At 56.8% G+C, this 137780-nt stretch overlaps 2 protein-coding genes across 10 annotated transcripts; both read left to right on the forward strand.

The window, feature by feature from the left end:
* The first annotated feature begins 2173 nt into the window (after window positions 1-2173).
* Window positions 2174-106700, forward strand: ARHGEF7 (Rho guanine nucleotide exchange factor 7). 7 transcript variants are annotated; one of them, XM_047756079.1, is made up of 22 exons: window positions 2174-2374; window positions 29163-29249; window positions 50083-50167; window positions 53317-53447; window positions 59732-59933; window positions 65477-65565; window positions 75076-75170; window positions 75402-75497; window positions 80019-80141; window positions 82711-82849; window positions 83470-83529; window positions 84218-84364; window positions 86238-86324; window positions 88402-88480; window positions 88696-88835; window positions 90937-91161; window positions 91597-91690; window positions 93135-93224; window positions 95815-95991; window positions 103078-103177; window positions 103400-103454; window positions 104577-106700. In XM_047756079.1, the coding sequence occupies exons 1-22, from the start codon at window positions 2210-2212 to the stop codon at window positions 104697-104699; spliced, it is 2589 nt and encodes an 862-aa protein (XP_047612035.1). In that variant the 5' UTR covers window positions 2174-2209; the 3' UTR covers window positions 104700-106700. The 7 variants fall into 7 exon arrangements, with proteins under 7 accessions (XP_047612035.1, XP_047612029.1, XP_047612031.1 ...); XM_047756073.1 differs by lacking the exon at window positions 95815-95991 and having other exon boundaries at window positions 2180-2374; XM_047756075.1 differs by lacking the exons at window positions 2174-2374; window positions 95815-95991 and adding an exon at window positions 28900-28981.
* Window positions 106701-107608: 908 nt separating this feature from the next.
* On the forward strand, window positions 107609-121420 carry TEX29 (testis expressed 29). 3 transcript variants are annotated; one of them, XM_047756318.1, is made up of 4 exons: window positions 107609-108025; window positions 109860-109970; window positions 119774-119843; window positions 120441-121420. In XM_047756318.1, the coding sequence occupies exons 1-4, from the start codon at window positions 107968-107970 to the stop codon at window positions 120700-120702; spliced, it is 501 nt and encodes a 166-aa protein (XP_047612274.1). In that variant the 5' UTR covers window positions 107609-107967; the 3' UTR covers window positions 120703-121420. The 3 variants fall into 3 exon arrangements, with proteins under 3 accessions (XP_047612274.1, XP_047612273.1, XP_047612272.1); XM_047756317.1 differs by lacking the exons at window positions 107609-108025; window positions 109860-109970 and adding an exon at window positions 117311-119102 and having other exon boundaries at window positions 120441-120613; window positions 121274-121420; XM_047756316.1 differs by lacking the exons at window positions 107609-108025; window positions 109860-109970 and adding an exon at window positions 117311-119102.
* The last annotated feature ends 16360 nt before the right edge of the window (window positions 121421-137780 follow it).

Genomic DNA, 137780 nt, shown 5'->3' on the forward strand with positions numbered 1-137780 from the left:
TCTGGGTGGACACCTGTAGGAAGCCAGCTTGGGGACAGCCTCCTGCAGGGCTAGGGGCCTGTCTTTCAGCGTGGCACACATGTTGAGCCAGTGGCTTTTATACAGTGACGTGCCCCCCGTAGCTACATAGCAGCGTTACCATCACGCCCAACGGTCCAGGTGGGGAGTTTGCACCTTCCGCTCTTGCAATTCGGCAGTAATGACAGCAAACAGGAATCTCGGTGAACAGCTACTCTCGACTTAACACCCTTCTGGTGATGGAGTCTCCTTGGGCACAACACTCGATGGAGCTGGTCACTGCCCAGTTTCCCAGCAAGTGTACAGGGTGAGGCTTGGACCAGGGGTGGGCTGTGTCCGTGCTGGAGCTGCAGAGCCCAGGCTTGAGTCCACCTCTGCCACTCTGCCACCTGCTAAATGGGGACGATGAGAGGAACTTCCCAAGACTGTCGCAGTGACTGTGCCGCGCAATGCGGGGAGCTGCGACCGACGTGCACGTGGCCCTTATGACCCAGAATTCAGACTGCCCTTTGAATCACTCTGCCTTTGCATCCGGAAAGAAAGCTTAACCACTTAAGTCGAAGCTGGGAATCAACACAATTCATGATTACAAAAGAAGGACTCCGCAAGAAGGCAGGGGAAGAGGTGAGCTAAGCCTGTGGGTTTTTTTAATCTTCGTGTTTTCTGGCCTTTGTCACCAATTGCATTAACATATGTGCTTGGCACAGAGCGAGTTCTCTGTAGGTGACTGCGAATGCTGTCTTAAATTGCCACGGGCAGTCATAGCCCACAAACAGGCAAAGTGCACCCTGGGTCCCTCCAAGGAGAGACGCTTCCTTCCTTAGAAGATCGTGTGTGTCAGCCCTCCTCTGCAGAAGTTCTTTCGTGGCTTAACAGTTGGGCGGCTGAGCTCTTTAGCTCTGGCCCATTCGCACGCAGCCAGGTCTGCGACTGAGACCTCTTGCTCAGGGCCAGTCCAGCCAGGTTGCTTGTTTGGACTGAGTGAGCTGTTCTCACCGTCCTTCCTCCCGGATCATCTGTGCAGATCCAGTTCAGGCTCTGCTGTGTTCCTGACCTTCCTCCCACAGGGTCTGAAACATCGCCATCAAGTTAAAGCCGAGTGGCTCCAAGGCTTCCGGTCCGGGAGAGTGGGACCACCGCATCCCGGCCGGTGAGGTCACGCACGCGGACGGGCCTCCCAGCAGAGGGCACGCGTGACCCCGGCCGCGCCACGCTCCGGGGCGTCCCTGTCCCCAAGGATGGCAGCAGCCTCAGGAAAATCAATTCTGCCCCGAATTAGGCCCATCTGGTCACAGATTTAATTATCGTTGTGTTCGGTAATTATTGGCTTGCAAGGTAGCTGAGAGAAGCAAACGTCTCGTTTTCAGCTCCCCCCGCCCCCAACCTCTTGGGGGAAAAAAAAAAAAAAAAAACTGGCAAAAATAAAAAGAGCATTCTGGGAAGCACTTGGTAAATCCAACGTTCATGAATTCGAAGATAAAGGATTCCGAGGCTTCCGAGGAGGGAAGAGGCGGCGGAAGGGCCCGACGGCGAGAGGAGCCTGGCTGGGCTCTCGCCTCAGAGGGGGCTGCGCTGGGGACCCGCCGGGCGCCAACGGCTACGGGCGCGCGCGGCCCGGAGGGTAGGAGGCCCGGCGAGCCCTCCCCGGCCGGCGGGCTGTCGCCTCCTGGAGGTCACCGGGCCCTTGGGGCGGGGGCCCAGCACCCGGCGGCGCAGGTGGGGACGCGCGCGCACAGCCGGCCCGGGTGCGGAGGGCGCACGGCGGCGGGCCCCGGCGGGCGCGTGGGCGCGTGTGCGGCAGCCGGGTGCCGGCGCGGCCGGGGGTCGGGGGGCCGGGAGGCCGGGGGCCGGGGCGCGGGGCCGCTCCAGCGCGGCGTCTTTCTTCTCCTCGCAGTGATGTCATCGGCGGCAGCGGCTGGCAGCCGGGAGGCGGCGGCGGGGGCGGCGCCGGGCGGCCGCCGCAGGTTCATGTGCATCTAATGAAAAGGCACTTGACAGTCGGCCAGGACGCACGCGAGGGAGCGCGAGCCGGCCGGACCGCGGCGCCGCCCGAGCCAATCGCCGTCGCCGGCCTCTCCATGGGCGAGCAGGAGGAGGGGGCGGTGGGCGCAGCCGGCCGGGCCGCGGCCGCTCCGAGGTGAACCGCGCCGAGACGGGCTCGCGGCGCGGGGAGGCCGGGCGCGCCGCCGCTATGAATTCCGCCGAGCAGACCGTTACGTGGCTCATTACCTTGGGGGTGCTGGAGTCGCCCAAGAAAACCATCTCGGACCCGGAGGGCTTCCTGCAAGCGTCTCTGAAGGATGGGGTGGTCCTCTGCAGGCTGCTGGAGCGCCTGCTCCCCGGGACCATCGAGAAAGTGAGTGCCCCCCGGCCCGCGCCCCCGCGGCGGACAGGCCCGGGCGCTGGGAGGCCCGGCGGGAGGAGTCCAGGCGGTGGGAGCCCCGGGCGGTGGGAGGCCCCGCGCCCCACCTGGCCCCCGCCGCGGCCCGGGATGCGCGGAGACGCTCGGGCGCAGGGTCGCCGGCGCCGGCACCTGGTGGCCGCGCGGGCCGGGAGAGCGCCGGGCGCCGCGGAGCCCACGCGCCTCCTTTGTGCGCGGACCCGGGAACGCGGCCCGCGCGGGGGGCGCGCTGGCGGCGCGAGGACCCGGTGGCGGGATCCCGCTCGGGGCGCCATTGTGTGCGGTGGCCGCCGGGGAGGGGGCCGGGCCGGGTTCAAGGGGAACGGCCGGGGGAGGCCCGGAGGGAAGGGGAGCGCTCCGCTCTGCCCCGCCCGGAGGAGGAGTCGCCCCTCTCCGCGACCCGAGCAGAAAACCAACCGCTCCAGCGCCGCGCACAGCTGCCTCGCAGGCTTTGTTTGAACAGCTTTTGTTGGTGGTACCGTGTGAGAGTTTCGCCCTCTGCTTAGCTGACCGATTGCGTTGTGCGTTTTTAAAAGATGCATTTATCAATAGCCGAGGGTGGGCTGTGAAATGATTTGCTGCCCTCCCCGCGGAACAATTCCCCTGTCCCCAAGCCCAGATGGCAGGCGCAGGAAAGCCCCGGCGTTCTTCAAGTCTGGCATAAGATCCTAGATTTCATTTTCAGGTTCCTACCTGATTTTAAACAGAGCCCCTAGTCCTGGAGACGTCTCTTCTATTGCCTGGTGGTTTCCTCGGGGCTGGAGTGTGAACCTTGACCACAACTCTGCGAGGGATTCAAGTTTGCTTCCTCCGGCTCCGGCTCCGTTGACTAAGTAGGGGCGAGCGGGTACTTCAAAAACACTGCAATTCTATCCTTTTTTTTTTTTTTTTTTTGCCAATACATAATCTTAATATCAGCAGTTACTTAAATGGTTTAAATTTAGAAATTAAAGTGCAGACTAATGAGAAATACTATTTAACTTTGAAAAATGGAGTATATCAGCCCCGCAGCACAGTATTAATTCGCTAATAATAAAATATTAATTAGGTGACTTTACAAAGTAAAATGTTTAATCTTTTAAGTTTGCTCATGTTCTGGCACGGCATTTTAAAGGTCAGAAAAGATTTTATGTGATATGAGTTGTGGATACATATGAGTTTTAGGTATTTTCTTACTTGGGACATATTTCTGAAAGCAGAATCTGCATTTTCGGATGAATAGTCCTGGTCTGTCTGTCCAGGAAATAAAAATGGTGCTTCTAAATGAAGCTGATGTCACAATAAAATTATGATTGAAGATAGGAATAAGGAGCAGGAGCTAACTTTGAAGGCACAGAATACTTGGTTGTTATCTGGATATCAGGACCTCTAGTAATAAAAGACAGATGTTGAAACGCATTGAAAATGCAGGCTAACTTTACCAAAGTGGGCTTATGTAAAAAAACGGTTCCATTCGAAGAGTGAAGCTTTGAGAAACTTCAGAGGCTGTCTGATCACAACCTGTCATTGTTGACGCATGTGTTATTTGGCATATTCGCTGCGCGCCTATTGATCGGCAGATTTCAATAACCGCTTTCTTTTAAATTGTTGAACGGTTTTCTTAGAAAACCGTAGCATTCCTTTCACCTCGGAAACAACAAAGAGAGGAGTGAGTAACATGTTTAATGTGCAGAAGCCCGACGGAAACAACCCAACATGTCCTAAAACTGTGGTCATTTGGAAACTTCTTACAGCGCAGCCAACCTTTTACCCCCCCCCCCGCCCCCCCCCCCAACTTGTTTGTCTCAGAGGGACAATCTCAATGAAAGTTCAATATCAAAGTAGCACATTGTGGTACAAAGGTAGGTTTGGGGAGTAAAATATTAGCCATTCTCTGCCTCTAAAAACCCCTGGGTTTTAGAAGTCTCACGAGCCCGTTCCATTTCCTCAGAAGAGTATTTATTTGAACTTTCTGATGTTTGTATATGCACAGCAGATAGCGTTTGCCAGAAAGCACACGCGGTGAACAGCTTTTGCTCAAATGTTGGAATGTTAGTCTGAGGATGTTTTTCCTTCAAAAGGAACATTTGGGAACCTCACTGAGTATTCCTGTGGACGCGGAAGGATCTGAACTTGACCTCAGTTTGCCACATCAACACACAGGAGACTGGTTATCGGGGTGCAGGCAGCCTGCAACTTAACTTTTGCAAATGCACAAAATTTAAAACAAACCCTCAGGCTGGGGAGAGCATAGCGCAGAATCGGGAGAAGGTTCGGGGTGGCGCAGGGCTCCCATGTGCCTTTTATTAAGAAAGCATGTCCTGGTAGGTCTTGTGCTCGACGTTGGCTTGTTCTGTCTTAGGGCCAGCAAGAGGCTGCAGGACTAAACGGGAAGTTCGTCTCGGTTCAGAAGGTTCTGCTCATTTTAAAAAGCATTCTGTTGAGGTTCCCTGCTTTCTTCGGGGGGAGGGGGTCCGACAGGACAAGAGGGGCTTATAGACTGTACGCCAGCACTTCAGAAAACAGACCGTCTCGTTATTGTCCGCGAGGTGGGGAGAGGAGGGGGCGTTACTAGTTCCCCCAAGTTTTGTACGAGGCTCTTCTGCTTTGACTTTGTCTAGTAATGGCTGGGATTTTGCTGACCTGCCCACACTGCTTGCGTCTCTCATTCCTCCTGTGATGAGAAACACACACAGGCCATGGGAGCCAGGGAGCCCCGCGAATCAACACTTTAAACAGCTCTGGACTGGCTGGTCAGAGGTCGACATTGAGAGACAGTGATATTCCCCCTCTGAACTTCTGTACCATTAGGGAGACACAGTCAAATAACGGAAGTCACACAAGGCTGCTTAATTCTACTGGTAAATGCAGCAGGTGCTGGCATCACCGTGAAATGTTCAAGGAACGTGGTTCTTCTCTCGTTGCCCAGGATGGCAGAACACCGTGAGCGGTCACGTGTGGCCCCGGAGATGCCACCTGTCGGTATTAGTGGAAAGCAGCCGAAAGTCAGATGCCGCCCTCTGGTCCTGCTGGACGCCCTGGGGGTGCATGTGCATTCAGACTGGTCGAAGCTGTCGGGCTGTGTCTTAGCTTCTCAGGGCTGTGGCAGCAAAGAACCCCAGGCTGCACCCCCGAGCGGCAGCCTCTCACATCCTGGAGGCGGAGGTCCCACAGGGAGGTGGGGGCGGGGCGCTCCCCCCGCAGGTGCAGGGAGGGTCTGTCCCAGCCTGTCTCCCCACCGCGTCTCCTCTGTGTCCAGACATCCTGTTATAAGGACACCAGTCCCTGGATGAGGGCCTCCCTCCCAGTGTGACCTCAACTTAACTGATGACCTTGGCAGCGACCTTGTTTCTAACTAAAGTCACGTTCTGCAGCCTGGGGCTCAGGGCTTGACCGTGTGCATCTCAGGGTCCCAGCCAGCCCACAGCAGGTGGCATGATAAGTTGGAACCAAGTCAACTTCCTAAGGACCTACCTGCCTGCGGGGGACCAGCTGCTGTGGGAGAAAATGAGACCAAGACACATGTTCTCAAGGGTGCTGGTTCAGGAGAAAGCAGCCGAAAACGAGAGCGGCGTGGGATGGAAGGCAGGGAGACGTCTGAGTCTGGCGAAGACGGAAAGGAGCGAGGAAGAAGTTGCTGGAGGGGCCTGCGTCCGAGCTGCCCAGCCTCTGACGCGTGTTCTGACACGTGGATTTGAATGTGGTTTGTAGTTCCCAGACTACGATCTGGCAGCGTGAACTGATCTTCCACGGGCTTGTAGAAAATCTTGGTGAATTCTGATGCTGTGTCGGAAGAAGACTTGGCTTTTTCTTAGTGGATTCCTGACCTGTCTTCTGCTCAGTCCTAGGATTCTGGGGCGGGGCGGGGGTGTGGGAAGGAAAATGAAGACGTTGTGGCCGCTGGGCTGTAGTTCTGAGCGCCCATGGAAAGAAGTTTGCCTCTTTCGAGGCCCTTTTGCCCTGAGAAGGGTGTGGTCAGCAGCGGCAGTGTGGTGTGTGTCGGGGGTCGCCTTCAGGACGAGCTGGTTCCAGAGGCCAGCGTTCTGTCGGAAATAGCTGGCGAGGTACTCAGAGAGAAAAGCCATAGGTCTTGTTCTTTTAAGGAGACTTCTTCAAAGTTTACAAACTGAAATATTGGCTGTATTAAGTTGCTTCTCATGAATCTGCTTAAGGTTTTGGAATGGTTCGTTTTGTAATAATAAACATCTGTTTTTGAAGCATGTGACTTTCAAGGACTGTCTCAGCCCTGCACCAGGGTGATTCTCGTTGGGGTTTTAGGCCCAGAGAAGGGGATGGCTGTGACTGTGTTGGCTGGCTCCTTCAAAATGAAGCGAGCACACATAAATTCAATTTAAATCGGGACCACCTCCAGTGCTGTCCTGAGTGCCAGGCTGGACGTGCTGCAGCGTTAGCAGGGCTGGGGGAGGGGCTGCAGGCTGGCCTGCAACTGCCTCTGGGAGGGACCAGTGTCTCTGCTGTCCCGGGACCCTTCTGTTAATAGCGGTGACACCTGTAGGGGCCTGCCCCCTCCTTTCTCTTTTAAAGAAAAAAGGCACGCGCGCCCTGGGTGGTGGGGGCCGCACTGGAAAGTGGTGGCACTCGGCTGCCGCCCCACGGTCACCTCGAGACTCCCGTTTCACAGGTGAGGACACTGAGGCCCAGCTGCTCCCCCCCCCCCGCCCCCGCTAAATCAGAGGCGGTTCCTGCTTCAGGAATGATGGCCCAGGTGGGGGACCAGACGTGGTGGCCGTGGTGGACACAAGAGTCTGCCATTCAGCGGGCGGCAGAGGGGGCAGGGGCCGCGTGGGGGCTGCCGGGAGCTGCTCTGCCTGGCTGGGCGGAGGGGGTGCCCCCGGGGACAGCTGGTCAGCTCTCGCTCCGGCATCCAATAACCCTTGTGGGGCTCCCGGGCCTTCCTGGTCCTGAGTCTCCCGGGAGTCCGTCTGTGCGCCACACGTATGTGAAGGTCTGCCTGCAGTCCACTTTCTCGGCGGGGCCGGCGCCAGCCCCTTGGACCGGAATCACATGGGGACCTGTCACTGTCGGGAGAAGGCGGCACTGGGCACTGGGCTCCACCGCGGGCAGCACCGGGGGCCCGGAGAGTCCGTGGTCCTTCCTGGGGTGGTCCCAGGGTATGTTCCAGAGTCCCCCATTTGCTGTGTGACCTCGGGCAACCGGCCTAACTTCTCTGCGTCTGTTTCTTCCTCCTAAAAACGAGATGAAGGGCTCCTGTCGGAGGGAATGGCCTGCTGCGGCAGCAGGGTCGTCATGAGGGTGAACGAGCAGTTCTGCGCACGGCCTCGTAGGTGTTTGTGATTTCGTGGGTCAATCCCGAAAACGACGCCTGCTCTGCCCAGAACCGGGCCGGGATTCGAACCTAAAGGCCATGCGAATTCAGGGACATTTCCTTATTCTCACAGCTGGGCAGAGTCTTGCAGCCTGAGGAGGCTGGAGCTTCGCCCTTCCCACCCCGACGGACCACCATTGTCTGGGGCGGGGAGGGGGGACCGGGGAACTTGGCGTCCCGGGCCCTCGGTTCGTGCCAGGTTCCTGTGCAGCTGCTGAGCGCACAGCTGCAGCCTCCCCGGGGCCAGAGGGCTGAGCTGGGGGCTCGGGTTTCAGGTGTATAGAGTTGCACGCCTGGGGAGGGCCAGGACAGTGAGGGCCCGGCAGCCCGCCTGCGTCGCAGAGGGGGGCCTTGACTTCTGACCCCCCTTCTTCAGTTCTATCACGTTAGGTCAGGGGCGTTTATTTCCTGGTGGTTTTATATTTCGAAGCTTGGCTCAGAATTTTTAAAGTTTTCCGAACAGGACTGGTAGTTCTCAGCCTCGCTTTTGTGGGGTGCTGCTGTGTCTGCCGGCCTCTAAAAGGCAGGCAGAGAGGGTGGGGCTGTGTACGCAGGTCCAACCCATTTGTTCAAAATATTAAATCTGATATTATCACATTCCTACTCTGTGCAGGCCAGTGTACACTTCGTACACTCGGAGCCACGCGTACACATGTTCTGTGCCGCCTTTTCAGGCGCATCGTGAGAGAAACAGTGCAGTGTGCAGTGCGAAGCACGTGCGACGTGTGACTTCTCCGGGGAAGGAATTCTCAGGATGCCATCGCACCCAAACTCATCGTTTGGCCGGTGTTGTCGCCAGGGCAGCGGCGCCCGGCTGTGCAGGCGGCGCACGGCCTAGGGAGTCACTCACACTGTAGTCTAAGTGAAAGGCGTTTCTGGGCTGTGCTGGGGGAGGGCTCGGGGGCCGTGGCCGCGGGGTGGGCCTCTGTAGGCGTCAGGCCCGTCTACGCAGCCCATCGGAGGAGGGTTGTGGGAGGTGATGGACGTGGCTCCGATTCTCCCTGCTTCCCGAGCCGTGTCCCTTGTGGAGTGACGCTGCCGTGCTTCCCGTCGAGAGGTGGAGCCTGTTTCCTCCCTTCTTGACTCTGAGCTGGCCTCCGCTTGTCCTGGCCCGTGCGATGAGGCAGAGGGGACAGGCCCCAGTTGCTAGTGCAGGCCTTAGGAGGCCTTGTGCGTTTCCTCACCCTCTCAGACGCGGGCTCCACTCCAAGGACAAGCCCAGGTCCCGACGCCGAGCGAGGCCACACAGCCGAGAGCCCAGCTGTGCCCGCTGAGGCCTCCTGGGCCACCTGTAGCCCGCTTACCCCCGTCGCTGCAGAGAGCCCAGCCAAGGGCAGCAGAGCCGCCGCCGGCCCAAGGTGCACCGCCAGCGCCTGCTCGCTGCGGCGCCACCGAGGTTTCGCGGCCGAGGTGCTGCAGCCTCGCTCTGCAGAGGTCGGGTTCAAGGCTGGAGAAGAGAAATGGTGTTTGCGCACAACTTCAATGCTTTTTTAAATACAATTTTTATTTTTTCCATGCCAGCCGATTTACAGTGTTCCGTCAATTCACCTTTACTTCTTATTACACTTTCAGCAGCTTTTTAAAAAGGGGCCCAAAACATTTCTGTCTTTTCTCTAAAGAAGGTGTATGTCATTCGGAGCCAGAGAAGAGGGGCCCTTAAAGCCTCTTTCAGCCTGCGTCTCATCGTTTTAGTCTGACCCAGGAATCCTCATTGCCAGGTTTGCTTTGAACTCGCAGTTTCTGGCAGGGACGTCCTGTGCTGACGGTGTGACTTTCGTTAGCAGCCAAACCGAAGCCCTTCGGCTGGTCTAGCTCGGGATGGCTGGTAACCGCCTGGCCTGTGATGGCCTTTCTCCCTCATTTCTGAGTGTCTCGTGCTACGTTCCTGCCAGGAAGGCACTTTCCCACCGACTCCCTGGGCATGAGATGGTCTGAGTTCAGAAGCGACTTTTAAGTTCCGTCTGCAGGTAGCAAATTTGTTCTGAGATCTTTCGTCAGAAATACAGATTTTTCTGAAAAAGCCTCCCACTTCCTGAAGGCCGAGAGACTACGACGCTGCCCCTCACTCTGAGGAAGACGGTCAGAGGGCCTTTGGCAGAAACTTGGGCGTTTCAGCGGAACCGTCCTGGCGCCCGAGGCCCCTGCTGCTGGCTCTCCCGCGGGAGCAGCGGCCTCGGGGCCGCGTGGAACCTTCTTCCAGGCTTCGTCCGTGGAGGGACCGTGGGGGCGGTGTCCTGTGGTGCTGGAGAAACGGCCTTGTTCAGGGATGCTCGTAAGACATTGATGCTGCTAGGAGGTTTCTTCTCACGAAAATACGAGATATTCTGGTCATCGTTCTCTTGCTCGGTAAGATATTTTTGTCCCTTTTGAAAACAAGCTCCATAAATAGAACGGGGTTAAATTCCCCACAGGCTTGTGGCAGAGGTTAAGCTTCCAGAAAGTACCACGCTTTTCGGCCGTACTTTTAAGGGACAAGAGGCTGGAACTGAGGTTCTCACAGACTCCATCAGCGCACGAGAAACGGGGAGGTTTCCTTCTCATTCCTCTGCCCTCTGACACGGCACCTTTACTGAGACCGAATGTGAGTTGCTGCCGTGTCAGGAAGCCAGGGCTGCTTCTTCAAAGAACTGACAATAGCTGCATCTTGTTGGCCAAGTCTTAAGCTTCCTGCGAATACATTGGTGGGACGGTCTTCTGGGAGGGAGGAGCACTGAGCCTGCACGTGGCTGAGGACTTGTCGTCTCCAAGAGAGCGTCCACCCCAAGAAGCTAGAAAGTAAGGGCAAGTGAAACCCCATGTAAAAACAGACAGAATGGTAAAGAACAGAATGGGAATCAGTGAAAGGGACAGAAAATAACCAAAAACCAAAACCAAAACCAAAAACAAAACAACCCAAAACCCGAAACACCAACAAAACCAAAAGCTGGTTCTCTGAGAAAATCCATCAAACTGATGAGCCTCCACTGATCAGGAACGAACCTCCCTGGGAGGGAAGACCAAATGATCAATATGAGGCATCCCTGTAGATTCTGCAGACATTTCAGGGATAATAATGGGATGTTCTGGGAGTTCCCTGGTGGTGCAGCAGATTAAGGATCTGGCTTGTCTCTGCAGGGGCTCGGGTCGCTGCTGAGGTGCGGCTTCGACCCCTGGCCCGGCACAGGGGGTGAAAGGGTCTGGCGTTGCCACAGCTGTGGCTCGGCTTCAGTCCCTGGCCCGGAAACTTCCGTATTCCATGGCTGTGGCCATGAATTAAAAAAAAGGGATGTTATGAACACTTTAATGCTGCTAAATTCTGTATCTTAGATGAAAAGTGCAGTTTCCACGGGAGACACACGACCAAAGCTCATGCAAAAAGAAACGGATACTTTTAATTCCGTATCTACTACAGAATATAAACCTGTAGTTTAAAAGATACTCGTAAAGAAAATTCTTGGCCAGCTGGCCTCCTGGTGAATTCCACCAACCGAGTAGAATGTGTAAGGAACTCCCAAGACTCGAGGATAAGGAGACAATCCAATTTAAAAAAAATAGGCAAATGGTTTGAGCAGACGCTTCACCAAAGAAAATATGCTGATGACAAACACATGAAAAGATGCTTGACGTTGTGAGTCGTTAGGGACACGTGACTTCAGACCTCAGTGAGATACTACTATTGAGATGCCTAACCTATTCAAAGACCCATCCTACCAAGTGTTGGCGAGGAAGCAGAGGAGCTGGAACTCCACCCGCTATTGGCGGGGCTGCAAAATGGTGTCCCTGCTTTAGAAAACGGTCAGTTTCTTGAAAACTTAAACACACATCAACCAAATGATTGAGCACTTCCATTTCTAGGTGTTTACTCATGAAAATGGGAACAATACGTCCCTACGAAGTCTTGTGCGCAAATGTTCACAAATGTTAATAACCAACTGGACGCAACCCACGTGTGTCCAACTGGCATGTGGACACAGAAGGTGTGCGGCTTCCGTGGGACATCTCACTCAGCAGGAAAAGGGGATGCTCTGTAGCACGGGGGGAAATTAGGCTGAGAAGGGAAGCTAGGAAAAAGGTTCATACTGTGTGATCCCACTTACGTAAAATCCTGCAAAATGCAACACCATCGGAGTGACCAAAAGTAGAGCAGTGCTTGCTGGAGACCCTCTGGGGACACCAGGAGTCCTTGGGGTGGCGGGTGCGTTCATTTTCTTCACCCTGGTGATGGTTGCACAAGTGTACACACGTCAGAACTTCTCAAACTGTGCACTGTAACTCTTGCGTCCAGCGTGTATAAGAGGACGGCAGTCACCCGGGTCCTGTGGGCAGTGGCACTTGCATTCGTTTTACTGCCCGTCCTCTGCTTTGGGACGTAATTGTTTAGGAAACAGGTGTAGAAGGCAGACGTGCAAGTATACCTGGATCCACTGCCTGAGAGCTCATTCTCCTGTATTTATCTGCTTATTTTTCCCCATCAGCTCTTTCCTGGGTATCTGTTAAGGTTCAAGACCTGTGCTAGGACCCTTAGTGATTAGCAGAAAGGCGCTCACAGACCATCCAGTGAGGAGAAGAACCTGAATGACACTGTGCGGATTGGTGGCTTTGCGAGCGGATGTGCGCGCTCTCCGTGCACCTGCGACAGGCGTCTGAAAGTGTGTGGCCGAGGAGCCCGCCTCACACGTGGCAGGTGGGCAGGTGCCGCCTCAGGGGACTTGGGTGGTGCTCCGGTGGGGGGAGGACTGGGTGTAGTTAGAGCAAGAAGTGGGGAGCTGCGAGGGCAGCAGCAGGGGTCTGGAGCCACGTTTAGTTTTGAAGGTTTTGCAGAGTTTTAAAGGGAAGAATGATAGGCTTAGCTGCACATTTTGAAAACAGTGTCCCTGACGTTCCAGTGTGGGAAACGGATCAGATGGGGGCACAGAGGGGCTCCGGTCATTGAGCCCTTGGCACCGCTCCTTGGAGGCGGCCTTGGCAGAGACACGAGGATGGAGCTGGGAGCACGGAGGGAAGGCAGGCGGCCGGGCTGCTGCTGGCGCGAGGTGGGAAAGGCTGCTGGAGGAACTCTGGCTTCTGGCTGCACAACAGGCTGGGTGGCGGAGTCACCGAGTGACACGGAGCCTGGCCTGGGGCCTGCGCTTGGCACCAGGGGACGGGGAGTGGATTCAGTGCCCAGGGCGTTGACTCGGAGCTCGGAGAGGACCCCTGGGCTGGGCTGTGCCTCTGGGAGTCACACCAGGGAAATGAGGTTTCTGGTGGGGAAATTACAGGTAAGCACTCAGGAGGGCCTCGGGGACTCGGAGGTGGCTGGCCAGGTAGTGACAGGCCTGGGGGGCTAGGGAAGGTGGCAGTTACGTCAGGAGAGGGCGTGGTGACCGGAAGTCACTGGAAGAGGATGACCGATAGGCTGCGAGAGGTCAAAAGAGCGCACCTCAAAAAGCCTGGAGTTCCTGTCATGGCACGGTGGTTAACGAATCTGACTGGGAACCACAAGGTTGTGGGTTCGATCCCTGGCCTTGCTCAGTGGGTTAGGGATCCGGTGTTGCCGTGAGCTGTGGTGTAGGTCACAGATGCGGCTTGGATCCCGCGTTGCTGTGGCTGTGGTGTAGGCTGGCGGCTACAGCTCCGATTCGACCCCCAGCCTGGGAACCTCCATATGCCGCGGGAGCAGCCCTAGAAAAGGCAAACACACACACACAAAAAAGCCAGAAAGTCCCCGAGCCTTGGCGATGTGCTTGGAGGGAAGAGGGCCCTTCTGCTAATGGTTCTGGGCAGGCTGGCCGAGGGGCCAGCCTCGTCCTTCTGACTCTAGCAGGGCGTCTCTGCTCAGGTGAGGGGCGAGGGTGGGTTCAGGACAGACGGGGCAGCAGAGGACACGGAGGCTGCGAGTTGAGAGGGTTCCTGAGCGTGGATGATGGCGGGGCACCCAAAGAGAGACCGTTGGGTGCTGGACTGTATGAATTTATAGCATTTTTTTTTTTTTTTTGCTTTTTAGGGCTGCACCCACGGCATATGGAGGTTGCTGGGTTAGGGGGCGAATTGGTGCTGTAGCCGCCAGCCTACACCTCAGCCACAGCAACGCAGGATCCGAGCCGCGTCTGCAACCTACACCACAGCTCACGGCAACGCCAGATCCTTAACCCACAGAGCGAGGCCAGGGATGGAACCTGCGTCCTCATAGGTACTGCTTTGCTGCAGCGGGAACTCTGTGATTTTTTTCTATTATGATATTTATCAACTCTTGAAAAATTGGTTAAGAGGAAGTTGATCTTCGGCTGTTTTTTTCTTAATAAAAGAGACTGCAGAAAACTATTCCTTTCAGTGGCTTCAGGGAGGTGAGGCCTTTTAGGGATGTCAGAGTTTAATTTTTTATAAAGTTCAGGTTCAAGTGGAAGACTGTTTTATAATTTTAAGAATATATATGTGTCTCTCCTGGGATTTGCTTTCTCTTTCTCATTTAGAAAATGCTCACAATTAGGAGTTCCTGTCCTGGCTCAGTGGTTAACGAATCCGACGAGGAACCATGAGGACGCAGGTTCGATCCCTGGCCTCCCTCAGTGGGTTGAGGATCTGGCATTGCTCTGAGCTGTGGTGTAGGTTGCAGACGCGGCTCGGATCCCGTGTCACTGTGGCTGTGGTGCAGGCCGGCAGCTGTAGCTCTGATTTGACCCCTAGCCTGGGAACCTCCATATGCTGTGGGTGCGGCCCTAGAAAAGACAAAAAAGCCAAAAAAAGAAAAAAGAAAAAAAAGAAAGTGCTCACAATGAGTTGTGTATCATGGTCCACGAGGGGAGATAAAACTGAGTCCGGTCGTGTTTACTGGGAACAGCGGTCCCGAGGAGCCACCGGGAACGCGTGCGGGGTCTGGCGTGGTGCGTTCTCTCTGCCGTCCAGAGCAGTGGAACCTGCCCGTTCAGGCTGACCACGTGCAGGGCCTGGAAGGCCGCCAGTTACTTTCTCCCCGAATCCTTCTTCTTCGAGAGGTTGGTGGGAAGAGTGTGATGGGGGGGGGAACGTTGATGGAAGAAGTGTCTGTCTGTGTCCCCCCCCCAACCCCCATTGAGGAGCTTATGGCCTGAACATTCCTGGGTTGGGATGGTTTTCCTTGTCTTCTAGCTGGAAGTGGCATAGCTGCCCAACCTTAGTTTCTGAATGAACATTTTTACAATTTCATGTAAAAATGGTAGTGAAATTATTGACTTCAGCGTTAGTGGTACACGCATTTCAAGCTGTTTTTACGTGATGATGGGCTTCCTGTTGTTGTGTGCCTTTGGCTCAGGTGGCTGTGTGGTTCTCACCCCTGAGTGTGCCCGAATCTCCTGGAGGCTTCACCCCAGAGTTTCCGATTTTGTAGGGCTGGTGGGGGTTGAGAAGGTGCACTTCTCACAAGCGTGCAGTTGTGCTGGTGCTGCTGGTTCAGGGCCCACTTGAGAACCCTGAGCTCATCAGCCCAGCACGTGGGTTATCAGTCTGTAACCCTGGACCCAGTCAGACTGCGCGCCAGGCCCTACAGAAGACAGGAGGGGTGATCACCTGGGGGTTTTTCCGCAGGTGGGCACAGGCTGCTTGCCTACCTGGATGTGTCCCCACCCCTGCTTGAGGAATTCCCTAACTGAGTGTAGGCCTCTGAGTTCAGGACTGAGCAGACCCCACGGGCTCGCAGGGGTGGAGAAGCTTGGAAAGAAATCCTGCCCTGGATTGGAAGGGGCACTTGGAAGTGATCTGAAAAATGGGATTCCTCACTTGTTTCTTTACATCTAGACAATTCCTGCATGAAATAGAAGAGGACCACAAGCTTTAGTAAGAGGCCACGCTTAGGCGGTTTGTACGAGATTTGGTGAATGCATTGTTTAAATTGAGGCGCTTAGGAGAAATCCGTGAAATATTCCAGTTACAGTTGGGGGGAAATCGAGCTAATTAAGACGACGTGCTCAAGGATGCAGAGACCCTTGTAGGTAAGAGTTTGCTCTAAAACTAAGGCTTTCTGGAGTTCCCGTCGTGGCTCAGTGGTTAACAAATCCAACTAGGAACCGTGAGGTTGCGGGTTCGATCCCTGGCCCCACTCAGTGGGTTAAGGATCTGGCACTGCCGGGAGCTGTGGTGTAGGTCGCAGACATAGCCTGGGAACTGCCATATGCTGTGGGTTCGGCCCTAAAAAGCAAAAATAAAAAAATAAAAAATAACCCTAAGGCTTTTAAGCCCAACGTTGTAAATCAACTATACTTCAATTAAAAATGTAGAAACGTAAAAAAATAAAGCGATGCTACCTATAAAAAGCCAAACAAAAAACCCTAAGCCTTTTATGGGGAGAGGGAACTCAACCACGCTGCAGGGTTGTGGGGTCGGCACGTGTCTGGGGCCCGGGTGAAAAGGCTCTCAACGTGGAAACGGAAGAGCCCACTGAGCTGTGGGTCCTTCTCGTGCTGCTTCCCAGGGGCAGGGGGTCTGCGGTCCTTCAACTGGGGACCGTTTTCCTCTGAAGGTCAGCAGGAGTCTGTGGCCCTCGCTGGCCTTCCGTCAACCCCGAGGACTTGTGTCTTGATTTCATTCCAGTTTATGCGTTCGAGTTCGGTAGCCAGGTAAGACTTCACTTCGACGCTGGATATGGGAGAAAACAGAGACAACTCCTGGCGAGCTCCTGGCGAGCTCCCCACCCAGTCTGGTCACAGGATGTTGCCTTTCCAGATGTCATGGCTGGTGAGCTTCACGGGTGGCCTCCTTCCAGCCGATGACGCTGGAACCAGCAGGCAAGGGGTTTCAAGCCACCATCGTAAAAAGGCTCCGAAAGGCAACTAGAAATTCTCTTGAAACAAATGGAAAAAGTAGGAAATAGGACTTTCTTCCGGCAAAGAAATAGGACTTATAAAGAAGACACATCTGGAAGTTATAGGTCTGAAAAATAGAATAACTGAAAGAAAGCTCACTGGTTGGACTCAGAAGTCGGTGGAGAAGACAGGAGACAGACTCCGCGAGCTGTGGACGCAGCGGCATCTGCTCAGCCCGAGAAGGAGAGGGAGCAGGTGCAGGAAGGAGCACGTCGCCAGGGCCACGGGGATGGCAGGCGGGAGGGCGGCAGCCCCGGCAGGGCCCTCCTCTCTGCCTTCCCTCGCCCCCCTGTCCCGCGTGGCTCTGCGCTCTGATTGTCGGAACCACACGAGGTTTTCATCACCTTGTTGTGGCCCGTGTGACACTTGGGACCCCTCTCACCTGGGCAGGTCGTGGGGGCAGGGACCGCCCCGCTCGGAGCCAGGATGTGCCTTAGTGACAGAGAGACGGACGTTGAAACCAGAGTGCTGGCTCTGGCAAATGGAGCCCTGGATGCTGAGCGGGGCCCTCGGAGAGCTGGCGGCAGCCGGGCGGGGCCGAGGTAGCAGGATGTACCCGGTGGTCATGACAGGAAGGGCTTCAGGGCTTTGCGCTAAAACCCAAGAGCGCCTCTCATTTCTCTGTGTGATCTTGTCCACGGTGATGTTTCCAGGTCTTTTCGGCACAGTTCCTGTCTGAGACACTCAGTTCTCGTGCTAGAGCCGTTCCGTTCCCATTTGGGTCTAGGTGCCGTCTGAGTCACCCCCTTCACGAGAGGTGCTAGCACCCGGGGATCCCGGCACCTGGTCAGGGTCCCGGACAGGTCCTCTGTGTATCCACGCGCTCACTCAGCGCAGGGTTGTATCCAGGCCAGGCGCTGAGATGTGACTCCGAGTATCCCAGAGCCGGGAGGCGTCCTGGACACGTGCACAGCAGGTTACGCCACCTGCAGACAGTGGCCGGCGCTACGAGAAAACTGGGGGAGGCGTGGGGGTGCCAGCATTCACGGGGGGCTGCGGTTTCACATCTGGCGGGTCGGGTAGGCAAGGCCGAGAAGCAACCTCTGAACAAAAACTTGCTGGGTGTGAGCAAAGGCCTGATGTGACATCTGGGAGAAGGGGTTCCAGGTGGACGGAACAGCCAGGGCGAAGGTCCTGAGGGAGGCACCTGCCTGGCGAATTCTGGGGCGAGCACAGGCCCCTGGGGGCTGGGGAGAGCAGCGGCTGGCCGATGAGGTCGGTGGGCGTGAGGGAGCAGACCGTGTTCGGCCACCACGAGGACTTGGACTTAGGCAGTCAGTGGCCTTTATCTGCAGGTTCAGGTTTCCAGGAAAATTGAGCAGAAAGTACAGAGACTTTCCCGACGCCCTCCGCCTTCTCCTGGGGTTGGCGCCGCGCGTTCCTCGTGATGCAGCAATACTGATACTTTCTTAAGTCAGTTCCTTCGCGTATGTTGGGCTTCGCTCTGTGTCGTGCAGCCTGTGGTTTTGGACGCAACCTGTGTCCAGCAAGCATTACAGCCATGCAGGACAGTTGCCTGCACTACCCCCCCCCCGCACCGCCCCCTGCCCTCTCCCGTGGTCCCCAGCAGCCACTGAGCTTTTTGCTGCGCCCAGTTTACCTTTCCCAGGGTGTCCCATGGAATCCCGCGGTGTGTGGCTGTTTCAGACTGGCCCCCCTCTGCAGTTAAGCCTCCTCCATGTCTGGCTGTGGCCTGATGGCTCATCTGTTCTTCTTGCCAAATGATCTTCCACTGTCTGGACGGACCACAGTCCCTTTACCCATCATGTGCTGAAACACATCGTGATTCGTTCCCGCTCTTGGCAATTACGAACAAAGTTGCCACGAACGTTTGTGCTCAGGTTTTGCAGGGTCATCCGTTTTCAGTGCTTTTGGGTAAATCGGATTTACCAGGAAGCTAGACTGCGGGTTCCTCCGGGGAGAGGACGTGTAGCTCTGCGGGGAGGTGACCTCCAGCGCCTGGGCGGGTCGGCATTCCTGGGCGGTGTGTGTGGGGGGGTTCCTGCCGGTGCCGGCCCTTGCCGGCACCTGCACCATCGGTGCTGGGTGGGTGTCGTCTGACGGGGGTGCAGAGGCGTCTCACTGTGGTAATTGGCATTTATGCCCCTGATGCCACATGACATGGAGCATCTTCTCACAGACTTAGGTGCCCGCCGTCTGTGTATCTTATGTGGTGGGGAGTCTGTTCAGGTCTTTTGCCCATTTCTAAATTGGGTGGTCTGTTTTCTTACCGTTGAGTTTTAGGAGTTCTTTGTATGTTTTGGATGCAAATGCTTGACTGGATGTGTACTTTGCAAATGCAGCACTCTCTTCCAGGCTGTGTCTCATCTCTTCATTCTCTCCCAGGACGCTGGCTTTTACTCTGGTGAAGTGGGGAGCTCTCGAGGGTTCTGAGCAGAGGCGTGATGTGACGGGCAAGTTAGAAATTTGCAGGGGCCTCCTGAGTGGGCACTGGCAGCTCATCTCCTTTTAAATTTGCGTTTGTTTATCTCTTTGGTAGCCTTTAACTGATGAAGGGCTATGTTTCTAAGTGATTTTTGAAACCGCATTTCCCCCGCTGCACACGGCTGCACGTCTCATTCCGTTACAGCCCTGTCTACTTCAGCGCGTGCTCTGCAGATAGTGAAGAGTTTCAGGAGCTGTCGATCTTTTTATCACCTTTTTATCACTCTCGCTTAATATGAAGTCTCATCTGGCTTCTCTCACATAAGAGGCTTGTACAGTCTTTTAAGGCGTGGTCACCTCCGTCCCCGGCTCCGCCCTCTTTCCCCGGCTCCGCCCTCTGCGGGGGGAGAGGGGGCTCCTCACCTATTTTTGGAGGTGCACCCAGCAGACCAGCAGGTGTCCTCGCTGTGTTCTCTCTCCTCCTTCAGGCTTCTTTGTCTTAAGAAGGCTCCCTTTTGCTTCTCAGACTCTCCAAAATCAGCCAGCCCTCCCCACATGCCGACAAGCCTCCCACCTGCTCCCGCGTGGGCGAAGGTGGTCAGTGTCCAGTCTTCTGGTCCTGAGGCTTTAACTTGCCTTAAATGCAGCTTCTCGGGCTGTTTAAAATGAATGGCAGGGAGTTCCCTTCGTGGCTCAACCGTTAACGAACCCGACTAGGATCCATGAGGATGCAGGTTTGATCCCTGGACTCGCTCAGTGGGTTAAGGTTCCCACGTTGCTGTGGCTGTGGTGTAGGCCAGTGGCTGTAGCTCTGATTCCATCACTAGGCTGGGAACTTGCGTATGCTGCAGGTGCAGCCCTAGAGAGCAAAAACAAACAAACAAAAAACAGATGGATTCTTTAGTGGGGAGGGTGCTGCCGGTGCTTTCGCTGTGTGTGGGCAGAGGTGGGGCGGGAATGGCAAGGTGGATGGGCTGGCCAGGGAGGCAAGACATCTGGGGACATGGGTTTAAACCGTGCAGTTCCAGCAGTGGCTGCGGGCATGGGACTTGACATCCTAACCTGCGGGGCTCTGGTCAAAGGTAGGAGGCTGAGTGTCCGTGAGGCAAAGAGCCGCCCTGTGACATCTGTCGCCACCAGTGTCCCATGCAGAGAGCAGGCTGCACGTGCTGCTGGGGCTGGGGCTCCCCCCGCCCCCCCCCCCACCGCCCACTGACGCTACAGGGCACCCGGCACCTTCCCACGGAGACCACAGCCTTCTCCTCCCAGGGCCAAATGGACAAGGCCTTGCCAGCCACTCTGAACTGTGTTCTGCACGAGAGGAAGTGGGTGCCGAAGGACCAGGAACAGTGTGGAAATTGTGCTCAGGGAGTAAGCAGTGGCTCAGTTACAAAGCACATGTTCCCACTGGGCCGAAGGCTGAGAATGAGGGGAAAAAAGATGGCCGTTCCGTAGGAACAGGTGAAACTTCAGTTAAGAAAATGCTCTGGCCACAAGACCCCGCTGAGTTGTCTTATGAACGAGTGCTCTTCTGTCTTCCTGTATCAAGATCCTTCAAGGAGCAGCCTCTGCTTGGGAAGGATCAAGCCACTGACAAGGCCCAGCCCTCGCGCCTCTGCTGCCCAGGGGCCAGCACAGCCACACGGGCCTGTGCCGTTTTCCAGACTGCTGTCACTTGACAGTACACACCTGCCTTTCTTGATCGGGCATTACCGAGGGAGCAACACACAACTGCCGGGGAGAAATTCAGCCTGGGCTATATCTGGGGAATGTCTGTGCTCACATTTAAAAAAATCCATTTTTGGCATTGGTGTGACGTGGGGACGGTGGCCACCACCTCTGAAGGATTTTAACTGTGCTTCTGGCATCTGTGGGAACAGAGCCTTGGGGGACACACGAGCTAATGTAAGCCGTGCCGTCCTGCATGTCTGGGGCGGCTGAACTTGGCGCGCTCGTGTTTCTGACTGCCCTCCAGACTCGGCCAGCCCTGTACTAACGGAAAAGGCATCTTTCTCTTTCCTCGGGTGACTACGGCGTCCATTCGGGAGCTGGGCTCTGGGACCGTTGAAAAGGAAAGCAAAAGAAAAATGCACTTTGTGGAAGGCTTCGATTTCTTGCAGCGAATTGCTCGTGATCCCAGGTTCCGGCTCCGCTGGCCGTTTTCAGCCCCCCGAGCCTCTGGCTGCAGAGCGGGCGGAGCGCTCCCCAGGAGCGTGGCCCCTGATTGGGAGGCAGCTGCACCCAAGTTAGAATGAAGCCCTGAATTTAGTGTCTGGCAGTTTCCGTGGTGTAATCGTTTCCACTGTGGTGGATTCCAAGCTACCAATGTGACGATAGCGAGCGCAGTTGGGGCGGGAGCAGGTGGCCAGCTTATCTCCGAGACCGTGTTTGCTGCCCCGTGGGGCGGCTGCCAGCCTGGTTCCTGCGAGGGCCTCTGACTGGCTGAATCCCACCGGCAGGCAGAGAGCGGGGAAGCCTGGTGGACACAGCCTCGGAGGCCGGCGTCCCGGTGCGGAGAGCAGGACGGAGCGGAACCCAGGCACCGGGCTCTGGGGTAGGGCCATTTCTCCAGCCTGTTTCCTCATCTGTAAACTCCCCCTGACCCTGTCCACACTGGGTTTGCACGCCCCTCTGTGCTCAGTGAGTCAGAGGCCTAAGTGGGTAAGTCTTTCAGTCCCCTGTGCTGTCTGGGGGCCTGCACCCAGGGAGTGTGCGTCTCACGGGGAGCTGAGGTCTGTGCAGAGGCCCAGCTACAGGTGGGGCAGAGGCAGAAGCACAGGTGTTCAGAGGTGATTCTTCTTTCTTTCTTTTTTTTTTAGGGTTGCACCCACGGCATATGGAGGTTCCCAGGCTAGGGGTCCAATCGGAGCTACAGCTGCCTGCCAGCCAACACCACAGCCGCAGCAACGTGGGATCCAAGCCACATCTGCGACCTACATCACAGCTCAGGGCAACAGGGGATCCTTAACCCACTGAGCAGGGCCAGGGATTGAACCCAAGTCCTCATGGATCCTAGTCGGGTTTGTTATTGCTGAGCCACAGCAGGAGCTCCAGAGAAGGTGATGCTGTCGCCGGGTGATGAGGCTAATTTGATGGCACACACCTGGGAGACCTTTCCTGCTGTGCTGAGAGTTTTTCCCAAAGGGGAAAAACAGTGTTTCCTGGTTCACGGTGCAGGCTCTCTGCATCCTGGTACCTCCGTATTTTCTGGGACCTTGTCAGAGATCAAGGCCCCAGCCTGCTGGTTAACGTCTGTGGCAGCCCTAATACTGCTCCTGCAGGTGGCCCCGATGCACGCGTGCATTTGAGAAACAGCGTTCCCAAACCCATCAGATGGGGGACGCCGAGCTCGAGGGCGCACCCCCAGCCGCTGCGGGAACCGGGATCCCAGGCCGTTGGGTGTTTCCCAGTGGTCGGAGGCGGCGACTCTCTGCTCTCCGTCTTCATTGCGGTGGAAAGCCTGCCTTCTGCTCCGTGAATGACCTGCCTTCTGCTCCATGGGCCTGTTCTTCCTCATGCAGTTCCGGAACCTGAGGCTCTACACGCTTTCCGAGTCAGAGAGAAGCAGCTGCTTGAGCAGGCACTTTATTTGGACTGAGGGTGGAGCTGGCTGTTCCCGGCGTGGCGTGGGTGACGGACAGGAGCTGAGGAGGAGGAAGCTGGACAGCAGCGGGGGTCTCTGAAGTGACTCTGCTTTGTGACTCTGTTTGTAGCAAGTTCTCAGAACATCGGACACACCCCTTTATCACCTACACGGTATAAAGGCCGTGTTTCAAAGAAAATCACAGCGGTGTGGGGACTGTCCCCCTGAGTAGAGTTGTTGGCAGGAAAGCCTGGAGTTCGATATTGTGGAAAGTTGGGGAGAGGGATTCTGGAAAGCGAGCGGGCAGCTGGTCCCAGGGCCAGAGCTCCTCTCTGAATACACCTGGAGCGTCGGGTGGGAAACTCGCTGTCAGGCTGTGAAGCTTCTGGTGGCTGTGAATCAGGCTGCTGTGCACCTCCTCGTACGTGGCTTTTGTGGACCTATGTGCTCGTCTCTCTTGGGTAAATACTTAGACGAGGAATGGCTGGGGCTCAGGTACGTTTATCTTGGCAAGAAACTGCCAGTTTTCCCAGCACAGCACACTCTACTCCTGCAGTCCCGCGAGCGGCCCCAGAGCTTCCATCCTCGCGTCTCAATCGGGGACGGGCAGGGTTATCTGTGCTTTGAGTCTGCATTTCCCTGACGACTAATGGTGCTCGGCACTGCCTCACGCGCTCGCTTAGCGTTCACACAGCTTTAGCGTCATACGCGGGGGGCTTTGAAACCCCTCCCTGGGTAGCATCGTCTCTCGAGTGTTTCTTCCTTTGCTGTTTCACCCGTGACCTCCGCTGCCCTGACTGGTCTCCATCCCTGCAAAAAGGACGGACTTTTCCGATGTCACACCTTTGAAAATGCAGTTCCATCTGCCTCTTCACCCTTCTGGCCCCGACTCTGCTGTCATCAGTGGGCTGGTGAAGCCCCTGGCCCTGCTCTGTCTGTGCCTCCAGGTCCTGAGTGCACTTCTCTGTGGGTGTACTTGCCACGCGGCGGGGCAGCTCTTCCTCACCCAGGGCAGGGCTGTGCCTCACTCTGCTTTGCATGCATGGTGCTCATCACATGATCTGCTCATCACATGACCAGGGATCTAGGTCCAATATTGTCGACTTCATTTATTATGCATTTCATCCTCCCCACAGTCCTGGGACCAAGGCCTTTAATTGAGGACATGGGTATAGACGGAGAGAGGCAAGTGGCTTGTTGGTGTGTGTGCGTTACAGGTTTAGGATACTATTCTTGCTATACTTTGACTCTTACCATTCTCCAAACAGGTATGTGACTTTAGGTAGAGAGTTCAGGGTAGTTTTCAGGGAGTCCATTTCCATTTCCAGATCCTAAGTCTGCATCTGTGCGCAGCTAAAACTGACTAGCCGGAGAAGGTGCTGTGACCAAGGAAAGCATCACCGGCTCAGGGGCCCGCCTCCCCTTTCACAGGGACCTCCTCCCACTTCTCCGCAGGTGTGCGCAGCAAGGCGGGAGGCCTCCCCGCAGTGCCTCCAAGGGCGGTGGTGCTGGGAGGGGGCGACTCTGGTGACTTCGTGTTGCACTCAGGGGTCTACTTATTGGCTTTCACAGAAATCAAAGGAGACCCTAATCAAACTGTTAGCTGCTGATTTTACATTTTTATTTATGACAGATTATATCTGGACTTTGGCAGTGTAATTCAGAAGGCTTCAAAGAATCAAGTTACATCCCAACAAAACTCCTTCTATTTCCATGTGCTTATTTTAAGAGGGTTTCTCAGTGTTCGCATAAAAAACTTCAAGATGGGAACAGAATTGGTGCTGGACTATATCTCCTTCCAGCAGTGAGACAGTCATCCATGGGCAAATGAGCTAATGAAGAAAACCCTGTACATCTCATTAAGACACATTTCTAGGAGTTCCTGTTGTGGCTCAGTGGTTACCGAACCCGACTAGGAACCATGAGGTTGTGGGTTCGATCCCTGGCCTTGCTCAGTGGGTTAAGGATCTGGCTTTGCCGTGAGCTGTGGTGTAGGTCGCAGACGAGGCTCGGATCCCACATTGCCGTGGCTGTGGTGTAGGCTGGCGGCTCCGATTCAACCCCTAGCCTGAGAACCTCCTGATGCCCCGGGTGTGGCCCTGGAAAAGACCAAAAAACCACAACATGCATATTTCTAAATAAAAACTTATATTTTATATTTAATAATTTTCATCAGAAACGGATATATATTTCCATCATTTCTGGACTCACACTAGTTGTTTTACTTCAGAAGAGAAATGATCAGATCCATTGGGTCCCTGTTTTAAATGTGGGTGTGTTCTTACCATTGGTGGGGTTCATTTTACAAAAAGTCACCACGACCACTGAGTTAGCAACAAATGAACCGCTACTTCTGGAGAAGTACAGGGTGAACCTGCTTTGAGAGTCTGCTCACAACATTTGGCCAACCAAGCAAAACATAATCTTACTGTAAGTGCATTTCTATTCAAAGATGGCTTATTTAACATGTATATTTACAACCGCATGCAGTATTTCTCTATAACAAAACACTGTCTCGATTACAGCTTTAGGTAACATTGTCTGCCATAGCGAGATGGTTCTAATTTCCTCTTCTATCCTGTCCCAGACACAGTACACACACACACACATGCACACACCCCCGCCCCATATACTGTACAGTGTAATGCAACAAAGCAAGCCCTGAAAAAAGCATTGTGCAAAGGTTAAACCTTTAAAAGTTCACGGAAACCACCTTCCTGGTGATGGGGCAGTGCATGGTGCGGTCGGACCTCCTGACCTTGGCCGCTCCGTCAAAGCCAAGGGAGCGCGGTGATCCTCCTCCGGCAGAAGAGGAAGATGTGGAGTTCCCATTGTGGAGCAGTGGTTAATGAATCCGACTAGGAACCATGAGGTTGCGGGTTCGGTCCCTGCCCTTGCTCAGTGGGTTAACGATCCGGCGTTGCCATGAGCTGTGGTGTAGGTTGCAGACGCGGCTTGGATCCAGCGTTGCTGTGGCCCTGGTGTAGGCTGGTGGCTACGGCTCCGATTCGATCCCTAGCCTGGGAACCTCCATATGCCGAGGGAGCGGCCCAAGAAATGGCAAAAAGACAAAAAGACAAAAAAAAAAAAAAGAAGAGGAAGATGTCAGTGGGGCTGGCCTCTGGGATCTGGCACTTCTACCCCCCAAGTCTGGCTTTCACAGCTTGTTGACGGTGTCAGCAGCTTTCCCTCCCAGACTGGCTGGAGGAATTGCTTCAGCCTCATCCACTCGGCTTTTTGCCTCAAATCTTTACGCCTTTCCGAGTAAGGGATGAACGTGGTGGAGGTGAGACGCTTAAATGTGAGGCTGCAGTCAGGCGTAGGGTCGCACTTTTCCACGTCACTGAAAATTTTTTCCAAGGCAGAATTCCACTCTGATATTTTGGCTGCTGTGAGGGGGATGATTCTTGGAGTCTCAGGCTGACTTTCACCAGTGTCCTTGTCATTGCTGACTCCATTGATTGTTTCGCCGTCTCGTCCAGGTCCCTGTCGGCGGGTTCCACTGCCACTTCTGCCAAAGTTTCCTCCTCGCTGCCCTCCTGCCTGTCGTTGAAACCTTCTCCACTTATCTGTTGTGCAACATACGCTATGTTTCTCACACAGCTCTTTGCATTTTCTGTGACACCTTCAAAACCTTCAAACATTTTTACGCAGCCTGGCCAGACGTTTCCCCAACAGTTATTGGTAGCAGCCTGCTTGACACTGTCGCGGCTGTGCCGATGTAATTGATAACAGTGCGTATGGCGAAGGACTTCCAGTGGTCCAGGTGGTCTCCTTGGTAGCGCTCCGAGCCTCGAAGGCCTTGCTGTAAAGCTCCCTGGTGTTGTGAGCCTTGAAAGCAGTTGTGACAGCCTGATGGAGGGCTGGATGAGGGATGCCGCGTGTGGGGCAGGACGAGAATGTCTGTGCTGGGTGGGCCTTTTCAGGTTCTTCAGAGCGATGGCCTGGAGCACTGTCCAAAATTAATAGAAGCCCGAAGGCGAGGTTTTGGCCGTGGAGATGTCGCTCAGCTTCTGGGATGAAGCAGCTGTGGAACCAACCCCAGAGTATTTCCGATGCCGCCCATGCTTTTCTGTTCCATCTCCAGTGCACCGGCACACAGGTCAAGTTTTCCCCTCTAAGTGCTCGTGGGCTTTGCTCTGTGTACCACGAGGGGTGTGCACATGATGGCAAGGTTACATGGTCTTTAAAAGAGTTAATGCCAGGAGCTTTGGAGGCCATTTGCGTCACCTAGGTTCGTTTGCCAACGTTCTTAAAAAACAAGTCAGTTTCATCAGTGTTGAAAACCTGCTGTTTCATATAACCCTTTTCATGTATAATGCTTTGCAGGTATTTCTTTTTTTTTTTTCTTTTTGCTATTTCTTTGGGCCGCTGCCGCGGCATGTGGAAGTTCCCAGGCTAGGGGTCTGATTGGAGCTGTAGCCACCGGCCTACGCCAGAGCCACAGCAACGCAGGATCCGAGCCGCGTCTGCAACCTACACCACAGCTCATGGCAACACCGGATCCTTAACCCACTGAGCAAGGGCAGGGACCAAACCCGCAACCTCATGGTTCCTAGTCGGATTCGTTAACCACTGCGCCACCACGGGAACTCCAAGCAGGTATTTCTTAAAATCTCCTGCAGCCTCCTGATCCGTAGAGCCTACCTGCCTGCAAGTTTAGCATTTTTCACGTGGTGTCCCTTTGAATCGTGCAAGCCAGCCTGCACTAGCTGAGAAGGGTTTAATGTTTTCTTGACCCTGGGTGACATGACCATACCTTTCTTCGGCTTTCAGCCTCACAACAACGCTGTTTGCGACGCTCTTTTCATTGGTTGTCAATCTCGTGAATCCACAAATTTAACTGCTTTTCCATCTGTTCCGTAGCTGCATCACGTGCTACTTTAGCGCTTTCCGGATCTCCTCTTCCTTTTTCTGGATGCACCGTATTGTTGACTCGTTAACATCGAGTTCATGGCCAACAGCACTGTAACTCAGGCCGGAAGGAAGCTTATCCAACACGTGTGTTTTCTCTGTACGGCACATTACAGCCTTCTTGCGCTTGGAAACACTAGGCAGTGCTTCAGCACTACGTTTAGGGGCCATTTAAAACTGAAATTACCAAGAAAAAGCAAAAAAAAAATGTGAAGAGTGTGATACCAGTAGATAGAGACAAGGACAGTTGCTTACACTGAGCTGCAACAAGAAGGCACAGCACAGTTTTGTTCAGATTCAGCTGGGGACGTATGCAGAAGGCAATTCAGATTGTTCTCTTACTCCGCACGTCTATAAATGTGAAGTGCTGCAGATACTGATTTTGGGGTCACAAAGAAATTATATCCAGGAGGTGAATTTGTAAATACAGAATCTGTGAATAATGAGGGTTAACTGTATTTGCATGCAGAAACAGGATGAGGGAGAGGAGTAAAATGGACCAGAAGGCAGCTTTGGTTTTGGTGTTCCACTTGTAAGTTCCACTGGGGGGAAAAAACAAATCTGTTCAGTATTTGGAGGGAAATATGTTGTCACTTCTAATCATTTTTAAACTCTAAGGGGAAAAAAGTCTCATTTCCTCCTTTTGCACTGCTCACCACGCTGGTTTTGTTCTGTAATTTTAGAAAACCTGAATACTTTGAAATGAAATCAGGGGCTTCCTGAGAGGCCTGATGGAATGTAATTTCCCTCTCGAGGACAGGAGAAAGATGGCCTGAACGTCCTCAAAAGCTTGAGTTCCGGATGATACTTTAGTTCCGAACAACAGCGAAATGCTCTTCTGATGGCTCCGGCTGCTCCCTTGATTATTCCGTGCAACTGGGACTGTTCCTGGTTTCCTTAGCTTCTTGCCTGGGGAGGCTGGTCGACGGCTCTTTGCAGATGTGGCGGGTGACCCTTACAGGCTCGGTCCGCCAGCCTCAGACCAAGCACCAGACAGTCTGCAGGAACCCTCCCTGCTCTTCGCCTTTGAGGGAGGCTGCATTCGCCAGTTTCTCCCCAGCGGACTGTTCGCTGACGAGTAACTGGCTATTTGGGTTAATCACTCATGAAGCACATAGTCTGTTCGGGGAAAGAAAACGCTGCACTGTAATCCCAACACGCACAATATACGTTGCTAATTATTTGAAATCACTGTATTAGAATTCTAGCTCCACCCTCTCCGAGACGGAGGCGGCGAAGAACTGAAGAAACACCAGGTTCTCGCCAGCCGCCTCCGTGGGAGCTTAAGAGGCCGAGGCCGAGCTTTCCAGGCCCCTCTGGGCGGCGCGGGCGAGGTGCGGGGAGGAAGGGTCCGCGCGTGGGCCGGGCCAGGTGTGCGGCGTCCGAGGGTGAGCGCCAGGTGCGGGCAACAGCAGGCCGCGCCCGCGAGGCGGAGAACCGGAAGGGGTCGCGTGCGAGCCGGGCCGGGGCGCGGCATGAGGACGTCACTTCCGGCGCCGCTCCACTTCCGGGAGAGGGAAGGGGCCTGAGATTGGTGCAGCCCGGAGGAAGGAAAAAGGGTGAGGAGAGGCGGCGGCCGAGCGGGCGGGCGCCAGGGGCGGCCAGGGGCGCTCCGGGCCGCCGGGGCCGCCCTCCCTGGTGGCCCGCGGGGCCGGCACGTCCCCCGGGGCCGCGTCGGGGTCGCCTCGGGGCGCGTCCGCGGCCTCCCCGCGGCGCTCAGCGCTGTGCTCTGTGTTGCAGGTCTACCCGGAGCCCCGGAGCGAGGGCGAGTGCCTGAGCAACATTCGCGAGTTCCTGCGAGGCTGCGGGGCGTCTCTGCGCCTGGAGGTGAGCGGGCCGGGCCGGGGCGGGGCGGGGGGCGCGAAGGCGCGAGGCGGGCGGGCCGCGGGCGTGACCGCCCGCCGCGGCGCCCGGGGTCCCTCTCGCGGGTCCCCCCTGGTGTGAACGCCGTCTCAGGGCGACGAGGAGCCCCACATCTTGCCGCTGCAGTGGGGAAAATTGGTTCCAGTAGCTCGCGCTGCAGGTTGACAGCACATTTTCGAGAGCCTCCTTTCTGCCTGCTTGGTGCCTGCCTCAGCTTTAGCTGCCCTAGGGATTCTCGGGCGCCGGCATCTAGGCCTGGGTCCGCCCTCAGAACCCCGAGTGGGTGACCAGGCGGAGCCCGGAGAAATGAAATGGGCCCCTTAGTGCTCCTGGTCTCACTCCTTTTCTTCCTTGGACCAGAAATTAGGTGGTTTTTATTCTGACAGTTGATGTTCAGGTGAGGGACTTGCTAACCTAAGGATTGGGCGGGTGTCGGTTCTGTGTTTTCTATTGTTTCGTCACTGCTGAACACAGCCGCTCAGTGACAGGTCTTTGAAAAATGTTTTTCGTCTTATTTTACCATATGTGAATTTTTGTTTCTTTTTGTCTTTCTAGGGCCGCACCCGCGGCATATGGAGGTTCCCAGGCTAGGATTCAAATCGCATATGTGATTTTTCTTACTCCTGGGGTAGTGCTTTAGATCATAAACCTAGCTAACTTAGCTTCCTTTTTTTTTTTCTTTCCTTTTTTTCTGTGACTTAGAGGGTAATGCGCTTGTCGTCAGTTGGGGGATTAGATCTTGCCTTTTCTACCTGTGACGTTAACATTCTCAGCCTTTGTTTCCTCATCTGGTAACTGAGAAGAATTATACCAAAGCTCCTACATAGCAGTAGATGAAAGTACCTTTGAGAGAACTATGAAGCTTTTCCGTTCTAGAAGGACAGCCTCTTAAGTTCCTTGGAAATGAATCTAGAAGTCATTAAATCCATGAGGGAGGTTGGATGGAAAGCTTGTCTATTGGTTGAAATTTGATGGAAATTAAAGTTTTTATGAATGATTGTAAACACCGAGTTGGTGGAGCTTGGCGTCTCGGAGGAAGTCATATGCACGTAATGGAAAGTGTTTAGAGGAGACCGTGGGTGGCGTGGAGATGTGGCTGTTTCCGAGTGGGAGAGACGTTGTTTCAGAAAGGTGTTCTGCTGGATGGGCTTTGTCTTTTTTTTTTGCTTTTTAGGGCCACACCTGCAGCACATGGAGGTTCTCAGGTTAGGGATTGAATCAGAGTATTGGAGCTGTAGCCGCTGGCCTGCACCACAGCCACAGCAAAGCAGAATCTGAGCCGTGTCTTTGACCTACACCACAGCTGTGGCAACGCAGGATTCTTAACCCACTGAACAAGGCTAGGGATCTAACCGGCAACCGCATGGTTCCTGTCGCATGGTTCCTAGTCGGATTCATTTCCGCTGAGCCATGATGGGAACTCCGGGCCTTGTCATTTTATCGTTGAACTCCCCTATTGGGCTGTGATAATGAATGCATGTAGCAGGTTTTGCTTTTTCTTGACTGCATGTGTGGCATATGGAAGTTCCTGGGTCAGGGCTTGAATCCAGAGTGCAGCTTCGACCTACACAGCAGCTGTGGCAAGCCAGATCCTTTAACCCAGGCCAGGGATCAAAACCCTTGCCTCCACGGTGACCCAAGCCACTGCGGTCCGATTCTTAATCCACCCAGCCACAGCAGGAACTTCCAAACTATTAAGTTTTGTTTATTTATCATTATAGTAAATTTGAAACTCAGTTTGCACATTGATTATAATTTGGCAACTTCAGTTTAAGACTTTTTAAGAAAGTATTGTTTTAAAGAAAGTTGAGTGTGTAAAACAAACAAACCTGAAACACTTTATCGTTAGTTTTCTAAAGGTTGCTGTGGAAATTTTTTATAGCAACTCTTTTTTAAAATAGCTTCTTTAAAGGTGTGGTAGAAGCGAGTTCGTTCACTGATGTATCCCATGCATCTAGAACAGCAGGTACATGGCAGGCTTCCAGCAAATACTCGTGATTGATGGTGACCTTAAAGTCGTAGTCGATAGCGTATGTTTCCTTTTAAATAAACCGATGATGAGTTGTTTTGTGCTGTTTTTAAAGAATACCTTTTCTGGTAAACTTAAAACAGAGGCAAGTTTAGTTAACATTCTTTCAAGCTCAGTCACTTGAAACTTTTAATTGCCTAATAGGTTATCATAAAGAAAAAACACATCAAAAAAACCTCATTCGTTGTTGAGTCACTCTGAAAAAGGAGCTGTGTATGGTATGGAGCCAACTTGGGCATCCAGACTTCCCTCCTCCGTGGCGTGAAGGCACAGGCCTGATAACAGAAAGACGGCTTCACATATGGAACAGTGTGGTGGTTCCCAGTATTTTTAAAGAAAAAGACGTGGAAAGGGAGTGCGGAGGGAAGGGCTTTGCTCTTTTGGAATCCTTCTAGCTCTGCACGCTTGCTTCATTTTCACAAAATCCTGGAAGACGAGAGACTGATAAGAAAGCTTCTGAAATTATAAGCCTGAAACTTAAAATTGATGGCTTGAATTCTAGACTAGTTTCTGTTCTATGTAAGTGTCAAGGTGCTTTTTTCCAGGGTCAGTTTAGACTGATTTGTGTTTGTGGCAGACTGTCTATTTTTGGTATATGTTGTAAACTATCCTAAGACGTCTTAAAGGGGAAGAGGAACTGAACATCGTGGCTATCAGTTATTTTAATGCACACACCTCTTAATTAGCTGGAGAAAATTAAGTGCTTAGCCTCCCGCGAGTTGTTCTGGTGGTGAAAGATGTTTTAATTTGGAAGCAACATTGTAAGTTTGCATTTGTTGTTAAACTTTGGGAAGAGATTTAAGTTGGAAAACATTTTTAAATTTGGAAAATTAAAAAAACTTCAAAATTGGAAAATTGCCTTTAGGAAAACAGCACATGTAACTTAGATGATCCTTCGTTTTTCTTATTATTTGTTTTTTTTTTTTTTGCTACCCAGCAAGCATCTTGACTTTTTTGTTTCCTTAAATAGTATGGAATCTGATAAGAATTTAGGTTTTTCTCCATGTTCCTAGTGTTTCTACTGGTGTAATAAGGTAAGATACGGAGTTCCTGTTGTGGCTCAGCAGATTAAAAATCCGATATAGTGTTTGTGAGGATGCAGGTTCAATCCCTGGCCTCACTCTGGGTAAGGATCTGGCGTTGCTGCAAGCTGTGGTGTTGGTCACAGATGTGGCTCAGATCCGCTGTGGCTGTGGCACAGGCCTATAGCTGCAACTCCACTTTGGCCCCTAGCCTGGGAACTTCCATATGCTGCAGCCATAGAAAGGAAAAAAAAAAAAAAGATTTTATGTAGAATGACCCTGTTTAGAACTGTCTGTGCTGGATGATTAAAGCTGGAACTTTTCTGGAAAAATCAAGTTTTTCTGATAAGGAGCCAGGCACTGGTTTTCTCCCGCTTGAGAATATTATACTTGAAAACCCTCGTTAGTCTTATCATAGCACTTTCGCAGGAAGGAGACGCAGCCTCACTCACCCATTCTCACTGTTAACCGCGTGGACGTGAGACGCCGAGGTGCTCTTGGGCTTTTGAAGAAGTGCCGGTGTGGGAGCCCATGTCCAGTTTGTAGACTCAGCAGCTCATGAGGGGTGGGTGAGAGTCTCGCTGCTGGAAGTACCAGGTCGCAGAGAGCCTCGCTGAGTGAGCTGGCCGTGTGGAGCTGGCGTGGACCCTGTGTTCAGACCCGAGTCAGGTGCTTCTCCCAGGGCTGCAGGCCGCCTTGCTTCCTGACCCCTCCTGGGGAAGCTGGTGGTGGGACTGCAGCCTCCCTCTCCGTGCTCATCCCTGCGGTTAGAAGCATGGGTAGCAGTTTTGAACGAATGCCTGTCTGAATGACCATGGCTAAGCCAGAGCAGGCAGGCTTATGTGAGCATTGTGCCATAGTTGTTTATTTGAGCTTAAAACTATGGGGAAAAAAGGAGTTCCCGTCGTGGCACAGTGGAAACGAATCCGACTAGGATCCATGAGGATGCGAGTCGGGTACCTGGCCTCTATCAGTGGGTTAAGAATCCGGTGTTGCCCTGAGCTGCGGTGTAGATCAAAGATGTGGCTTGTATCCCACGTTGTTGTGACTGTGGTGTAGGCTGGCGGCTACAGCTCCAATTGGACCCCTAGCCTGGGAACCTCCACGTGCCATAGGTGCGGCCCTAAAAAACACAAAAGACAAAAAAACAAAACCGAAACACCCCAAAAACTCTGGGGAATAAAACCGTTCCCTCGACTATGAGACTGTTTGGGAGTCTCTGACTTTCGTTCTGCGAGATGGTTTTGGTGGCTCTTTAACCTTGGTGTCTGCTTTGCAGGGTGAACGGTGGGCTGGTTCGCATCATAGATAGAAGAGTCTTTGCTGACTTTGGTGTTGTCTTATTTTTCACCTGGTTTTTAACGAACTTGTGTCTGTGAGCCAAGAGCCATTGCTTTCTTGGACCTCTACACCCGTGTCACCCTTGGTAGCGGCTGGCAGCGTCCCAGAGTAATTTTTCACAGAACACTGAGTTTGTGCCACTTCCCACCGCAAGCAGGTGGTTCTGGGGCGGGTGCTGGACGGACGGCTGGACGCGCGCTCACTGCGCTTTGGCGTTTCAGTGAACGTCTCCACCTCAGCCTCCCAGCAGCTCGCTCGCCTCCTGGCAGTTGCCCGGGGATGGCCAGCTTCTGCTTGGGAGCGAGAGGGTGGCACAGCGCCGTGGCCTGACCCTGCCCGCTGGGGTCTGTCCTGCTTGGCCATCTGGGGTAAGGCATCACTGTGGTGTTTGCCCTTTGTATGTGTCCTGGGATGAACTGAATTAGCACGCGGCTCTCAGGACAGGGCCTCACGTGTTTGCCGTGCTAAATAGAGAGTGGCTATTACTGTTACAGCTATATCTCTTTTTGTTTTGTAGTTCGAACAACATTGGTAGGTGTTTAAAAAGAAAATCTTTAGGTGTTCCTGCTGTGGCACAGTGGAAATGAATCTGGCTAGTATCCATGAGGATTGGGGTTTGATCCCTGGCCTTGCTCCGTGGGTCGGGGGTCCGGCGTTGCTGTGAGCTGTGGTGTAGGTCGCAGGCATGGCTCGGATCCTGCGTGGCTGTGGTGTAGGCCGGCAGCTGCAGTTCCAGTTCCACCCCTAGCCTGGGAACGTCCATATGCCGTGGGTGTGGCCCTAAAAATCAAAGGAAAAAAACAACAAACCCAAACTTTAGTCATCCATATTTACTATATAAAATTCAGGAAATAGGAGTTCCCGTCGTGGCACAGTGGTTAACAAATCTGACTAGGAACCATGAGGTTGCGGGTTCAATCCACGGCGTTGCCGTGAGCTGTGGTGTAGGTTGCAGACACGGCTCGGATCCCACGTTGCTGTGGCTCTGGCGTAGGCCGGCGGCTACAGCTCCGATTGGACCCCTAGCCTGGGAACCTCCATGTGCCGCGCAGGAAGCGGCCCTCGAAAAGGCAAAAAGCCAAAATCAATCAATCAATCAATAAAATTCAGGAAATAGAGAAATGCAAGAAGAAACTAGTATATAATCATACTATCTTGAGAAGATACTAGGGTTCAAATTAGTGTGTGTTTTAGTTTTTTCTCCCCTGTGCCCTTGGGTAAATATGCTTTGAAAACATCCTGGTAACTTAACATGGTGACCGTTTTCTCACATTAAATATCTGCCTGCTTTTTTTTTTTTTTTTTTGTCTTTTGTCTTTTGTCTTTGTGGTTGTTGTTGTTGTTGCTATTTCTTGGGTCGCTCCCGCGGCATATAGAGGTTCCCAGGCTAGGGGTTGAATCGGAGCTGTAGCCACCGGCCTACGCCAGAGCCACAGCAACGCGGGATCCGAGCCGCTTCTGCAGCCTACACCACAGCTCACGGCAACGCCCGATCGTCAACCCACTGAGCAAGGGCAGGGACCGAACCTGCAACCTCATGGTTCCTGGTCGGATTCGTTAACCACTGCGCCACGACGGGAACTCCTGCCTGCTTATTTTTAACAGCTTCTCCGTTGTTTGTGGTGCTAATCCCCATGTTTTGGATGTGGAGGCTTCTGGGTTTTCACCTTGGAAACAGTAAATTGTGTGACGGGCACTTCTGTGCAAAGTCCTTCGTCCCAGATGGTCTTGTAAGCAGCGGTTCCCTGCTGGGCCGAGCGTTAGGGCGAAAGTGGGGCTTTGCAGGGTGTCGAGCCCGGCTGCCGCGTTGTCCCCCGGGGCTGCTTGCGTCCCTTCGCCCGCCGGGGCGGTGGCCGCGAGCGCACCTCTGCAGTCTCTCCGGGCCTCCCTGCACCTGCTGTGTTTCTCTTTCCCTCAGGAGAGTGGGAGCCTCTAGGGACAAACATTTTGGCTTTTCTTTCTTGTGTGGTCTGCGGTGCCCGCGTCTCTGGGTACGTGGTAAACTAAAGCACACGCGACGCACTCATGATTTCCTGCCTCGGACTCTCGAAGGAGGATGTGAAAGAGAAGCTGCTCAACTTGGAAGCAAAAGCGGAAAAGCTTCGGCATTTGCGGAGCTCTCTCACCACCGACCCCGGCCTGCTGTTGGCCGGGGCCGGTCTGGGGCCGCTCTGGCGGGAGCACGTCTCAGACCGGGCGCAGAGGTGCTGTTTCCCTTGGCGCAAGTGAGGAGGCTCGCGTTCCCTCTCCTTAGGGTCGAAAGAGAGGAAGAGGGTGTCAGGTGGGCTCTCCAGGGTTGGGCTCAGCGTCGGATGCCAGGCTGTGGGAAAGAAAGGGCCTCACGTCCTCCTTCTAAAATGCTCGTCTTCCCTGGGCGTTTCTGAAGGACGGAGTCTTTTATTAAACTTCTTTGTCCTAGTCGTCAGTTTTCTTCTGGGTTTTTAGCCAAGCTTATGCTCGAGATTTTGTCCAAAAGAATACTTAGAAATACTATTGAAATAGCCGAAACATACTCCTGCGGGAACCTACACATGTTGATGCAGGCTTCAGACGGCCTTGAAGCAGAGACAAAGGGCTGCGGTCCTTTTCCTGGGAGTGAGACGCCCCTCGCAGCTGCTGCCTTGGCTGAGTCGCTGCCACGGCTTCGTGTTGGCGGTGCGCCTGGGGCCCCAGGTTCCCTCTGTGCTCCTGACTGCACGGGAAGCTGGAAATGGTCGGCGATGCCGTGGTGTTTTCTGACCGACTTAGTGAGTAAACTCTCGAAGCCACTTTCTTCATGGTCCTCCCGGAAGTTGCCTTTTGAGGAAGTCGAGAGAAATTAAGTAAGTAAAACGTCATTTGGGAGATGAAAGGAATAGTCTGAACATCTCGTAGGTGCTTATGCGCAGAGAGACTGGGATTTCAGTTTTTCCTGGCAGGAGGGGTCCGCGTTCGCCCCCTGGCCTGCAGTGCGGAGCCCGGCCGGCCGTCCTGCGGGAGAGCGGCCGGGCCCCTCTGCGCCCAGGCTGCTTGTCCTCCCGGGAGGACAGGCCTTCCCTCAAGTCTTCGGGAGCCTCTCCAGTAGGAATGGAATGCGAGCCGCATTTGTTACTTTCAGTTTTCCAGTGAGTGCTTTGAAAAAGAGAAGCACGAAGCTCGTTTTAATGATAATAACACCGTGTAGCTGTGCGTAGTTAACGGAAGCATTGTTGGGAGTGTTCACTTTGTTTCTTCAGGTTAAGTCTTTGAAATCTGGTGTGAGTTTCTCCGCTCACGGCATCTTTCCCTCCGAATCGGCTGCTTTTCACACGCTCAGGCCCACAAGGCAGGGGCCCCCGCAGTGGCTCGTTGCGGCTGGGGCGTCCCGTCAGCCAGTGGTTGGGTGGGCCTGGCACTTGCGGGATGACTTATGTGCGGAGGCGTCTCGTGTGCTTCGTCGTCACTTCCCACGCGTCCTTCGGAGGAGGGAGGTGGAGACCCGAGGCCACAGCCTAGCAGGAGCCCGGCCTCGCCTTGTGTGCAGCACGGGACCGCGAGCCGACCCCAGGGGCCTTCTCAGGAGGGCTCCGTGGGAGCAGGGCTGGCCGCGCCCCACGGGGCCGGGTGTCTGTCAGGTGGTTGTCCTGGAGGGGCATTTAGCTTTAAAATCCTGGGCCTCTGGGAGGGGCGCGGCCCGTGCCAGCCTTCGCTGTCCCTTTCTGCTCTCAGGGTGTTTCAGTGACAGTGTGCGCAGGCCTGGGGGAAGGTGGCAGAGCTGGGCTTGGGGCTGGCGGGGAAGTGGGGCTGAGTCCTGGCGCCCGTCTTCCTTCAGAGCCTGGCTGGCTCCTCCGGCAGGCGGGTGGGCCCGGACCATCGCAGCCACAGCCGCAGGACTGCTGCCTCTGGGCCACGTGGCTGGAGAATTGGCACCCGGGCAGCGGCTGGCGGTGTGGGCGCCTTGGGGACGCCCAGGGCACGCTGTCAGGGCGCATCTGGAGCTTCTTTCATTCCAGGAAGACGTGTGCGTAGCTTTAAAAGAGAAGTTGTGCCCTGAGCTCAGAAGGAGCCAGAACTCTGGCCTCTCTCGTCACCATGGTGGGGCACCCCGGGCACTCGCCTGCCATGGCTCCCGTTCTTTCTCTTCACCTCGTGCTGCCAGTGGTGCATTGGCCCACGTCCTGCTGACCTGTCGTGGGTCCCTGATCCTTGTCAGAGGGTCGGGTCTGGGAGCGTGACCTTAGTGGGTGGGGCTTCTCACCGCTTGACCCCTGGCCCCGCCCCTCCCACGCCCCCAGGGCACCACCTGGGGCGCCCAAGTAGGGCTGCTCCTGGGCCTGTCCCCCTTGTGACAGGTCACCCTCTAGATGAGAGACCGAGCTCCATGGTCACGTGGCGCGGTCACCCAGCGGTCATGGGGCTGGGCGCCCCCGGAGCCTGGGCCCCGTCCATGCTGTGTCCACACGCACTGTTTCCTCTGCCAGGCCGGCGGACCTCGTCTCTGCTGCCACCGCCAGCGTCTTTGAGTCGAGTTTGCTTCTGCCTTTCTGTAGCACTTTGAACCCAGTGTCCTCACTCGTACCCGTGTCCCCGACCGCCCACCTCTGGACGCAGGTGCTGGGTCCTCGATGTCCCAGGTTTCCATGTGCCTCCCCACGTGGACCGGCGGGAAGGGGCTCAGCGTGTCCGGAGTCCCAGCCGAGCTTCTCCCACCGCGTGCTCACCTGTGTGCCCTTGTCGCCGCTCCCTCAGCCTCTGTCCCTTCCCAGCTCTCAGGGCCTGGCTTCGTGAACCGCCTCGCTCGCGTCTGACTCAACAGGTGGCCTGTTTTCCTCGTGAAGTGGATGCATGTGGGCCGGCTCGAGGGCAGGGCCCCCCAGCTGCACAGCCCACCTGGCCGGCCTGCTTTTCCAGGGAGGCTCCGGGCCCTCTCAGCCACCGTGGGGTTTTGACGTCAGAGAGGGCCTGAGCCAGGCGATTCTCTAGCTCTGGGGTAAGAGCAGCTGAGGACGTCCTGCCTCCACAAGACAGGACGGATGCTCCGCGCAGCCCCTTTTTCCCTCCCTCCGGCCTGTGGGCTGATGGGTCGGCAGCGTGTCCAGAGCTTTCTCCGACCCTTCCACAGGGACAGGAGATGGCCCGGGCCGCATGGCGGGGGGCGAGGGCAGCCCGGGCAGGGCGGGCATCTGTGCATCAGAGAAAGCCGTGTGCCCTCTTCCCGCCCTGTCCCGACACGTGCTTTCTCCTGTTGCAGACTGTCGCAGCCGGGGTGCTCTGCCGTCAGCTCAGCTGCGGTTGCCTGCTGCCTCCCGCACGGGCTGTGTGCGGCTCGCCTGTGCGCTGGGCTGCTTGGGTTGGCTCTGCCGGCTGCACGGCCTCTCACTGGCCTGGAGTTGGGTCTCTGAGTGTGAAACATGCTTCGTCTTGAGTATATAAGGTCGCAGGTGCGTGCGCCATGCTGGCCAGATGGTCGGCCCAGTGCATGACTGAGGGTCCATGCGCTTGTTTTCCGGGAAGGCCTCGGGAGCGGTGAAGCGGTGTCAGCTGTGATGCACAAGCGGGAGTGTGTGAAGCTGGGGTCAGGTGCACGTGTGCCCCTCAGAGTCCTGAGGTGCTGTGACTGCCTGGTTCTCTGGCCATGGGACATTCTAGGACTTGGGGTCCTGCCATTTGATCTCATTCCCCTCTTCCGATTCCTATTTCCCACCCTTTTAAGTCTAGTAAAATGGATTTCTCTGAATATCTTTTTACTTGTCACTTTTCTGTTTTCATTTAAAAACAAATCCAGACAACCCCCATTGGTCTTGCAGGAAGGGAACCCCGTTTTCCTGACAGGCATTTCCCCATTGGTTTTGCAGGAAGGCGAAGGCCCCTGCTTTTCTTCTTGCCCTAAAACAGCTTGTGTCCCTGAGGAGTTCCTTTTAGGCTTGGGAACGAGCGAGAGGAGAGGTTCCCAGTTCGTAATTACAAAGCAAAACAAGTCCCGAGGCCTTTCGGGCCATATTTAGATGTGAAATCTGCATTCGGTATGTTTGGAAAGGAACCGTCCAGCCAGAATATGCATATGTGCTGACCTAATGTCTGCGGGTGTGTATTGGGTATTTTCTCTGGCAGTTTAGAGGAACCGCCTGGTCCTCGAATTGAGACGGGACACGGTCTTGCTTCCTGCCACCCACTGGCATCTTCCCTTCGCTCTGAGGCTGTTGAGGTGCCTGCCCGTGCCCCTGAGGGAAGCTTACACTCACCTTTGCTCTGTAAATGGAACAGGGAAGCTTGGATGAAGCACCTCTGTGTATAACACGGTTTACTGAATATTTTAAACCTGTTCTGGGACCACCTGCCCAGAAAGATTCCTTTCAAGATGTTATGGCTGGTTGACATGGTGCTTGGTCACCCAAGACCTCGGATGGAGGACTTGAGGTTGCTGTTGCCTGCGTGTCTGCTAACACTGCATCCTTCCCGCAGCCCAGGGATCGAGGAGGCATTTCTCCTTTGAAGGAGTACGTTTGGTAGGGCTTTGGTTGCCGTGGGGGGGATTCCTCTGGTGAATCTGGGCAGAGTCTCTTAGAAACCTTCTGGAAAGGATTCACGGTTCTGAACACCATGGCGAACATTCATACCTCAGAGGAAGAGGGCAGAATGTCGGCTTTAACAGGATCTGGAAGACGTCGCTTCCAGCCTCATGGATGCCTTTGAGGGTTCAAGACGTCAGTGGAGGGATTAATCACAGACGTGGTGGAAACAGCAAGAGGACCAGAATTAGACGTGGAACCCGAAGCTGGGGACTGAATTGCCGAAGTCTCATGGTAAAACTTGAGCAGATGAGGAGTCGCTTCTTACGGATGAGCCCCAAAATTGCTTTCTCGAGATGGGAGCTGCTGTTGGTGAAGATGCTGTGGAGGTTATTGAGATGACAGCAGAGAACGTAGATCATGACAGACTTCGTTCCCAAAGCAGGGACAGGATGTGGGAGGACCGACCCCAGTTTGACCCGAGCTCTGCTGAGGGTCAAATGCCGTCAGACGGCACCGAATGTGACAGGGGCCCGTGACGGCGGCGCCCGTGGACGCAGCAGACGTCGCTCTTGTCCTGTTGTAAGAAACTGGCCCAGCCACCCCCGCCTTCAGCAAACACCCCGCCGCCGCCGCCCCGCCGAAAGGTCGGCAGCCGTGGGCATGGAGGCGGGACCCTCGGCCCCCAGAGGAGATTCTGACTTGCTGAAACCTCAGCTGATGGGCACCGTTTTTCTTGGCCGTGGAGTATTGTCAGATGAAGATGCGCACGTTGCTTTTCTTGGACATGATGCTGTGTGCACACTCAGCAGCCAGCAGTTCACTGTAGACGTTTCACACACACTGGGAAACCAGAACACGTGTGGCTTTCTTTAGTGTGATGCTCCCTTACTGCAGTGCTCTGGAACTGGACCTGCGGTGTCTCCAAGGTGTGCCTGCAAGAGCCGGTCACGCTGTGCGCCAGCAGCCTGAGAGCCGCTGCTGGCCGACTGGCCCCTAGGTGCCGAAGGAGCCACAGGGCGCCTTGTGCTGGAGACACGGCTGGGCCTGGTGCTCGGAGGAGCGGGGCGGAGAGCTTCCGCCCTGGGTCTGCTTCCTCATGCACACTGAGGCAGAGTTGGTGTTCGGATCCAGGTTTAGAGAGATGCCTGAACGCCAAGTTTAGAACTAAAGGCCAGCTGGGGGAAGCGGGCGGCGCGGCACTGCTGGAGAAGCGCTGTGAGGCGCAGGAGGGTGGGCGCCTGGGCGATTGGTCCTCTTAGGAACCATTTAACGGCATGTCTGCAATTCGTGTATTTTGAGTGCTTCCCGTGTTGACATGGATGTAAATAATCTGACCCACGCGACTGAAGAGGGAATTTGCTTAAGACTTGGGGGCTTAATTGCAGAGCGTTAATTTTCGGCACACTGCCCGCCACCATTTTGGGTGTAATGCACAACTCAGCTAAAGCCATTCAGGATAATGAAGGCTTTCGAACTGGAAAATACAGGAATTAGAACCAGTGAATCATTAGCAACTTTGTTTAAAGCTTGAATAAACGCTGTCCTTGTTGCTAATTGTTTAACTCCTAGTGGTGAATTTATTAAAAATTGAAATTGCACAACGGTGTGGATTTTGTGTGTGCTGGTTGTGATGTACAATGCATTCTTTGGTCATAGATCCTGGCCAGAAGTTTGAAGGACATCAGACGGAGATGTTGGAAGGACCAGGAAGGACCAGGCAGCCCAGGAGATGGGACGTCTGTGCCCTGAGAGTTTGACGTTGTTCCACCGTTAGATTTGACGTCTCTCTGCCAGGAGCAGACCTGGGAACCCCCCTTCTTGTTCTCCAGCAGCTTGTTGGAGTCCTCGCCCGGGCCCTGCCCCTGGGAGAGGAGAATCACTTCTTACCTGCCTGGGAGACTTTCTTGGGTGACTGCTGGGCCGTTCAGATGGCACGAGGTGTGGGACCCACGGACCGGAGCGTGCCCTGGATGGACAGTGTTGTAAAAATTAAGTGTGTATTTCACTGTGAGTGGAGGGCAGGGGGGTGTTTCCCCAGCGATGCTGGTCAGTCCACACAGGATGTGTGAGCACCTTCCCTGAGCCTTGTCCCGAGGCGGCACAGGCGCAGATGTGTGCTGGAAGCCCTGTGGAATGTTAGGTAGCACCTGCCGGGAGTACGCGGAACTGGGATTACAGCGCCGTGGCTGCAGCTCCTGCAGGAGGGACAGTGACGCGGGGTTGAGCCTCAGACAGGAGGAGACCCTGCGGTCGGCCAGGTGGGCAGACCCCTGGGTGGGCAGAGGGCCTGCCAGGCTTCCTGCTTGGCTCCCAGGCTTCTTGGAGTGGTTTGTGGAGTCGAACCACCAAAGCCCTAGGTGCGGTGAATTGTCCTAAATAGGACTTAAAGGGGAATGGTGGCATTCGGGGTCCTAACTGCTTAGGGGTTTGTCGTGACCTGGAACCTCGAGGGCAGAGTTCTGGTGTTTTCTTGGAGATCATAACAGGCTTGAGGGGAGGGACGCCTGTGCGGCGCTCAGATCTCGCCCGACGAGGTAGAGCGCTCAGGCCGGAGAGCAGGCCGGCGGTCACGTTGGAGTCCCACTGTGTCCCTGCGCTCACGCTCGCAAGCGCATTAACGGGTGCTGGGGTCGAAGTGAGTGCACAGTGTACATAGGCTGGAAAGTAGGCATTAAATGGAGAAAGGCACTAGATTTTATGGCATGCAAGTACTGGGCCTAATTTTTTAAAAAAGCAAACATGTTCTCAATGAAAATACTTGGTCATCAGCTTAATTTTTTGGCTTTATTTATTTGTAAATAAATACAAATACTTTCTCGTTTATCGCCGTGACAGCTAATTCTTACAGTCTTGAAGCCAGCCGCCCGGTCGCTGGCCCGCCAGCTCCCCCTGTCTGGCATCTGTTTCGTTTGCAGTGTCCGGGGCTTTTGGCTGCGGGGCGCTCGTTCTGGTTCCTCCTTGTGAATGGAGCCCGCTGGCTGGCCTGACCGCGGAGCCTTGCGGGTGGCGGGAGGCTGGCCGGCTGCTCTCAGGTGCGGGTGTGGCCGGGGACAGGCCGGGAGCCATGGGGACGGACCCCGGGCCCCATTTCCTCGCCCTCTACCCCGAGGGGAGCGTTCAGGCTTTGAGGTGGAGTTGGAGCTCTTAGGTTTCACTCGGGTACAGTTGTCCCTCCTGTTCTCTCCGGGCCGGTTCTGTGGGCCTGGCAGCACCTCAAGTTTGTCACTTAGGCCAGGAAGCCAGCACAGGCAGCGGACTTTGCCTGGGTGCTTGGCGTCTCCTGGAGGACGTGCTGTGCCCTGTGGTTCCCTGGGGCTGGCGGGCCCTCCACGGGGCTGCCCGGGCTCCTTCCCAGGGCTGTCGAGAGCACCTCCTGGCCATGAGGCCCCAGGAATCCCGAGCCTCCGCCACGGTGCTCGCGGGCCCCCTGCTCCCACCTGGCACTGCAGTGGATTCGTTCTTCAGGACTGTCTTTCCACGCCTGCCTCTTCTGTCATTTCAGCAGAATGAGGGGAGGGATGGCAGGTGACATGTCTGCATTTTATCGTCTTGAAGCACTTCTCAAAGTTTGAGTTTTGTAACCACTTGGCTTGAGTGTTAAAATTAACGCGATGTACTCATCGAAACGTCAGTACTGTGACTGATGGTCGGCATCTGCCCAGATCCCTCCTCAGTCTGGTGACCGTGTGGCTGCTTTGGAAGGGCCCGTCTCACTGTCCCTGGGGGACGGGACTAGGAGGCTGTCACAGGCTGGTGGGGTGCTGCATCTGTGCTGGGCGTGTCTGGGAACCAGCCCTGCTCCTCTGGCGCTGTCCCCTGACCCCTGTATGGCGGGGGGAGCAGCAGTGACTGCTCGGACTCAATCCTTTGTCATCTGGAACCTGTCACGCTGTCCTTTGCAGCCTTGTTTGGCCGTTTGTGAATTAGGTTGGCACAAAGTCTGCGCAGGGCCCCCGCGGCCTCAGCAGGTGCTTCATCCCTCTTCTTCCTGTCCTCATGGCGCTTTGGCGTCCCTGGCCAGATGTCTGTTTGGGGCAGTGGCTCCTTTACGGAGAAGGAAGGTCAGCGGCCCTTTCACTGTGTCAGCTGTCTTGCCCAGCTTCTCGGGACTTGGTTCTAATCCTCCACCCCCAGCCCTTCCTGGAAACTAACTAAAACTTATCTTGTGTAGCTGGTCCCAGTCCTAAAATTTTGGCTGTTGATATAGTGGAATCCACAAAATAGAATATAACTTAGCTGTCGTTTTAAACTGAGAGAAATTGGGGGCACACTGGGTGCAAGTGCTGTGTATTGATAGACTCCGTCGTCAGACTTTAATTTTGTCCCTAGGGTGTGAGAGTAGGTGGGATTAAGTGCCATGTCTGCAGAAGCCAAGAGAGTGAAAATTCCCTGCTGGCTCTGTGGTTCCCATCCCCCAGCCACGTGGACCATTTGCGTTAAGCTTAAATAGCACAACTTACTTAAGATTCATTTTTACTCATCTAGTTCTAAAATCACACATTCCATTTGACACCGTGGTAGGACAAGATTGTATTTTTAAACTGAGAGCCGCACTCCAGAACTCTGCCTAAGGCAACCATTTCGTGTGCAAAAATAGTTTCTTCGTAACCTCCTCGGAGAAGCCGACCTGGCTCCTTGCATTCGGAGTAACATTAAGGCTGCGCGTTGAGAAAGGGCCGTGGGGCCTCGTTGCTGTAGGCCTCTCCGTCGGTCCTGGGGTGGTGGGAAGAGGACGTCGTGCACGCCTGGCCTTTTGTCTTTGGGTGGGTTGAGGGGCGTCACCAGCCGGGGATGACATTTAGGGCGAACATCTCTGCTTTTGTCGCGTGGGTGGGGGGGGGGTGGTGTGAAGGCTGTTGCAGCGGAGCGGGTTCCTTCGCGTCGTCTTACTGGTCCCGCTGGTCTGCACGGGCCTGGGCTGCCCTGCCCCCAGCACCACGTCCCGCGCTTGTGAGCTTGGCCAGAGGCTTTTGCGTGCTGTCGCCTGGGCCTTGCCCACGTCCGCTTGCTGCGCTGCCTCTCTGGCCATGTGGTCACGACTCAGGCAGGCCAGGAGCAGCTGAGGTGGTGGTGGCCTTGGTGGCTGGGGCCGGGGGCTGGCAGTTGTGTGGCCTCATGGGGAAGGACATCCTTGAACCTTCAGCCCACACTGCGGAGAGTAGAGTCGAGAGATGGCCTGACGCTCCCGTCGCCGGGCTGGTGGTTCTTGCCTTTCTTCTTTTACAGCGGCACCCGAGGCCTGCGGAAGTTCCCGGGCCAGGCACCGAACCCGGCTGCAGCTGCAGCAAGGCCGGCTCCTGCAGCCCTGCACCGGGCCAGGCCCTGACCCGGGCCTCCACAGCGACCTGAGTCACCGCCGGCCGCGTCTTAGCCCACGGGCCACAGCGGGACCCTCGGTCTTGCCGCCCTGACCTGACAGCCCCGCGAGCCAGTCCTGTCCTCTTTTCTTTGAGCCAGTTTGCGGGGGGTTCACTTGGATGACTCCTGACTCACAGGGCCTTTGTTACTTGAAGTGCAACATGGTCTGTTTTGCGACGTAGCCTTTGCTTTTCCGCTTGGTTACGTGGAAGAGACGGCTGATTTCCAGCACCGTCCGTGACTTTGGAAGCCAAGGCGAAGCAGACTCAGTGGTGTGTCGGATCTAAGGGTTGGCGTCTTCCCGTTACCTTTGGCGGCCGACACCGTAGGCTTGTCCTGCCCGTCCTGTGTCCGTCGCCGACACGGGGTTGCTCTGCTCTGAGCATCCTATTTTATTTCGGATCCAGGCTGATGGAGCAGTGCCAGTGCAGGCCTTGCCGTTCTTACAGGGCAGACCAGAGAGGCTGGCTGAAACACCGGTGCTCAGGCTTCTGCTCGGGGCTGGCACACGTCGTCATGTCCACTCTGTGGGGACCCCGGGAAGGCCTGGCGGCAGATGGGGGCGCACCGCACTCTCCCAGGGAGGGGACTTTGTGGAGGCTGCAGTGACCTGGAGTTAGACAGGGAGGCTGGACACGGGTGAACGTAAGCCTCTGATTGGTCAGCATCGGTCTGTTGTTGTGTCTTTGAAGGCCCTTCATTTTACATCAGTGGTTGAAGCTTTCCTGAAAACCACGGTGGTTCTTTCTGTCTTTCCTTTTGGCTGCCCCGCAGCATGTGGGTTCTCTGGCCAGGGATCAGATCTGAGCTGCATTTGCATCAGATGCTTTTAACCCACTGTGGGCTCAGACCTGTGTCCTGGTGCTGCAGAGATGCCACCAATACCGCTGTGCCCAGTGGGAGCTCCTGAGGTGGTTATTTCTGCTAAAACACAGTCCTCTTCCTTCTGGCTAGAGGTTTGCACGTTGGAGAGCTTGGCACAGGCATGCACCCGCGGGCACCGTGACGGCATCGCCCTGCCAGGTGGGTGCTGGCGCTGGTTGGCGGATGTGACAGCCTCATGTTCCTTGCAGGAAGGTGAGCCCTGCTTATTCCACGTGTCAGTTCGGGAACAGAACCTGACGTTAAATCTTAATAAGGACCAGGTCAGGGAGGGTCTTTTAGAAGGCCGCTTGGTGGTCCTGCTTAGCCCTTCTGGAGATGTGTCACTGGCAGTGTGTTCTGGGGTCAGTGGTCAGACTGTTGGGTGCTTTGAGGACCTAGTTTCTCTGGCCTCTGCCGGACGGATGGGAGGCATGCCAGGCAGGCGGAGCTGCTGCCGCCTCTCATGTGTGGCCACCAGCAGGGTGGGCGGTTGCTAGAAGCCCCTTTGCATGATTGCAGTGGGGCCCTGGATGGAGAGCATCGGTCAGATTTAACTTGTTTTCCCTCCTGTGGCCAGGGGGCCGCCCCTTCTGCGGTGGCCTAAAAAGGGCTTGGGTGGTGGCCCTCTTGAGCAGCGCCCCCTTGCTGTCTGTGCCCGCCCCACACGGGCCTTGCTGGCCACGGGGTGGACTGGCGATCGTGCCCTGTGCAGTCGGTCCCGAGTCCCACTATTCATTTTTGAACCTCGCACGGGGCTGCTTCTTGCCATCGTCATTGTCGTCCTCATTCCCATCTGTGGCCGGGACGCCCCGGGCCAGAGGGCTTCAGTGAGCTGTGTAGGGCTGTGCCTCTGGGGTGGCCTTGGAGTTCAGGGCTGTCTGCCTCCTTCCCGCACGGCACAACCGCCCCCCCACCCCACCCCCCGAGGGCCGTGACCGCGGAGGCAACGTCTAGAGCTTTTCTGTCCCGCTTTACCCTCCGGGTCGCTTCCGTCCTGGCTTACGTGTGCCGTGGGATTTACTGTATTTCGTTATGTGCTGTGTTTCTATCGAAAGTAAAATATTGAAATACATTTCCTATTACAGGTTGTTTTGGTGGAGAATGGCAGGAGAAGTTTGAGAATGCTGGGTGATTCTCCTCACCTTCAACCGAGTGTGAATGGGGTGCGTTTTTGGTGATAGACTTTGCCGATCGGATGGAATCCGGGTTCCCGCCTCTCTGTGCTCGGAAGGGGTGGTCGTGGGTGCGAGGCGCGAGCCTGGGGGAGTGGGCTCGTGCACTGCGGTCTCTCAGGGCTGCCCTCAGCCTCGCTGCTTGGCGGAGTGTAGCCCGCTGGTCCTTCCTTTGAGGTTCCGACTGGCTGGTTTGGGTCTCGGGTCTCTGAAGTCCCGGGTCTGAGCAGGTGCGGCTCCTCCTGGAACCACGTGAGGCGAGGCGGGGCAGTGGAGGCGAGGGCGCTGCCTGCTGGCGGTGGCAGGTCCCAGGCCCCGCGCGTCCCGGGGACAGTGTGCCCTGTTAAGGAGACTTTGCAGCCTTTGTCTGCACCCGAAGGTTTTTCTGTTTTTGCTTCTTGTTAAGTAGAACCCATTTCGGAAGTAGTCTGTTCTCTTTCTCTAGAGAGGCGCTTTAGTCAGAGCATTTTATTGACTCAGAATATGCGTTTTTCCCCTCCTGGTCTCATCTCACTGTGAGTTTCCTGCTGAGAAATGAGGTGTGTGTGTGAATTTACTTAAATTCCGACGTCATGGTGGAGCCCATTGGTGGCCATTTCAGCCAACCAGACGCTTCCTGGTATCCACGTAAGAAAGATATATAGTTCTGGAATAACAGGAAACTTGGGTTTTCAGCATCCTGTTTTCCTGGGGTTTGTGACTCTCTGCCTCACCACGATGAAGGTCAGTCGATGCTTTTATGTACGTTTCTTTGGGCAGGATACTGCAACTTGAATTTTCCGAGCTCTGGAATTGGAACCTGAGCTGAAAGGCACGCAGCCCGCTGCCTCCCGCATCTTACAAGAGAGGGGCACTTTTCCATTCTGCGTGGAAGGCAGCTGAGGCCTGTGGCGGGTCAGCTCTGATAAAAGCATCCAGCCCGTTAGCAAGTGTGGGTGGACGTGTGCGCCGTCGCCTTGGAACTGGTTTCAAATCGCAGACGTCAGAACACACGAGCTGCCGTCTGTGTTACAGGGTGATTCTGGAGACTGTTCTCCGGGGCGTCTGTGTTCACAGGCAGCGTCTGGCCTCACCCCATCGAGGACTGAGTGTGAGGCGGGGGCTCGGGCCCCTGGGCTCCCGCCTCTGCGTTCGCGGCCCCTCTCTGGACTGGGGTTTGCTGGCCTCCTTGTGGAGGTGGGTTTTTAGCACCTGGATTTTCTTTCCTTTGCGCGTGTGTGGACAGACTGCCTCGGGATGATCTTGACTCACCTCTCAGGTTAGGACAGCGAACCGAAGACTCGGCGATTTCAGACCTGGATGGCTCTTCCCGGCTGCTCTCCGTGTGGCTGTCCTCACAGTGGTGGCTGTCAGCACGCGAGTGGGTGGCTGGATGGAGTGGCCATTTACCCCCAGCCTGCATTTCCTCTCACTGCGTGCTGGCCTTTGGCTGCTTGTGGGTGTCGGGAAGCTGCTGGTATGGTTGTCACAGTCCAGGGTGCCACCCGCACAGGGAACTGACGTTGTGGCCGTGAATGAGCCGGGAGTCCATTGGGGGGCAGGGCTTGATGAGTAAGAGGCGGCTGGGCTGGGGCTGGGGGGGGCGGGGTGGGGGGAGGCGGGAGGCAGGAAGCCCGGGTTCCTGGCAGGATGTGAGTTGGAGGAGTCACCGAGTGGGGGCGGTGGTGGCAGGCAGCCTGGGGAGGAAGGCATTCCTGGGGTGACTGTCACCTTGGTTCATTGCGGCCCCGGCAGCAACCCAGTGCGGTAACACTGACGCACAGGAACCCGGCGCACACTCTGGCATCTGAGGACACCTTTCTGTTAACTGCCTCTGAGAGCATTTCTTCGTAGTGTTTCTGGCACAGAGTTGTGGGTGACTTGACTGTTGAAGTCTCTGGGTGTTGCGGAGAGTTGTCCAATGAGCAAGACATGTAGCCTTCAGACAGTATTTTGGGGGGTGAGATGTGTTTAGCCTGGTACCTAGGCTGGCGGTGCTGTGTCCCTCAGCCCCTGGGGAGGGGCGGTGGGGAGGGCTCGTGGTGTGTGGGCCGTGACTGGCCACGTCCCCAGTCTGGTCTTGAGGTGGCCACGGTCGCAGGAGATGTGGACTGGACAGGCCTGGTCTGGCCTCGGTGCTCTGCCCCAGGGTGGAGGTGCCCGAGGCTAGGGCTCCCCTTCTGCTCTCCTGTCCCTCTGATGTCTGCCTTTCCCTTTTGCTGCTGTCGGCATCGGTGTTGGCTGTGATTGGGCAGGAGACCTGCAGTCAGCCTGCCCCGCGGGCCTTCCCCACAGAGGGCAGCGGCGCTCCGGGGACGAAGGAGGGCGGGCAGGATGGGCGGTGCTGCCCACGAACTGGACGCAGGCCCGGGTCCTAGTGGCCCTGTGAGGGAATCTGCCCTGGCCTCCTGCCCACCTGGAAGACGAGCCCCAGGTATGCCGCATCCCTTGGGTCTCACCTGGGCCACCGGCTCGTCTTCCGCCTGCGCGGCGGCGAGGACCTCGCTGTCCTGCCCCGAGCACGAGCCTCTGCTAATTCTGCTTGTTCACTTTGCCTTTCAGACGTTTGATGCAAACGATTTGTATCAGGGGCAGAATTTCAGCAAGGTCCTCAGCTCCTTAGTGACTCTGAATAAAGTAACAGCAGGTAAGTCTCTTTTACTGAACTTGAGGGGAGGGAAGACCAAGGGGCAGAAACTGGCTCTTCTGTTAGGGAGGCAGAATGAACATCACAGCGTTTAAAAAAGGGTGGCGTTCAGTTGTCGGTTGTCGCTTTTGCCGCAGCGTTCATTTCTCCGCAGTGACAGAACCGACCTCTTGGGCGCTGGGAGGCAGCGGTGCCTTCCCTCTGCAGCAGAGAGGTTTCTCCCGGAAATGCTGCAGAGGAGAAGCCCCGTGCTCTTGGCCGTGCCCCTGGGCTGTCCTGGAGCCAGGAGCACCTTGCTCTGGGTTCTTATTCTTACTAAGTTTCTGCTGATTAAAGCTCCTTTCCAGCGAGCAGGTCTGGAGGCTGTTTTTGCGGTGTGGCCAGTGGATTGGCCTCTGACGGACACACCTCCCTGGGCCAGGTTTCTGAGAGCCGAGGGCACGCGGGGCAGGTGGTCACACCTTGATGGACGGGGGCGCGCGGAGGTGGGCGCCCAGACCGCGATGGGGACCCGGGAGCTGTGTGCGCTCCTCGGAGGGGGCCTTGCCTGCCCCCGAGCCTGAGAAGCTCGGTCTCGGGGGCTCTGTGGGTCCAAAAGAAGGAACTCGTGGCTCCTCTGTGTACAGACTGTTACCGCGGGTTTCAGGGGAACTTAGACCATGAGGGTCTCTTAATCACAGAACTTAAGTTCGTCTTGTCCACGTCTCTTCTCGTCTTCCTGCCTGCCCTCGAGTGGGGTGCACACACCTCCCTGTGTGGGGTCGGGGCTGCGGGGACCGTCCCCGGAGCTGGGAGGCCCATCCGGGCGCTGCCTTGCTGCCGCCCGCTGTCCTGGGCCCGGCTTTGCGTCGGGCTCCGTTCCTGTCGCTTGCCTTGGGCTTGAGGTTGGGACTCTCCTGAGGATTTCGAGGGCCCAGCCTTGGGGGACACACTCAGTTAGGGCCCAGCCAGGCAGGTCTAGGGAGGTGTGGGGTCTAAACCCGGGGTGGGCAGAGGAGCGGGGCTGCGGGGGCGCCTCTAGGACGGACACCGGCACTCACAGTCGTCCCGCCGCCTGACCAGGTCCTGGGCATTCTGTAAAGGTGGTTAGCTGGGCGGGGGCGCCGCCTTCTCTGGCCTGCGTGGTAAAGTGACAGCTTTAATGGGGACAGAGCAGTGGTAAGGAAGAAGGCCGTTAGGTGCCAGCAAGGGTGACGCAGAGATAGAGGCGTTTACACTCGGTGACCGGATTTAATACGAGAAAAGCCACGTGGGGCACAGGGTGCAGCCGGGGCACGTCCTCACCACCCCGCCATCTGCGGAGTTGGACGCGGGCTGTGGCGCTGCTGTGCTCGCACTTGTGGGTCCGTCCGCACTTGTGGGTCCGTCCGCCTGGACCCCACCCGAGGTGCTGGGGGCAGCAGGTCTCCTCTGAGCCTGGATGCCAGTTAGAGAAGGGGTCGGGTGAGAGGAGGGAGCGACAGGGCGGCCTTGCGCAGTGCTCTGGTTCTCGGAACGCTCCGTGAAGAGGTGGAAACGTTGCAGGTGACAGGTGATATGTGCAGGTGAGGCTGGGAGCTGTACCTCCTGGGCCCAGGCCATGTCGCTCTCACCCCCCGATGCAGAAGGATTTCTCCTGCGTTCTCGATGCCACCAGGCGCGCTGGGCATGGGGCGTGATGTGCTGGACTCGTCAAAGACCTGTTGCAAAGTCCTGAAGTGAACTTGGTCCTTTTCTCTTTGGCTTTTAAATAAAATGTTTAAGCCGTGTCAGGTAGAGAAGTTTTTGCTTTTGTATGTTTTAACTCCTGCTCGATTTCAGCTCTAAGTGGCTGACTCGAGTGTGCGACCGGGTGGCTGTTGCTCCCAGGGCCTGAGGGCCTTCTCGAGTCCCTCCACTCCTGACACTTAAGGGAAGCCACCTGTGTTCCCTGGACACATCCTCAGCTTTTACTAGGACGGGGGAGACTGGTAGGAGGGAAGGCGGGCCTGGGGAGACTTGCCTTGTGCTCATCCATCCTGGACTCGGCAGGCAGCGCTGGGGCAGCGTCCGCAGGTGTCCTTTGGGAGCTGGTCTCTGCCTGTCATTGCCCGGCCTTGGGCACACTGTGGTCGAAGGCACCGCGGCTGTCGCTGCAGCACCAAGCAGGGCCTGAGAATCGCAGGGCCTTGTGGAGCTGCCCTGGCAGGGATTCAAGACTGAGAAGTAGAGCTGGTTTGGGGTCAGTGTGGAGCAGGGAGGGAAGCTGAGGGCAGCGGCTCCTCTGCGCGGGAGGAGCCTGCTCAGCTCTGGGCCAGGCGGGGACTGCAGACCCCGCGGCCCGGGTGGTTGACAACAGCTGGGAGTCCCAGGTTCCCTGGCGGCCCTCAGACTTTGAGGTGTGGGTAGCAAGGCACCGCCTGAGCTAGTCCAAACACATCTGCCAGAAAAAGGGGGCCTGGAGACCCCCAGTTTGAGGGGCTTTTTATAGAAGCCCCCGTGTAGCTTTAGGAAATTGCTCAGCACGTGCGCATCTCAGAACAGTGCTTTCCCGAGGAAGCTCTCCTGGCCTCATTTTAAAAAAATCACACCACTTCTGCCGAGCAGGTTGCTGACCCGTCCATGCTGTCGGCCCGTCCCCGTTAGGGTTGCGTGTTATCCCGAGGAGGCTCCAGAGGCAGACCTGAGCCTTGGGTGCCGTTGCCCTGGTCCTTGCAGCAGCTCAGTGCGAGAGGCAAGCGTGGCCGTCCTTGTGCTGAGCGGAGGCGTCGTCCTCAGAAGGGCTCTGGCGGCACAGTGCCCGGCTCCCTGACTGGTTTAGGCAAGAGTCCTTTCCTTCTTTGCAAAGTCCCGCTTGCTGCTTATCGTGGGCAGTGCGGTCCCAGAGGGTCGGGGGCCAGGGACGTGGTGGGACATGCCTTGTGGCGACCTCCTGAGTAAGTGTGTAGGAGAGGCTTCGTTTTTTTCCCAGGTGAAGGAGGAGTATTAAAAACAGCCACAAATGCTTTTAGAGACTCATAGCACCTTGGTTCGCGAAGAGCAGATGACTAGTTCCGTGCAGTTAATTTCTGGAAGGCGCCTGGGGCCGTGCCGGTGGGTCCGCGGCGGGGGACCTGCCCCTGGTCTCCTGCGCGGGGCCGCCGGGCGGCGCGGGCGTCTCAGCCGCTCTCTTGACTGTGCCCCCCTTGCAGACATCGGCCTGGGGAGCGACTCCGTGTGCGCCCGGCCCTCGTCTCACCGCATCAAGTCTTTTGACTCCCTGGGATCCCAGCCTTCGCACGCTCGGACTTCAAAACTGTTCCAGGGCCAGTACCGCAGTTTGGTAAGTGGGCGGGTGGGTGCCTGAGACTGGAGTGTGTTGGGGAAGCGGGCGCGTGTCCGGAGGGGCGCACCCGCCTCTCTGGAGGGTCCCCGGGACGGGAGGGTGTCTGCCTTGGCTCCTTTCCTCAGGTCGGACGGTTGCCCGTCCTCCCCTTAGCCCCGCGTCCCGCTTCATGATGGGATGGGTTTTGGAGCTTGTGTTTTAAGATGCGTGAGTCTTTGTCTGGAGAGGTGCTTGAAAATGCCGCTGGCACAGCGTCTTCTTACCTGCTCTGCGTGCGTGCGCAGAGGGCGGGATCAGAACCGCGTGTGCAGCACGTGGCTGATGCAGAACCTGCAGGCGGCTTGGGCTGCCCTCTGCCCGGAGCCGGGTGCCGCGGGCGGGCCCGCTGGGCTGAGCTGGGGCCCTTGAGGTGAACGGCACCCGAGCATCTTCCTGCAGACGAAGTTCCTGGGCCGCCCGGAAATGAAGACGCGTCTGCGTGTCCGTCGGCGGGAGGCTGCGGAGGAAGAGAGTGGGCTGCGCACCCCCGCGGGGCGGGCGGCTCCTGGGGTCCGGAGCCGCTGGCGGCCTGGCCCGTAGCCTGACCAGCCAGTGCTGCCGAGGCTTCGTGCGGCGTGTTAGTGAGTCATTTTACGTGAGAGAACCGGGGAGCTTGTAACGTCAGCCTGACGAGGGCCGTCCCTTTTCGAGTCCCGAGGGACCACGTTTTCTGCTTTACCACAGAGGGAGTATCGAGCAGACACAGCTCGGACCCGGCGAGGCTGTGGCTGTGGTGCAGGCCGGCAGCTGCAGCTCTGAGTCGACCCCTAGCCTGGGAACTTGCGTGTGCTGCAGGTGCAGCCCTAAAGAAAACAGCAAAAAATAAATAAAAAAATGAAAAAATAAATTCCTCTTGCTCATCCAGCACCAATCTTACACTTACTATGATCTATCTCTGCTCGCGGAAGCTTCACCCATCCCTCTACTTTGTGCTTGAAATTCTCCATAATTCAAAAATTCAGCTAAAAGGCGGCTTGTAGATGGTTGGACACGGGTTTTGTCATTAAATGAAGATCTCATTAAAGTCAATGTGGGCTTGGCAGTTGGGTGAGGCACTGCCGCCCGGAGCAAGGCTCTGCCCCTTAGGGGAGCCATGTCTGCGTGGCGGCTGCTGTGGGTCCCTGCTCGCAGGGACCTGGTGCCAGTGGCTGTGACCCCACCGTGCTCTGTCCCAGGACGGACATGCCGCCTCGTGACGGAGGCAGGGTTGGACCCGTGGTGCTCCGATTGCACCCGAGTGGGAGTTTGAACTTCTCTCTTGGGCTTGCCTGTTTCTTCCTGGTCCTTCCCTTCTTGGGGTGGTTTCTTTTTTTTTCTGGCCCTGCCCGTGGCCTATGGAAGTTCCCAGATGAGGGATCAAACCTGTGCCACAGCAGGGACCCAAACCGCTGTAGTGACAGTGCCAGATCCTTAACCCCTTGTGCCGCTCGGGAGCTCCCGGGGTGGTTTCTTGGCACTCCCGTTCCGATGCCTGTGCTCGGTTGAGCTCGCGCAGTGGCCCTGAGCTCAGGGACGTGCCTCTCCCCAGCTTTCAGAGCCAAGTCAGCCTGGGAGCCCATTCCTGCTTTCTCTCGTGTCCCTTTTTTTTTTTTTTGTCTTTTTGCTATTTCTTGGGCCGCTCCCGTGGCATACGGAGATTCCTAGGCTAGGGGTCCAATCGGAGCTGTAGCCACTGGCCCACGCCAGAGCCACAGCAACGCGGGATCCGAGCCGCATCTGCAACCTACACCACAGCTCACGGCAACGCCGGATCGTTAACCCACTGAGCGAGGGCAGGGATCGAACCCGCAACCTCATCGTTCCTAGTCGGGTTCGTCAACCACTGCGCCACGACGGGAACTCCTCGTGTCCCTTCTTAGTCTCCACTGCGGTCAGCGGAGGCCTCTGGATTTCCTCGCCCTGCTCTGCCTTCAGCCCCGTCTGCGACTCCCACAGAGACTTGGCCCCTGACGTGGGAGTTCCTCGCTCCTGTCGCCCTCCGTTTAGAGGAGACCTGACTCGGCCCTGGAAGAGTTTCTTCTCCTTGTGGCCCCTGCCTCCTGGGCCTGGGTGGCCACAGGCTGCTGAGTAACCCAGAGGCATCCCGGAGGCAGGCAGGACGGCGTATCAGAGGGTGTCATACACGCTCCGGTTGAGTGTTTGCGGTTTCTCTGTAAGAGGGGCATGGAAGATACTGTGCTGCTTTAACTGCCCTGTTTCATCCGTTCTAAGACGTTGAGATTAAAAAAAATTAGCGTGAAGGCAGCACGTGTCTTACTGTCGGAGGTGTGTCATAAATGCCACTGTCGGTGGGATGTAGAGTCACGGGGCGCTGTCTGACCTCTGGCCCCTTGTGTTTGATGAAATACCTTGTAAGGGAACGGAAGCTTAGAGAAGTCGGGATGTTTACCAAGGTCCCGGGACTGGGCAGCAGTAACGGTTAGAGCAGGGATTGGGGCTCTCACTCCCCGCCAAGGGTTTCTCGTTCTGTGCCCGAGATTAGAGGTGCTGTTGGGGGACGGAGGAGAGGGTGGGGTTTGTGTGAAGATAACACTTCAGGATACCCTGGTTTTGGATTATTCGGATGGTTCAGGACAGTGGCTAAAATAAATGTGTGCTGCAGTCACGGGGCACGGGCACCGATGGGCCATGCCCGTCGGCCTGTTAGGATCGCAGTGCCAGAGGACGGCGTACGGGCGCCCTGTCTGGGGGTCACTTCCTGGCCACTTTCCTGCCATCATGTACGTTACCTATGTGCTTCGAGGGCGGGGATGGCTTGATTAATTTTTGGCCTCCACGCATTCCTGTGAAAGCTGCCTTTGTGGCGTCTGCCGCCTGCATCTCTAACGGCGAGATGCACCCGGTGCCTTGGGCATTTGGTGTAAGCGGGATTCCACAGCACGGGCTTAGCACCTCGTGTTTCAGGAGGGCGTGGACGGCCCAGACGGATGACTGGCTGGAGTTTCAGGCGAGCTTTCAAAGAAGGGGAGGGAAGAATCCACAGTCAGTGATCGGCTGGTGACTGAATCAACCTCCGGCTTCGCGTGATGCAGCAGCAGCGCAGGGAGCGCCCCGTGGGGCCGAGCATGCGTCTGTGCCCTTGACCTGCCTCTGCTACCTCTGCATGGCCTTCGGTGTGGTCGTGCCCACAGACAGGGTTTGTGGAATCAAAGACTAAGGGGTCTGGACCGGCTGTCCCTGCCTTCCCCCCCTCTCCTCGGATGCTCCCCACCCTGCCCTTCCTGCAGCGGGGTGTCTGCCCTCTGCCTTCCCTCCTCCACCACGTCCTGACCAGGTCACCGACCGTGGAGGGCAGGCCGGCCGGCAGCGGGCTCCCGGGCAGGGCGACCCCAGGGGCTGCTCTGCGCCCTTGTTTGTTCCGTGTTGAGTTTTGATGCTGGATCTGTCGCCGGATCGGCCCCGAAAGGAGGATGTATCGGAGACCAGGGCGGATGGCGGAGGGGATCGTGGCTTGCAGGAGAGAACCCGACCCAGCCTGTGAGCGCGTCACGCTTCTCCCGACACGGGCCCGAGCTGTGGTCCAGCCACCCCGAGCCCGAGGGGGCAGAAGCCAGCCAGAGGGCTCGTGCCGCCTGTGGAGGAGAGTTCTTTATTGACTGTCCGGATTATTAAATGCTTAAGGAATTGCGTAAATATTTCGTGTGTTAATTTGAATCATTCAGTAAACCTTAGGATTTGTGATGGTGTGCAGAGACATGCGTGAGTAGGTAAACATGCATGAAATAGTTTAGTAATTATATCAGCTCTTCTTTTTGATGTCCTGCTTGAGCAGTGTTTGTGCTTTGTCATTTTATCTTTTTGTTTTTACCTAGTTTAAAGAAAATTTAAACTGGGTAATTCTCCAAGACTTGCTATTAGGAAAAAAAGATGAGACGACCATTTTTCTGTCGATTCTTTAGGTACTTGCATATGTGTCTTCAAATACAATGCCTTCTGTAAAGCTTGTGTGTGTGTTTTTTGAAGTGTCATCACTGGCTTGCCCACCGAGGAAGTGGGGACCAGGCTCTTCCTCTGCCCCCAGCTTTCACTTACCTGCGTGAGTGCTCCTGGGCCCCTCGCTTGTGGCTGAGCCCTGTCGCGGCCGCGTCAGGCGGCTGTTGGTACAGCACCCTCACAACCCGGAATCTGGCGGGGCCATGGCGGGTCTGGGACTGTTCTTCCTTCCCAGCGACGTCTGTGGCCCGTTGCGTCTTCTCTGCCCCTTTTGCAGGTGGCAGTCCTGGCCTTTTGCCTTTTAGGAAAGAGTCTTCTTGGACATTCAGCGGGGCCGGAGGTTTTGATTTCCTCTCCCTGGGGCATTCCCTTGGACCCTCTGCTCCACAGGAGGGTCCTTTGGTTGCCAGCCAGGCTGTGCCAGCTGCCGCCTCGGAGACGCCTTTCGTCACTGCCCTGCAGACTCCCTCTGCCCTGGGTCAGTCTCCTGCGCTGCTTTTGCTGTTGTGCTCGTGTTTTTCTTGGTTCCTCTCCCTGCTGTGAAGGGGACTCTCGTACACTAACTTCTCGTGCAGGGGCGGATCAGGGCTTGCGGGTCTGGCATGCCTGCAAGGTGTCTTTTTTATTTTCTGAAGTTACGACGGGGCTTGGTCCAGATTTCTTCAGGCTTGTCCTGTTTGGGGCTCACTCAGCTTCTTGACTCTGTGTATTTGTGTCTTTTGTCACTTTGGGGACATAAGTGACATGGTTCAGCTGTATTTCTTAGATGCCTCTTTAGTGCTGCCCTCCTTCTCCTCTGAGACGTTGGCAGTTCCTATCTCAGGTCTTTGTCATTTTCCACAAGCCCCTGGGGCGCTTGTGCTTTTTCGCTCTGTCAGGTTGAGGAAATTTTGTAAGGTCTGTTTCATTTCTGAAATTGTCTGTTTTGTCCAGCTGTTTTGAGAGTGCTTCATCCCAGTGTTGCGATTTGCGTCTTTACTCAGTCCGTCTCTGATCTCCTTGTTCTTGGAACGAGGGTTGTGTTGAGTCTGCTCTTGGCGCCTGGGCAGATGCTGGACCCTGCTTCAGTCTTGCATCGTAGCAGGCAGAGCCCCCACTGACTTGGTTTTGTGCAGCCTAGGTTGGAAGGCTGTGCTTCTAGTGACAGCTTAGTTTCCTTGCAGGGGTGTCTGGTCAGACTCATTGACCTGCTGTCCCCAGGGTTCCTGCTGGACCCCTGACACTGCTTCCGGACAGGGGTCAGGGAGATGCTGGGCCTGGCTCCTCCTGAGGGCAGCGGAGGTCGATGTGGTGGATGGGGCTGCCTGCTGCCGCCTGGGGTGAGTGGACGCCAGACTCCATGCCTAATCTTTGCCAAGGTTGCTGGTGCTGACGGAGCACCAGTGCCTGGTGGGGCGCGGGACCCCCTCTCCGGTCCCCTGGGACACCTGGGTGCCGGCTGAGTGGCTCGTGTGCTGTCCCTGGGTATGTGACTCTGCCCGCTGCCCTTTTCCCGTCCCCTTTGACCAGGAGGCTTTTCTTGGGGATTTTTATTTGTGGACCCCTTTTGGCAGTTCCAAGTGGCAGACCTCCAGCACCAGTCTAGCCTGTCTCCCTTTCTCTTCCCACTTGTCAGAGATCTGCAGTTAGGGTAGGTCTCTGAGAAAGATGGTAGATGAAAACGAGGCACCGTTTCTTTCCATCAGCTTGGCAAAAATAAAGATGGTTGGCAGTATCCAGCGTTAGCGCCTGGAGCAGTGGGAACCCTTAGCGCTGGCGGGAACGTCGCCTCGTGCGGGTCGGTAGGTCCTTTTCGGAGGGGAGCTTGGAAGTGGGTGTTAAGATTTAAAACGTGGCATCCATGTCCTCTGGGCTGAATTTAATGCATCAGCTTACGTACAGAGATCTTCAAAGACGACGTGCAGACAGTCCTAAGCAGCCTAGATCTCGTAGCGGAGAATTGGCTTGGTGCCTGAGGCAGTGCTGTCCCGTGAAGTGTGACGCAGCTCGTTAAGACTGAAGTCCCCAGGTCTGCTGGAAAAATGACCCCGTGCAGGAAGTTGTTGCCGATGGTGGGGAAGTGTGTGTAGCGCGATATTCTATATGAGCGTGTGTGAAAGCGTGTCTGTGTGTGTGTGGACACAGCACTGGCAGGAACGGGACCTCTCAAGCTGTTGGGAGGGTCGCCTCCGGGCCTGGGGCCGGGGCTGGGGGTGGTGGCGCCCAGCGGGCGGAGCCGGGCAGTCCCGCCGCCTTCGCAGCGTGGGGTCCGGGGGCGGCAGCGTGGCCGCCTTCCTCACGCGGCGTCCCTCCCCTTCTCGCCCTCGTAGGACATGAGCGATAACAGCAGCAGTCAGCTGGTGGTGAGAGCCAAGTTCAACTTCCAGCAGACCAACGAGGACGAGCTCTCCTTCGCCCGAGGGGACGTCATCCACGTCACGCGAGTGGAGGAGGGCGGCTGGTGGGAGGGCACGCTCGACGGCAGGACCGGCTGGTTCCCCAGCAACTACGTGCGCGAGATCAAGCCCAGCGGTAGGCGGCCGGCGGCTGGGGGGCGGGGGGCGGCTCTCGGGCTGGACAGGGCCCCTTCCTTTCCGGATCTTTCTGTCCGGAGGTGGCACGGGGGAGAGGGCTCCGCGGCCACAGGTGAGCCTCTTCCTCGGTCCTGATGTGAGCCGTTTCTTGCAGAGCCTCCCTCTACTGCCTTCCGTCCTCGAGGAGGAGTGTTTCATCTTAGTGGTGCCCCTTCCGTAGGAGGCAGGCACGGGGCCCTTTCGCGGCGGGTGTCCGGCCTTGGAGGTGGCCCTCTCATGCCAGTGTCTTTAATTTTTTACGTGGGTCTGTTGCCAGGCATGTGCTGTTGAGTAGTTCCCGTGGTTTCCTTTGCCCCAATGCTCGTATTTTATTTTATTTTTGCCTTGTTGTCTTGTCTAGGGCCGCAGCACATGGAGGTTCCCAGGCTAGGGGTCCAGTCGGAGCTGTAGCCGCCGGCCTCCACCAGAGCCACAGCAACGCGGGATCTGAAGCTGAGTTTGCGACCTACACCACAGCTCACGGCAGCGCTGGCTCCTCAACCCACTGAATGAGGCCAGGGATCGAACCTGCGTCCTCGTGGATACTAGTCGGGTTCGTTAACCACTGAGCCATGACAGGAACGCCCCAGCACTAGTATTCTGAATTGCATCGCTTTCCTCTGTTTTTTTGCAACGATGTGACATTGTCTTACTGACGTAAGCAGGGATTTCAGAGGCTTATCTCATTCTCAGAGAGGCAGTGGTCCTTGGCACAGCTTTCATTTCTGCTCAGGTGGGATTCGTACCTGTGGACGTGAACGTTCCCCCTAAAGCCCCGGCTCTGGATGTGAAAGTTGTGTCACACCCAGCACACGGCCTCTGTGGAGTGTGCGTGCCGTCCTGCGTGGCGTCGCTTGGGGCGGTGACCGGCTTCCCAACACGCGTGTCAGCGGTCCCCACTCCATGCGGTGACGCGAATGTATGGACAGGAGGCTGGGGCGGAGACGGCGGCTTTCACGAGTGCGGTTGTGGCGTCCCCCCCTTCTCCCTCCCTCCCTCCCTCCCTCTCTCTCTCTCTCTCTCCTCTCTCCTCTTCTCCCTCCCTCCCTCCCCCTCTCCCTCTCTCTCTCCTCTCTCTCCCCCTCCCTCCCCCCTCTCTCTCTCTCCTTCTCCCTCCCTCCCTCGCCCCTCCCCTCTCTCCCCCCTCCCCCCTCTCTCTCCCCCTCCCTCCCTCCCTCTCCCTCCCTCTCTCCCCCCTCCTCCCTCCCTCTCCCCCCCTCCCTCTCCCTCCCTCTCTCCCTCTCCTCTCCCTCTCCCCCTCCCTCCTCCCTGCTCTTCCTCCTCCTCCCCCCTCCCTCCCTCTCCCTCTCCCCCTCCTCCTCTCCCCCCCCCTCCCTCTCCCTCCTCCCCCCCTCTCCTCCCTCTCTCCCCTCTCTCTTCTCTCCTTCTCCCTCCTCCCCTCCTCTCTCTCTCTCTCCTCTCTCTCTCCCCCCTCCCTCTCTCTCCTCTCTCCCCCCCTCCTCTCTCTCCCTCCCTCCCCTCTCCCCCTCCTCTCTCCCCCTCTCCCTCTCCTCTCTCCCTCCCCTCCCCCTCTCCCTCTCTCCTTCTCTCTTCTCTCCTTCTCCCGCCCTCCTTCTCTCCTCTCTCTCTCTCTCTCTCCCCCCCTCCCTCCTCTCTCCTCTCCCTCTCTTTCCCTCCCTCCCTCTCCCCCCCTCTCCCCCCTCCCTCCCCCCTCTCCCCCCTCCCTCCCCCTCGCCCCCCGCTCGTCCCTCCCTCTCCCCCCCTCTCCCCCTCCCTCCCTCTCTCTCTCTCCCTCCCCCCCCTCGCTCCCCCTCCCCCCTCCCTCCTCTCTCCTCTCCATCTCTCCTCCTCCCTCTTCTCTCTCCTCTCTCTCCCGTCTCTCTCCCGCTCCGCTTCTCTCCCTCTCTCCTCCCTCCCCCCCTCCCTCCCTCCCTCTCTCCCCTCCCTCTCTCTCCCCCTCTTCTCTCCCTCCCTCCCTCCCTCCTCCCTCCCTCTCTCTCCCTCGCTCTCTCTCTCTCTCCCTCTCTCCCTCCCTCCCTCTCTCCCCTCTCTCTCTCTCTCTCTCTCTCCATCCCCTCGCCCCTCCTTCTCTCCCTCTCTCCCTCCCTCCCTCTCCTCCCCCCTCGAATTTGTCTTCACGTGGGGCTTGGCTAAGGCTGCCCAAGGCCAGCGTCCTGCAGGGGAGGCGGGTGGCCGAGGGAGGGAGGGAGGGCAGGCGGGCGGGGGTGTGGAAGGGGCCGTCTGCGACCTGCCTCCTGTCGTCTCTTGAGGGGCAGGTGCTCGTGGGGTGCCATCTCTCCACTTCCACTTCCGCCTGGAGAGGGTGGCGAGGAGGGGGCGGGGCCCCGGGCGAGGCCGCAGGTGCTTCAGGCCTGGGGGTGTTGGTGGGACTTGCTGTGAGATGCTTCCAGAAAGGAAGAAGGGGTGTAAGAGCAACTCCGCGTCGGCAGCTGCTGCGGCTGAGTGAGAGTGTGGGGGTGGGGGCGGGGGTGGGGGTGTGGGTGTTGTGTCTGCTCGTATGTGTACATCCGTGACTGTCTCTAGGACGGTTATGGGTAAAACGGGGCGGGAGGGACGGGGGTAACACGTGCAGACAAAGGCTCAGGAGTGGGAACAATTGCAAGGTGTCGCTGAAAGGACGGGAAGCTGTTTGACTGTGGAAACCTGATAGGAAGGTGCACTGGGGACCGGGGACCGGGGACCGTGGGCCTGAGTCCTGCGGAGAGCAGGCGGGAGGTGACCAGCGCTGGGCGTCACAGGCTGGGGACAGCGGGAACCGGACAGGGGAGCGGGGGTGGCGGTGCGCGCTGTGCCCAGGGCGGAACAGCACGGAAGGCACCAGGCCACAGGGTCGGTGTGGGCTCCATGGGGTCAGTGCCGCACAGCGTGGTGGCAGGGCGGCCAGGGGACACACAGCAGGGCTGGGACGCTCTTTGACAGAACCGGACAACAATGAGTGACGAGAGCTCTTGCTGTTCCCAAAAGAGGCGGGAGAAAACCTGTGACCGTTGAATCGGGAAGTTGCTGGTTCGGGGTTGCTTTTGCCTCCCGAGCTGCCGAGGCGCCGCCCTGTGTGTGCATGTGCGTGTGTGTGCATGTGTGCGTGTGCACATGTGCATGTGTGTGTGTGCACGCTGGGTTGGGGAGGGGTGGGCTCTGATGTGTGGACTTGGTGCGCTGCTTTCGTCCAGGCCACAGAGCTCGTCATTTCTGGAATGGGACGTGCCCGCCCGCTGCCTTTGTTTCTCCCGAATGTCCCGTTGGGCTGCCCCGCTGTGGCTCTCAGTCCCCGTTCCGCTGCTGCCCTGGGCCGCCCTCCCTGGAGTCCACCCCGCAGTCCTCCCGGTCCCTGCGCTGCCACCAGACACCTGAGCCTGTCCACCGAGAGCTTCACTTTGTGACTGTGGTTGGCCGTCCTAGAGGCGGTTGCCCTCTTCCAAGGGCCCTGCTGCTGGTGTCTGTGTTCTCGTTACAGGCCCAGTGTCTCTCTAGGCACCTGGAGCCCCCGGGACCACACCTCGGGGGCTGAGGCTGTCCTTTCCCCGCCGTGGGTCCGCCCCCTCCTGTGTTTTCTCTTGACACCGTCTTGGTGGTTCAGCTCCTCATGCCTTAGGTTTGATGACTTGTTCTTGGGGGGATGGTCGTTTGGTGGGTACCTCTGCCCTGGGGTTGAGAAGTATTCCCACAGAGAGGGGTGACATTGGCTTCCTCAGGGCTCCCAGAGAGCTTTCTCGCCCACGGCAGATGGGGGGCGGGGGGTGGCCTTCAGGCTAGGGCTTGGCGACTCACGGGCCACGTCCCCATCCTTGAGTGGCCAGCATACCTCCTGCTGCTTCTCTGGGCTGGTGGACATAGGTCAGTAGACTTCTTTTTGCAGCCCTGTAGGTCACCAGGAGCCCCGGGCTGCCTTGTGCTGCACTGGTGGCGGCTCCCAGTGCCCCCAGCACTAAGTGCATCTCCTTTACTTTGTGTGCTGGGGGGTGGGGGGGGGTGGGGGGGGTCCTTTAGATCTCTGAGGTGAAACGCTTTTTAATGTTTACTGCAAGACAAGGGGACGTCCCTCATCCGCAGGCTCGGAAGGTGCTCTGTTCCATCCTCACCGTGTCCCCACCGCATCACGGGGAGTGGCATCTATTTTTAGCTGTTGGATGGGCCAGAGAGTGTCTTGTTTTTCTTAGGATGCTAGGAAGGCTGAGTATTTTCTAATGTCTTGCCTGTTCATTTCCTTTGTTGGGAATGGTCATGGCTTCACCTGTGTGATGCTGTGTCAACACTGCAAAGCTTTCTTTGGTAGAAGCACTAGAGGCACAGAGCCCAGGAGTCCTGTGGTTCTGGTTGCCCTACACCACTGCTGGTGACTGTTCCTGGAGCCTGGACCTGAGGCAGACACACCCACCCCCCAGGACCAAAGACAGACAGACGCACCCACCCCCCAGGACCAAAGACAGACAGACGCACCCACCCCCCAGGACCAAAGACAGACAGACGCACCCACCCCCCAGGACCAAAGACAGACAGACACACACCCACCCCCCAGGACCAAAGACAGACAGACGCACCCCACCCCCCAGGACCAAAGACAGACAGACACACACCCACCCCCCAGGACCAAAGACAGACAGACACACACCCACCCCCCAGGACCAAAGACAGACAGACGCACACCCACCCCCCAGGACCAAAGACAGACAGACACACCCACAGGACCAAAGACAGACACGTATCTTAAGAGCCCTGGTGTCAGTTGGCAGGTGCCTCTTTAGTGTCTTTTCTGAATAAATGTCTCTGGAGCGATGTTGGCTGAAGGCCATGTGATGATAAATCTTTCTGTCTTTTTATTTTTTTTGCTTTTTGGGGCCGCACCCTCGGCATATGGAGGTTCCCAGGCTAGGGGTCCAATCAGAACTGTAGCTGCCGGCCTGCACCACAGCCAGAGCAACGCCAGATCCTTAACCCACTGGGTGAGGCCAGGGCTCGCATTGCGTCCCCTTGGTTCCTGCTGTGCCAGGACGGGCACCCTTGCAGTGATTGTGACCTGCCTTGTTGTCCCTGATACGGAGGTTCTTAAGGCAGCATGTTTTCTTCTGTTGTTGCCCTTCTTGGGGTGACTTGTCCTCTCCTGTGGCTGTCCCTTGAGCCAGACCCTGTTTGTTTAGAGGGCCTTCCCTTCTGAGTGCGCTGGAGCCGTCTATACAGTCCGGACTGTGGCTCTTGATGTCTTAATGTTGTTCCGTGTCTGCCAGTGTTCTCTCGGATTCTGTCGTGATTTTTCACGCGTGCTGCATGCCAGAGCTGTGCGTGTCGCTTACAGATGAGGTGGGTGGCCTCAGGTTTTCAGCCGGAGCTAGAGGAGTGGCCGGGGAGGCGGCTGGAGGGCCTCTGCTCCCAGGGGGCTGACGTGGGTGGGGAGGAGCTGGGCCGCAGGCTTCGTCCTGCCGCCCTCGGGGTGGTGGCTGAATTGGGGGCCAGAGCCGGGGCCGTGCGGGGCCGCCTCGGCTGTCCCTCGGATGGTGCCGTAAACTGCCTTACGTCTTGTTTCAGAAAAGCCCGTGTCACCCAAGTCGGGGACCTTGAAGAGCCCGCCCAAAGGATTCGACACGACTGCCATTAACAAAAGCTATTACAACGTGGTGAGTAGCCACCCAGCAGTGTTCCTGGAGAAGCGCTTGTCCTCTGAGCGTCCGTGGGGCTCAGCGCTGCGTAGCTCGACGGCCCCGCGGAGGGCTCCCGCCCTCACCCGCCCCGCGCCAGGACCACCAGTGACGCTCCGCTGCGTTTTCTCCGGTTTTCTGTGTGTTTTGTAGCGTTCTTTCGTTTCTGTATGGATGTGTGGAACGGTCCCCGTTCTTGTCGCGCTCCTTGCTGGTGCCGTCATTTTCCTGAACAGTTTCAAGCCTTCGCCACGAGGCTTTAAAAGGTGCGTGATGGGGTGTAGAGGCGTCGTGTGCCTCCGAGGCTCTCACCCTCACATTTGGCATTTCCAGCTCATTTGTGTTCCAGCGCCGTCTTCCTGGGGTTGGGCCGTACCTACCAGGGCGGGAAGGGGAGGAGAGCGCCCCAGGAGCCCCGGGACTCCGGCGCTTGGAAAGTGCAGCCGTTTGTGAGCTTCGAAGTGCCTGAGGCTTTAAACGCCATCGATGGGTCGCTGACCCAGACAGACCTCCCGTGTCTCACAACCGAGTGCGCTGCAAGCAGGAGAGGGCCCCTCCCCGCGGGGGCTGCCGGGCCTGATGCACGAGGGCGGCCCGCTTCCTCAGCCGCCTGCCAAGGGCACTCTTGGTCCTTTGCTCACCCTCGATGTTTTTAATCTTCGGAGTCCGTGAGACCTTTGGAGTTTTGAGGAAAACTAGCCGCTGATGAGTGCTTCTTCGCGGCAGCCCTCGCGTCCTGAGCGTTTCATTTTCGGCGCTTTTCTCTCAGGAGGCAGTGCAGGGTCGCGGTGGCCCGGGTGAGGCGTCGGCCCAGGGGCCTGGGCTGTGCTCGGCCCCTCAGCACGGACCCTGCGTGTGTCCCCAACCTCACGGAGCAGCTGGGCCTCGGATGTTCATCCATTTCCCAAGGGCCCGTGGGGAGCTCGCTCTGGCAGCAGGGGGGGGGGGGGCAGACCCCGCCTTGTCCCGTAGGTGGTTTCTCTGTGACCGCCTGCTCTCTGTGGCTCGCTTCTCTTCTGCCCCCCAGTCCCCGAGCATCAGGCGGCCCCCTCCTCCCTCTGCGCCCCTGGTTTCTCGTCCTGCCTCGTCCGGACTTGGGCTTCCGCTGGAGCACAGCCTGACCCTGAGGGCTCGGGGGCACTGCCTTGCCTGCCGAGCTGGCTCTCCACACCTCCTCCTGCCAGTCTGGTCGGGTGTTGGTTTCCAGGTCATGGCCCTGCCTTAGGACACGTGTGCTTTTTGGTCCCTAAAACACGTGTCGCGCGTGGTTTTCTGCCGTAGGCGCAGAAGGGGCAGTCAGAGTCCCTGTGCGTCTTCAGGGTTTCACAGCGGGAAAGCGTACCTCGCGGAGCTGCCTCTCTCCCGCGTCCCTGCGTGGGCCACGGGTTTCTTTCCTGAGGGCGGCGGAGCCCCGGGGCCGAGTGGAGCAGCTTCAGTCCGGGGGACGTCCCCAGGGGGCCCTTGCCTTCCGTGAGTTTGTGTCTCAGCACTTGGGTCAGAGGAAACAAGTTGGAGCCGGCAGCTCTGCTCCAGCCCCCCGGGGTCCTGCTCACGCCGGGTGTTTGGCGACACCGGGTAACGTGCTTTCCGGGACGTCCTGGTGGGTGGTTCACTTACCTGTAAGCCTCTTCCCAGGGGAAGGACTCCTCTCGAGAGCTCCTTCTCTAACGGCTCCTGCCGGAGAGGGGCCTGCGGGTCCCACGTGTGCTTTTCTCTGAAATTCCGCCGGCTCCTCCGTCAGCATGAAGGGCAGGCGTCCTGACTTCCAAATCGCTTCCAAATCGCTGCGTGCCCAAAGCTCTGCCAGCAGGGAGCGCGTGGTACGTTATCGGTGCTGCGCGCAGCAGCTTAGAGAATTCACGGACACCTCCTCGTGTGCACGCTTGTCCTGCCGGAAGAAAACCGGCGAGTGATGAAGCCAGGAGCCAGGTTCAGCTTCCCTGGATTCCGTGTTTAGAATTGTCCCTGGAGGTAAGGTGCGGGTTACAGCACATGTCGCCCAAGAAGAGAGGAGAGATGCCGGGTTAGACGCCTCCCCCGTCCTCGTGTCGTTTTGTTCCCCCAGGGACCCGCCGAAGCACGAACCATGTAGCCCCCCGGAGACAGGGACGCTCCCCAGGAGGTGAGAGCAGTGTGGGCTGCTGTTGCAGGACAGTGACACCGAAGACCCGGTCTCCTCCCGGGGCCACTGGCGAGCACGGGTGAGGGGCCTCGTCGGGGGACAGGCATGCGTGGGGGCGCTCTGGTGTGACGGCCGAGACAGGGCAGAAACACGGGGACTACGAGGTGGTTCCTCCTGACCTGTGGCCGTCCTTGGGGCGACCTGGGCTGCCCCCTGTGCACGTGCTGCAGGCGGCGGGGTCCCGCGGGTCCCTGTCCAGTTTGTCTTTCCGTCCTAGGCAGCGAGTGATCCCCACTGACCTTCGGGTGTTTGCTGCTGGTCGCTCTGGCTCGGCTCGGGTCGGGTCGGGTCGGTCCCCTCCCATGACGTTTCCTTTGCGTTGCGGTCTCCACGGGGTTATTCACGTGGTCAGAGGCAGGCTGTGTCTGAGTGGTTGTTCTTCACTTTTCATTAGCTCTGTAGCGTCCTTTCCTTCAGTTCTTTGGACATTTTTTCAGAAGACTGATCGTTTTAGAGCAGCTTTAAGTCTGCAGTACACGGAGAGGGGGCTAGATTCCCGCCCACGCCAGCCTCCGCCGTCCCCAGCGTCACTCACCAGAGGGGACAGTTCAGGAAGGAGGAACCTGCACAGACACGTCCCGGTCCTCCCCAGTCCCGGTCCTCCCCGGTCCTCCGTGTGCTGGAGCCCTCACTCCGGCTATGCGCCGCCGCGGGCCGAGCCTCAGGCGCCGGGAGCGTGTCCCTGACTGTCGCGTCCGCCGTCTCCTGTTCCTGCAAGTCCTGTGCGCGTCTGTTGGCTCCTCCCCACCCTCCCCGCACCCCGAGAAGCCTCATCTTTTTTACTGTCCCAGAGGTGGGGTCTTAGAGATTGGAGGCGTTTCTCTGGGGTTTACTCTGGGCGCCTACTTCAGCGCCAAGAGGTGAGTTTCCCAATGTTGGGGGTCCCCCATGATTGTGTCCCCAGGGGTTTTACCTCTGGGACTGGTCCGCTCGAGCCTCCTGCTCGTCGCCGGTCACGGCGCAGGTCCCCCTACCCCAGCGTCTCTGCTCCGGGCACTGTGACCCCTGGGTCGTCGTCTCTCCCACTTTGGAGGCAGTGGCCTCAGTCTGTCGGGCTGGAGTGGCTGCTTCCTGCCCCTCACGCGGCGGACCGGGAACTGCGGGTCCCTCGCAGAAGCCTGCACCGGGCGGGCGTGGGTCGCCTTGGCTCCCAGGGAGTCCCCCGCCTCCTCGAGCGTGGGTCTCCTGTTCTTGGTTCCTCGCGTAGCTCGTACCTGGTCATTGAGAACTGGGCGTGTTACAGGATGATCAGCGCCCCGGATTCAGAGCTCTCCTCCCCCTGGGTGTGTTTTTGTGCCTTGTTTGGGGACTGACTAACCCTGCACCTGCCCGCCTGCCCCCCGCTGGTGAGCAGCGCCCTTCTTCTCATGTCTGGGCCGCAGAGTCTGGGGCTGAGCCAGCGGCGGCGCTTGCGCGTGTGGGCTTCACGCTGCCCAGGGACCTGTGAGTGCTCGGTTAGTGCACTGAGGCGGGAGAGCTTCTTAAAGCTTAAAAGCAATGAGTGAAAACAAAGGCATCCATCAAAGTTGGTGAGGCTCTGTACAAGTTTAGTAAATTCTGCCTTCCAACAGTAGAAACCAGTTAATGGAAACATTAGTTGCGTTGCAAGACGCCTGACAGCACCCCATCATCCTGACACGCATGCCAAGATCAGGGAAGCGGCAGGGATGCGAGTTCGGGGAACAGGAAGTGCGCGGCCGGCCAGCGGTGCCCTGGCTGGGCGAGGCGAACGGAAGCGGGGCGTTCTCTGCTCTGGGGCTGGCGGTCTGAGGTCCGGGTGCCGGCGGGGTCGGGCTTTCTGTGAGGTCTCTCTTCCTGGTTTCTGGCGGGCTCCCTTCTGTCGGCTCCTTACCTGGACCCGTGGACAGGGTGGGCTCTGGGCTCTTCACCCCTCGTGCTCCTGACCGCCGGAAGGGCCCCTCCAGACAGCTCCACGGGGGATTTCGGCTTCAGCATAGGCGTTTGGGGAGGATAGCTGCAGTCCCCAGCACGCTCACAAGAGTACCGTAACTTGCCGGAACCAGTTAGCAGCGTGGTACGTATGCAGCAAGCAGGCTTAGAGACAGAGCGTCTTGAGTTCTTTATGATGGAAAAATGTCATCCATATAGGGCTTCTCAAAAGCGACATGGCAGCTGTTTATGGAATTCGGGGAACACTCAAACCCTTCAATCTAGTAATTGTACTTCTTGAAATCCACGCCAGGAAAACTACCTGAAATGTATTCAGAGGTGTTTGTGCCTTCAGACACAGAGGCTTTATTATAGAGCAGTACATTGCAAGCAACCTCAATACGTAGCAGAACAGAAATGGTTAAGACACCAGTGGTCCATTTGTTTGTAATTTCTAAAGATGCACGTGCGCTTTAAAAAGCATCAGTTTTATGTTTTCATCTCAGGTGCAGTAAGCACAAGGTGTGTGTGATTTGATTATGTAGAGGTGTTGGCATAGGAGGTAGAAGGGCGTGAGCCAGGGTGGTTTTCCGTGGAGCGGCAGCGTTTCATTGCTGGATCAGGCAGGTAGGAGAGACGGGGGGGGGGGGGGGGGGGTGACGTTGGGACCCGAGTCTGGACTGTGTCCACAGGGGAGGGAGGACCCCGCCCCTGTACCGGAAGGGTCGAGTGGTTTTGTGACAGAGCCAGCCAGCACCGTGGGCTTCGCTGTCGAAGTGTTTCCAGCCTTCGGTCCGTGAACGGTCAGCAGTGCCCTTCCTCAGGTGAGGGAGTCGGGGTCGGGCTTGGTGGGGCGTGCCTGGCGGAAGCCCCCTAGGTGCCTGCACAGTCACATCTTCGTAAAATGACAGGGGCGATGCTGGCCTTGGCCTTGTGGTATTGGTAAGAGGACTAGCAGTTGGTCTTAAGGTGCCTGGTGAAGCGCTTGGCCCTTGAGAGACTTTCCTGGTTTTTAGGAAGTTTTTGGGGTCTTAGGCCTCTCCGAGGTCACCGTACAGGCATCCCTTTTGAGGAGTAACTACTGGGGCGAGCTGTAGTCACGGGCGACGGATCATGGGGTTGAAGGAAACGTGTTGTGACCCGTCTGCACTGGGCAGATTTGACCTTGACAGAAATTAACTGCACCTACAGCAGACGCCTTTCCTGCTGGAGGTCGGGGACGCCCGTCTCGAGTGGAAGCTGGGGTCCCCCCCCCCCGCCCCCGGAGGAGGACGCGGTGTTTCCTCAGCCACCAGGAGAACGAGGTTTCTCCCCTGTGCTTCGGAAGGAGGTGGTCCCGGCGCCGGCTATGGTCCCTGCTGCGCTGTCGGCACTTGTTGTGTGGGGGCAGCAGGTGGCGCTGTTTGCTTCCGCTCGCGAAGCGTGGAGAGGCAGGGTGGCTTTGTCTCCCAGCGACTGCCCTTGTGATTTCATAGGCCATCTAGTTGCAGGAGGTGTACAGGACACGTGCGTCTTTCCGAAAGCGCTGCAGCCAGTTTGCAGGGACCCCTCCCATGCCCCAGAGCACACCTGCGCTGTCTGTCCTCGGCTCCCTCTGCGCGCTCAGCCAGGGAGGACCTGGGCCGGGTCCACCCTGACTCCGAGCCTTGGCTTGGCTCCTTTTCTCCTCGCTGCTCCCTCTGCTTCTCTTGCCCGAATCCTGGCCGCCCGGCCTTCCTGACACCTGCTGCCTCTGCCTGGGCCCCCGTGACGATCAGGCCCATGGCCTCGCGTGCCTGGCTGGGGCAGCTGTGCCCTCCTCTCCTGCACCCACCCACACGCATCCTGGCGGAGGGGGTCTGCTGGCCTCTCTGACAGATTCCGCTCCCACTGTTTTATACGGTTTCCTTGTGTCACAGTTTTCAGGTGGTCGCTTGCGGAGCCTCAGACCTAGAAATACGGTAACGACATGACGCCTTTTAAAAGGCGCAGTAGCATGAATGTTTACGTGGCTCCCCAAACCCTCTGAGAGTTAACGTTGCTAACTATGAAGAAGACGCAGAAACCGGGAGTAACCAACCCGACTAGTGTCCATGAAGGTGCGGGTTCGATTCCTGGGCTCACTCAGCGGGTTAAGGATCAAGTTGCGCCGTGAGCTGTGGTGTAGGTGGCAGACTTGGCTTGGATCCTGTGTTGCTGTGGCTTGGTGTAGGCCGGCAGCTGCAGCTCTGATTCAGCCCCTAGCCTGGGAACCTCCATATGCCGCGGCTGTGGCCCTAAGAGGACCAAAACCAAACCAACAAACAAAGAATAGGCAGAAATCAACAAGCTAGTAAAATTGCCTCTGGGGGTGGGAGTGACACATGGCTTCTGGCCTCCGGCTCTGGGGGCAGCGGGCTGTCCTTCCTTTCTCTCCGTCGTCTGGCAGTTTTTTCGTGGCTCATGTCCTTCCTAGTATTTCTTGAAACCTTAGGTACTAAATACGGTTTGAATAGACTGGGCTGGGAGGGAACGTGTGATGGTTACTTTGCTGGTGGCTGGGGGCGAGGGGTTAGAGTAGCTCTGCCAGCTGTGAGTGTTTCCTGCTGTTTCTGAACCAGGCTTATGTTTTTGAAATTTGGTTTTTGTGTTTCTAATGTATTATTGCATCTAGATCCAGTCTGCAAAAAATTTCTTAATGGTACTGCTTCTTATCTGTAAACTGGTTGTTTGCTTCTAAAGCACTGACACTGCCATACAAAGTAGAACATGCGACACCCCCCAAAATCTGCAGAGGAAGTTGTGACCCGTGTAGGGCGAGCTGGGTGCCTGGCAACGAGGCCCGAGTCGCTGTGGTCTGCAGAGCCCTGAAGCCGTCCTTTGTTCGGCTCTGCTCTGGCGGCTGACAGTTCAAGGATTGTCTGTGTGGCTCGCCCGACGGCGTCCCCCTGTGTGGCACCATTGTCTGACTGTGCTTGGGCTCCACGCCTCATGCCTCGGGGAGGGCTGGTGCCGGCAGAGTGCGCCGGGCCGAGTCAGGGCGGCGCCTGTGGGCCGGCCACGCGGTTCCCGGGCCCCCGCTGTGGGATGGAGAGGCGGCCGCGCCCCAGGGCTCATGGGGTCCTGCAGCAGCCAGAGCGTGCGCACGTCTCGGAAGCGGGGACAGGTGATGGCTGGGCGGGTGGGGGGATGTGTGGCCTCCTGGCACAGGGGACGGTGGCGCCAGCATGACTTCGCTGGTCTCGGTCGTGGGTCTGGAAAAGCTGAGTGTAACTGGGACCAGCTGGGTGGGGTTACGAGAGACGCGGTTCAGCGTTGGCTCTGAGGTGACCTTGACGACTGATGATTTAAACCTGCCAGCTTGGGAGACGCTCTGGGGCAGAGGCGTCCGTGGCCTTGGTTCCGGCACACTCGGTGGGGAGCCTTTGTGCCTGCGGGCTTGCCTGGCACCGCGGGCGGGCGAGGGGCTGCCACCCGCTCCTCCTGCTCCCACTCCCAGTCCCGAGGCTCCGCTTACGTCACACAGGAACCGTCCCTCTGTTTTATACAGTGGGCGAGAGGTTTCCAAGCAGTGCTGCAGGTGGTTCGTAATATTGGTAATGAAGACAGGAGATCATAGCATAATTTCATTGCACCATTAAAAAAGGACTTTTTGTGCATCTGTGACAGATGTAATTTTCTTGCGTTCAGGGATCCGTTTTACTTGGCTCACTTCATGTCCCTTCGAAGGGTAAGGGTGGCGGAAAGAGCAGTTCCCAGGGGACGTGGTGGCAGGGGCGCGCTGGGCTGGGCCTACCAGTGCCTTGACACCGGGGTGAGGAGAATTTCTTTGAAGGAAGGCGTTGAAGTCGTAAGATCAGCACCCACGGCGCCCACAAAGGCATGGAGTCGGGGCGGCCCCTCCTCCCTCCCTGCCCAGCCTCCGTGAATAGGCCCATTGAGGGGCCAGGCCGCAGTTGAGAGAGACAGACCCCGATTCTCAGCATCCTGCAGAGTGGGGTGTGTGGGTTAGTGAGGCTGGGCCGCCTCCAGAGTGCTGGCTGCTGGTCACGCCGAAAGCACGGCCACCTTAGTGATTGTGTTTTCTTAAACGTTTAGACACATATTTTGATTATCAGACATCAAGGAGAGAAGACTGGGCGTTGTCGTGTGTCTTGACTCTGTGTCGTTTCTTCTGCGAGGTGCACGCAGGATGACGCGCTAGTTAGGAAGACAGTGCGTTTCCGGGCCTGCAGCGAGTGGACCCTCGGAGCACCTGCACATCACGCTGCCTGACTAGGGCAGAGCCCGGCTCTAACAGAGTGGGCTGCGAAAGGCGGCTGAGGAGGGCGTTGGCCGCGCTCCCCCGGAGCCCTGACCTGTGCCCTTGGCCTGTAGCTGGAGAAGGCTGCAGGCGGGGTCCCATGAGGCTCACTTTCCGGAGCCCTTTGGTTTTGGAGAAGTTGCTCCCTGCACTCTTCTCCGCCATCAGAGGAGCGTCTCTGGAGGTTGGAGCTGCTCCCGTGACGCGGGCGCTTGGCTCGGTGCTGGGCACGGGGTCAGCCCTGGTCCTTGGTTGGAGGCCCGCCTCCACCCAGGCTCTGCTGCTCCACCTGCAGCCCCCGCGCGGCCTCGCTTTTGGCCATTGTGGCTGGAAAGGCCAGCTGTTCGGCACTGGCTCTCTCAGGTTTTAGGAGTTGTGAACTGATTTGGGCTGTATTTGCTATAGGGCATCAGGAGACATTTTAAGTGTAAGGTTGATTTCTAACTCTTTTCCCAGCTTTAAAAACAGCAGTGACTGCTTAAAGGTTGTTTTATACTGGTAGACCTTTAATTTATAATAATGGATGACCTGAGATGAGTAAGCTTCATGTTTTTTAGTTTAGTTGTTATACTTTTCACGTGTCAAGATGCATCGGTTTTAAGGGTGCCGTCCAGTGCGCTTTGGCAAGCGTATGTATCTGGGTGACGATTGCTCAGATGACCATCCAGAGCGTGGCCGCTCCTCCTGCTCCTTCCCCGGTGTCGGCCTGCCCCCCCCCCCGATTCGTGCCTTCATATACTTGTCTCCCTGTTCCTGGACTTGCAGACGGCTGGGCGGGGCTCCTTACAGTGAGCGGCTTCTCTCGCAGGGCGCAGCGTGGTGGGCACTTGTCTGTGTACTCTTGCCGTCGGCCTCTCAGTGTTCCCTTCTTTCCGTCTGCATGCATATTCTTGGCCTTACGTACGTGATGGTAGAGTTTGTTCCAGCCTCCTTCTAGGTACGCCTCCGTCAGCCGTGCTTGGCGCTCAGGTGAGGTCAGTTGGGGAGCCTTGCTAATAATTAGTACATGGATTTAGTAATCCCTGGCCACAGGGACTGACAGGATTGAGCAAATTTGTATTACGTAAAAGCAACAACGTGGATTGAATCGCGGTGATGAACTTTCCAAAGCTTATACAGCTTAGTGTCAATAATATGTGTTTATCATATATTGTAGGTGCTACAGAATATTTTGGAAACGGAAAATGAATATTCTAAAGAACTTCAGACTGTGCTTTCTGCTTATCTCCGGCCTCTGCAGACGAGTGAGAAGTAAGTTAGGGTTACTGGGTAAACTGGAGTAGCTGTCACCTTGGCTGGTCCTTGGATTTTCAGAGAACAGAGGCTGGGACACGGGCACAGCATTCAGCCGCAGTCTGCCGTAGACACAGGCAGCTAGTTTCTTAGGTGTGGACTTGAACCGGGCCCTGGGCGGGGAGGGGCGCGGCAGGGAATGTAGGTCAAACTGTTCCCTTGGTTTCACTGTTGTTCTTCTTGCTCTAGGTTAAGTTCAGCAAACATGTCGTATTTAATGGGCAACCTGGAAGAAATATGTTCTTTCCAGCAAATGCTTGTACAGTCTTTAGAAGAATGCACCAAGTAAGTAAGACGCTAAATGTTGCAATGTTCAGATTGATGTCAGTGGTTTTTAAAGGGTCAAGAGAGACGGACTCTTAGAATTCACATTTTTGAAGTCGGCACCTAGGTTATCGTGAGTCTTTTAGGCTTATCACCTTTTATAGTAAAGCTGTGTTCCAGACTGTTTTTGTAGGAGGGCTCTACTGGCCTCCAGAGGGAGGAGAGGGGCCTCCCTCCAGTGGTGATTCTTCAGGCCAGGGGGCCGGGGGATGATGGGTGAGGAGCCCCTGGCAAGGGAGGAGGCAGGGCAGGCGGCAGGGCCTGGGTGCCTCACGTCCACCCTGTGCCAAGGGGAGCATGCGCTGGGCTGTGCTGACAGGGGCGCCTTCTGTCCCTTGTGTGTGTGTACTTGGTTTTTCTGACGTGGGTTTTAGGTCATTCAGAGCCAGAAACACCCAGTTTGCTTGGGGCCGCCTCGTGCATTCTGTGCTGATTTATTCAGCACGTGCCGCACATGCTCGCTGGACAGACGTGAGCCCTGACCTCAGGGAGCGCAGAGTCTGGGGCAGGAGACGGATGGTTAAAACTGCAGAGATAATCATAGACCACCGTGTGGAGAGCTCTGAAGGAGAGCCGGGCACTGTGGGCAAGCGGGAGTTAGCCAGGCCGAGGCCGCGCCAGCCACTCCGCTGCTGCTGCCCCACGGTCGTGGTCACGCCCCAAGGGACTGCCCACTCCGCCGCCAGCCCCGCACGGCGCCCGCCTCTCCACGCTTCCACCCAGCTCGCCGGTGATTTGCTTTGACTCAGAACTCAGACAAGTCGCTTTACTTGTGTTTGTGGGTTTTTAAAGGGCTACAGCTCGGGAGCAGGAGCCGGGGGGAGGGGCGTGGGGGAGGCCGTTTTGCTCCCTGCCCTCTTCCCCAGCACCTGCAGGGCTCCTGCAGCCCGGAAGCCCCGGCCCCCGCTGTTTGGGGTTTTGGGGAGGCCTCTTCCAGAGCTGGGCTTGATCGAACTAGAGGTCTCCCTGGAGGGCTGGGGAGGGAGGGCTGAGGTTCCAGCCCTGCGATCCTCTGGTCGGTTCCCCAGCCTCAGCTGCCGGGGGATGTTGCGGGTGTTTAAAGGGGTGCCCTCTGGGTAACAGAAGCCAGTCCTGTCACTTGAGAGGTCCACGGGTTTTAGGAGCTCTGTGCCAGGAGTGGGAATAAGATCAGGTGTGTCATTAGCTTCTATGGGAGGTGGCTCTTGGCTGTGGCTGATGCCTCGGGACAGTGGGACGTCTCAGGCCGGGCCAGGCACCTGGTGGGGTGACTCCCAAAGCTCGGCCCGACCCTTCCTTTGTGACAAGGACTGCCCCTCTGTGCGCGGTCTGGAGGAGGGGGCCGGTGGAAGCTGGAGAAATGGGCGTGTTTTGTTACTGTTTTGTTACGGCTCTTTTCCATGTTTAAACAATACCAGTTGTCTTGAAAATCACTGAGCAGCAACCGTTCGGCAAAGTGCTTTTGTGAAAGGCTAGTAAAGCGACTTCGCTTCACATCGAACGTCATTGTGGTTGGAGTTTCTAGAATCAAGCGTGCTCCCCAAGGTCTCTGCAGCTTGTGCCAGCCTTGCTCCCTGGGGAGTGGTTCAGCCTCTCATCACTTGCTTGTGCATCCATCCACCCACCCAGCCACCCATCCACCCATCTCTCCATCCATCCCTCCCTCCACCTGCCCATCCATCCCTCATCCACCTCTCCCTCCCTGCACCGGTCCCTCCATCCACCCATCCACCCACCCATCCCTCCCTCCATCCCTCCCTCCCTCCTTCCACCCATTCATCCACCTGTCCCTCCGTCCGTCCACCTGTCCCTCCCTCCCTCCATCCCTCTACCCGTCCATCCTCCCTCCAGTCTCCCCAGTGCACGGGTCACCCTGTGCCCAGAGTTCTTGTAGCTTGTGCACTTTTTCATGCATCCTTCTATCCTGAAAGGAGTTCTCTTTCTTGTGGTAGCGGCTGTCCTGCCCTTGAGCTGATACTGTCCCGGCTCAGGCTGGCCTTTGTCCTTCTTTTATCCTGCGTGGACCTCCTGACCTGGCCCTGACCTCTGGGTGGCCCTGAGTGCCCGTCTCTCTACCAGCCTCTTGTCCAAGCTCTGCTCAGAAACTTAGGGTGGTCCCTGGCTATTTGTGTTTGTTCACAGCTGTCTTGTATGGGCCACCTTATGAGGGAGAGCTGAGCTAGGAGGCCAGGACGTGAGCTGTGGGGGTCCCTCCCCTATGGGCCCCACCCCCTGTCTCTCTGCTCCTTCCCTCCTTGTGCCTCAGCTCAGAAAGCAGGCCTCTCACTGCCCCTGGGGGCCGAGAAGTGACCCCCCCCAATCCTCCCCGTGGTTGCCTCCCTCTGCATCTTATAAAATCCAGGTGCCTTGTCTGTCTTATATTCAGTTTATTTTGTACGTGCCTCCCATTCTCCTGAAAGCTCGCAGTCACTTTTAAGGTAGAGACCCTTTCTTGCTCTGTTTTCATTCTATTCCCAGCGCCTGGATAAGTGGGCGATGTTGGTTTGTTGAGTCAGTGACTGTTTATCCTGCCTGTACACAGAACCGTGACTCAGCCCCAAGGGCTGTTAAAACCCACTAGGGGCTCACGCTTGGCAGGAGGCTGCGGGCAGTGCAGGTGCCGGCTTCCTAACGCTTCCGGCCAGAACAGATGAGCTGAGCAGCAACACGGTTAGAAGCGCGTGCCTGTTGCGGGCTGATGGTCTTGGGCGCCGAGGGCACTCGCCGTGCAGGTGCCATTGGCAGCTGAGTGGCGCTCTGCCACCTGGGGCCTCTCCTGCTCTGGACTCGTCCTTTTCTCACTTAGCCATGACGGCGCCGGACCTGCCCTCTCTCCCTTCCCCACCACCTAATCCCCTCCGGTGCCCTTGACACAGGCAGTCACGGCATGTGACAGGAGAGGAAGTCTCTCTGGACCCTTCAGCTTTCCCTCCGCCCTGCGTGGGGTCCTGGGTCCCGGCTGCAGTTCTCCCGCCCCCAAGCTGACACCCGTCGCTCCCTCCCGGGCTCCAGGAACGTCCTGAGAGAGCAGGGCTTGGTGGTTCACCCTTAGGTGTGGCTCAGGTGGGCACAGACTGGTGGGAAGTGCCAGGGCTTGGTGTTGTCCCAAGGTCCTGTGGCTGACTGCTCGATTCTGGACCTCTGAAGCCCCGTGCGCGTGCGTGGGTTGGGGTCTCTGGCGCCCCTTGGGCGCGTTCCACGCGGAGACCGGACCTTCAGTCTGCCAAGTCGCGTGAGCTTTCCTTGCCTTTGCTTCTCTGTGTTTCTGAACCTGGAAGGCTTTTCCTGGCGCGGGTCTGCTGGCCTGGCCTCCTGATGTTGTCTTTCTGCCCCGTTAGGCTGGAGGGTTCCGGAACTTCATTTTCCCGTTTCCCATTGGCGGATGTGCTGTCATTTTAGTTTCCGGAAACTCTTTAATTTCCGTCCCGAATGTTCTTCTTCAAAGCATCATTTCTGTGTTTTAAATGGATGGAGCATCTTCTGTTACTTCTCTCAGGATTAATTGCAGTGCTGTGAGTGGTTTTCTGCCGCAAGAGTGACTGCTCCATTCTTTCCCCTAAAATCCCCCCTCTTGTTCTTTGTCATCCTGTTGTTTTGCCAGAAGCATTTGGTGACTGTGCGTCGTCTTCCACTTTAGATGGTGCCCTGAACGCTGAGGGGCAGTGCTGGCCACTGTTTTGCCGGCAGCCGCGGTGTTCCTGGTTCTTGGTTACAGTCTCTCTGGGTCACCCTCCCCAGGGGGAGGAGGCCCTTCGGCTTTCCTGCCCTGAAGCGCCCACTCCTCCCGCTCCTCCCGGAGTGCTGGGCTCTTGCTGGGGGGGTGGGGTGGGGGGTGGCTGGGCCCTCTCCCGCCCCTTTTCAGTGCGAGACCCCTGCTGCCGTCCCTGCAGCGACCTCGAGGTGAGCAGAGGTGAGCGCACCCGCTGCCCAGGGGCCTCCCTGCTGGGCGTGGCCTGGGCTCCGGGTCCGAGCTGCCTGCCGAGTCGGACTCTGCACCACCTGCTTCTCGGCTTCCGGAGTTGGTGCTCGTCGTCGTCTCTTTTTCTTCTCTTCGGTCCTTCTGGAAGAAAGGACCGCAGCCGCTGGTTAGAGTGGGATTGGCAGGAGAGGAGGGCCTCCGGGCCGCTCTGGCTCCAGGGCCCCCACCCCCGGAAGGGAGAGCCGGTGGTTGTGTTTGGTCAAGTCCCTGTCTGGATGCCATGAGTCCTGTCTCTCCTTACGCTGCAAAACGGGAGGCTTCCTGGCGTCTGCTTTTCTCCTGCCCAAGGAGGCCTGGACCCGTGCACAGGCCTTGGCGTCTGGACGTGGGAGGAAAGGACGGCTTAGCTCACTGTCTTGTGGCGGAGCGGCTTCCGAGGCCACCACCCCGCTGGCGCCGGTATAGGAGCAGGTCGGGGCTCGTGCACATCGTCCTGCAGGGTGCACAGGGCCCTGCCGACTCCCGTTTCTGTCGGCACTGGTCGTGGGACTCAGGACGGCTCCCCTCGTGTCGCCTGTCTGCAGGGTGCCCGAGGCCCAGCAGCGAGTCGGAGGCTGCTTCCTAAGCCTGATGCCGCAGATGAAGACCCTGTACCTGGCGTATTGTGCCAACCACCCGTCTGCAGTGAGCGTCCTCACCCAGCACAGGTGCGTCCGGGGCACTTGCGGGGGCTGGGGGGGGGGGATGCATCTGGGGCCCCCTCCCCCAGAGCAGCTCTTTCTGTAGTCGTACCTGAATCGCAGGGCCAACGTCCACTTGTTTATTCAACACTGACCCTCGAAATGCGTGCCCGGGAACTACCGCTAAGAAGTCTCAGAAGTCACTCGTGTAATGGACAGTGGCCGAAGCTGGCAGGTGACGCCTCAGCGTGGGGCGGACCTGGGTCTGCAGAAGCATAGGCGTCCCTGCCCAGTGGGGACTGGGTTTTGTAGGGAAACAGGAAGTGGGAGACGTTTAGCGTTTGCTCTTCCACCTGAAGCAGGAGTAAGCCGAGGAGACCGGGTACAGGTGGTTCCCTGGGGTGGGGGGCCTGGGGGCCTGGGAGCCTGGGGGCCTGGAGGGGCCTCGGCCCTCAGCCAACGCGGAGGCTCCGCTTCCGCTTCCGAGGGCACGCTTTGGGAGTAAGTGTTTCGGGAAGATTCTTATGGTTTCTTTTGAAAATGGCAGTTGACAAGTTTTTTAACCCATAAATGGAAAGATTGTGTCAGTGGCATTGAGGTGAATGCCTGCTGGGAGGGCCTTGGGGACAACCTGGCTGTTCTGCCTGTTGGCTCGGGGGCTGTGGGCGGGAAGCAGGCTGTGGGCAGAGCGCCGGGCGCCGCCCCCTCTTCCCTCCGTATCGGCCCGCCCCATTCTCTCGATTTCCCGCGGGCTTAAGAGCGGAAGGATTTGAATCTCTTTCGTCGGGCGCGGTGGAGGCCCAGCCCCTGGGCGCAGCGAGCCTGGCCGGACGCAGCGCGGCGGGGAGCCGAGGGCCGCTGTGTCTGCCGTTGCTCCCCTGCCCCAGGGGTGGCAGGGTGGCGGGGAAGCAGGGGCTGTCGTGGCGCCTGGCCGCGCTGGGGGGGGTGGGCACGCGAGCGAGGGGCGGGGAAGACGCTCGCCGAGCGCTGGCAGGGCCGCCGAGATGCGGGCCAGCGGGTGGCAGGCGCGTCTCAGGCCGCCGGCGCTCTCCTCTCTCCTCACCCTGTTTTGGTCGGAGGTGGATCCTCGCGGTGGGCTGGGCAGTTGGGGGGACTGATTCTAACCAGACATGGGCCTCATGGGCACGAGGCTCTGTCCCAAAGGTGGCATTTAAAGTTCCCTGGAAAGTTGTTTCCCAAGCTGTGCCCTTCACCCGCGTCTCTGCTGCCGCTTAACGCCCGCTTGTGTCGCAGCTGAACCTCAGCTTGTGTCTCTGCGTGGGGCCCTCTGCCCTTCCTGAGCCGTGTCCCCAGCGCCCTGGCAGTGTGAGCCCAGAGACGGAGCTGTGGCAGCGGGATGCGTGCCCTGAGCCCCCTGGGCTCTGCAGGTCAGACCCGCGGCCGCAGCGCAGGCGTGGAATCGAGAGCGGGCTCCTGGGGGGCTCGTGGCCCGTCAGCCTTCACTTCGCCTCCTGGGATCTTAGCTGGTAACCGCTACCTTGTGGAGGTCTTAGAGCTGCCACGCTTAGGGCGAGATTAATCTGGGGGTGTTTTTCTTTCTTGAATATTACTTTTGAAGGATTGATTTAAAGTAGCATTTTGAAGTTTTAAAGTCTTATCTGCGGTCTTAACGTTGCTTGCGTTGTGGTAGTTTGAGTTCTGAGTGTGAATCTTGAGACGGTACATTCAGAACCACTGGTTCTGTTGGGTCCGCTGGGTGGGACCTTTTGCATTATCTTGTGACAGCAGCCAGCATTAGGGCGCGGCTGCCTGTGTTGAACGGGTTCTGGGTTCGTGACTTCCGCTGTGGTGTGACTTTTGTTTTCTCCGGTGCTTTAATTGCCACTCTTTGCCTGGCTGCCTGATAGTCCCCTGAGTGCCTGTGGCCACTTTACAGCCCACAGTGTCCTTTCAGTAAATGAGGGGACAGCTGAGTAAGGATTTCCAGCATCAGTAGAAATTAAGCTGAAAGAGCCTTTGTTTGTCAAAAAAACAAGTCATAACGTGTCGGGGACAGAGCTTGATCCGCGGCTGTGACCCTGGCCACAGCCGCTGGCCCGGACGGAGCTCCTGGGCGGCAGCGTGCGCGGGGCTGGGGGCTGGGAGGCAGGGCGGCGATGGCAGCCTCGTCACGTCTGCCTGTGCCACCGGCTCCTCATCTGCGTGCGGGGATGACTTTCCTCCTCACTGTTGTGGGCGTGAAACGAAACGGACGTGAACCTGCTCTTGCACGTTGAAAGCCTGAGTCCTTGCGGCTGTGTATGGCTGCGTTGCGCAGCCGTGTCCCCTGCGCTCTGGGGCCTGGGGCCGTCATCCGAGTGTCCCCTCTCGTGCCTTAGCGCCTTCGGGTCCCAGACGCTCGGATTCTGCTCCAGCTCGAAGAAGGCGGCTCACACGGGGACACGCGCGCGTGGGGGCCTCTCGTGAGCGGGCGGCCGTGCTGTTGCTGTCCTGCACGGGGCTCTTGCTCCTGGGGAGCGGTGGCGTGCACCCCGCGTGGTCGTGTTCCGCCGGCCCGGTGGGGGCCGCGCGCGGCCCTTCTGAGCTCTAACCGCGGCCTCTTCTCCTCTCCCCGCTGGGGCCGCTCTCGGGTCAGCGAGGAGCTGGGCGAGTTCATGGAGATGAAGGGCGCCAGCAGCCCGGGGGTGCTCGTGCTGACCACCGGCCTCAGCAAGCCGTTCATGCGTCTGGACAAGTACCCCGCGCTGCTCAAGGAGCTGGAGAGGCACATGGAGGTACGGCCGCGCCCCGCCAGCCCCGCCACCCCCCCACCCCCTCCCCGGGGAGAGGAGTCCCGGGCCAGAACCGGCAGGAGGGCTCTGCCAGCGGCCTGTCGCTCAGTGTTAAGTCTGAAGTCGTTTTCCCCCTCTCTCAGCTCTGTCACCCACTGCTGCCGACAGAACAGTTCCTGGTGGCTAGGAAGCGTCAGGCTGATGGTTAAGTAGCACTGAGCTGTCACTGCAGGAATGTGAAGTGAGCAAGCGAGTAATGATAGTCATGACAGGATGGCCGTATTTGCAGGTATCAGGCTGCCGGCTGGCAGAAGCGGGGGTGCCGGTTCCGGGCGTGGCCGCGGCGAGGCGAGCTGCCTCCCAGAGGGCAGCGTCCGGCCTGCTGGGGCCGGAGCGGCGGAGGCCGGACCAGCAGCCAGGCGGTGCACTGTCCTCCTGCAGGGTGGGGTCCGAGGGACTGTCCGCCCGCTCCCTGGCGCCCTCGAAGCCGGAGGAGCCGCACGCTGCTGCTGGGGAGAGTAGGGCAGTGCCAGGGTCAGAACTGTGAGCCCGTCTGCAGAGAGTGCCTTTCTAAGGCAGCACTTTTCCTTATGAAGCTAATAGTGTGTTTCTTTCCCTCAAAGGATTATCACCCGGACAGACAAGATATTCAGAAATCCATGACCGCCTTCAAAAACCTCTCAGTAAGTGACCGAGCCCGTTCTGACTCTTTTTCCAGTCGGACACTTTACGGCAAATGAATGCAGAGAAATTGTTTAAGCTGGGTCATAAAAAAACTGCTTGTGAATTCTACTCTGGGTTCACTCTGATGACTAAAAATACAAGCGTAGTAGCTGCTCCATGGCCGGTAAACTCTCAGCCTTTACTGGAACGTGGGTACCAGAAAAGTGAAAATTATTTAAATTTTTTGAAAGGTACCTACCACATAATGCTATAGCTACTTAAAATGATTTAGAACGCATGTTGAACCTCTTTCCACAGTGTCTTTGGGGACAAAGCGTGAAAGGGAATCCTGGCGCTTCTTTCTGTCTGCTGTCATGGGGTCTTTCCGACTGTTGCTGGAACGTGTCCCCTTTTTTATATCACGAGTGGTGCTTTTCCCTCTCGGTCTCATTCACTAGGAAGATGGGAAGGTGTTTTTCGTGTGCAGTTCACAGTTCTTCGGAGAGGGGCAGGGTTTGCTCTGTTTTTCTAAAACAGTCTTTGTCGTCTCAGAGCGGTCGTGGGTCTCTCTTGACCTGATTCCGTACGTGGGAGTTAACGGTCACACTGCGCAGGGCTGGTCTGTCCTAGGAAGCGGGATGCAGAGCGTGATAGCAGGACTTCGGTTCTGGCCTGCCGTCTCCTTGCACAGCGTTCTGTGTTTCTCAGGCCCAGTGTCAGGAAGTACGGAAAAGGAAGGAGCTGGAGCTGCAGATCCTGACGGAAGCCATCCGGAGCTGGGAGGGGGACGACATCAAGACCCTGGGGCACGTCATTCACATGTCCCAGGTCCTGATTCAGTGCGCCGGAAGCGAGGTGAGCCCCGGAAGCGAGGTGAGCCGCAGGCCCGGGCTGCTGGCCCAGCCTCGCTCTCACTCCAGCATCTGCCTTGTGTTCTGCAGCCATTCGATTTCCTGGGACAGGGGTCGAGTTAAGAGCTGCGTGCAGCTTGCATTAAATTTGTTTTCTAAGAGCTTTCTAGGGTGCCTCGGCCACAGTCGTCAAGATCGTAAATCCTGTAGAATGTCAGGCTTTCACGATCCTGTGATACACAGTTTTAAAGGAACGCCAGACGATGATAGCATTTCACAGGCCGCTGTCCTATATCGGAATCGGCTGTCTGCCCTTTATCTTTGCCACCTGTAAAAGCGGCTTCCTACGCTGGGAGAGGCTTAGCTGTTTGGGACCACGTGACCTGTTTAGACCCGGCCACGATGAGCCACACTCAGCCTCTCCAGCTGAAAGGGTGCCCGGGCAGGCCTGCAGTCCGAGGCTCCCTGTTAGGAGGCCCGCTTGGCAGGCGTCTGCCGCAGGGGCGCGTCTGCCGGGCAGGAGCTGCTCCCAGCGCCGACGTTGCGGGGGGCCTGCCGTCTCCGTGGTTTAGATCGTCACACTTTGCCGTTACGGATCCTGATTGGCGCTCGATTTTGGGAATCACGGTTGTCTTAGGGGTTTGGTCTAAGTGAGAGATGAAGCCAGATTTTTAGGACAGCCCCACACAACGAAAATTGAGCAGTCTGTCTCTCTGTTCACAGGAGTTCTGTGTCAGCTGGGTCCCTAAGCAAGTGCCTCTTTTTGAATTTTACTTTCCCTTTGTGAAAAATAAAGTGACCAAAATATGCTAGTGCCCCATTATCAAATGTGAGACTCTGAGGACAGTAAGAAAGCTGACCCTTAGGCTCACCGTGCCTGTTCCTCCTGCCTGTCAAAACTTGACATGGTACCGCCCTCCAGGTGCTAGTTGGTACCACAGGAAAGGCTGACTTTCGAGTCTACCTCATTGATCAAAAACCCCCAGATCTTTCCAGAAACGTCTTTTACATCCTATACTTTTAAACTATTTTAAAAAACGTGTAGTATCATTGCCCGGAGTGCTTTCTCTGTGAAATAATTCTGCAAAGCATCGGCGGACGGCGCTCGCAGAGTGACTTGGGTGACGGCCACGCCTGCAGGGACTCGTCGGGGTGACGACGTCTTTCCCGCTGGGCCTCCCGGGGCCTGTGCTGTGAGCAGCCTCCAGCGCTTCTTCAGCCGCGGCAGCCTCCTCTCCAAGGCCCTCTGCCTGCGGCCCTGCCCGCCTCCCGCCTGCGTCCCTCGGTGGGCGGCGTCTCACGGCCGCTCTGGCAGTGCTGCCTGCCTTTCTGGATTCTTGGACCTGTTTGTCCTTGACTTGTGGTCTTGCCTCTTGCATCCTTGAAGCAAGTGATTTTTAACCCACAGATCATGCTCTTAGGTCTTCCGTGTGAATTGGGACAGATGGAAACACCATGGGGTTGACGCGTCTGGGTTCTAGGCGGGTGCTGGGACCTGTCGATGGACGGGAATCCATTCGGCGTTCTGTCCTGCCCTCCTTCAGCTTGCGGGCTCCACCTGGCCACTCACTCCCACAAAAACTTTACGAGATCTTTTCCTCCATTTTCTGGCAACCACAGATGAAAAACTTCAGCCTAATTAAGAGTTAACGGCAGAGCCAAACTCCTTAACCAGATTTTATAAGAAGGTGTCACATGGACTCCTTGTGAGTCTGAGAATACAGCCTTAGTTTTCATTTAATTTATCTATTGCGCTTGGCAGAGCGGAGTATCTCAACAGGAAGTATGCTGTAGTATTTCATAAGGCCTAATGTTTGTCCTCACATTTGTAAACATGCATTTTTAAAGAGTTACTTGAATTTGTTCTTTTCCACTAGGAAAAGAATGAAAGATACCTTCTGCTCTTCCCAAATATCTTGCTGATGTTGTCTGCCAGTCCTAGGATGAGTGGTTTCATATATCAGGTAAAACACGTTTTAAATTTGTATTTGTTTATTGAGAATCTGAGCAGCATTTCCAGGCTTGCATGTCTGCGTTAACGTCTGCAGGCGTCTGTGTGTGTGTGGTGTGCAGTGTCATGTGCCCCGTGTCGCCTTCGGGTATGTGCACACGCCCCCACCTGTGCGTCCCCGGGCCTGCAGTGTAGGGTCCCTGTGGTCCCCTGAGCGTGAAGAAGGCAGCGGGCGGGAGTGTGAGGCCCGCCCCGGCCCCACCTGCGGTCCTGGCCGCACGGTGGGCGCTGCAGCGGGCTGGCTTGGCGTGAGCCGAGTGCCACCACGAAAGTCATGGGTAGCATTGGTGGCAGCAAGTGACGATTTAGCCCTTTTATTTTTTGTCGTTTTCTCGGGTTTTCTTTGTGGGGATACAGGAGCTGACTGAAGAAGAAAGTGCAGGGAGAGCTTTTCTGCTTGTGACACAGATTGAAAGTGCAGCACCGGGTGCCTGGGCTTCCTCTGTGCGTGTGCTGGTGTCTTCGGCACGGCTCCCTGCCCTGCCTGTGTGGGGATGGAGCTGCCATCTGTCCACTCAGGTCTCGGGCCCGGCTGGTCACCAGGTGCTGCCCCATCCCAGGTCGCCCTCTGTGTGGTCTGAGCTGCGTCTCTGCACGCGCAGCACACCGTTTGGGGGTTGCCCGCGAGAGCACCTGCGGGTTCTGAGTCCAGAGTGTCCGAGGCTTGTTTACACCTGCACAGAAAGCTTAGCTGCCCAACAAGGAGTTGTCAGCACACAGTAATTCCAGGAGGAGCACTTTGAAATCATTGAAGCAGACATGCACAACCAAGCCCAGAAAAATGACACCTCCTAATTTGTAAGCCTGCTGCTGAGCTGACCTCTGGCTTGAGGGAGCACCTGCTCCGGTCCCGTGCTGGTGGCTCCCACTGTTAGCTGACCTTGGTCCTTTTCTGTCAGCGTCCTCCTGTGTCGTGCTTTACACCAGGAGGCCAGGGCGGGGCCTGCTTTGGCCTGCAGAGCGTGCCCTGGGGGCCCTTTCCCACCTGTGCGGGTTCCCGGGGGTCTCCCACTGCTGTGACCCCCATCCGCCGTGCGGTCAGTGTCCATTTCTGCCCTGTTCTCCGGTCTCTGTTGGGCGGGACTCAGCCCCGCAGCTCCGTTTCCTTAGGGCTTCTCTGAGCTCTCGGTCCCCCTGTGGCTTAGGACCCTGGGCAGGCATGCGCAGTGTCCATCCTGATGAGGGGCCTGCGTGGGGCTGCCCCCTGTTGGCCCCGGATGGGATGGTCCTTTGCCTGGAGGGAGGGGACCACTTCATGCACTGAGAGGTGTTGGGTGGCACCTCTGGTCCCCGCGCCCCCCTGCCCCGCTAGCAGGAGCCCGCAGTCCACCTGCTGGGAGGCCTGCGGGGTGGCCCGGCCCAGCCCCGGTAGACCTCCCGGCGCTTGCTTGGTCCCATGTCCGCCTGTGTGTTGTCTCACCTGTCACGGCCCCTCTGCAGCCATCTCTGGCCTCCGTGGATGTTCCCACCCCTCGCCAGCCCGGTGCTTTCAGGGTGGACGGGTTGGCTGCTGGTTTCTGTGTCACGTGCAGTGCTCGGCACGACTGTTGCCTTCCGGTCTGGTGGGCGGCCGTGGGTAACGGGTGGACTCTTCCTCTCATTCCGCTTTGCCTCCTGTTTCGCCTGCAGACGTGGCACTTGCTCAGCATCTCGTTAGTGCACATCTGAGCTTCCTTTCGATACACAGCATCATTGAGAATAGCTGCCAGAGACTCTGGTTCCTCCTTTTTTATCACGATGTGTACTGCCCTTGCGTCCTGATGTGTGTGTGTACAGCAGCTCGTGAGGTGAACCTGTTTCGTTCTGGTTTGCTGCCCTGCACCTTTTCGCCAGCTCGTTTCATGATCATGTCGTTACGATTTCTTATTTGACATGGAGGTTTTTGTGTTATACATGATCTAAGCGTTTTTGCTCTGCAAAGATAGTTTTTCTGCCATTTCTAAAAGCATTTAATATTTCCTTTATTAGCTGTACCTTCTTTACTAGAAAAGCACTAATTGTTTTTTTTTTTGTGGGGGGGTCTTTTTTAGGGAAAGCTACCAACGACAGGAATGACAATCACAAAGCTTGAGGACAGTGAAAATCATAGAAATGCGTTTGAAATATCAGGTGACAGGCACAGACGTTGTGGACGCATCTGTCATGGTGATGAGGGCGGCTCCTCTCTGGGCCTCTCGCTGCCCCTTCCGCGGGCCGAGCAGAAACCCTGCTGACCCTCTGCGGGGGTGCACGCGTGCATGTGTGTGTGTGTGTGTGTGTGCGTGCGTGCGCGCACGCGCGTGTGCTCTGCCAGCTTTCTCGTGTCAGCCCGTGTCTCTCTCCAGGGAGCATGATCGAGCGGATCCTGGTGTCGTGCAGCAGCCAGCAGGACCTGCACGAGTGGGTGGACCGTCTGCAGAGGCAGACGAAGGTCACGTCCGCGGGGAACCCCACCATTAAGCCTCACTCCGTGCCGTCTCACACCGTAAGGGCTCCCGCGCCTCTGCCCCCACAGCCTGGGTCGGCCTCTCGCGTTCAGTGGCCTGCAAGTGGCCGAGCGCTCGGCCGGCCTCTGGACCAGGAGAGCAAACAGTGCCTGTGAGACGGCCTGGTTGTGCTTCCTCGCGTGCCTGTGCACACGTGCACACACGCGCACAGGCACACACGAGTTCGCGGCACCCAGACAGGAAGCTGCCTCTACCCAAAGTGAGCTTCGCAGACGAACTTAGGGGGTTTCAACCAAAACCCTGGGATCCACTGGTCCCTGGGGGGCTTTTTGAGAGTTTTAATTGTATTTATTAAATTTCATCAGAAAAACCCCAAAACAAGTATTTACGGGGATGAAGAGGACCAGAATCATGTTGAAGGCATTAAGATGTAATTTTTGACGCATTGCTTTGGTTTTAAGACATCTGTGTGTTCTACTCAGAAAAGCCCAACAGCGCCTTAGCTTTCCGGGTGCTGGAACGTTTCAGACTAGATGAGCACCGGGGCGTCTCTGTGCTGGCGTTTCCTGGGTGCGATACCGTCCTCTCTGGCAGGCCGTGTTGACGAGCCAGGCACCCTTCTGGCACGTGGCTTAGGACCACGGAGCATTCCCGCTGGCGGGCCCTCCTGCCGCCCTTGCAGTTGGTTAGGCTCTCTGCTGGGACTCGTCCACCACGCAGTCTGCACCCGTGGTCGCCGGCCTCGCCGGTGAAGTTTTAGCTCCGGGTGGCGGCCGTGGCGTAGCGTGCTGGTCACAGGTGCAGCGCAGAACTCGAGAAATTTTACTCGATTTCTCTCAGCAGTTTTGGGGGTAAACTACTCATTTGCTTCAGGTAATGTTTGATTTTGGATGGCTGCGCCGCGTGTCACTTTTCCATACTTAGAACAAATGCGAAAGCTGCTTAGCTGTCACGGGACTAGATTTATCCTGAGGACGTGCCGTGTCCGTGTGTGTGTTTATGAGGAGGAAAGGGACGTGCCCTCTCGCTCCGATTGTCTGGGACAGCCTGAAGTGAGCCTTTGCAAAGGCTCACGTCCGGTACCACGTGGCTCTGTGTCTGGACCCTGGCCTCCCGTGTCCCTTTTCCCATCACCCGGTGCCAGGGGAGCGAAAGCGCCCCTGCTTGGCGTCGACATGTTGTGTGTCGTTCTCGGGGGTTCTCGTCGGGCTTTGTGTCCTGTCCCTGCGGCCTGGCGGTGTCCAGCTGGAAGAGTACCCATTTCCGTAGCAGAAAGGGCCCCTCTGCGGACCTTTCAGGTAAGGAGAGAACAGGACGCTGTCCCTCCTGTGGCATTGTTGCTGGACAGGACGTGGTGCAAAGTGGTTCTGTCACAAGACAGTGTTTTGGGCTGTTTGGGCAGCAGGGTCTCTGTGACAGTTGTAGCCTGCTCTCGTCACGCAAAAGCAGCCAGTGATAGGACTAGGTCTGTGTCTCAGGAAATTGGTTTCCCTGATTTTATGGCTGCATCTGTGGCGTGTGGAAGTTCCTGGGCCAGGGATTGAATCCGAGCCACAGCTGCAGTAATGCCCGATCCTTTAACCCCCTGTGCCCAGCAGGGGTTGAAGCTGCCGCCGTACAGCTACTTGAGCCTCTGCATTTGGAGGAACCCGCTGGGCCGTGGTGGGGATTTCAGGAATTTTCTTTTTTTTTTTTTTTTTTTTTTACAAACACGGGGATCGGTCCCTAGTTTGGCCGAGCCCGGGATCAGCAGGCAGTGAGCAGTACAGGGCCGCGCGTTGCCTTCCTCATCACCACGCTGCCCGCGCAGGGGACGCCTTTTGTAAAACTCGGGCATCTCTACCAAACGGAGTGCCTTTTCGCAAATGTGACTCCGTGGCGATTAAAGGTGGTGGGTGGCCTGTCTGGGTCTGGCTCCCCAGCATCCTGCTGTTTCGTGACCCAAGCTCGGCCGTGACCTAAAGCAGGGCCAGGGGCACCGGCTCCCCACTTGGCCCAGGAACGGAGTGCCTGGAGGTTGGGCGAGGTGCTCGGGACGCGGGGTTACCTCTCCGGGACGGTTTGAGCGGAGCGAACGTGCCGGGCGGGGTTCCTCTGACGGTGACCGGTGTGTCTGCTCTCCCCGCCCTGTCCCCGCAGCTCCCCTCCCACTCCATCACCCCGTCCAGCAAGCACGCGGACAGCAAGCCGGCACCGCTGACCCCCACCTACCACACGCTGCCCCACCCCTCCCACCACGGCACCCCGCACACCACCATCAACTGGGGGCCCCTGGAGCCTCCGAAGACCCCCAAGCCGTGGAGCCTGAGCTGCCTGCGCCCCGCGCCGCCGCTGCGGCCCTCAGCTGCGCTCTGCTACAAGGAGGTGAGCTCGCCTCGGCCGCGCGTCCGCCCAGGGACTCCCCGTGTTTCTGCCGCGACTTGAAAGATAGATGAGCTGCTTCAGGCCTGTGAGGGGTCTGCCTTCGTTCTTGTTCCTGCTCCGAGGTGCGGGGCCCGCTCCGTGCCCCTGGCGGAGGGGCCGTGTCTGTGCCCACGCGGCCAAGCTCAGTGCCCGCTGCCTGGAGGCCAGGGAGCACTCCGCTGGGTGTGGCCACGGAGCTGGTGGGTCCAGGGGACCGGACGGCTTTTCTCTGTCCGTTTTAAATGAACGCCTAGCGGCCGACAGAGGAAAATCAGGAGTGAGGGGAGGGGCGCTGCCCACAGGCCGAGTGCCCACCAGCTCACGGCTTCACCGCGCCTCTGCCCGCGGGCCTCCCCCTGCAGGGCTTGCTCAGCACGTCCTCCCCCTTCTCCCCAGGATCTTAGCAAGAGTCCCAAGACCATGAAGAAGCTGCTCCCTAAGCGCAAGCCCGAGCGGAAGCCTTCGGACGAGGAGTTCGCACTGAGGAAGAGTGAGTGCGGGCGAGGGCCCGGGCCGGCGGGCACGGCGTGGGGACAGGGGTGGCGGCTTCCTGGAGTCTCGGCGGCAGTCCGCGCCCAAGCCACAGGGCCAGCGATGGACGCTGCTGTACCGACCCCACGGCCCCCGTGTGCCGCAGAGCCCAGGCCAGGTTGGGACCCCGTGGCCGGGGGCCCTGCTGTGGGGCTGGCCTGAGCGCCCCCGTGCCACCTTGCGAGGAGCCAGAGGCAGCCTGGCCTTTCGGCCCCGGCCTCTCGGCCTCCCACACAGAAGATGCCGGCAGGACCACGCGGGGCCGGATAGAGTCATTTCTTGGTGCTGACGCCTATACCTCGGGGGTGCTGGGCCTGCCCCGTGCGTGTGTGTCTCACCGTGGCAGATGGTATGGAGGTTGTTGGCACAGCTTGTAAACACTTCGGCCTTCCATCCTTCCTGCGTTGTTTTGCCAAAATGTATAGGTAGGCTCTCAGAGAAGGGGAAAGCCTAGTGAACAGAAAACAGAGTTTAAGCCCCGATGGTGTGAGGTGTGCTGGGCCTGAGGGTCTGGGCCTGTACACGCCTGTGACCTCGCGGGCCGGTGGAGCCAGGCTGGGGGAACCCACAGTTGAAGGTGGAGCCGTCGCACATGTCCTAGATCGCGTCCAGCAGGACTTTCCCGACGAGAGGAAGTGCTGCTGCTGACGCCTTAGCCCCCTTGGTCAGGTGGCCTTTCCAGGGGTCACTCCTCCCTCCCCGACGAGGCTGGAGGGGACTTTTCCATTCCTGATTCGCTCGTGCTCCTGAGGACGTGCGTGTGTTCTCGTCTTCGTCAGGGGATGTGTGAGAACAGGAGTTTTAATTTTCACTTCTTTTCTTGTGAGAATGAGCATTTTTCTTTCCTACTGTGTCCTCTTGTGAATGGTTTGTTCCTGTTTCGTGCCTTTTTTCACTGTCAGGATAGGGCATCCTGTGCCTTGGGGGTGAGTGAGGCAGCTCATGTGTATTTAGCGTAGGAACGCTTTGCCAGGTAGGTTGCAGATAAAAAATACGTAGAACAGGAGCTCCCGTTGTGGTGCAGCGGGAGCGAATCTGACAGGTGTCCATGAGGATGCAGGTGCGACTCCTGGCCCTGCCTAGTGGGTCGGGGATCTGGTGGTGGTGTGAGCTGTGGTGCAGGTCGCAGATGCGGCTCAGATCGAGTGCGGCTGTGGCTGTGGTGTAGGCCGGCAGCCGCAGCTCCAACTCTGCCCCTAGCCTGGGACCCTCCACATGCTGCGGGTGTGGCCCTAAAAAGACAACACAACAGCAGAAACAAACAAAAGTCCTTTAGGATGTAACTGTTTTGTGACTGTTGGAAAACACCTGTAAGCTGTCCCTGTCATTGGTTAATGATCCGCATTCCCTGGGTTACCTGTGCTGGTTGTTTCTGGCCTGTGACGTGTCATGTGTCCCTGCAGGCACGGCTGCGCTGGAGGAGGACGCCCAGATCCTGAAGGTCATTGAGGCTTACTGCACCAGCGCCAAGACGCGCCAGACGCTCAACTCGAGTGAGTGCCCAGGGAGGGCCGGGGCCCCGGACTGGCTCGGCTGAGCAGTCCGTCCCTCATGGGGGCGCGTCCACGGCCAGCACCCCTGCATCGTGGGGATGGGCCTGAGCTGTTCAGTAAAAGAGCTGATTTCTAACGAGCGCTCCACTGGGAAACCTTGAGGTGTAAGGGACGGCCAGATTTAGAAACCCTGTCAGGCTTAGAAGGCAGTGGGGGGAGTCTGTCAGCTCAGAGTGTGCCGGTGGTGTGTTGGTTTCTGGCTACTTAGAATTGTTGCCAAAAACATAAGCCCAGGCCATTCCTTTTGTGGCTCAGCTGTAATGACCCAACTACTATCCATGAGGATGCAGATTCGATCCCTGGCCTCGTTCAGTGGGTTAAGGATCGGGTGTTGCCGTGAGCTGTGGTGTGGGCGGCAGATGCGGCTCGGAACTGGCGTTGCTATGACGGTGGTGTAGACCGGCCGCTACAGCGTCAGTTGGCCCCTGTGCCGCAGGCGCGGCCCTAAAAAGAAAAGAAAAGGCCTAGCGCAAGTTCTTTTAGCCAACTCCCCCTTTTAAAAATGATTGTGTTGAGAAGTTTTTGAGATGGGCACCATTGAATTCACCTGCATCTTACGAGGCGCAGTGTCTTAGGTGAAAAAAATCTGTATGTGTTGAGTGAACAGTGAAAAGATGACGCTTTTCTTTTTTAATTTCCCCAGCATTTGGGAGTTGAGTACAGGGTGGCGAGGCCTCAGATGGGGTGTGCGTGTGGTTTGTTCAGGAGGAGGGCAGAGCTTCCTTTGCTGGCGCTGGGGGCCCCTGTGTCCCCCTCCCCATCTAGAAACTTGTTTATGGCCAGGAGTTTATGTGTCCACCTGTGATGACGCCCCTGGGACGTTCGGTCTGTTTTCTGGTGAGAAAGCCTGTCCCTGGTGACCAGTCCGGGGCAGGAGGACCTGGAAAGGCCTCACCATGGCGTGAGTCTGCAGACGATGGAGTGGTAGTTTTGTGACCGCCCTTGTCATTTAAGACGTGACTGTTCCATGCAGTCACTAAGACACAGGATGCTGAGTAACAGGCTGGGAAATGTGACCGTGGTTTTTTTCGGTTTTGAATTTGAGACTTTAAAAGAATTACTCCTCTCAACTTCAGCTATTTGAAATGAAATTTTAAGCTGATGGTCGTCTCACAGAGCTGAACGGGTGATGCGAGCGCTGCGTGTGTTTCTTCGTGCAAGAGACGGGGCCCTGGTGTACGCAGGTCTCATCTTGGTGTCTGTGTTGTGTGTCCATTTCTCCTGCGGAAGGAAAGCACTGGCCAGTGCATGCGCTTTGGTCTTTAGTCGATCTTATGGGCTGAGCACTCTGGGGCCCCCGAGGGCGTGCAGTCGCAGCTGGCCTCAAACGTGGCCTTCTCAGGGGCAGGTGGGGGAGATGGGTCCTCGGTGCTGGAAAAGGGGGTGGAGCTGAGACGTCTGGAGACGGGATCGGGCGGAGGAGCTTTCCGCCTCGGATGTGCAGTAAAGACGGCGGATCTGTCTAACCCCAAGTCCACCTCCACTCAGGATGCCAAGAAGGCTTCATCGGGCAGGCGGCTTTGGTAGCGATTCCTTGCTCAAGGATGTAACGGCTTCCTAGACAGTAGGGATTTAGGCGAAGAAATCCGAGTCAGCCGGCTGCTTGCCCTTGAGTGGTTTGGGAACGGCTTTACCTCTGAGACCAGGCACAGGAGGAGCCGGTGCTGCTGTGCGGAGCCCTCCCAGGTGCCCACCCACCGCTGCCGGGCCAGTGTCACTGCTCACCGTCACCTGCCACGTGGGCTCCTCTCTGTTCCCCACGTCCCTCCGCCCTTTTCCTGCCGTAGAGGTGTTACCGTCGCGTCTCCCTTTGTGCTGCGGGGAGTGTCCGTGTCGGTGGCGTTGAGCAGATGTGTCCCCTCCCCCCAGTCCATCCCCCTGGCCAAGGGCTGGTGAGCACCCTGGGGCTGGGGATGGGCCCACCCTGCGGCTGGAGGAGCCAGGGGCAGCGGGCCTGTGTCACCCCCGTCAGGTAAGTTTGGACCCCCCCCCCTCGTTAAGATGGCTTCTGCTGATTTGGATGGAGTCTGGCAGAGAGCCTGCTGCAGAAGTAAGTCACAAATTCCTGGGAGTGTTTCGCACTCGGCGTGTCCGCAGTGACCCTGGAAGTGGTCCAGCCGAGACAGTTTGTTACTCGGGTGGGCAGCAGGCTTGCCCACTGCCACATGTCTTTGGAATGTTCTTGTGGACATGAGCTTAACTTGTCATGAAACGACGCAGTGGGGGCCAAGAGCAAGAGCGTCACAAAGAGCAGTGGAGATGGTTCGGGGACTTGGGTTTAAGTAGTAATTGCTCTCGCTTTACTCTGAGGGTTGTGCTAATTAATGAGCCCGTTATTACAGTCCAGCCATGAATGAGGAGAAATGAACGTTGTTGCATTTTTTAACAATATTTTCTCTTTCCCTTCTTTTCCCATCACCTTTTGCTTTTGTTTTCATGTTTTGGTTGTGGCTCTTCCTGCCGTCCTCCCGCCCCCCCCACCCCCCCGCCTGTCCCCCCCCCCTCCGCCCCCGCCCCCGCCCCGTCGTAGCATGGCAAGGCACTGACCTGATGCATAATCACGTCTTGGCTGATGATGACCAATCAAGTCTAGACTCCTTGGGTCGTCGCAGCAGCCTTTCTCGCTTGGAGCCCTCAGACCTCTCGGAAGACTCTGACTATGACAGTGTATGGACAGCCCATAGTTACAGGATGGGCTCGACCTCTCGTAAGAGCTGCTGCTCATATATCTCTCACCAGAACTAATGCACCTCTGAGCTGTTCTTAACGATGCCTGTTGTACTGCAGCCTGCTTTTCTTAGATGTTTCCTTGCTGTTTCTTGTCTCTTTTATGTGATATTTTAACAACCTTGAGAGCGTTTCTGATGTTTCCCATTGTACTCTGTGGAGGCTTACTTGCCGTCACTGACTGGACGGGAACGGTGGGTGCCCACGGCCCGGGCCTCCTGGGGGGCAGTGCGGGTCTTAGAGCTGCGCGTGGTTTGGTTTTATTCTCAGCCTAGCGACTGTCTCATGGCCTGTAGATGCGGCTGTATGAACATGTCTGTATTTTGTACTGAAACCACACGGGCTTGGGAGCCAAGTGCCAGCCACATGGGGGAGACTCCGGCCCCCGTACAGGGGTCTAAACGGTGTGTGGGCTGGACACAGCGACCGGTGGGTGCGGAGCGTGAGGAGAAACGTGCCTCGAGGGCCGAGTCCAGTGCAGCCGAGGCCTGACCACGAGGGGCCTCTGGTGGTGTGGCTGGTGTGGGCTCCGGGCCTGGGCAGAAGCACCCCCGGCCGAGCACATCCACCCACCACGGATGGGTGTCCCCAGGTCCCCACTTCTCGGCAGGCCAGACGCCCACTCAGCATCACCCCAGACCTTGCTCAGGTGGAGACGTGTCAGGCTGCGTCAGGGCCGCCTCTAAGCTTACCTGAGGGCTGAGGGCACGGCCTGGGTCCCGGCCTGGCTGTCCCCCCACCGCCACCCCCCTGCCCCTGCTCCCGCCTGTGCTGGGATGCGCTGTCTGTTTCTAGCCACCCGCCACAGTGAAGCCCCGTGCAGCACCTGGTGGCGTGTCCCTCACGTTCCCGGTTGTGACGGGTGTGTGTCCCTGGAGTAAGTCTCCCCTGAGCATGTCTCAGATTTGGGGTTTGCTGGGAGGAGACCTCCCTGCCCTCGCCCCCCGAGTTCTGCTTCAGGAAGACCTGCACGTGCCACGTTGTGTTCGGTCGTAGCGCCCCGTCCCCCCTGGGGAGGAGCCCACGGCCGTGTGGAGGGCTCCGAGCCAGCGTCCGGGAGCTCCAGGCCGTGACGATAGGGAGAGCCGTGTCCTCCTGCCCGCGGGGCCGGGTCCTCCGCCACAGCCCGCGCTCAGCGTCCTGACCTTGCGCGCCAGGGCCTCAGCGCCGCGTGCAGGGCGGGCTCAGCAGGGGCGGGGGCCCAGGTGGTAGCTCCCCAACGGTTCGTGCCCTCGGAGGGTTGGAGGGTTCGTGGCTGTGTGTCGACCAGGGTAGACGAGGGTGAGAAAGACGGGCGCCTCGTCCGCAGGTCAGCCCGGCGCTGACACCAGCCGAGCAGCACATGGGCGTGGAGACACGCCGCCTGCGTGGCTCACGGCCTCGCGCTCGCGCGGTGGCTTTAGGAGCAGTTCGGTCTGAGGTCCTGTCCCGCCCAGTAGGGTTGCAGCTTCTCTGGTAGCTCTCGTTGGCTTGGAGGCCTCGATCCTGGTGTGAGCCTTCCGGGCCGCTCCAGGCCTCCGCGCGCTCGGCACCCTCCACCGTGTTGCCGCACGGCCGCTGCCCTTGAATGCGCCTCGAGCACCAGGCGCGCTGTCTTTGCGGGCGTCCCGAGGAGACGCGCTCCTCAGTGCTCTGCACCCCAGTTGTGACCTTTTCCTGTAATTCCCTTTTAGTCCAGTTATTGCCTTTTTGATGACGATTTTTGTTGACGCTAAGGTCACTGCAGAACAACAGCCTGGCAGTTTGTTTGGATGTGTTCTGAGGTCTGGCCCCAGGGGCTCTTGTGACCTGCTGGCAGTATTAGTGCCACCAACTTGCAGACGGTCTTTCTGGGCAGTGGTGGCGCACATCCCGAGACGGTGTTTCTCCTCGTGTGGAACTCGGGCCACGCCGAGGCCGCACCTTACGTTCGTGCAGCTCTGTAACATCTGCGCGTGCCGTTGCTAGTTTCTAACGGGAGGTGGAGACGCGGAACTAGAAGGTAGGTGAAAGCCATCACCAGCCCCTCTGCCAACGGCCTAGGCGGTGTTCCCATTGAATTGACATTTGCCACACGTATCTAGGCTATGTGAATGGCGTGTTTTGCATAAAATTGCTAAAACACAGTGATTTGTACATAGTGGTGTAAGACCCTGGAAAAACTCTCTATCTTGTTGTGCTTTTTATCTGTGACCGGGAAAGCCACTTTCAGCAGGTGGCTGCCGCCCGAGACGCAGTTGGATGTACATCTGAATGTTGCCTTGTACTGTACAGCGCGCTGTGACTGTTTGTGGTTGCGTACGGCAATGAAGTGTTTGTTTTATATAAAAAGACATCTGTTATGTACAGTTGAAATAAATCTTGCATTTGCTAGCCTGTGGCTTTTCATATTTGTTGCCTGGGGGCGGGGAGTAGTGTAGTTTGCAGGTCAACACGGTCGGTTTGCTCTGAATGCCACAACCTCCAAAGGAGGGCTGGGCAGCAGAGCAGGTTTTAGCTGCCTGACCGCAGAGCTTGCACTTTCGTGGGCTGCAGATGTTCTGGGCAGTACAGGATCACTCTTTGTATTTTTATTTCATCGACTTCCTTCTAATTTTTTTTCTTTTAAATAAGGTTTGTCTTCAGAAAGAGGAGTTCTCTTTTTGGGGGGAGGGAAGGGCTGCATAAATGGATAAAAGGCCAACCTTGAGCGCTTTCTGCTTAGACTCAGGTCAGTGTTTAGTTTTTGTTTGCTAAGGCGCATGTTCAGCTGCTGAGGAAAAACAAAATAAAAAGAAAGGAAAAGAAGTACCTGTGGCAGGTGCAGGTGGGGCCAGGACAAGGTGCAGATGACAAACAAACAGGACCCTCATTCCCCACAGAGGCCCTCAGAGTTTTGTTTTTTTGTTGTTTTTTTTTTTTTTTTTTTTAAGAAAAATGAATTCTAGTCTTGTCATAGCCGTAAATAATAGCATTTTATTTTGGGAGAGGTTTTATTAAGTAGATTTTTAAAAATGTAATGTTTTATTTCATTCTGAAAGTCTCCATTGAGTATAATTAGATGCAGATTTTAGAAAGCTTACGCGTTTAGGAAGTCACACGGATTTTGCTGCACGTGTACTTACCGGGCTGCTGGCAGATAAGCAGCTGTCCTTTTCTGACAAACCTACGCTGTGTGCGGCTTTTAGCGCACCCCCCTCATGCGTGCACAACACACTGTGCCAGCCCTGGATTTGAGACTCGCTCGTCACCAGATGAGGCACGAGGTGGTGGTCCCACAGCCAGGACGGCCCCGAGCCTGAGGCCTGCTGGGCCCCCTGTCCGGGAGATGGAGACGCCGCCTCCCCCTGTGTCTCTCCACCCAAGGCCACCGTTTTAGGGGACAGGGTTATGAGCCTGTGTCCAGTTCCTAGGTCACACTTCGGAGCGAGTTCAGGCCTCAGCGTCGGCTCCCTCTCCAGCCACCTGGCGCAGAGCGACCCCTGCTGGTGGCAGTGCAGACTGTCCTGTGGTGGGGGGTCAGCGGTGGGTGTTGGCAGCTGGATTGCTGCTAAGGTTACTCCATTGTATTCACCCCTGCTGAACAGCCGCAGAGCCAGCCGGAACTTGCGGCGTGCGTGTGTTCGCGGACACACACAGGGTTATAGGCCTGCCTCGTGCTCCTCAGACCGTTGTTCAGAAAACTGCAAAATGTTATTATTTATTGATGTTGGGCTAAGTTCAGCACCCAGACCGATTTAGGAAATGCCGAATTCAAGTTAAATGGGTATTTTTACTGAAAACCTTAAGCATGCTAAGTGTGCACTATGAATCTCCAGGAAGTGGCCCCAGCGTTCAGCGTTCTCCAGAATTATGTGGGGCAGAATTCCAGTTATGTCTTGGAAACACAAAACTTTGGGAAGCAGGTGCTGGAACTTTCGCAAACACGCTTAGCTCTGTCTCCACCCTTTTAGAGGATTTTAAATAAAGTTCTGCTGTTCAGTTGATTTTTTTCCCAGCCTACTTAATTCAGAGGACATGTGCTGTGATATCTTTAAAGAGACGAAAATGGCCTTTGGGAGAGCTTGTTACATCTGTCTGCCTTCTAAAACTTTGTTCTTAGAGGAAAACCAACGTACGTGTAAGCCTGGCTGGAGAATATTCCTTTGTTGTTTCATTGAAAGACTCTCAATGTTTTTTCAGTCATTTTAGGAAAATTTGGAAACTAGGCAGATGATTAGCGCTCATGGATTTCTGTCAGCTGATGAGTAATCTTCATTTACAAGCCTCCTGGCTCACCGTCAGATCCGCCAGCGGTGTTTGCACCCTGGCATGTCTCAGGAGGCAGGCAGTGCCCTCTGCCTGTGGGCCTCAAGCGCCTTCGCGGGAACAGGCTGCCTGCCGCCTCCTGAACCTACCTGCCCCGATGCCCTCAGGTCACACAGGGCCTTGCAGGCTTCGTGTTCACATGTTCACTTGGGGAAAGCCGTCGGTGAAAGGTACCTTTTACTTCCGTCCCCGGCATGGCCGCAGCGGTGGTTGCTTTGTCGCTCTGTTTTACGGGTCAAGGAGCCGAGGCTCATGGTTCGCTGCGGCGCCTGGGTGTGTCTCAGACCCGGGGCTGTGGACCCAGGAGCCCCGGCCCCTGCTCAGCAGAGTGCACGTCCCCTGCACTTCTGCTGCTCCTGTAACGTGAAGAGCTCGGTGCTGCAAACACACAGTGTCCTAGGTTGCCCTGGGAGGTGCAAAATGAACTGAAAAGAAATGCGTAGAATTTAACCTGCTTAAATGCTCTTAGGTTAAAAAAAAGAAAGAAAGAAAGAAAAACACATCTTTTTTCACCCTGTGGTCCTTTCGCTTGTTCATTCAAATATATGTGTCACAAACTGAGTGTGACAGACACACCACCGACCGCTCATGATTTGACAGTAACCCAGCGACGGTCTGGGCGCAGAGCAGGTAGCAGCGGGGACCCGCAGGAGCTCAGCGCCCTGAGCTCACCCGCCTGCTCCTCTTTGCCGGGAAAGCCGAGCGGGGCCTTTGCGCTCTGCACGTCAGGCACTCACCCGAGTCCCTAGGAGCCCTTGTCTGTTTTTAAGGAAAACGCACAAGCTCACGTTTCCTGAAAAAACGTAGGGCACATTGGCGTCTGTGGTGGACGCACGGGGCCTTCTGGACCTCAGAGTTCTGGCCCTGCTAGGCCCTGTGCTGCCCAGGGCTGTGGGTCACCTGCAGTTTCCTTCTAAAGCAGTATTTCCCTGTGGGGCGCGGATGTCCCAGAAGTACCTCCCATTGACTGAGAAAGTTCTAGAAGACAAGGGCCTGCAGCCCCGCACAGAGGCCCCTGGAGCAGGCGGCTGGCCGGTCACTGGTCAGCGTGATGAAGTCGCTCAGGTCACGTCCCTTTCCAGGCCCTTGTCTTGGAGGTTGTCGCCTTCTGTCGGAAACGTTGTTCCCTGGCCGGACCAGGGGAGCTGAGCGCCGCCCTCCCTCCACGACGGGCCGGCCGGAGCCGTGGCTCCAGGATCCATGTCGGGCATGAACAGGGGGCCGCCAGCGGGCATCTCTGAAGCAGGACCAACCCATTTCAGCCCAAACACCAGCACTACAGCAGCTCGCCTGGCTCGTGACGAGCCGAGGACACGTCCGAGGGCGACCCTGGAGTTCTTCTCGGGCGCAGAAAAGCGCCCTCCTTGGCCTGAGACGCTCACGCCGCTGACACGCAGCGGTCTTCACACCCGGAGCTCCCTCGGCCTGACCCTGTGGAGGAGCCGGCCGCGTCCTTGTTCTGTCCAGCTCCCTGCGGCCTCGCGCCCCAGCCTCCCGGTGCGGGGCGGGGGGCGTGGGGTTTGGATGCCAGGCCAGGGGCCGGCACCTGCGGGCCTCTTCCCTGCAGCGCGCGGCCCCAGAGGGGAGGGCTGGAGGCTCTGGGCCTCGGTCGTCCCTCTTGTCATCAGGCCGTTGCCCGCCCTGTTCTGCCAGAGGCACCTGAGCTTCTAGTAAAACACTGGTGAAACTGTGAAGGCCTGTCTTGAAAACACGTGTGTCACGCTGGCTGTCCCCACAATGTCAGGACGCACAAGTGCCATCCTCCAGTGAGGCAGCCTTAGGGCAGAGCGCAGGCAAAGCAGAGAAAACGAGACCAGGCAGCTCGAGCCGCCGCCTGCGAGATGAGCGAGCGTGTCCCCCACGGCAGGTGTGCTGCTGATGAGACGAGTGGCTCTGCGGCAGCGCCCCTCACAGGCGTCTGGGAGGTCCCGTGTCCGTCCTCAAATGCGCATCCGTGTCATTTTTCAAAAATGTGTATGATGGCTGTTAGGGCTACGGAACTTAAACAGATCCTCTTCCTTTGCGTCCTTAAAGGAGACTGGCTTCTCATTTTCCCCTCTTAACATGATTGGGCTTCTCAGTCAATCTCTGAGGTCCCTGTTTTGCAGTCCGTGTTTATTGGGCGGCTGTCCTGGGTAAGCTTTGGCGCTGGGTCTTGGTTAAACGTTGTTCTGACCTTGTAAACAACTTGCTGCCCTTCCTGTTGGGGGAAAGGTGTTCAGATTCCAGGGACTGTAGAGTTTTCATAGGAGAAGCGAGGCATGACTCCCTCTTTCCTGACCACGTTCTGTCCCGCCATCAGCTGTCGCTGTGAGTGAAGTGTTTTCCGTGCCCGTTCCTGGACTTGGGAAACACTCAGTGTCCGTGAACTGCGTGATCCGATGGGAAGTTACAGTTCATGGAATAACAGGGCACAGAGCTGAGTCATGTGAATACTTTTCCCCCAGAGTTTGCATGTTTCCTCCAAGAGAGTCGGGGCAGTGGTCAGAACTTCAGCGCACCGCCTGTTGAAAATGTGGGGGTTTAAAAAAATCCCTAATCCGGCTTCAGAGCCTGAAGCCAAATGAACGGCGCAAGACCTCGTGTCTCACATGCCGTGGGTCTGCCGAAGGCTGGGCTCGGTGGAGGAAGCCGGCGAACGTTGCCCTTCTCGGGAGTAGGCGTGCGGTTTATAACCTGCTGGAATTAACACCGGGGATTTAGGATTGGTAATCACGTAGCATTGTGTAGTCAAGCTCTCTTCTCCTTCGGCCGTGGAATTTACCTGGGGGTGTTTTTTTTTTCTTTCAAATAATGATAGGTTCACGCAAAGAATCTGCCCCACAAGTTTTGCTTCCGGAAGAAGAGAAAATTATCGTTGAAGAAACTAAAAGCAACGGTCAGACAGTGATAGAAGAAAAGTAAGATGTATTCCGGTGATGTACAGCAGGCACGCGGTCTCTGGGGGAGCGCGGGGTGCTGGCCTCGGGGTGGGGGGTGGGGGTGGGGTCCGAAGGGACTTCTTGGCTGGGCCTGTGCCCCGGGCACGGAAGGCCGCCCGGAGCGCAGACCTGGCTGGGCGGGCCTGGCCGGGCGGCCGCCTCTCTGCCCCTCCCGGCTCAGGAGCCCCCCTTCTGTTTCAGGAGCCTCGTCGACACCGTGTACGCGCTGAAGGATGAGGTCCAGGAGCTGCGGCAGGTGAGGCGCCCTCCGCTTTTCCTCGCGGTGTGAGGGGGGGCCTTCGGAATGAAGCGAGCTGCCCGAGCCCCGTGAGCCCAGGGCGAGCCTGGCTTTCGGAATTGGGATTTCAGAAGTAGGTCAAACAGTGGGTCTTTTGTGAATGTGATAGCCCGGAAAGGAATCCTCGAAGGGCCTCATTTAAACGCTGTCCTCGTTGTGCTCTTCATCATAGCCCATCCCAACTTGTGTCGGAGGCGTCGTGCCAGACGCCTGAAACTCTACCATCTGGTCGCACATCTTGTTAGGTACCTGCCGTGACATTCTCTGTCACTTTCTGGTGTGACTCATAGTGCTTTTTCTTGAGAAACCATAGCAACAAGTCAATTAAAGGAGTTCCCGTTGTGGCTCAGTGGTAACGAACCGGGCTAGTGTCCATGAGGATGCGGGTTGGATCCCTGGCCTCGCTCAGTGGGTTAACGGTCTGGCCTTGCCGTGAGCTGCGGCATAGGTCACTGATGCAGCTTGGATCCCCTGTGGCTGTGGTGTAGGCTGGCAGCTGCAGCTCCGATTTGACCCCCAACCTGGGAATTTCCATGTGCTGCCTAAAAAGCAAAAAAAAAAAGGTTGATTAAGCGTGGTTACCTGGCCAAGCAACTTGGCGTGTTTGTGTATTTGTGGGTACCGGTGGGTGTGGTGTCTGAGGGGGGAGGCCGGGGAGAAGCCCGAGCACAGCTTGGCCTGGGCTGGAGAGCCCGCAGCGGCCCCTGGCCACACACTTAGAGCTGCCTTCGGCCATCCTGTCTCTCCCGCCCTTTGGGGGCTTCCTGCCGCTCTGCTGTGCGGGGGTCCCGGGGTGACGGTAGGGCACAGGCTGGCGGCCCCTCCCCGTCCCGTGTGCGGAGAAGGTTGTTGCACACCTGGAGAGTAGGTAGGAGGGACGCGAGGCGTGTCCCTGGGCCTTGTGCCGAGCCCCTCGCCCTCGGTCCGGGTGGAGACGCCGGGCCTGCTCCGTCTGTGCTCTGTCCTGGTGCCCGGGAGCGGCCGTGCGTCGCAGCCGGGCCGAAGCAGCGCGGGGCGGGTCCGGCGAGGCCCAGGTCTGCAGGCGGGGAGGTTCATTCCGTGGGGTCCGCTCACTTCCAGGACAACAAGAAGATGAAGAAGTCTCTGGAGGACGAGCAGCGGGCCCGCCGGGACCTGGAGAAGCTGCTGCGCAAGGTGCTGAAGAGCATGAACGACCCCGCCTGGGACGAGACCAACCTCTGAGCCCCCCGCCTGGGGACACGCGGGACCCCGGGGTGGCAGGCTGCAGGGCCTCCCGCCTCCGCCTCCGGGGTGTGGATCACGGCCGAGCCGCCCCAAGGCCCACGAGGGGGGACAGACGCAGGGCCAGCCACGTGCTCTCCTCTCAGCGGCTCAGCTCCTTGTCCACGGTCGGCGTGCTGCCTGCCGGACGCAGGCCTGGCCTTCCAGGCTCTGCGGATACGTGTAAATGTTCCCCACACGCTTCCTGTACATGCCCTGTTGTGAACGCGTGTCCGTGGTGGTTATACCCGGGCTGATCCCTGTGCTAGGACCCCCTCCACTAGCCTCTCAGGTCCCTGCGCTGGGGCTGGGGCTCCGGCTCCCGTCCAGGGGTCTTGGGGGCACCTGCCCTGCGCTCCACAGCAGCGGCCACGGCACTCTGGAGACGCTTCCCACGCAGGCCCTGTACCTGCAGATGCACCTTAGCCCCCGAGAGTCTTCTGGGGGGCGGCGTTGGGTCACCGTCGTGCAGTGCTCTGGCCGGACCCAGGGGAGTCTGGCCTCAGCCCTGAGCCGGAGTCACGTCCACCACCAGGGCGCGGCTCTGTGTGAGCTGTGAGCGTCAGGTGCACCCACTGCGTGGGGGGTCCGGCAGCCTGATGGGCAGGCTGGCCTGCACCTCCACCAGGCGCACTGCTCTGTGCCCCCTGAGAGAGTGAGAGCCTGTAAATAAGTGTATTTATTACCCGGCGCTGTGGCTTCCGGGCCTGGCCAGGGGTTCTGTGTGGGGCTGGTCTGAACCCCAAGACCTGCTCTCCGGGGTGCAGCGGGCAGCCCGCCCTGCAGTGTGCACCGCGGCCGGAGGCATCTTTCCTCTGGGCGAGGATCCAGCAGCACGCATCGTCCAGTCCCGGAGCCATGCAGGTCGAACCCCTCCCAGATGGCAGGGGAGACACCTGAGGAAGCTCCGGGGCGGGACGGCGGTCCCAGGACCTCTGCTCTCCCCTTTGCTCTTCGGAAGAGGTCTTTTTACGAGAGAGAGAAACTTACAGAGAACAAGTGTCATATCTTTACAGACCAAAATCACAGCTCTGGGCACGGGAGACCTCTCAGACTTCTGACCCTTCAAGGGGCCCAGCTGTCCGACGTCCATGAACCGGGCAGCTCAGAGCAGCTGGTCCTGGGTGTCCGTGGGCCCCGTGGGCCCCGTCCCACAGCGTGGAGCTCAGACTCCCCTGCCTGGTGGCGCTTCTGCGGCTCGGCCCCGACCTGCCCACAGTCGACCGTGTAACCAGGACGGCGGCTTCCTGCCTTGGCGCTGTCCTCATTGCCTCGGGGGCCGGAAAGCGTCGGCCTCTCCCCCTTTCCTGAGCCCTGTGTTGCCGTGGTGGTTTCGGGGACATGCGAGAGCCTGCAGGGGAGCAGGTGGATTAACTCAGGAAGCACGCCCGTCACCTGATTGCCCCACACCGACGGGCAGCGTTGCCACCAGCGTCCCGGGACGGGGCTCCTCCAGACCTGCCTTAACCGTTGATTCTCGCATCAAGGGAGACGGTGGGGATTTTACTGCCCCTCCCCCAGAGGGTGAGCTGCGAGTCGCTTGCATAACGTGTTACTTTTTTCACCGAGGATCCAGGGCTTGACTGAGCTTTTTAGGGAGCAGAGAAGATGGACCTTCTAGAAACCTGCCTGTTGTAAACAGACTGCGTCTGTGTCTCAGCACCTTCCGGGGCCTGGGGGTGGCTGGGCCACTCTGCCGCCCAAGGCACCTCTGCTCCCGCCTTGCGTGGACGTGGAGACAAAGCCATTTCCTCGCCAGGGATGCGCGGCCTCTGTCCTGCGCACCCCCTGCCCCCAGCCTGTGGGCTCCTGATGCCTCTGCGTCCTCCGTCCTCGGGGACACGCAGGGCCCCCGTTTACAGCTGTGGGGACACTTCCCGACACGCGCAGTTGGTGGCCTGGCACTGACCACTCATGCTCCATGGTTGTAATTATTAAACTATTTTTCTTATGGTACAAACATGTCACTTTTTCTGTGACGCGTTTTTCTGGGTGTGTCACCTTTCCATTTTCTTTTCATACATTTTTAAATTGGGGTGTGAATTTCATCACTGGGCAGATCACATCTTAGATTTGGGATATTTGAAGAGAAATAAAATTAGAAGACCAAGTCTGGGGGAAGGAATCGGAAGGAGAGGCTGACGGTGTGGCCCCCGCTTGGTCTGGAAGCTCAGGGGAGCGGGCCTGGGGCTCCATGCGTGAATGCGGCTTTCCTGATCCCGTGGGTCCTTTGGGGCTGTCGTGCGGCAAAAGAAAGTGGCTTGTCTGATGAAGCCCCCCCACCCCCACCTAAGGGAGCGGAAATCCAGTGCTCGGGGACGCCGCCAAAGCCAGACGAGGTGGGCAGAGGGTCCTGGCGCGTCTCCCCCAGAACCCCCACCCTGGACCCGACGGCACAGTTGTCATCGCCGCGGTTTGAGGAAAGGTGCTGTCGGATCGCTCGGCCAGGTGTCCGCCGTCCTGCGTCAGCTCTTAGGGACACACGTGGTGGTACGTGTGTCCTGTGGACACACCTGTCCGTCCTGCTCTCTGTGTCCCTGTGGTTCACCTGCCTGGGGAGGAGCTGGTGGCAGCTGTGCACCTGTCTGCATGACGTACTTTCTGTCCCCGGGCTCTGGGATTTCCAATTTCTACTTTTTTTTTTTTTCTTCTTACTTTTTAGGGCTGCACACTCAGAATATGGAGGTTCCCAGGCTTGGGGTCAAATCGGAGCTGTAGGCTCTGGCCTACCCCACAGCCACAGCAACGCCAGATCCGAGCCGCGTCTGCGACCTACACCACAGCTCACGGCAAACCTGGATCCTTAACCCACTGAGCGAGGCCAGGGTCGAGCCCGCGTCCTCATGGACGCTAGCGGGGTTTGTTACCACCGAGCCATGGCGGGAACTCCATTGGCTCTCCCACCCCGCCTGCCTGAGCTCTATGATGTCGGGGTCCTGTGTGACCTCACAGCGGGCTGGGCAGGCCTTCCATTGGCTGGAGCAGTAGGAGAGGCAGTGGCCAGTTTCTCGTCTGATCCGAAAGCTGTTGTCCACTCGGCCCGTGACTCTGAGTGAGACCCGTGGCTGGAGCTCAGCCGGGGACGTGTGCGACGGGTGAGGCCCAGGCCCCCTCGGCCTGGCAGCTCCCTTCCTGGCGCTGACTACGGCTTCGGCCTGTCCTCGAGCCCCCTGTGCTGACCTGCTGTCCCCAGGGCCCCTTGATCCCTCGCCAGCCTGCAGCTGCGACGATGAGATATGCCCCGGAATTCAAGAAGTCCCCCTCGCACCTCCTGAAGAAATTTGCAGGTGAGGCGGTGGCCGGGGGCGGGCTGTGAGCCTCGAGCCCACGCAGAGGAGGCAGGAGGGCACACGGGGCCGAGCGGGTGACCAGGACACGTGCTTCCAGACGCCCTGCGAGGCTGCACTCCTCCCGCGGAAGAGGCCCGGCCCTCGCAACCCCATTAGGGATTGTCTCTGGGTCCAGTCGGGCCCCACAGCCCCGCGGCTTCCTACCCCCAAGTCATTCTTCAGGGAGCCCCTCGTAGGGGACGCCCCGGAGGAACCTGGGGACCCGGGGCTCCACACCACATGGGATGGAGGGGGCGGGGGGCTGCTCTCACATCCACGGAGGAAACCCTTCCCAGGAGTGTCCCAAGGGGTTCCCGCCAGGGGGGGGTGCTTCCCCCGCCAGGACCCAGGCACCTGTACCCCATTCTGTCCGGGGAGCCCTGACGTGGCCACGAGCACCTTAGCATCTGAGATTACGTCCGCTCTGGACTCTGGTCCTGAACCCACGTGTCCTTTGAGGACCCAGGCCTCCTGAAGCCCAACCAGGGCCAGAGGGGGCAGAGGGACCTGGGGGGTGAGGCGGCCAGGCCCCTGCGGACAGCGGGGTGGCTCCGCCTCCACTCTTGGATCTGGAAAGATGGTGCAAGACCAGCGGGGTTTGGGACCCGAGAGGACGCCCGGGAGGTGAGGTGGCTCTGGGGTGTCCCGGGCCGAGTCCCTTTTCCTTCCGAGTCTGCAGGCAGAGGTAGGGAGGTGCCTGTGGGCAGCTGGGGGCGCAGGTCGCGTGCCCAGGCCCGCCCCCAACTGCCGGCCGTGGCCCTCGGACCCCAGGTTTCACGGCCTCGCTTCCAGTGGGGGTGCAGGGAGGGTCTCTGAGGAGGGGTTGCTGTCACTTTCCTTCAAACGAGCTAGAACTCAAAGGAAACACCCCGAACCCCAAGGCACCACCCCCCCTCCCCCCGCCGCCGCAGCCCAGATCTGCAGGGAGCTGAAGCCAGCACCGCTCATGTCCCCCCAGCTCTGCAGGGACCAGTGCTTGCCCGGGGAGCGCGCCCGGTCAGCAGGCCGGCTCTGCTGCTGGGGTCCGGCTACGGCAGGGCCGGCTGTGCGCGGGGTCCCGGCCTGGCGCCTCTCATCCGCAACCACCCCGCCATTGGTCTGCAGCAGCGCATCCTCAGCAGAGGCTGCCCCGGCCTGTCCCGGCCTGTCCTTTCCTGCCCGGGGAGGCCGTGGTGACAGGACAGGGCACCGGGGGTGGAGCGTCCTGGGAGAGGGAGGCCAGGGCTGGAGGGACAGCGGGTTTCGCTGGAAGCCCTCATCTGAGGGGCCGAATCCCCTGGGAAGGTGGGGCCCCTCTGGCCCCAGGTGGACCTGGCCTCCTGCCCCCGGCCGCGCTCAAAGCTGCAGAGCCTGCGCTTGCCCGGACCTCAAACGCCCCGTCCCTTGGCTTCCACGTTGCAATTCTGAGATACCAACCAGCCCCTGTGGGTCATTTTACCTCGCCATGTGCGTAGACATGAAATAGTCGGGCCGTCCCGCTTGGGCTCCCGGCCACCTGTCGTGTCAGACCTTTGTTTGCCGTTTTCTTTGTGTGGCGCCGAGCCCGGCGAGCTCCCCGCCGAGATGTATTCTCTCCTCCGTCGCTGGAGGACCCTGCGTTATTCCGTGTAATTAACTTGACGTTATTTTGTTCAGAAATCTAATTCATTCCAGACCTGAGTTTCGAAGTGAGGTCTGTAGGAGGCATTGTTAAAACCATCTCACACCCCACACACGAACCTGCAAGCTCCCCTCCCGTCCTTAGAGTCGGGGGCGGCGTTCTCGGGCGACAGCCTGTGTGTCTGCCTTGCAGTGTGTGACATCCCTCTGTACGACATATGCGACTACAACGTCACCAGAGACCGCTGCAAGGAGCTGGGGTGCTGCTTCTACAAGGGCGTCTGCTACGAGAAAGCCGTTCCCTGTGAGTAGCGGGGCCGGGCCCAGCCGAGGACCACACCACGAGGGCCCAGGACGGCCTCCTCTGGCTGGACAGGCCCCTTTACTGTCCCCTGGTCATGGCCCTGCTCGGCGCAGCAGGGAGAGAGGGCTCTGAGGGTCTGGTGATGGACTTGGGCCCGGAGGACGCCCACCCCGGGGGCCATGCTGTCGAGGGGGCTGGAGAGCCCCCTGCTCTGGGGGTGCGCGGGGCTGGCTCGAGGGAACGGTTCTGCAGAAGCAGCTGGCTCGGGCCAGGCCCCTGCTGCTGTGGGAGAGCTGAGACCTGAGCAGAAACACGACACACCCCTGACACGGACCTGCTCCCGTCGCTGGAGCCCGGCTGGGGTGGGGGATGGGGAGGCGGCAGGAGCTGGGGGAGGCGGCACCCTGTGGGTCAGGTTGGGGCGGGCCCCCAGGAGAACGGCTCAGGGGGCGGGGAGGGGGTGAGCTGGGACACCCCGAAGCCGTGCGCTCTGCAGCTGCCACACCTCGGCCCCTGGGATCGTCGAAATCCCTATTTCCAAACCCTCCGATTCTTCCTGACAGTTGCCCTTATGTGTCCTTTTGAGGAACCGGGGTGGGGGCTCTAGGCCTTTGGGGAAGGGGTGAACCAGCCCCTGGACGGGGCAGCCTACATGGGATCTCACTGCAGAGGCGGGACACGCCCGCAGACGCTCTGATGCCCCGGGAAGCGCGTCTCGGGCCGCCACCCTCCCTCCGCCCTCGGCACCCGCGCGCCAGGCTCCCCGGGGTCCCTTCTCCCCTCATTTCTCCTCTGCCATCCCAGCTGGGCTGGGCCCCCCATCCCCCAGAGTCTGCCTGCCTTCTCGCTCGTGCCCATGGGGCGGCCAGACCCCCGCACGCGCAAAGCCTCGAGCCGGCTCCTTCAAAGACGCATCGTTCTGGGAAAACAATCCAGGTGCCAAAGCCTTGGCACGGCCCGGGGTTGGCACCTGTCTTCCCTCAAGGCAGAGATCGGGCGCTTAGCGCAGAAGAGGAGACAGTTTGGCTTAAAAAGAGGCCAAGAGAGGAGTTCCCGTCGTGGCGCAGTGGTTGACGAATCTGACTGGGAACCATGAGGTTGCGGGTTCGATCCCTGGCCTCGCTCAGTGGGTTACAGATCTGGCGTTGCTGCTCGGATCCCGCTTTGCTGCAGCTCTAGTGTAGGCCGGCGGCTGCAGCTCCGATTGGACCCCTAGCCTGGGAATCTCCATATGCTGAGGGAGCGGCCCTAGAAAAGGCAAAAAAAGACAAAAAAATAAAAAGGTCAAGAGGTCACAGCGAACGCCCCTCAAGGCCGGGAGGGTTTCCTGAGGACGTTTCTCCTTCAGACCTTGCGAAAGAAGGCTGGGGACCAGATCTCCTTGCTCGTCCACCTGCCAACTCCACACCCCACACCCCTCCCCCGGTGCCCAAAGACGGAAGCAGCTGGAAGTTACCTCTTTGGGTTACTATTTTCATGTATGAGATAAAATCCTCATAGCATAAAAGTCACCCTTTGAAAATTGCCCAATTCAGTGGCTTTCAGCATATTCACAAAGCTGTGCGGCCGTCACGCTGTAAATTCCAGAACATTTTCATTATTCCAAAGAGACCCGGACCCACTGAGAGGGCACGCCAGCCCCCGGCAACCGCTGCTCTGCCACTGTGGATCTGCCTGCCCTGGACGCTTCCTACGAACACAGCAGGTGTCAGCACATTCCTCTTTATGGTTAAACAATAGTCCTTCGCGTGGATGGACCACGTTGTGTTTATCTGTCTGTGTGTTGAGGGACTTTTGGGTCGTTTCCACTTTTTAGCTCTTATGAATAGAGCTACTCTGAGCAGATGTGCACAGATCCTCTTGGGTAGTTACCTGGGAGATTTGTTGGCCCATGTGTTAATTCTGCTTAAAAAAAAAAAAAAATGTCTTTCGGCCACCCGTGTGGCATGCAGAAGTTCCCGGGCCAGGGACGGCGCCCGCCCATGGTAGCGACCGGCGCCACAGCAGTGGCAATGCAGGATCCTTAGCCCGCTGAGTCCCTGGGCGCTCCAGTTCTGGTCTTCAATGTTTGAGGAAACATCCAGCCACCTTCCAAGTGGCTACGCCGTTTTACACTCTGCCTGGCGGTGTTCGAAGCTGCCGGTTTCCCCATCTCCTCACCAACACTTGTCATCCGTCTCTGATTAGATCCGTTGCAGTGCTGTGAAGCTGTATTTTATTGTGGTCTTGACTTGTGTTTCCCTGGTGAGCAACGATGTCACGCTTCTCTTCACATGCTTATGGGCCATTTGTGTTATCTTTTCACTGTGCCGACCTATTTTTCTTTTCTTAAAGTTATTTCTGTGTGTTTTGTTCTTTCTGATGTTATTGTAAATTGAATCGTCTTCTCAATTTTATTTTCAAGTTGTAAATAGAATCATCCCAGGTGTATATCCAGTAGAATTGTTTGTTTAAATTTTTTAATGTTTATTTTTTGCTTTTTAGGGCCCCACCCATAGCATACGGAGGTTCCCAGGCTAGGAGTCGAATTGGAACTACAGCTGCCGGCCCACACCGCAGCCACAGCAACGCCAGATCCGAACCGCGTCTATGACCTACACCACGGCTCACGGCAACACTTGATATTCGACCCCCTGAGCGAGGAGGCCAGGGATGGAACCCGCATCCTCGTGGATCCTAGTCGGGTTTGTTAACCACTGAGCCATGAAGGGAACTCAGAATTGTTTTTTTATATTGATCTTGTAGCCTGCAAACTTCTTGAACTTGCTTATTAATTCTTCTTATTTTTTAGCTTATTCCTTAGGATTTTCTACACGCATGAGTGTATCATCTGTACAAAGAGCGAGTTCTACTTCTTCCTTTCCCATCCGGACGGTTTTCTTTTCTTTTCTTACCGACTTGCCCTGCTCGAACTCAGTAAAATCATGGGTGGAGGCAGAGAGAGTGGACCTCCGTGCCTCGTTTCTGATCTTTACAGACAGCCTCGCACCGTCAGGTATGGTGGTAGCTTGGATGGTATTAGGTTAAGGGAGCTCCCTTACCTTTCTAGTTTCCTCAGTGTTTTCATCATATTAGGATGTTGGATTTTATCAAATTCTTCTGCTGCATCCATTGAGCCCTCAGGGGTGGTCTTTATCTCCCATGTCGATTTGAGTTATTATCTGGGACACGTTTCTTTCATCCCAAAGGACTCCCGTTAGTATTTCTTATGAGGAAGCTCTGCTAGGGCTGAATTCTCTGTTTTTGTTTATCTGGGAATGTCTTAATTTCTCCTTCAGCTTTGAAGGATAGATTTTTGAAGGATAAGTTTATAAAATTCTTAGTTGACTGTCAGCACTTTGAATATGTCATCCCATTGCCTCTGCCCTCTAGTTTCTGATGAAAATCTGCTGATGACCTTAAGTTTTCTGAAATTCCCATCGTGGTGCAGCGGAAATGAATCCGACTAGGAACCATGAGGTTGCGGGTTCGATCCCTGGCCTCGCTCTGTGGCTTCAGGATCCAGCGTTGCTGTGAGCTGTGGTGTAGGTCGCAGATGCGGCTCGGATCTAGCATGGCTGTGGCTGTGGTGGAGGCCGGCAGCTATAGCTCCAAATAGACCCCTAGCCTGGGAACCTCCATATGCAGCGGGTGCCGCCCTAAAAAGACAAAACAAAACAAAACAAAAAAACTTAAGTTTTCTTTACTCAGGGCATGTCGCTTCTCTGTGCGGCTTTCAAGATGTGTGCAGGTGTGGATTTCCTTGGTTTTATCCTGCTCGGAGTTCACGCAGGTTCTTGGCTATGTGGATGAACATTGCTCAAGTTTAACCAGTTTTTGACATTTCCTCGAATATTCTTTCTGCCTCTCTCTCTCCTCTTTCCCTCTGGGACTCCCATTCTGCATGTTTGGTACACTCCATGGCACCCCACAGATTTCTGAGCTTCTGTTAACTTTTCTTAAGTCTTGTTTTTTCCTTTCCGTTGCTCAGGCTGGACAATGTCAATTGCCTTATCTTCAAATTTGTTGATTCTTTCTTTTGTCTGCTCAAATCTACCAATGAGGAGCTTTGGTGAGATTTTTCACTTCTGTTGTACTTTCAACTTCTGAATTTCTATTTGCTTCCTTTTTTAAATAACTTTTATCTTTTTATTGGTAGTCCCTGTTTGGCGAGCTATTCTCACCCTTTTGTTCTTTGAACATATTTAAAATAACTCAAGTCTTCGCCTAGTAAGTCTAACGTCTAGGCTTCCTGAGGGACAGTCTGTATTGATGGCCTTTTTTCACGCATACAGCCGTGGTTTCTTGTTTCTTTGCACGTCTCTTCGATGTGTTGAAAATCAGACATTGTAAATAATGTAACGTCGCAACTCTGAACATCAGGTTCCCCTGCATCCGCAGCTCTCTTGTCATTGTCCCTGCTCAGCGTTTCCGAGCTGTTTCTGTAAAGTCTGCGTCCTCCGTGGTCGCTGGAGACTCTGCTGGCCGAGCAGAAGTCCCCACAGATACATGCAAGTGGCCTCTGCGGAGGCCTCTGTGCGTCGGGGCTCACCTTTAATGCTCAGCCAGGTAGTTTCCAGCTCCGCCGTAAATGCCACTTCACGCCTGCTCCAAACCTCACGGCCAGCCCGCAGTACGCGCTCAGGGCCCTCTCTCAGCCTGGATGTGCCTGTTGCCTTCTAGGGTCCATGGAATACGCTGCAGCTCCCAAACCTCCCTGTGGACAGGTCAGCACCCAGGCTTCCCCCTTAAGCTTTTTCGTCAGCCAGGTATTTGCCCCCACCTGCCATCAGCCCCCTCAGCCGGCACGATTCTCAACGGTTGCCTCTGATTGCTTTCGGCAAACGGCTGAGGGAGAGGCTGCTCACAGTGCACGGACTCCAAGTCGAGTCAAAGAAAGGCGGTCTTGCAGTGGGGCCTTCCAGTGACGCGGCAGGGGCCCAAGCAATGACAGTTCCGTGGGCGCTTCAGACCTTCCTTGTCCCCCCAGCAGCGCCTGGCTGCCGCTCGTCACCAGGATTGTGGGCTCTTGGCTTTCGTGGCGACCCTGGAGCTGGAGGGCGGGCAGGAGAGGGGGGACGGCGGCACGTGAGGACGTCCAACCGTCGCTGTTCCGACCGAGACTCAGAAGTTCATCGGGAAAAACCGATGGCGGCGAGCTTTTGGTGAATTTCCAGCGTTTTGGAAAAGTTTATCTGGTACTTCTGGCCCTTGTTCGTTGCTTTTATGGAGGAGGGTATTGGGGGCGGGGGGCGGGGGGACGCCTCCTCTGTCATTTTGGTGAGGCCCCCCTGACTGCTGGTCCTGGGCTTTAACCGGTTCTGTCCAGTTGTACACAGTCGGGTAGCGGGAGTTTCCATGGGACAGAGTGCTTTTCCCTTAAAGGAGTCTGTCGCCGCCCCCCCCCCCCCCCCCGCCTCATCGTAAGTTTAACCCCCGCATCATTTCCACACCACCATCGTGCTCCGGAGACTTGCCGCGTCTCGGGTTCCCCGCCGTTCAGTGACCTGTCACCTGGCTGCGTCGCAGCAGCTCACTCCTGCGGGTGGGACAGGCCCTCCTGAGGCCGACTGCATGGCGCTGGGTGGTGGTTGGGCTGTAATTTGCTGCCTTTCGCACAGGGTCTCTGTGTTGCTTTGTGGTTTTGGAAGTTTGCCTCACACACGTCTCACTCTTTGGAGCGCAGCCAACGACGACAGGGCGGCTCGCTTCCTGTCCATCTTGGGGTTCAGCATCTTAGGGGACCCTGGCGTCCCAGGCACCGACATAGCTTGGTTTTTCTGAGCCGTTTCCCAGGGGGGCTCCTGAAATCCCAGGGCATGCGAGTTTGTTCCTTCCATCTTGTGCACACAAAGACACAAGTCCTGGGCCTGGCCTTTGGGCACGAATGACCCCGTTTACTCACGTCCTAATGACACGGGGCCCTGACGGCGTAGAGCGGTGGCGCTTTGGACCCATCGCGGGAGACTGCAGCCAGCAAAGGAACAGGGAGCCCACACGCCGCTGCTTTTTCTTGCTGCTGCTTCTGTCCCAACCCCGAGCGTTTCCTCGTGCCCTTTTGTAAATGTTGGCGTGTCAGACACGGTTTAAGTGGGAGCCAGTCACCTGGCGCCTGTCACGCGTGTGAAAAATGAGCCTCATTCTTTACAGCACCTTAATTATTAGGGTCCTTGAAGAATCCAGAAAAGGACACAAACTCCAGCATTTTTGGTCCTGGAAGAGGACTTATGTTCTGCAAGTGGGCCTGTCGTTTTTGCCCGGAGGCCAGCGTTAAGCTTCCTCCCGTCCTTCCAGTTGGAAGACGGGAGCTGCGCGGGCTAGGCCTTTTCTCCTGACTTCTCTGAGCTTGAGAGGCAGGGCCATCCGTGGGAAGAGTCTGGGCAGCGAGCCCTGCACCGGCTTCCCGCTGTGCCCTCGAATTATTTTCCGTCTCTTTGGCGTCTTGCTCGCTCGAGGCGGCGCGGGAACCTCTGTGCTGTGTAAGTGGTGGTTCGGTGACAGGGTATCACGACTTCTTTGTGCACGAAATTCCGTGTTATGAAAACCCTTCACCGGCTCCTTAAATTGGCTGGTTTGAAGTGTAGATTGTGTTACGGCATAATCTGTATTATTAAGAATATGAACTTGGGGAATTAGCATTAGATCTTTGAGAAGGAAATGGGAATTCAAAGAGAATGACTTGCCTTCATTCTTCAGTCTTGATTTAGGAAACGTTATGTAACCTGTCATCTCTGCCGAGTGTTTGACTTCAGCTTTTCGTGGGACTTGCTGAGGCAATTTCAAAACTTTTGTGTAACTGTACTTGGGGGAGGGTGTGCCAAGACCCTCCCTCAGGAACACGCTTTCTTCAGCTGCTGCTGCTTCTGAGAGAGCGTCATCCTGCAGGTGGTTGCCGATAAGTCCTAGAAACTGCTCGTAACCCGTAGTGTCCACAGCCCAGCGACTGTGCCGAGCGAGGCACTGAGGTTCGGTCCCTGCTTTCAGGACACAAAGGAGGAGTTCCTGGGAGTTCCTTTGTGGCTCCGCGGGTTAAGAGCCCAGCTAGTATCCATCCCTGGCCTTGCTCAGTAGGTTAAGGATCCAGTGTTGCTGTGGTGCAGGCCGGCAGCGGCAGCTCCAATTCGACCCTCAGCCTGGGAACCTCCAATATGCCGCAGGTGTGGCCTTAAAAATGAGAAGAAGAAAAAAAAAAAGTATGAGTTCCTGCTGTGGTGCAACGGGGTTGGCAACGTCTCTACGGCGCCAGGGTGCAGGTTTGATCCCTGGCATGACACAGTGGGTTACGGGTCCAGCGTTGCCGTAGCGCCAGCACAGGTCACAACTGCAACTTGGATCTGATCCCTGGCCCGGGACCTCCAGGTGCTGTGGGGTGGCCAAAAAATAAAAAAAATCTAAAAAGCGAAGGACAAAAAGTACTTGCACATATAAACATATAGACGATTGAAAACTCACTCATTGACTGAGCATGCGTCTTCAGCGGGACGTCGCTCATACGTACATTCTGATTTCTTCCATGAACCAGGTCCCCAAATCACCCTCAGAGACACACCCCCCTGCGACTCAAGAATTGGAGGGTCGCCCTCGTGTCCCTTCCAAGCTCCGGGGTCACTCTTCGTCGTGTGCTTTTTAAAACATGCTGCGGTGCTGTGCCAGTCTCTGCTGTGCGGGAGAGCTGCGCGTTCACGCTTCCGCTTGGCTTCCCTCGAAGTCATGAGCTTCATTTCAGGTGCGCCTCGTGCCCAGGCCCTGGAACCCCCTGTATTTATCTGTCACTGTGGGACATGTTATCCAAAGCGTAGCAGTTAAAACAACAGCTGAGGGGCTTAGCTGCGTGGCTTGGGCGCGGGGGACCCGTGAGACTGGAGCCAAGCTGTCGGGAGGCTGTGGGCGTCTGAGGGCTGGCCTGGGGCCCGCCGGTCGCATCAGCGTCAGCGCTGACCTTGGTAGGAGGCATCTCGTACCAAGGTCAACTCGCGGGTCCTCGTGGCGGGAGACGGTCTTCCCTGGAGTGAGCAAGATTTGGGGGTCCTGTCCCCACACCATGCCCCTGGTTCAGAGGTTGGCCCCGTGCACTGCGGGGGCGTCTACACCGCGGCGTAAATACCAGGAGGTGAGAGTGACCTGGAGATTCGCGGGTGAACCCAGGGAAACACTCTTCCACGAGAGGCATCCCTGAGAGAAACCAGCCCGATGCTGAGAGGAAACTTCCAGCGATTTCTGAATCCGGTCACCGCCAGCGGGGTGGAGGCTGTGTCTCAGCCTCTCCCTGCGGGCTCCCGATCGTGGCGCGCCTGCTGTATACGCCGTCACTGCTCCCGGAGCTCCAGCACTTTAAGGAAAGCGAGCCTCTGTGTTCCGCCCCCAGCGCTTTGGCTCCAACCCCTTGCAGCTTTGTGACTCCAGCCCCACATCCCCGACCCGGCGGCCTCCCTGCGTCCGGAGCCCGGGCAGTGGACACAGGTCCCGGGAGGCAGCTTTCTCTGCGAGCATCCGTACCTGCTGTTGTGGGCTGGATGCGTCCCCTGACAGGTGCTGCAGTCCCAGCCTCTGGAGCCCATGGCTGTGACCTTATTTGGATCAGGGTCTTTGCTGATGTGGTGACTTAGGATGAGGTGGTGCAGGAGTGGGTGGCCCTCACCCGGTATGACTGCTGTCCTGTGAGAAGAGACACAGACCCAGGAGAAGGCCACCCAAAGCCCGCGGCACAGGGACGGTGGCCATGCGATGACGGAGCCAGAGACACGGTGTTGCATCTGCTGGGCAAGGGAAGCCTGAAACCGCGGCAGCCGCAGAAGCTGGAAGAAGCAAGGACGGCTCCCCCTGCCCAACCCCCCAGGCCTACGGAGGAAGCACGGCTCCGCCTACACCTGGGTCTTGACTTCGGGCCTCCAGAACGCGAGACAATGCCTTGCAGCTGGTTTCAGCTGCCCGTTGTGGTGCGGCCTCCGTCACCTGGGTGGCAGCCGGGGACGCTGTTGCACAAGCCAAGAACATCCCGTCCGAGGGTGTCCTTCCTGGTTCAGAGGGGGGAGGAGGTGAGGGAATTGGAGCAAGTCCGTCGCTGGAGGCTGTGCCCAGAGCCCAGCGATGGTGACAGGGATGTGGTGACGGCCGGCAGGCACCCAGGCAGGACCTCCTCGAGGCCCCGTGCTGGTAGCGAGCTGGCGTTCGCCCCTTTCAGTCTGACCCCAGGCTGATGAAGAGAGCAGAGAGGACAGAGCCGGGGGCGGAGGCGGTGGGGGGGGGGGGGCAGGGGGACGGTTTGGTCCCAGGGCCTCACTGGGGGTGCTCACGCTGACCAGGCCAGGGCGTGGGGGGCGGGGAGGGCCAACCTCCCAGTCCCCGGCCTCCCCCCTGCCCCGAAGTGGAGGAGGCTTGGGGGGCAGGCCCTGCCCCTACCCCCTCCCTGCCCCGCCCTGCCCTGGGAGCCTTGGGGGCAGGGGCGCATCCCCAAGAGTCGCCTGAAAGGCTCTGCCTCTCGTTGGGGTTTAGAGACGATGCGAGGGGCTGGGGGCTGTCCGGGAAACTGGAAGTCAGGCCTGTGGGACTCGTCCTCCAAGAAGCATCTCCTTATGTTTGGGGACAGTTCACCTGGGTACTGAGGGACCACTTCCTGGAAGTGGGGGCTGTGCGGCCCCGACACAGGCGAGGAGCCGAGTGCTGCGGGAGGCCAGTCTGTCTGGAGGGCGGACAGACAGACGGACGAGGGAGGCCCTCCGGACTCTGTCCTCGCAGACCGCGCCTGAGCGCTTGGGGGCGGGGCGGGCGGGGCAGCGTCGGGGGAGCCCGTCGTCGGAGGGCGAACCGCACTGTTTGTGTTGCAGCCTACGTGCAGTTCTTCTCCGTCTTGATCGTGCTCGTCGCCGGGGCCTTGGTCATCACCATTATTTACAGGTCGGTGCTTCTACCCTCAGACCCCCCGCAGGCCTGCCCGGGGAGTGGGGGGGATGCGAGCCAGGACCGCCAGCCCAGCGCGCCTCCCCCGCGCCCTTCAGAGCCACCAGGCCCTCACCCCGCCCCAGCCTAGGGCCAGCGAGCCGTGTCTGCAGAGCCCCCCGTGTTAAGGGCGAGGGCACCCGGCCAGGACCCGCAGCCGCCGGCTGGCCACGGGCGGGATGGCACCCGGCCCCTCCCTCGGGGCCCCCGCGCCTCGGGACGTGAGGAAGAGCCGCTGAGATTAGTCGAGTCACTCTGTCCAACGACGCGGAAACGCTTTCCTTCCTTGAGTGGCGCCGGTGGTGGCTTGGCTGCGACCTGCATGTGACACACACACGGTGCCCACCCTCCCTCCTGTCCTTGGGAGCCCGGGCACCGTGTTGGGGTGTCTGGAGCACCTGTAGGAAACTAAACGGGCACCGTTAAGGGGAAGCTTTTATCTCGGCAAACACACGTGCGGACCAGGAACCCCACATGTCTAGGGGCCGTCCTGGCTGGGTCGGCATCGGTCTCATCCTTCATTTCTCTGACTGTGGTGAAAACGCTCTCCGTCAGAGTCATCCAAGAGAGCCGGAGAGAGAAGGAGGTCCCCACGGAGATTCCTCTGTCGTCCAAGCCCAGCGCTAAATCTGAGCCCGCGCCCCCGGGCGAGCAGCCTGCGACGGCGTCGGCGGCGTCCAAGGTCTCCAGCTCCGAGCCGGAGATGCCCTTGGAGGGAGAGGAGGACGGTAAGGCGGCGGGCCGGCCGCTGTCCACCCCCGGACCGCCCGGAGAGACCCCGGCGCCGGTTCACCCTCCCCCAAGCCGTGCTTCTTAGTTTGGACGGAAGTCTGATCGTCCGACAGGGCGGGAGGGGGGCTGGGGGGCGGCTCTGCTCGCAGCGGGTTTTCCTGTCCTCGTCCACAGGCAGCTTTCCTCCCAGACACCGCCTCCCGCCTTTCTGTCCCCTCTGTGGGCGGCCGGTGCAGGGGTGTGGGCGGTGGGGTGGGGCGCCCGGGTTTCCAGGAAGCCTGTCTTGTCGCCCACCCTCGTGGGCGGCCTTGGCCGGAGCCTGGCAAGTGGGTGATGTTACCCACGTCACCCGGCCTGCCCGTTCTGGGATAGCAAGCGGCCTGCCCAGATGTCGGATGGGGCCCCCAACACACGTGCGGCCCGGTGCCCGCCTTCTCAGGGTGCTCCCTGCGGGTGGGTGTGGCCACGCCCTCCCAGGAGCGAGTGGGTGGCTCAAGGCAGCGAGGCCACCCACCACGCTCGCTTTCCGTAAATCACAGGAAGTCTGTAGCCAAGTTCACGGGCCTTGAAGAAACTCCCTCGGGACTGCTGGCATTTCAATCAAAACGCCACTTGTTCTTGCTCTGTTTTAAACCCAGTAACACTGACATTTGCAGATGAGGAAGAAACTGAGGATTGAGGGGCGAGACGGCGACTGGGTGCAAGGTGGCAGAAATCTCCGAAGAGGCACAGCTGGCCACAGCTGTTGAGATGTGTGATGGAATGACTGCCCATGGGAAAAAATAAAGGTATTTTGAATGCTTTGTGTGCTGTGGTGTTACCCCAGGCCGGACGCTTGTCTTAGGAGGGAGAAAGCCTTGGGAGCCCTGTGGCTCAGCAGCTCACGGCACCGATGCAGCCCTGTCACCGAGGCCCTGCACACGGCCCGCACGTCCATGTTCACCCGGTGGGCTGTCACGCAGACCCCTGGAGGTGGGCCTTGCCCAGCGGCAGCAGGAGTGTCTGAGGCCCCAGAACCATCACAGCGCCCCTCAGAGTTCCTGTGACAGGAGCACGTGGGCAGCGTGACCGACACATGCCAGGTATGGGTGCTGCCAGCCCAGGGAGGCATCTCTACACTGGAACTCGCGTCCCCAGAGCCGCCCAGTGGAGTTACGTGGATAAGAAAGCATCACATAGACGCCCCTGGAAGCCCTCATCTAGTTTCTAGCTGGTAGATTCTAGCGCGTGTGGACATGAGCAGTGGATCAAGGTCTTACTGCCGCAGGCTCCCTGTCGGTTCGAGGCTCAGCCTTCCTCCTGGCTGGCGTCCTGCGGACCTGCGTCGTTGCCCTTGGGTCGGGCCGGGCCAGGTGTCAGCACGTGGTCACGAAGCCCGGATAGTGGGTGTTTTAGGCTCCGCAGGCCCTGCGTTCCGACCGCCCTTCAGCTCTGCAGGTGCAGCGTCGGGGCAGCCACAGGGGGGTGGAACTGCATGGCTGAGGCCAGTTGCAGTAAATCCTCGCTGCTGAGAAGAGGTGACGGCTGTGGCCGCCGCCATTCCCTGGTCCTGAGACGCTGCAAGTGCACTTGGAAGCCAGTGACCTGGGATCTGTGACGTCCTTGATTGTCTTCAAATAAGACGGGGGATCCCAGGATCCCAGCGGGGAGCGGGTGGGCTCAGGTTCTAAATTCGCGCTGTCTGGAGGGGCACTGTTCCCTCAGGGGCCTGGGCTGGACCACCCTGAGCAGAGATGTTGAGATTAAATGCCCTGGACGCAGCCCATGAGCCCCAAGGGTGGGGTGGGGGGGGCACACCTCCCAAAGAGCTCCTGCCTTAAAGGGAAATGGGTGGGGCCCCTGGGCCATCCCCCAGACTCTGAGCACCAAGCTCCTGGTGGGCCACATGCCGGGGGTGGGGGGGCGCTGCCTACCTGGGATGCTGAGGCCCAGATCCCTCGCTCTGGCATGGGTGTGGGGTGGGGCTCAGAAGCCCACTGAGCAGCCTTGAGGGACTGGGTGAGGGTCTGCTGGGCGTGAAGGGATGGGGTCTGAAGGCCAGGGGCGCCCTCCTGAGTTCCCAGGGTTCAGGCCGCTGTGGGATGTTTGGTTGACCCCACCCAGCAGCTCCCTGGGCTCCGCTGCAGCCCAGTGACCAGGCAGCGTCAACAACATTTAGCCACCTGTGTGGTACGTGCTGTGGCCCCAGGCAGATCCCAGGTCCCATCACCCCGTTAGCTTGCGAATGAAGGATGCGAGCCCTGCGGCCAGTGGTGGCTCTTTCTAATAAAGGTTGGGGATTCATCCCTGCCTGTCCTGCTGCTGCTGGTTTTGGACCGGGAGGGGTGGGGTCGTGGGGGAGTCCTGCCCCCGCCCCTGGAACTGCCCTGAACTGGGAGGGGAGTGGGAGCTGTGCTGGCCTCACACCCTATGCCAGAAGCAGGAAGGGATAAGCGACCCCTGCGTGTCACTTGGGTCCCAGGCAGAGGACGCTGGGATGGAGGCAGGTGGGTTCTCAGACATCGTTCTGGGAGAAGGAGGACACAGTGCCCGGCAGGAGTCCAGCCCGGCCTGGGGGGCAAGGGAGGTGGCTAGTAGGTGGGGTGCGACCCGCTGCCGAGGGTCCTGTCTGGGCAGAGTGGCTCGGCCCCCTGCGTGCCCCTGCGCTCGCCACTGGACCAGGGCCACCCAGGGAGAGCGAGGTCTTGGCTGGAAGGCCAGGGTGCATGCTGGGGTGCTGTGGGGGCAGGGAGCTCTCGGGAGCCCCACCCCTGAGGCCAAGCACATGACTTCTGAAAGGGGGACCCGCGTTGGCTTCGGCCACTCTGCTGCTCAGGCTGCCGTGGAGCCACACGGGCCGCCAGACGGCCTGGCTCGGGCTCAGGGCGCCAGGTGGGTTCTCACCTCCTGGAGCACCTGGTGGGTGACAGGCCTCATGGGTGGCCAGGCCAGGAAGCTCCTTCCTTCTCAGGGACGAGGGGGCGGTGTCATCTTTGAAAGAGCAGCCTTCCGATAAACTCCGTGGAGCCGAAGCTTTGTGGTAAAACATCACCTGGGAGTTAAGAAGAGAAAAAGTTCTTGGTGCAGCAGCTCCAGGGTGGGGCCTGGAAACCTCCCTCTCTGGGGCGGCTCCGTGCGGGAAGGTCCGGGGACGCTGTGGTGACGGAGGAGCGAATCCGGGCTGCCCGTCCACGCAGAGGGCAGATTGGAAGCCGGGCCGTTTCCCTGTATTTAAACTGAATCAGCCGTCGCCCGACGACTCATGATAAAACTGACGGCCGTGAAGTGGGTTGACTGTCTTCCTTTGTGAGTGGTCGTGTGAGTCATCTGTACACAGCCTGCTCTGTCGATGTGCACGGTTCCAGGACTTCTGAGCTCAGAGAAGTTAGAAAACGTAGTTCAGGAAGCCAGGCACGGCCTCAGCTGGTGTCTAAGGGTTAATTGAGATGACTTTGATTTTTTTTTTTTTTTGACTTTACTCCTAGGGTAAAATCACACGGATTTTCAAATGCCAACCCGGACTTTTCTCTCCAGGGTTAATCCCATTTGGTCAGAAGGTATTACCTGTCTGTGTACTGCCGGCGCCTAACCTGTGAAATTTATTAGGAATATTAGATTTTCCTTCTCCTCGAGTTTCCTAAACTGTGTTTGATGGTTAGAGTAACGATTGCAACCCTCTTAGAATGTGCTTCTCAAGGAACCGTGGGTCTAGGGGACCGTGTCCCAGATGAGAAGCTGCGCCAAGGGCGCAGTGAAACTGCAGTGTGTGCTTTCCAGGGGATAAAAGGGGAAAGGGATAGCAATCGGCAGTGACTTGGGTGGCTCTCAGAGGCATCACGTTGAGCAAGAAGCCAACCCAAGAAGGTCGCACACCGTGTGAGTCCGTGGCCGGCAGACTTTTCCAGCAGCCACGGGGCGCCCTGGCGAGGAAGGCGGGCGGATGGAGGAGAGGGCGCGTGACGTCAGGGGCAGCACAGGGGTTCTGTTTTGGTTCAGTGGTGGCCACGTGAGTGTCATGCGACACATGGTGTGGAGACACATGCACACACGCACACCGGAGCAGTGTCCCCTTCCTGGTTTTGGTTCTGTGCCTCGGTCGCATAAGATGGAACCCCTGGGGCGGTCTGGCTGAAGGGTACTCGGAACTCAGGCCCTCGAATGCTGCGATAAACACGGCCGCACTCGAATCCCTCTGTGCCTCAGACACGTGACAGCAGCAGAGCTTTGTGCTCCCTGCAGCGGGGCTCTGCCTGTCACCCCTCCCACACAATCTTTTATGTTTTTAATCAGCAATGAAATCTTTAACAAACACCAAGCTCCCGGCAATAGTTAGCGTTTCCTTAATTATCCCGCATCTTTTCTTTTGTGCTTTCTTTTCAGTCTGATCCAATTTTGCAAAAAAGGGCTTTCCACACTTATGACTGCTGCACCCATTATATGTGAGCTAACTTTTCATACTGATGAGGCTGATAAAAAGATAAAATTTTAAAAGACTCTTTGGTCATGGACTGGAGACGCCCCTGTGTAAAAATTCTTCTGTCCTGTGACCCCCTCTCTCCCCCAGGACCATTTGCCCGTCCAGGACCAGGCTCGATTGCTCCCCAGATAGAAAAATGTGGCATATTATGCCCCCCCCCCGTCCCAGTTTTCTTTGTTCCCTTCCTGTAACTCTGCTTTGACTCAGTTTCTGAAGAAAATCTGCAACGCAGCCCGGGGCCTGGAATACTGCTCTTTTCCCTTCTCTCTTGGGCTGCGAACGGTGAGTTCCCAAGCGTGACGTCACTCTGTGCACGTGACCCGCCCTCTTCGACACGGCTCGGGTCATGCCTCGCCCAAGCTCAGGTGGTCTCTATTTCCCAGTTTCTACATTTATTCCCAAATAATTCAGAATGGGTGGACTTGCACGGTAACTGCTTGGTGAAGAAATTATCTTAGATATTTTACTAATGAAGCATGCACCTTGCAAACTAAGATCTGCAAAGTGCTGTCAAAAACATTTGCTTATTCAAAGCCTGTCCAGTGCATGTGGCATAGGAAGGAAATCTGGGCGACTGTGGAGGCGGGTTTGCAGTGACGTCTGATTGGGGCAGACATGAGATAACAGAGCTTGCCACGTGGAGACACATGCCGTGTACAATAAAAGAATTTTTATTGTCATTTGTCTCTTTAGGGCCGCACCTGTGGCATATGGAGGTTCCCAGGCTAGGGGTCGAATCGGAGCTACAGCTGCTGGCCTACCCCACAGCCACAGCAACACAGGATCCGAGCTGTGTCTGCGATCTACACCACAGCTCACAGCAACGCCGGATCCTTAACCCACTGAGCAAGGCCAGGGATGGAACCCACGACCTCATGGATCCTAGTTGGATTTGTTACCGCTGAGCCACAGCGGGAACTATTGAGGCTCCCTCAGTTTGAACAAGCAGCCATAGGTTGGCTGCATGAGCTGAAAATGCAGCAATAGACAGGAGAGAAGTAAGACAAAATTCCTGCCCTTTCTGAACTTGTAACTTAGAGGACCACTCAGTAAATAAGAAAAAAATTGCAGCCCGGTAAATCCTGTGACAGAGGTGTGGACACGCACAGCTTGGAGAAAAAGCTCATTCCCAGGTCACTCCCAGCTGCCCCCACACCTGCTGTGTAACAAGCTGCCTCAAAGCACACTTGAGCTGCTCTCTCGTCTGTCTGCCTGTTCCTGAGGAGGCTACTTGTACTGAAACCGAAGCCCCAGGGCTCCCTGGCTGCACTGGCTCTTCCGGGCTCTGGGAGCGGCACCAGAAACTCTGTCTTCCTAATTCTGGATTATTTTCCTCAAAGCAGGCTCCATGGTGTATAAGTTGGAGGCCAGGGCGAGCACAGTGGGAGGTGATAGAGCTGGAGGCCGTGGCCTCGAGGCCACCGTGGCTTTGTGGGTGGGAACCCCCCACCCCCACCTGCAATCCTTCTTTGGCTGGTTCTGATTTGCATATCCTTCTGTTATCGTAACACCGTAATCAGAATAGCACTTCCCTGAGTTCTATGAGTGGGTCTAGCAAATTCTGGCACATGAAGGTGGTCTTGGCCCCCCAGTGTGCAGCCAGCTGGTCTGAGGTGTGGGTGGTCTTGGACTTGCCCCAGCTTTTCTGCAGCCCACTGGCTGCGGGGGAGAGGGGTCGCCCGGGACAGAAGCCGGGACTTGCCGTGATGGCCAGGTCTGGTTGGTAAAAGCCCAGAATGAAGAGCCCTCACCAGGGTCACCGAGTGGAGGGGGTGGGGACCAACCTCCAATCTTGGTGCCAGGGCCGCGCTGCCCCTGCAGGAAAACATCCCAGGTGACATGCTGGCAATAATGCTTTCTGTTCTGCGTCCCCAATTCCGGACCAGATGTGTTCTTACCGCAGAAGACTCCGTCCCTCTGTCCTGGGGCGGCGGGGCGACAACCCTCTTCCCGGAGGAACAATTGGCTTCACAATCGGCCCCAGCACGTCCTGACAGATTACGTAAGGCTTTCCATTGTCCTCACTCATCTAAGAATAAAAACACTTTCTTCTGAAAGTGAGGCGGCGTGCCCTATAATCTGATCTTTTGATGAAGCAAAGAAAAGCTGATGTATTTTTAGATGCTGAACTTGCTGATAAGGCCTAATTTGGCTCCAGCGTCTGCACGCGCCCGACGCGCCGCACCCGCTGCGGTTCTTTGTTCCGCGGGTATCGACACATCACGCCCGGTCCCGTCCCCCCAGAGGACCCCTGAGTTTTCACAGAGAAGTCAGGCCAGAACGTTTTCTCAGGCTCAAAACTCTCCCTTCCTCACACAACCTCTTTCCGTCCGGCTTTTCCTCTGCTTGTTTCTAGCTTGCAAACCGATTTAAAAACACAAATCGCGTTGCTTGCCTTGGTGGAGTGGTTTTGGGAATGAAGTGGAGGTCTTAGGACAAAGGCCACCCCGAGTCCCTCGGAGGGCCTCTCCCTTCCGGAGCGCGGCTGGACTTGTCTGGACGTGGGGAGGGAACAGAGCAAGCGGCCAAGGCTCAGGAGTTCTTGGTGGGGACCAGAGGGTGTTCCTGCCGGAGACAGGGAGCAGGTCAAGGCTGTGGAGATGCGAGGTGGGGCAGGGAGCATCTGCTGTTTGGCCTGGTACCCCGGGCAGTGTTTCATCTCGAGAACAGCGCTGATCAACCCTTTCGGATGAACAAAGGAACCAGTTTCTATGTCACGTCTGCACGTGCCAGGGTCTGGGTGAGAAGGAGTGAAACTCGGAGCTGGCTGGGGAGGCAAGGGTGGGTACCACTGCCTGGGGACATCCTTGCCTTGTGCCTGATCTAATGGGAGAGCCTCAGACTTCTCCCCAGTAAGTGTGTGTGTGGCTGTAGATTTTTTTTTTTTTTTTGTAGCTATTCTTTTTTAAGTTGAGGAAATCCCCCTCTGTTCCTAGTTTACTGAGAGTTTTTACCACGAGTGGGTATTTTGTCAGATGCTTTTCTGCATCTGTTGATAGGCTCGTGTGAGTCACCTTCTTTAGCCTGTTGATGTGCTGGTTAGTTGTTAGGCAGGTATTGAACCAGCCTTGCATTCCTGGGATAAGTCTCACCTGGTCATTGTCACTTTTTTGGATTCAGCTTGCCAGTATTTTGTTGAGGATTTTCTAAACCTATGTTCATGAGAGCTACTAGTCTGTAGGTTTCTTTTCTTGCCGTGTCTTTGCCTCGTTTGATATTGGGGTCATGCTGGCCTGGTAGATGAGTTAGGAGGCATTCCTTCTATTCCTCTGAAAGACACTGGAAAATCAGTGTAATTTTCCCCTCAAATGTTTGATGGGATTCACCAGTGAGCCCATCTGGGTTTGGAAGTTTATTGATTTATTTTTTGTCTTTTTAGGACCACACCCATGGTATATGGAGGTTCCCTGGCTAAGGGTTAAGTTGGAGCTGTAGCCACTGGCCTACACCACAGCCACGGCAACGCCAGATCAGAGCTGTGTCTACAACCTACACCACAGCTCACAGCAACGCCGGATCCTTAACCCCCTGAGAACAGCCAGGGATTGAACTTTCGTCCTCATGGATACTAGTCAGATTCGTTTCTGCTGAGCCACGACGGGAACTCTCTGGGTTTGGAAGTTTATAATTTGATTTGCCTTTTCTCGTAGACAGAGGTTATTCAGATTACTTATTTCTTCTTGTGTGAGTTTGGACAAAGTGTATCTTTCAAGGCTTTGGTCCATTTCGTGGAGGTCATCAAATCTGTGGGTATAAAGTTGTTCGTGGTGTTTCCGTGTTAACCTTTTCAGGCCCCGTATTTCATTTATGATATTGGCCACTTGCTTTATTTTTTTACATCCGCTCTTTGACGCACCCTCAAACTCACAGAAAAGTTGCAGTTTACAGTAGAAATTTTTTTCTCCATGGAACCATTTCGGAATAAATTGTCAGCGTAATGCCCCTCTTCCGAATATTCTACTGTGTGTCCAATAAACAAAGATTTTCTCTTTCGTAACCACCATCCGACTCTCAGGATCAGGAACTTAACCGCTGCTTCTGCCATTTAGTTCTTGGGCCCCATGCAGATCTTGCCCGTTCTCCCACTAATGCCCGTTATATCCCAAGGCTCTGCTTCTGCACCTCTGACCCTTCTCTGTCAGGGCCTTTAGCCCCGTAGGCTTCCCAAGGCTCTGGTGGAAAATCCGCCTTGGGAGGCTCCAGACCCGCCGCTAAGCACGAGGTGCTCTGGCTGCGGGTCTCCAGTGATGACGCGGAGGGGTACCTCCCACCTCCGTCTCCCAGGACTCGTCTTTGCCCAGCCCTTGCTGGCGGCGGTCTTCGTGCATCGCTTAAGACGACCTCGCCGGCCAGATGCACTTTACGCTCCTCTGTCCTCTCCTCAGCCAGGGCTCTGTGCGCGGGCCCTGCGGGAGCCCGAACGCGTCCTCGTCGGCCTCCCGTTTCCGTACATGCCGCTGTCCATCGTTCTCACCCACATGGACTCCTCGCGGCCCAGCGGCTGGAAGGGCTCTAACCTGCTCCTCCGCTGTTCACTTTGATGTGTGAATTCTCTCTAGTCCTGCCAGCCGGCCCAGCATCTCTCGGCCTGTTGCCATGGTTCTGTGAGGATGGTCCCCCCTCTCTGCCGTGGCACAGCCTCCCAGTCCAGCCCGGGGATCAGCCACCTCTCCCAGGAGCCCTGGTGCCTTCAGCAGTTCCGCCTTTATACTTAACGTTTGGGATGCAGCCCCTCCTCGGCTGGGAGGGGCGGGAGCTCATCCCTCACCCCTCAGGACACGACCGACCGCTGCCGCGTCCCCTCTGTGAGGGCCATCGTTGTCCCCAGCAGCTCTGGGGACCTGCTCGGGGCCTCGTCCTTCAGGGCGGATGTCCGGCCAGTTACCAGGCCCTCTTCGTGCCGCACTGCTGTTTCTCTCTCTCTCTCTCTCTTTTTTTTGGTTGACTTTAAGAAACCCGCTTATCTGATCTGCTTCAAATCAATCCCCAAATGCTGCTTTATCAAACCGTTTGTTGCTGCAGCGGCTGCTGACTACGGATGTACTTCGTTTCTTCCCCAGCCTTTAAAGGGCCAATCACCATGGCAACCATATCGCAGAAAATCGCTTTGTCTCCTTAAAATACCCTCCAGAAAAAGGTCATTCGCCATCCGCATTTTCCGATTAAAACCGGCAGTGTGGGCAGAGAGGAGAGCCCTGCACTCTTCCCCTGCGCCTCGTGTCTGCCAGGAGTCACGTCATTTCGGGGGACTCAGAGCAGCACTGCAGATTGAGAGCAGAAAGCATTTGAACGCTGTGACATGTGCATGTGTGTTTGTAAATTGGAGAAAATATGTTTATTTGGGTCTGTGGTGGCAGCGCGGTTGTATTGGCTCTTGAAGATGAACCTTGTGCCTTTGTAGCTCCCAGCGTGGGTGGGATTGAGACAGGTGCCCTGCTTTTGGCCCTGGGGGGGTCCCTGGAGCCAATGGGAAAGGCGATCCTGCGGGCAGAGTGGCCCTGGGTCCCAGTTCCCACCGGCTCTGCTGACGGGCGAGGCGCTAACTCTGGGGGTGAGGACAGAGCCCGCGGCCCATCAGGCAGTAACACGTATGTTTTGTTGTTTCCCATTTAACCTCGAGATGTTTATATGACAGCTCACTGGCTGTAAGTTTAGTTTCTTCAGCATTAGAACCGTTTGTGCTGGGTTCTGGGGGCTCAGTGCTCCGTTTTCTTTGTTCAGGGAGGAAACAGAAGCATAAAGGTGCCTGTGTCTCAGCTGATTCCTCTCCGGATGGCGTTGAAAGTTGCAGCTTGTATCCTGTGCTGCCTCTTTCTTAATAATTACCTTCCGGCGTTCCTGTCGTGGCGCAGTGGAAACGAATCCGACTACGAACCATGAGGTTGCGGGTTCGATCCCTGGCCTCGCTCAGTGGGTTAAGGATCGGGCATTGCTGTGGCTGTGGTGCAGGCTGGAGGCTACAGCTCTGATTAGACCCCTAGCCTGGGCACCTCCATATGCTGCGGGTGTGGCCCTAAAAAGACAAAAGACAAAACAAAACAAAAAAACCCTTCCAGCAGATCCACGCACAGTGCCGTTTACCCCGCACCTAGCGCTCCGTGGCCGATGATGAGATCCCCGCCCTTCCCGCCGCCGCCGCATCCTCTCCCCAGAGGGGCCGCTGCTACTGCTTCGGGGGGACCTGGGGTTTCCTGTCTCCTGCGCGGCTGCTCACGTCGGCTGCAGCAGCTGTTCCGCCAGCACTTTCTGTGCGGCCGGTGCTCTTCCACGTGCCCGCTCCACGCCTGGTTTTCTCAGCAACCAAGGAGGCGGGTCCCATCCACAGACCCGTGAGAAAAGCGAGCCGTGCGGTGGTGGCTGGGCGGTTGACCCAACACACGGAGGCAGGGAGGGTTTGAACCCTGACACCCTGCCTCCGGCATTGTGGCTGAAGGGGTTTTGTCTGGTGTGCAGGGACGCACTGGCCTGGAGGGTCAGGACGTGCTCCTCACAGCCCCCGCCCTGCCGTCCCCTCTCCCAGCTTCTCGCCTGGGTCACTGATGGCTGTGCGCTTGCGGGGTCCCTGTCCCTGCCCTGCCTCCCCCCAGCCCCCCAGTCCTCCCAGCCCCCCAGCCCCTCCCCTCCCTTCCCCCAGCCCCTCCCAGCCCCTGCCCTCCCAGCCCCCCAGTCCTCCCAGCCCCCCAGTCCTCCCAGCCCCTGTCCCCGCCCCCCACGCCCCAGCCCCTGCCCTCATTTCCCAGGAATGGGGGTCCCCAAACTGCCAGCACTGTTTCCATCCTCAGCGAATCAGGAAAAACCCCATATTCCAGGCCGCCCAGTTGTCCCCAGGTGTCTTTCACATACTGTTTCCATCTAGGGACAACCAGGGATCTCACATTAACGGGCCTCTGACCCCTCTCATCTAGGGGGCACCACTGCCTTTCCTGCCCTTGGGGCGTCGGCCCCGTGGTGTCCAGGGCGCCTGTCCGCCTGTGGCCTCACGATTCAATCCAGGTAAACATTTCGGCGGACAGCACGAGGCTGAGCTGTGGGCCCCTGTCTTGAGGCATCGGGAGGGTGCGCGGCCGAGCCACAACTCCTTTTTTGTGTCTTTAACAAACTGGACTAGCACCCATGGGGACGCAGGTTCGATCCCTGGCCTCGCTCAGTAAGTTAAGGATCTGGCATTGCTGTGAGCTGTGGTGTAGTTTGCTGCTGCAGCTCGGAACTGGCGTTGCTGTGGCTCTGGTGTAGGCCGGCGGCAGCAGCTCTGATTAGACCCCTAGCCGCTTGGGGACCTCCATATGCTGCGGGTGTGGCCCTAAAAAGCAAAAAAAAAAAAAAAAAAAATTCACTGTGGACTCAATTACTCTTTTTTTTCCTTTTTTTCTTCTTTTTACAGCTGCACCTGCAGCACATAAGAAGTTTCCAGGCCAGGGGTCAAATCTGAGTTGCGGCTGCCGGCCTACGTCACAGCCACAGCAACACTGGATCCGTAACCCACTGAGTGAGGCCAGGGACCCAACCCACGTCCTCACAGAGCCAACGTGTCCTTAATCTGCTAAGCCACAGGGGGAACTCCTCAGTCTCTCCTTTTAATTCGATCTACTGTAATGCATTGCATTATTATTTTTTTTCATGACCTAATTGCCCAGGTCTGGCCGGTGGGAGCCTCGTCTGTCAGGCTCGGCGCTTTCTGAGTGGCCCCGCTGTCTTTAAGGGCCCCTGCCTTCCAACCTGAAAGGTGGCCCCTGCTGGACTTTCTCTGCCTGAGACCTGGGCGGGGCTGGTTTTCTAAGGAAACTCGGCTGTTTTCGTAGGCGGTGGCGTTTATGGTCAACGACCTGCCTTGTAGACGGGCTCATTGCTCCTGGGGGGTTGTTGCTTCTGGCCCTTGGAGGGGACAGGCCTAGAAGGCACACAGTCACGCCAACACGCCAGCTCAGGCCCACCCCCAGGGCCGGGCTCGTCCCACGCGTGGGTCTCCCTTCTCTTGCGCTGGCTTCTGGGTTCCCGCAGCGTCCCCCACTCCAGCTCTTTGCCCTGTGCTGCGGCACACGCGGTCACCAGCATCGCCCCCTCCGAGGACCCACTTGAAAACGTCAAGATGTCCTCGCCAGGGTTGCCTCAGGGCTCATCGCACACAGCGTGGCGCGTCAGAGAACCGGCTTCAAGCTTGGATCCCTTTGCCTTCTGAGAGGCTGCGTTACCAGTTTGAAGTTCCTTTGTTTCTGTGGGTTTCCAGTCCTAGCGTGTGACGGCTGCTGTCATGCTGGCTTTTTAAAAAACATGCCAGCCTTTCACCTGCTCCACAGACAGCGCTGAGACAGGCCGAGAGACAGGGGATGAAGCCGTGTCGTCGGAGCCTTCTGATTCCACCTCCCTTTCGCTCGCTTCCCAGCCTCGGGCCCCTTGGGCAAAATTTTTGGTGACTTTAGGTTTACCCTCCTGGGTGCATGTGTGTGTGCGTGTGTATACATTATTCTATGTATTTCTTATTACCTTCTTTTTTATAGACCCGAAAGGTAGTACATATGCTTTTCTGTATTTTGCTTTCTATTTGTTTATTTTTGCGGCCATGCCTGGGGCATGTGGAAGTTCCCCGGCCAAGGATCGAACTTGGGCCACAGCAGTGACTTGAGCCACTGAAGTGACAACGCCAAATCCTTAACCTGTGGGGCCACAGGAGAACCCCGTGTTTTGCTTTTTAAACTTATATATCCTGGAAATCACCCTGTGTTAGCTTATTTTTTTATTTTTTATTTTTATTTTTTTGCTTTTTAGGGCCGGACGCACAGCATATGGATATTCCCAGGCGAGGGGTCCAATCAGAGCTGTAGCTGCCGACCCACACCACAGCTCACGGCAACGCCGGATCCCCAACCCACTGAGCGAGGCCAGGGATCGAACCCGCAACCTCATGGTTCCTAGTCGGATTCGTTTCCGCTGCACCGCGATGGGAACTCGCTATGTTAGCTTATAATGTTTTCCTGCTTTTAACTACATGATTGTATTTATATATGTTATGGCTGCTTTATGTGGCTATTCCATGGTTTACTAGTTGCCCATGGATGGGCCCTTGGATAGACAGCAATTGCAAATCCACACAACGAGCGATCTTGGGCATGGCACTGGGAAGCTATAATTTTCGAGGCGAATTCCTGGAAGAGGGATTTCCGAGTCAGAGGGTAAGTGCGCGTCTTTCTTGGGAATTGCCAAATCCCCCTCCTAGGTGGGTGCCCTCCCCTCAGCCACGCGCTAGCTTCCCCCAAACCTGCCAACAGGGCGTGTGCTTCGGAGTCTCTGCCAGCGTGAGACGTGAGAGGCCCTTCTCGGGGTAGTTCTCATCTGTGGCTCTGAGGGAAGTCGAGCCTCTTTCTCCCTGTTAAGAGCCTCTCGTGCATGGTTCTCTGTGAGCCAGTCGTGCTGCTGTGCATTTTCCGCTGGACCCCCGTCTTCCTTTGCCTCTGTCTTTGCCATCTGCGTGTCGGAGTCTGTGAGACGGTTTGGCATCTCCACCAGCCCGTCTCTTGTTGTTCGACCTTAGGTGCTTTCCAAAGCTTGGTGATGCGGTCATGGTAAAGCCCACCAACTGTTGCTTTTCCTGGATCTAAGTCACGTCACAGTTTAAACAGCTGTCTTTGCCTCGTTCCCTAGGGCAAGATTAGAAAGGAGTTTACTCGTATTTCCTTCCAGAGGTTTCCCACTTAGCTCGCTGATGCGTTTGGGCTCTGCTCTGGCCCGTGGGGTGAAGTGTGGACCCGTCTCTGCCTTTTTCAAAGAGCCGCCCAGTGACCGCAGCGGCCTTGATTGTCATTGTCTGTCCCCAGTGATCTGAGACGCCACCCTTGTCACTCTCTCTTGCGCCTCTGCCCGGACTTGATGTGCTGGTGGTCGGTCTGTTCATGTGCCGAGATGACGGTCTTACTCTGTGGCCTTCTCCGTCCGTTTTAATATCTGGGTGGATTCATCCCCCCTCACCCTTGTGCTTTTAGAATTTTCCTCGCGGCTATTGCCTTTGAATAATATGCAATAATAATGACACTGGCAGCTTAATTTTAGAATCAACTTGTCTAAGTCCAGACTCAAAACGCACTGGGAGTTTTGCTTCAGCTTTGTTGCATTTTTTTCCCATATTATCTCTAGGAGGTCGATGTATTTATAATGTTGAGCTATCCTGTCCAGGAACAAAGAATGTTTTTGCATGTTCAAGTCATTTTTGTGGTTTTTTTTTTTTTTTGGAGTGGTTTGAAATTATTTTCGTATAGATTTTGCCTATTTCTTGCTAAATTAATCCCTAAGCACTTTATCCTTTTGGTTGCTTTTGTACTAGCAAGTTTCTCTTCCACTACACACCCACACACATGTGCTATTGATTTTTGTGGATTCATTTTACATGCTTCTTTTTCTTTTGAATGCTTTTATTGTTTTTGCTGTTTTCATTATTGAGTGTCTTTGGTTTTTTCCAAGTATATTATTACATCGTGGGCACACAAAATTTTAATTCTTTCCAAATTTTTAACCCTGTAATGGCTCTTCCTTGTCTAATTGTATTCCTCATATTTTCAATTCAGTGTTAAAAAGCAGTGTAGATGCTGGGGATTCTTGCCCTGTTTCTGATCTTCGTGGGAAATGTATCTGCGGTTTTCCTCTAAGAAAGATTAATGACCTAAAGGCGGATTTTCCATCTCTGGAGGTACATACACGCATACGTGTGGGTATAGGTATGTAGGTACATACATGCATATGTGTGTGGATAGGTACAAATGCAGATACGTATGTGTGTGTGTGTGTGTGTGTGTGCTTAGAGAACTCTTACAGAGTATTTTTTATAAAAAGTAATTGTTGAATTTTGTTGAAGTCTTGTTTAGTATTATGGAGAAAACCATATTTTTTCTCACAGCTATTGTTAATGTGGCAAATTATATTTTTAATGGACTTTCTAATATTGGTCCAGCCTCACATTTCTATTAAGTTCTACTCAGATGTGACGTACTATTTCTTTTAATGTTTTTGGATTCTCTGTGCTAATATTTTATTTAGGATTTTTTGCATTGATATTTATAGGAAATAGGGGTCTCTGGTTTACCTTTTGGTGCTATTTTTATTTTAGATGTCAATATTATAGTTGCCTCAAGAATCTGAAAGTTTCCATCTTTTTATATTCTGGAACAATTTAAATAACATCGAGGTTATCTTATATTTGCTTAATAGAGTCTCTATGAGACCATCCATGGCTTTGTTTTTTTTTTAATGAGCCAGTTCTTTAATAACTTTCTGTATGTAGTTTGTCTGTGGAGGTTGGTCTGTTTAAGCTTTTCTACCTTTGCTTGTGTCAATTTCAGTAAATTTTATTTTCCTAGGATGCTATTTGTTTCATTTAGATTTTTAAATAAATTTGTGTAGTATAGCGAAAAAGTTCTTACGAGTTTTAAAAAATTTTTCATTATAATTTCTCACTTTTTAAAATTTTCTTGATCAGGCGTGTTATAGAGTTACCTGTCAATTTCTTCTAACAGAAATACCGTTTTGATTTGTTTAATGGTTCTATTTAACATTCTGTTATATTCTACTAATGGTTCTGCTCAATATTACTTGGTAAATATTAAGTAAATACAAATTTAGTTTATATTCTGTCACATTTGCTTTTAGTCTTCTTATATTTTTCCTTTTGCTTTTCTCTTGGTTTATTTTATAGCTGTTTTTCCAGCTCTTGTGTTGGGAACTTAATTCCTTTATTTCTCTTCTTTTATTCTATTGGTATATATATATTTTAAGTTATAAAATTTCCCCTGGTCACTGTTTTGATGTAATATATATATATATATATATATATATATATATATATATATATATATATATATTGCTTTTTAGGGCTGCACCAGCAGCAGCCCTAGGCTTGGGGTCGCATTGGAGCTACAGCCACTGGCCAACACCACAGCCACAGTGACATAGGATCCGAGCTGCACCTGTGACCTTTACCACAGCTCACGGCAACGCTGGATCCCCGGCCCACTGAGCGAGGCCAGGGATCAAACCTGCATCCTCACGGATGCCAGTCAGATTCGTTTCTCTTGAGCCACAACGAGACCTCCACGTCCCATAGAGTCTTGTAGGCAGCATTTTTCTCATCAATTTTTAGTAAATGTGCAAGTCTTATTTGTACTTTTCCATCAATTGCTGTTTATTCTACAGCTCTTTTTCGTTTTAAAGAGAAAAGGCTTTTTGGCGTTTTGTTTCTGTAATCTAGCCTCTTTGTGTCTCCCTGATGGAGATTTATGTGCATATTTTAGTATTAAACTTTGCCTGGGGGCCAAACACGCTGAGGGTCTGGGACTGTCCCGCGCGCGTTGGAACGGAGCGGCTCTCTGTGCCCGGTCGCCCGGCCCCGCGGGTGCTTTGTCCTTGGCCTTGCTCTGGGAGCAGACGTCGGCTCCTGCGGTAGGGGACCCCCTCCACAGCACCTCTAGATCTTCCTGCGGAAAGAGGTGGTCCTAGCAGACACGTCCTCATCGTGAATTGCTGCTTTAGGCCTTCAAAGTGTCCCCTTCATCTGCTGACTTTCAGCCTGAAACCCACACGGACCCCTCCCAGCCCCGCTTCGCTGTCGGCTGCAGTCGCAGTCTACCTGGGTGGCAAAAGGAGACGCTTTTTCTAGATGCCTCTCCCGATCCAGCGCGGCGTTTGGTACGTTGTGGGCCACTTGGGAGTCTTTCGTTTCCAGTGTT

The sequence above is a fragment of the Phacochoerus africanus genome, chromosome 13 (genome assembly GCF_016906955.1).
Source record: "Phacochoerus africanus isolate WHEZ1 chromosome 13, ROS_Pafr_v1, whole genome shotgun sequence".
NCBI lineage: Eukaryota > Metazoa > Chordata > Mammalia > Artiodactyla > Suidae > Phacochoerus > Phacochoerus africanus.

Bases quoted from the DNA above. Each gene is read 5' to 3' on its own strand.
- ARHGEF7 (XM_047756079.1), top strand. From the start codon at position 2,210: ATGAATTCCGCCGAGCAGACCGTTACGTGGCTCATTACCTTGGGGGTG. The intron at 65,566-75,075 runs GTGAGTAGCCAC...CATATATTGTAG, and splicing joins ACAAAAGCTATTACAACGTG to GTGCTACAGAATATTTTGGA. The intron at 88,836-90,936 runs GTAAGGGCTCCC...CTGTCCCCGCAG, and splicing joins ACTCCGTGCCGTCTCACACC to CTCCCCTCCCACTCCATCAC.
- TEX29 (XM_047756316.1), top strand. From the start codon at position 118,853: ATGCCTTGCAGCTGGTTTCAGCTGCCCGTTGTGGTGCGGCCTCCGTCA. The intron at 119,103-119,773 runs GTAGCGAGCTGG...TTTGTGTTGCAG, and splicing joins CTCCTCGAGGCCCCGTGCTG to CCTACGTGCAGTTCTTCTCC. The intron at 119,844-120,440 runs GTCGGTGCTTCT...GCTCTCCGTCAG, and splicing joins GTCATCACCATTATTTACAG to AGTCATCCAAGAGAGCCGGA.